Consider the following 144,179-nt stretch of genomic DNA (forward strand, 5'->3'; position numbering starts at 1 on the left):
AACCCTCCCACCTGCCTCCCTCTCTTGCAAATATTGCTACTCCTTCCTCTCTCCCTGCTCCCACTACCTGCACCTCCCATGCACCCCCCTCCCTAACCCTCCCACCTGCCTCCCTCTCTTGTAACTATTGCTACTCCTTCCTCTCTCCCTGCTCCCACTACCTGCACCTCCCATGCACCCCTCCCTAACCCTCCCACCTGCCTCCCTCTCTTGTAACTATTGCTACTCCTTCCTCTCTCCCTGCTCCCACTACCTGCACCTCCCTTGCACCCCTCCCTAACCCTCCCACCTGCCTCCCTCTCTTGTAACTATTGCTACTCCTTCCTCTCTCCCTGCTCCCATTACCTGCACCTCCCTTGCACCTCTTTGTCTCAGTGCAGGATCCCTGGAGGTGTGAGGGGAGGGTGGGGGAATGTGAAAGAGAGAGTACAAGCCTGTCCTATTTCTCAGGACGAGGGAATATGGAGAAGAAATCACTAGTGGCAGAACGAGTCAGTCCTGCTCCAGGGCAAGGAGGGCCGGATACCATGGCAGCAAAGTGAGCTACACCAGCGAGCGCAGCATTCACTAATCAACCTTCTCCTAGAGTTCGCCAAAATTATACAAGCAAATCTGCATAGGTAGTCTGGTTTTGATTATATCCCAGTGTAAGTTTATACCTGCCCTGACCTAGAAACACCTTAGCAGATATGCAGGTAAATGGACCCATGCTGCAGACATAGGCGGGAATCAGCATTTTACCTGTGCATATGACATTCCTTATTGCTCTCTTACTGACTAAAATGTAGGTGTCAGCAGTTCTCAAGGAGAATATAATCAGTTTTACACACAAAACTGGAAAATCCTAAATTTGATTTTAAATATATCTACATTGTGGAAGATACCATATTTTCCAGCCGGTGGCTGATCAAACTGCTGGTTTCAGGCTCTAAGAAGAAATTATTTCAGCAGGGAAGGCTGCAGAGGGAGTGTGCTACCGGGCAACCTCTGCGCAGACAGTCTGGAGACAGCAGACGGTGTCTACCCAAGCAGCCCTCCCAGCAGACAGTCTCTCTACGCAGGCAGCCCTCCTAGCAAATGATCTCTCTACGCAGGCAGCCCTCCCAGCAGACAGTCTCTCTACGCAGGCAGCCCTCCTAGCAGACAGTCTCTCTACGCAGGCAGCCCTCCCAGCAGACAGTCTCTCTACGCAGGTAGCCCTCCTAGCAGACGCTCTCTCTACGCAGGTAGCCCTCCTAGCAGACAGTGTCTCTATGCAGGCAGCCCTCCCAGCAGACAGTCTCTCTATGCAGGCAGCCCTCCTAGCAGACGCTCTCTCTACGCAGGTAGCCCTCCTAGCAGACAGTCTCTCTACGCAGGCAGCCCTCCTAGCAGACGCTCTCTCTATGCAGGTAGCCCTCCCAGCAGACAGTCTCTCTACGCAGGCAGCCCTCCTAGCAGACGCTCTCTCTACGCAGGTAGCCCTCCTAGCAGACAGTCTCTCTATGCAGGCAGCCCTCCTAGCAGACGCTCTCTCTACGCAGGCAGCCCCCCTAGCAGACAGTCTCTCTATGCAGGCAGCCCTCCTAGCAAATGATCTCTCTACGCAGGTAGCCCTCCTAGCAGACAGTCTCTCTATGCAGGTAACCCTCCTAGCAGACAGTCTCTCTATGCAGGCAGCCCCCCTAGCAGACAGTCTCTCTACGCAGGCAGCCCTCCTAGCAAATTATCTCTCTACGCAGGTAGCCCTCCTAGCAGACAGTCTCTCTATGCAGGCAGCCCTCCTAGCAGACGCTCTCTCTACGCAGGCAGCCCCCCTAGCAGACAGTCTCTCTACGCAGGGTAGCCCTCCTAGCAAATGATCTCTCTACGCAGGCAGCTCTCTTTACAGGCAGCTCTCCTAATGGATATTTTCCTTCACGCAGCCTTCCTAAGTCTCAGGTTTTTATACCATGCAGGCAAGTGTCTCTTCTAGCATGGAGTCTCCATTCAGTACATTTTTCTTGTGGTACTACCTAAGTGGCAACTGCCTAAGAGAAGCCCACACATGGAGGCTTGGTTTTAAAGTAAGCACCTGGTAATAGAAGCAGTCTCTCTAGTCAGTACAAGGAGTATTAGTGTTTGAGGGCTGAGGCTGATGAGGATAGTGCTAGGAAGAGCTCCCCTGCGGCGTTGGTGAATTGTGCTGACACTCCTGTGTAGGGAGGAGAGAGCTTTGCTGGTTGTCCCGCTGGGCTCTGGGAGGTTTCTCTTCCTGCTTGGGGTATTGTGGTCCATCCTCAGAGGCACTCCATGGAGCCAAGGAGCCAGAGTCTATTTCTGTGTTGACAGCAAATGATGAGGGCACACCATGAATATGCTTGATGTACCCAACAAATACAGTTGAGGGGCTGTAGATATGAAGAGGACCTGAGATAATAAAGATACAGAGAATTAGGTTCTACTACTGCTCCTCAAAGAGTTCTGTGACAGCGTGAGCTTCCTCACAGCAGTGCCCCTGTCAGTGGGACTCTGGCAGTGTGAGCCTCCTCTCAGCAGTGCCCCTGTCAGTGGGACTCTGGCAGTGTGAGCTTCCTCTCAGCAGTGCCCCTGTCAGTGCGACTCTGGCAGCGTGAGCTTCCTCACAGCAGTGCCCCTGCCATTGGGAATCTGGCAGTGTGAGCTTCCTCTAAGCAGTGCCCCTGTCAGTGGGACTCTGGCAGCGTGAACTTCCTCTCAGCAGTGCCCCGTCAGTGGGACTCTTGCAGTGTGAGCTTCCTCACAGCAGTGCCTCTGTCAGTGGGACTGGCAGCATGAGCTTCCTCACAGCAGTGCCTCTGTCAGTGGGACTGGCAGTGTGAGCTTCCTTTCAGCAGTGCCCCTGTCAGTGGGACTCTGGCAGCATGAGCTTCCTCACAGCAGTGCCCCTGTCAGTGGGACTGGCAGCATGGGCTTCCTCACAGCAGTGCCCCTGTCAGTGGGACTGGCAGCGTGGGCTTCCTTTCAGCAGTGCCCCTGTCAGTGGGACTCTGGCAGTGTGAGCTTCCTCACAGCAGTGCCCCTGTCAGTGGGACTGGCAGCGTGAGCTTCCTCACAGCAGTGCCTCTGTCAGTGGGATTGGCAGCGAGGGGCTGGCAGTGTGAGCTTTCTTACAGCAGTGCCCCTGTCAGAGGGGCTGGCAGTGTGAGCTTCTTTACAGCAGTGCCCCTGTCCGTGAGACTCTGGTAGCATGAACTTCTCTCAGCAGTGGCATTTGATTGTGTTAGTGAGAGGAATTTAATTCTTACATACCCAGGACCCCATTCCCTTTCTCCTTTACTTCAGGCTGCGGTGCTTGTTCTGTGCTGGGATTAACGTCTGCAGGGCTCTGGATTAGCTCCTCTGATGACCCTGCCATTATGGGCTCTGCTTCAGCTTTGTCCTTTGCTCTCCAGTCACTGAGTGGATGATGAGGCAGGATTTCTGTCCATGCTGGATGATGGCTGTCCAGTCACAGGGAGGATGAGGGGTCAGAAAAGCATCTGCAGGATGATCCCCAATTACCTGTGACAACGTGTAATGGAGAATAGGTGAGGACTAGGAAAGAAAGAGAGAGAGAGTGCACATGCATGCACTTGAATCTGTGTGATCTAGTGCTGTGTAGTCTAAAGACACAGCCAACCAGACTCTGCTTCTTAGTGCTGATGAGGGTGTCTTTCAGGTGGACATCTGGTTGCTATTTGGTGACTACCAAAGATCAGGGATTGATTGGGGGAAGCAAATGAGACCACAAAAAAAACCAACCCAACAACAAAAAACAGCCTCCACTGACATTTCCTATTCCAAAAAGGAAACATGTATCATAGTAGTGCGACAGCCCAGACTGACTGAGGAGATATATATATATATATATATCATGGAGAGTAATGGAGCCTCAGACTGACTGAGGATATATATATATATCATGGAGAGTAATGGAGCCCCAGACTGACTGAGGATATATATCTATCATGGAGAGTAATGGAGCCCCAGACTGACTGAGGATATATATATATATATATATCATGGAGAGTAATGGAGCCCCAGACTGACTGAGGATATATATATATATATATATATCATGGAGAGTAATGGAGCCCCAGACTGACTGAGGATATATATATATATATATCATGGAGAGTAATGGAGCCCCAGGCTGACTGAGGATATATATATATCATGGAGAGTAATGGAGCCCCAGACTGACTGAGGATATATATATATATATATCATTTATTTATTTATTTTATTTAAAAACTTTTATATACCGGTATTAGTATGCATACATCATACCGGTTTACAATGTAACTTGAAAGGTAGAAAGGTAGAAAGGTAGAAAGGTATCATGGAGAGTAATCAAGCCCCAGACTGACTGAGGATATATATATATCATGGAGAGTAATGGAGCCCCAGACTGACTGAGGATATATATATATATATATATATATATATATATATATATATCATGGAGAGTAATGGAGCCCCAGGCTGACTGAGGATATATATATATCATGGAGAGTAATGGAGCCCCAGACTGACTGAGGATATATATATATATATATATATATATATATATATATATATATATATCATGGAGAGTAATCAAGCCCCAGACTGACTGAGGATATATATATATCATGGAGAGTAATGGAGCCCCAGACTGACTGAGGATATATATATATATATCATGGAGAGTAATGGAGCCCCAGACTGACTGAGGATATAAATATATCATGGAGAGTAATGGAGCCCCAGACTGACTGAGGATATATATATATATATATATCATGGAGAGTAATGGAGCCTCAGACTGACTGAGGATATATATATATATCATGGAGAATAATGGAGCCCCAGACTGACTGAGGATATATATATATATATCATGGAGAGTAATGGAGCCTCAGATTGACTGAGGATATATATATATATATCATGGAGAGTAATGGAGCCCCAGACTGACTGAGGATATATATATATATATATCATGGAGAGTAATGGAGCCTCAGACTGACTGAGGATATATATATATATCATGGAGAATAATGGAGCCCCAGACTGACTGAGGATATATATATATATATCATGGAGAGTAATGGAGCCTCAGATTGACTGAGGATATATATATATATATCATGGAGAGTAATGGAGCCCCAGACTGACTGAGGATATATATATATCATGGAGAGTAATGGAGCCCCAGACTGACTGAGGATATATATATATATATATCATGGAGAGTAATGGAGCCCCAGACTGACTGAGGATATATATATATATATCATGGAGAGTAATGGAGCCCCAGACTGACTGAGGATATATATATATATATATATCATGGAGAGTAATGGAGCCCCAGACTGATTGAGGATATATATATATATATCATGGAGAGTAATGGAGCCTGAGACTGACTGAGGATATATATATATATATATATCATGGAGAGTAATGGAGCCCCAGACTGACTGAGGATATATATATATCATGGAGAGTAATGGAGCCCCAGACTGACTGAGGATATATATATATATATATATATCATGGAGAGTAATGGAGCCTCAGATTGTTTGAAGATATATATATATATATCATGGAGAGTAATGGAGCCCCAGACTGACTGAGGATATATATATATCATGGAGAGTAATGGAGCCCCAGACTGACTGAGGATATATATATATATATCATGGAGAGTAATGGAGCCTCAGACTGACTGAGGATATATATATATATATATATCTATATATATATATCATGGAGAGTAATCAAGCCCCAGACTGACTGAGGATATATATATATATCATGGAGAGTAATGGAGCCCCAGACTGACTGAGGATATATATATATATATCATGGAGAGTAATGGAGCCCCAGACTGACTGAGGATATATATATATATCATGGAGAGTAATGGAGCCCCAGACTGACTGAGGATATATATAATACATGGAGAGTAAATGGAGCCCCCAGACTGAGGATATATATATATAATCATGGAGAGTAATGGAGCCCCAGACTGACTGAGGAATTATATATATCATGGATAGAGTAATGGAGCCCCAGACTGACTGAGGAATATATATATCATGGAGAGCAATGGAGCCCCAGACTGACTGAGGATATAATATATATATATCATGGAGAGGAATGGAGCCCCAGACTGACTGAGGATATATATATCATGGAGAGTAATGGAGCCCCAGACTGACTGAGGATATATATATTATATATATATATATATAATATATATATATATATATATATATATATATAATATATATATATCATGGAGAGTAATGGAGCCCCAGACTGACTGAGGATATATATATTCATGGAGAGTAAGCCCCAGACTGACTGAGGATATATATATCATGGAGAGTAATGGAGCCTCAGACTGACTGAGGATATATATATATATATCATGGAGAGTAATGGAGCCCCAGACTGACTGAGGATATATATATATCATGGAGAGTAATGGAGCCCCAGACTGACTGAGGATATATATATATATATATATATATATATATATATATATATATATATATATATCATGGAGAGTAATGGAGCCCCAGACTGACTGAGGATATATATCTATCATGGAGAGTAATGGAGCCCCAGACTGACTGAGGATATATATATATATATATCATGTAGAGTAATGGAGCCCCAGACTGACTGAGGATATATATCTATCATGGAGAGTAATCAAGCCCCAGACTGACTAAGGATATATATATATATATATATATATATATATATATATATATATATATATCATGGAGAGTAATGGAGCCCCAGACTGACTGAGGATATATATATATATCATGGAGAGTAATGGAGCCCCAGACTGACTGAGGATATATATATATATATCATGGAGAGTAATGGAGCCCCAGACTGACTGAGGATATATATATATATATATCATGGAGAGTAATGGAGCCCCAGACTGACTGAGGATATATATATATATATCATGGAAAGTAATGGAGCCTCAGACTTACTGAGGATATATATATATATTTATTTATTTATTTATTTAACACTTTTTTATACCGACCTTCATAGTAAAACCATATCGGATCGGTTTACAAAGAACAAGGGGATAACTAAGACAAATAACTGAGGATAATAACAATAGAGGTGAATAAGGCAAAGTTACAATTAACAAGGAGTAAAAAACTTGGAAGCTTAACGCTGGAAGAAAGAACAGATAAGAAAAAGAAGACATGTAGGAAGAGATTGCTACATGGTACAATAGTGCAATACAGATTATTGTATACAGTACAGTATCAATGTGGGTTAAAGCTAAAGATGATTAAAACTGGAGGTGCCAAGGTCTGCCGTTTTGAAGGTGCCAAGGTTCATCGTTTTGAGGGAGCCAAGGTCCATCGTTTTGAAGGATAGAGGACCGAATTGGCCAAGAAAGTGTAGGCGATTAGTGATAGTCTGGGGGATCGGGGAAGGCCTGGTGAAAGAGCCACGTCTTGAGTTTTTTTCTGAAAGTTGAGAGGCAGGGTTCCAGTCTGAGGTTTGAAGGGATGTTATTCCAAATGGATGGTCCAGCTGTTGAAAATGCTCGGTCTTTGGTCAAGGAAAGGCGTGTGGCTTTCATGGGGGGGAAATTTAAAGTGCCTTTATGATTATCTCTAATAGGTCTGTTGGAGGAGTATAGAGTTAAGGGAATTTCAAGGTCGAGTTGGAGTTGATGATGAATGGATTTGTGTATAAGAGTGATTGATTTGTAGAGGATTCTAAAGTTCACTGGTAACCAATGAAGTTTTCCGAGGATGGGAGAGATGTGCTCTCCGCGGCTGGTGTTTGTTAGTAGTCTCGCTGCCGCATTTTGTATCATCTGCAGAGGTTTGATAGTGGATTTAGGGAGGCCTAGAAGAAGGGCACTGCAGTAGTCTATCTTGGCAAATATATAGAAACATAGAAACATAGAAATGACGGCAGAAGAAGACCAAATGGCCCATCTAGTCTGCCCAGCAAGCTTCACACATATTTTCTCTCATACTTATCTGTTTCTCTTAGCTCTTGGTTCTATTTCCCTTCCATCCCCACCTTTAATGTAGAGAGCAGTGATGGAGCTGCATCCAAGTGAAATATCTAGCTTGATTAGTTTGGGGTAGTAGCCGCCGCAATAAGCAAGCTGCACCCATGCTTATTTGTTTTACCCAGACTATGTTATTAGCCCTTATTGGTTGTTTTTCTTCTCCCCTGCCGTTGAAGCAGGGAGCTATGCTGGATATGCGTGACGTATAAGTCTTCTCCCATGCCGTTGAAGCAGAGAGCCATGCTGGATGTGCATCGAAAGTGAAGTATCAGGCCCATTTGGTTTGGGGTAGTAACCGCCGTAACAAGCCAGCTACTCCCCGCTTTGTGAGTGCGAACCCTCTTTTCTTCTCCCCTGCCGTTGAATCAGAGAACTATGCTGTATATGCATTGAAAGTGAAGTATCAGGCTTATTTGATTTGGGGTAGTAACCGCCGTAACAAGCCAGCTACTCCCCTCTTTGTGAGTGTGAATCTTTTTTTCCACATTTCCTCTTGCTGTTGAAGCTTAGAGCGATGTTGGAGTCAAGCCTGTGTATGTTTATTTAATAAGGGTATTGACTCCAGGCAGTAGCCATCATTCTGGCGAGTCACCCACTCTTCATTGGCAGCCTCTTGACTTTATGGATCCACAGTGTTTATCCCACGCCCCTTTGAAGTCCTTCACAGTTCTGGTCTTCACCACATCCTCCGGAAGGGCATTCCAAGCATCCACCACCCTCTCCGTGAAGAAATACTTCCTGACATTGGTTCTGAATCTTCCTCCCTGGAGCTTCAAATCGTGACCCCTGGTTCTGCTGATTTTTTTCCTTAGGAAAAGGTTTGTCGTTGTCTTTTGATCATTAACACCTTTCAAGTATCTGAAAGTCTGTATCATATCACCTCTGCTCCTCCTTTCCTCCAGGGTGTACATATTTAGATTCTTCAATCTCTCCTCGTACGTCATCCGATGAAGATCCTCCACCTTCCTGGTCGCCCTTCTCTGTACCGCCTCCATCTTGTCTTTGTCTTTTTGAAGGTACGGTCTCCAGAACTGAACACAGTACTCCAGGTGAGGCCTCACCAAGGACCTGTACAAGGGAATAATCACTTCCCTTTTCTTACTCGATATTCCTCTCTCTATGCAGCCCAGCATTCTTCTGGCTTTAGCTATCGCCTTGTCGCATTGTTTCGCCGACTTCAGATCATTAGACACCATCACCCCAAGGTCCCTCTCCTGCTCCGTGCACATCAGCCTTTCCCCCCCCATTAAATACAGTTCATTTGGATTTCCACTCCCCATATGCATGACTTTGCACTTCTTGGCATTGAATCTCAGCTGCCATATCTTCGACCACTCTTCCAGTTTCCTTAGATCCCGTCTCATTCTCTCCACTCCTTCCGGCGTGTCCACTCTGTTGCAGATCTTAGTGTCATCCGCAAAAAGACAAACCTTACCTTCTATCCCGTCCGCAATGTCGCTCACAAAGATATTGAACAGGACCGGTCCCAACACCGATCCTTGCGGTACACCACTTAAAACCGCTCTCTCTTCAGAGAAGGTTCCATTTACCATCACACATTGTCTTCTGTCCGTCAACCAATTTGCAATCCAGGTCACCACCTCGGCACTCACTCCCAAGCTTCTCGTTTTATTCACCAGTCTCCTGTGCGGAACCGTATCAAAAGCTTTGCTGAAATCCAAGTATATGATATCGAGCGCTCTTCCTCTATCCAATTCCTTGGTTACCCAGTCAAAAAAGTCAATCAGATTTGTCTGACAGGATCTTCCTCTGGTGAATCCATGCTGCCTCTGGTCCATCAATTCTCCGGACTGTAGATAGTTCACTATTCTCTCTTTCAACAGTGACTCCATTACTTTTCCCACCACTGAAGTGAGGCTAACCGGTCTGTAGTTACCAGCCTCCTCTCTGTTCCCACTCTTGTGAAGCGGGACCACCACCGCTCTTCTCCAATCACTCGGCACCACTCCTGTTTCTAGGGATCTATTGAACAGGTCGCACAGCGGTCCCGCCAGCACATCTCTGAGCTCCCTCAATATCCTTGGATGAATCCCATCAGGCCCCATGGCTTTGTCCACTTTCAGATTCTTTAGCTCTTCCCATACATTATCTACTGTAAATGGATTTTCCTCTGTTCCGCTTCCCTCCAGTTTCTTGTTGTGTAGAGATGGTCCTTCTCCAGGGTCTTCTTTAGTGAACACAGAGCTGAAGTATTCGTTTAATATTTCTGCCATTTCTTCGTCTCCCTCCACACATTGATCATTTCCACCTTTCAATTTCACTATACCACTTTGGACCTTTCTCTTTTCGCTGATGTATCTGAAAAATGTTTTGTCACCATATTTTATCTCCTTGGCAATCCTCTCTTCCGCTTGACTTTTTGCCAACTTGATTAATTTCTTTGTCTCCCTCAGTTGATACAGGACTGTCCTGTAGTCTTGGAAAAATAGTAGTGGTTTGAGTCGTTTAAGGATCTGGAGTCTGTAAAAGCAGTCTTTGGCTGTGGTGTTAACTGTTTTCTTTAGGTTTAATCTGTTATCCAGAAATACTCCAAGGTCTCTCACATGCTTGTGGGAGAAGTACGAGTTGTAAGGAGATGATGAGGGAAAATTTTCTTCATTTGAAGAGATGAGGAGGATCTCTGTCATTGCAGCGTTCAAGACCAAATTTAATCTATTGAGTAGATTGGTGATGGATACAAAGCAGTTATTCCAGTGGGCGAGCGCTTTTGAAATAGAATCTGTGATAGGAATTAAAATCTGCACGTCGTCTGCATACAGATAGTGAATTAGATTAAGATCAGTTAGCAGTTGGCAGAGGGGAAGGAGGTAAATATTGAAGAGGGTTGGGGATAGGGAGGAACCCTGAGGCACACCAAGGTTGGATTTAGTTAAGGGTGATTCTTTATTATTAATTTTGACTTTGAAGGTTCTGTTACGGAGGAAGGACTTGAACCATCTGTGAGCTGCTCCTGAGATACCAATGTCTGCTAGGCGGTCCAGGAGAATGGAGTGGTTGACGGTGTCAAAAGCCGCCGAGATGTCTAGCAGGATTAATAGAAAGGAGTAGCCTCTGTCGAGACCCATCATGATGTGATCTGTAAGTGAGATGAGGAGGGTTTCCGTACTGCGCGATTTGCGGAAGCCATATTGCGAGGGGTATAATATATTGTGATCTTCAAGGTACTCTGAAAGCTGGGTGTTTACCAGTTTCTCTGTCAGTTTGGCTAGGAACGGAAGATTGGAGATGGGTCGGAAGTTGGCTAATTCATCAGGGTCTAAGTTGTGTTTCTTAAGAAGAGGTTTGAGTGCTGCGGTTTTTAGGCTGTCAGGGTAACTCCCTTGGGTTAGAATGCAATTAATGATACTTAAATTAAGCAATTAAGATTACTCTCCATGATATATATATCATGGAGAGTAATCAAGCCCCAGACTGACTGAGGATATATATATATCATGGAGAGTAATGGAGCCCCAGACTGACTGAGGATATATAAATATATATATATATCATGGAGAGTAATGGAGCCCCAGACTGACTGAGGATATATAAATATATATATATATCATGGAGAGTAATGGAGCCCCAGACTGACTGAGGATATATATATATCATGGAGAGTAATGGAGCCCCAGACTGACTGAGGATATATATATATATATATCATGGAGAGTAATAGAGCCCCAGACTGACTGAGGATATATAAATATATATATATATCATGGAGAGTAATGGAGCCCCAGACTGACTGAGGATATATATATATATATCATGGAGAGTAATGGAGCCCCAGACTGACTGAGGATATAAATATATCATGGAGAGTAATGGAGCCCCAGACTGACTGAGGATATAAATATATCATGGAGAGTAATGGAGCCCCAGACTGACTGAGGATATATAAATATATTTATATATCATGGAGAGTAATGGAGCCCCAGACTGACTGAGGATATATATATATCATGGAGAGTAATGGAGCCCCAGACTGACTGAGGATATATATATATATATATATATCATGGAGAGTAATGGAGCCCCAGACTGACTGAGGATATATATATATATATCATGGAGAGTATTGGAGCCCCAGACTGGCCCAAGATAGATATAATTCTCCGAGGAGAGCAGGATGTCAGTCCTCACACATGGGTGACATCATCAGAGTCCTCATGCGATGTGGACTTTCTAGTACTTTCTCTAGGCACACTGATCATGCCCAGCATGCCCTATCCCTCGTGTCCATGCGGCGTCTCCTCGTGGCTGTAAGCCTCGTGGTGTGAGTGAGCTCACTTTTAGCTGTTTTTGGCCTTGTTGAAAACTTTCCTTTTTCTCACATTCTTTCTGGGTTTTCCCATGTTATTCCGTCACTGGATCCTCCCCCTTGTAGAGTTCCTAGTCAGGGTTTTTGGAGATTCTGGTAAGGCTCCTTTCCCCATGGCAGCAGTACCTTGGTGCCTGCCATGGGGAAAGGATGGCCTTAAACCATCCTTTTGGCACAAACCAAAAATGATGGCCACCCATGCCATCATTTTTGGTTTGTGCCCCTTTTATTTTGTTCGATATGGCTATGTCCGGTTTTCAGTGATGCATCGAGTCTCGAGGACCATATCCATCACTGATCCGCATGAGATATGTGGCCTCTGCCTGGGGAAATTGCATGACGTCCGGGATTGTTGCCTAATGCACCCAGATACCCCAAAGGGATGATGGCTTTGAATCAACAAGATGGAACATCTCTTCAAGTCAAAGAAGTCTGAGCCATAGGCATTGGCATCGAAGGACCAAGGAGCCACACTGATGGACACCGATCCATCAACTAGACTGTTATAGGGTATATAAACCACAGGGGGTATATCGCATGAGGAGCCAGTAAGTCAGTCTGATACAGGGTATATATACCATGTGGTGTGAGCAAACCTCAGACCGGCACAAGGAATACAATATATACCACAGGGAGTAAGTAAACACTAGATTGTTATAGGGTATATATACCACAGGGGGTATATAGCATGAGGAGCCAGTAAGTCAGCCTGATACAGGGTATATATACCATGTGGTGTGAGCAAACCTCAGACCGGCACAAGGAATACAATATATACCACAGGGAGTAAGTAAACACTAGATTGTTATAGGGTATATATACCACAGGGGGTATATAGCATGAGGAGCCAGTAAGTCAGCCTGATACAGGGTATATATACCATGTGGTGTGAGCAAACCTCAGACCGGCACAGGGAATACAATATATACCACAGGGAGTGAGTAAACACTAGACTGTTATAGGGTATATATACCACAGGGGGTATATAGCATGAGGAGCCAGTAAGTCAGCCTGATACAGGGTATATATACCATGTGGTGTGAGCAAACCTCAGACCGGCACAGGGAATACAATACATACCACAGGGAGTGAGTAAACACTAGACTGTTATAGGGTATATATACCACAGGGGGTATATAGCATGAGGAGCCAGTAAGTCAGCCTGATACAGGGTATATATACCATGTGGTGTGAGCAAACCTCAGACCGGCACAGGGAATACAATATATACCACAGGGAGTAAGTAAACACTAGATTGTTATAGGGTATATATACCACAGGGGGTATATAGCATGAGGAGCCAGTAAGTCAGCCTGATACAGGGTATATATACCATGTGGTGTGAGCAAACCTCAGACTAGCACAGGGAATACAATATATACCACAGGGAGTGAGTAAACACTAGACTGTTATAGGGTATATATACCACAGGGGGTATATAGCATGAGGAGCCAGTAAGTCAGCCTGATACAGGGTATATATACCATGTGGTGTGAGCAAACCTCAGACCGGCACAGGGAATACAATACATACCACAGGGAGTGAGTAAACACTAGACTGTTATAGGGTATATATACCACAGGGGGTATATAGCATGAGGAGCCAGTAAGTCAGCCTGATACAGGGTATATATACCATGTGGTGTGAGCAAACCTCAGACTGGCACAGGGAATACAATATATACCACAGGGAGTGAGTAAACACTAGACTGTTATAGGGTATATATACCACAGGGGGTATATAGCATGAGGAGCCAGTAAGTCAGCCTGATACAGGGTATATATACCATGTGGGGTGAGCAAACCTCAGACCGGCACAGAGAATACAATACATACCACAGGGAGTGAGTAAACACTAGACTGTTATAGGGTATATATACCACAGGGGGTATATAGCATGAGGAGCCAATAAGTCAGCCTGATACAGGGTATATATACCATGTGGTGTGAGCAAACCTCAGACCGGCACAGGGAATACAATACATACCATAGGGAGTGAGTAAACACTAGACTGTTATAGGGTATGTATACCACAGGGGGTATATAGCATGAGGAGCCAATAAGTCAGCCTGATACAGGGTATATATACCATGTGGTGTGAGCAAACCTCAGACCGGCACAGGGAATACAATATATACCATAGGGAGTAAGTAAACACTAGATTGTTATAGGGTATATATACCACAGGGGGTATATAGCATGAGGAGCCAATAAGTCAGTCTGATACAGGGTATATATACCATGTGGTGTGAGCAAACCTCAGACCGGCACAGGGAATACAATATATACCATAGGGAGTAAGTAAACACTAGATTGTTATAGGGTATATATACCACAGGGGGTATATAGCATGAGGAGCCAGTAAGTCAGCCTGATACAGGGTATATATACCATGTGGTGTGAGCAAACCTCAGACCGGCACAGGGAATACAATATATACCATAGGGAGTAAGTAAACACTAGACTGTTATAGGGTATATATACCACAGGGGGTATATAGCATGAGGAGCCAGTAAGTCAGCCTGATACAGGGTATATATACCATGTGGTGTGAGCAAACCTCAGACTGGCACAGGGAATACAATATATACCATAGGGAGTAAGTAAACACTAGACTGTTATAGGGTATATATACCACAGGGGGTATATAGCATGAGGAGCCAGTAAGTCAGCCTGATACAGGGTATATATACCATGTGGTGTGAGCAAACCTCAGACTGGCACAGGGAATACAATATATACCATAGGGAGTAAGTAAACACTAGACTGTTATAGGGTATATATACCACAGGGGGTATATAGCATGAGGAGCCAGTAAGTCAGCCTGATACAGGGTATATATACCATGTGGTGTGAGCAAACCTCAGACTGGCACAGGGAATACAATATATACCATAGGGAGTAAGTAAACACTAGACTGTTATAGGGTATATATACCACAGGGGGTATATAGCATGAGGAGCCAGTAAGTCAGCCTGATACAGGGTATATATACCATTTGGTGTGAGCAAACCTCAGACTGGCACAGGGAATACAATATATACCATAGGGAGTAAGTAAACACTAGACTGTTATAGGGTATATATACCACAGGGGGTATATAGCATGAGGAGCCAGTAAGTCAGCCTGATACAGGGTATATATACCATGTGGTGTGAGCAAACCTCAGACCGGCACAGGGAATACAATATATACCATAGGGAGTGAGTAAACACTAGACTGTTATAGGGTATATATACCACAGGGGGTATATAGCATGAGGAGCCAGTAAGTCAGCCTGATACAGGGTATATATACCATGTGGTGTGAGCAAACCTCAGACCGGCACAGGGAATACAATATATACCATAGGGAGTGAGTAAACACTAGATTGTTATAGGGTATATATACCACAGGGGGTATATAGCATGAGGAGCCAGTAAGTCAGTCTGATACAGGGTATATATACCATGTGGTGTGAGCAAACCTCAGACCGGCGCAGGGAATACAATATATACCACAGGGAGTGAGTAAACACTAGATTGTTATAGGGTATATATACCACAGGGGGTATATAGCATGAGGAGCCAGTAAGTCAGTCTGATACAGGGTATATATACCATGTGGTGTGAGCAAACCTCAGACCAGCACAGGGAATACAATATATACCATAGGGAGTGAGTAAACACTAGACTGTTATAGGGTATATATACCACAGGGGGTATATAGCATGAGGAGCCAATAAGTCAGCCTGATACAGGGTATATATACCATGTGGTGTGAGCAAACCTCAGACTGGCGCAGGGAATACAATATATACCACAGGGAGTAAGTAAACACTAGACTGTTATAGGGTATATATACCACAGGGGGTATATAGCATGAGGAGCCAGTAAGTCAGCCTGATACAGGGTATATATACCATGTGGTGTGAGCAAACCTCAGACTGGCACAGGGAATACAATATATACCATAGGGAGTAAGTAAACACTAGACTGTTATAGGGTATATATACCACAGGGGGTATATAGCATGAGGAGCCAGTAAGTCAGCCTGATACAGGGTATATATACCATGTGGTGTGAGCAAACCTCAGACTGGCGCAGGGAATACAATATATACCATAGGGAGTGAGTAAACACTAGACTGTTATAGGGTATATATACCACAGGGGGTATATAGCATGAGGAGCCAGTAAGTCAGCCTGATACAGGGTATATATACCATGTGGTGTGAGCAAACCTCAGACTGGCACAGGGAATACAATATATACCATAGGGAGTAAGTAAACACTAGACTGTTATAGGGTATATATACCACAGGGGGTATATAGCATGAGGAGCCAGTAAGTCAGCCTGATACAGGGTATATATACCATGTGGTGTGAGCAAACCTCAGACTGGCACAGGGAATACAATATATACCATAGGGAGTAAGTAAACACTAGACTGTTATAGGGTATATATACCACAGGGGGTATATAGCATGAGGAGCCAGTAAGTCAGCCTGATACAGGGTATATATACCATGTGGTGTGAGCAAACCTCAGACTGGCGCAGGGAATACAATATATACCATAGGGAGTGAGTAAACACTAGACTGTTATAGGGTATATATACCACAGGGGGTATATAGCATGAGGAGCCAGTAAGTCAGCCTGATACAGGGTATATATACCATGTGGTGTGAGCAAACCTCAGACTGGCACAGGGAATACAATATATACCACAGGGAGTGAGTAAACACTAGACTGTTATAGTGTATATATACCACAGGGGGTATATAGCATGAGGAGCCAGTAAGTCAGCCTGATACAGGGTATATATACCATGTGGTGTGAGCAAACCTCAGACCGGCACAGAGAATACAATACATACCACAGGGAGTGAGTAAACACTAGACTGTTATAGGGTATATATACCACAGGGGGTATATAGCATGAGGAGCCAGTAAGTCAGCCTGATACAGGGTATATATACCATGTGGTGTGAGCAAACCTCAGACTGGCACAGGGAATACAATATATACCATAGGGAGTAAGTAAACACTAGACTGTTATAGTGTATATATACCACAGGGGGTATATAGCATGAGGAGCCAGTAAGTCAGCCTGATACAGGGTATATATACCATGTGGTGTGAGCAAACCTCAGACTGGCACAGGGAATACAATATATACCATAGGGAGTGAGTAAACACTAGACTGTTATAGGGTATATATACCACAGGGGGTATATAGCATGAGGAGCCAGTAAGTCAGCCTGATACAGGGTATATATACCATGTGGTGTGAGCAAACCTCAGACTGGCACAGGGAATACAATATATACCATAGGGAGTAAGTAAACACTAGACTGTTATAGTGTATATATACCACAGGGGGTATATAGCATGAGGAGCCAGTAAGTCAGCCTGATACAGGGTATATATACCATGTGGTGTGAGCAAACCTCAGACTGGCGCAGGGAATACAATATATACCATAGGGAGTGAGTAAACACTAGACTGTTATAGGGTATATATACCACAGGGGGTATATAGCATGAGGAGCCAGTAAGTCAGCCTGATACAGGGTATATATACCATGTGGTGTGAGCAAACCTCAGACTGGCACAGGGAATACAATATATACCATAGGGAGTAAGTAAACACTAGACTGTTATAGGGTATATATACCACAGGGGGTATATAGCATGAGGAGCCAGTAAGTCAGCCTGATACAGGGTATATATACCATGTGGTGTGAGCAAACCTCAGACTGGCACAGGGAATACAATATATACCATAGGGAGTAAGTAAACACTAGACTGTTATAGGGTATATATACCACAGGGGGTATATAGCATGAGGAGCCAGTAAGTCAGCCTGATACAGGGTATATATACCATGTGGTGTGAGCAAACCTCAGACTGGCGCAGGGAATACAATATATACCATAGGGAGTGAGTAAACACTAGACTGTTATAGGGTATATATACCACAGGGGGTATATAGCATGAGGAGCCAGTAAGTCAGCCTGATACAGGGTATATATACCATGTGGTGTGAGCAAACCTCAGACTGGCACAGGGAATACAATATATACCACAGGGAGTGAGTAAACACTAGACTGTTATAGTGTATATATACCACAGGGGGTATATAGCATGAGGAGCCAGTAAGTCAGCCTGATACAGGGTATATATACCATGTGGTGTGAGCAAACCTCAGACCGGCACAGGGAATACAATACATACCACAGGGAGTGAGTAAACACTAGACTGTTATAGGGTATATATACCACAGGGGGTATATAGCATGAGGAGCCAGTAAGTCAGCCTGATACAGGGTATATATACCATGTGGTGTGAGCAAACCTCAGACTGGCACAGGGAATACAATATATACCACAGGGAGTGAGTAAACACTAGACTGTTATAGTGTATATATACCACAGGGGGTATATAGCATGAGGAGCCAGTAAGTCAGCCTGATACAGGGTATATATACCATGTGGTGTGAGCAAACCTCAGACTGGCGCAGGATATTTTATTCCATGGAAAGGGAGTAAACCTGGACTACCAAGGTGAATAAGCAAACCTAAGAATAGCAAAGGTTATATATACCACAGGATGCCAACAAGTAAAAGACGGGAGTGAGCAAATTCTAGACTGGTTCAGGGTATAATTACCATGGAGAGCAAGCAAGTCACTGTCAAGGTGTCAGTATTTCAAGGGGGAACAATTGTCAGGTGAGAGAGATTTGTGTGCCACCGTAGGGCCAGATAACAGTCATTAAAAATCATTATATTTGGCATCTGAGTTGAGATTTGAACCCAGGCTTCCAGAGGTGAAGGACACTAATCTTCTGTGTCGTTCAGCCCCTCTAATTTAATTCTGATGTTGCTCTTTTCTAATGCATGCTTTGGCTCCATAGAAGATTCCTATATCTGGAAGTCTTCCTCCAGAGTCTGGTTGATGTTAAAACAATGCAGAGGGACTAGTCATGCATCTGCGTGTTATAAATGGAAGACATTGTATATAGGGGACTTCTAAACAGAGCCATGGCTAGCCTATGGCCAATATGGCCTAGCCATAGGTACCATTGTCAGAAGGGCACCCTACTCCTGCAGCCCAGAGTGGGAAAAACGACAGGAAGAGAGGGGTTTCATTAAGGAGCAGAATAGCTCTTTTTTTGATGTATTCTGCTCGGTGCTTTCCAAATTCTTCCCTTCCCTAGAAAACAGGAGGGGAAGTGCTAGATTAGGATGCAGTGTGGCCCTTTTCTGCTTTGTTGTTCTAACCTCTGTCTTACCCAGCCTCTCCCCTCCCTTGCAGGCTGCCTGATAAGGGAGGGGCTGGCTCAGGGAGCAGAGGAGCTCTTATTTGCTCTGTTCTCCTCTGTGTATCCCATATTTTCCCCCCTCCTGTCCTGTTCATTGCAAGACATGAGGGGAGGGCTTGGGTTAGGGATAAGAGCGTATCTTGTCTTCTCTGCTCTGTTTCTCTAGCCCTTTCTTTCCTTACCCTGCAGGCTGCCTGATAGGGGAGGGGCTGGCTCAGGGAGCAGAGGAGCTCTTATTTGCTCTGTTCTCCTCTGTGTATCCCATATTTTCCCCCTCCTGACCTGTTCATTGCAAGACATGAGGGAAGGGCTTGGGTTAGGGATAAGAGCGTATCTTTTCTTCTCTGCTCTGTTTCTCTAGCCCTTCCTTTCCCTTACCCTGCAGGCTGCCTGATAGGGGAGGGGCTGGCTCAGGGAGCAGAGGAGCTCTTATTTGCTCTGTTCTCCTCTGTGTATCCCATATTTTCCCCCTCCTGTCCTGTTCATTGCAAGACATGAGGGGAGGGCTTGGGTTAGGGATAAGAGCGTATCTTTTCTTCTCTGCTCTGTTTCTCTAGCCCTTCCTTTCCTTACCCTGCAGGCTGCCTGATAGGGGAGGGGCTGGCTCAGGGAGCAGAGGAGCTCTTATTTGCTCTGTTCTCCTCTGTGTATCCCATATTTTCCCCCCTCCTGTCCTGTTCATTGCAAGACATGAGGGGAGGGGTTGGGTTAGGGATAAGAGCGTATCTTTTCTTCTCTGCTCTGTTTCTCTAGCCCAGAGCTTTCCAAACTGTGTGTCGGGACACGTTAGTGTGTCGCCTGCAGTGTGCAGGTGTGTCGCGCAAGCCCGGTCAACTCTGATGCGAGTTTGGGCTTTTTTTTTTTCTAGAGATTCACTTTTTTTTTTCAGTTTATGGGTTGCTTATTATTGGGTGATTTTTGCTGTCAATCGCGTTTTTTTGGGGGGCTTGGTGGGTGGAACGAGCCCAGCCATCCTTGCATTGGCTGCTGCTGCTGCCGATGAGGCCTGGCCATGAGGAGTACTGACTGCAAGCAGCAGTGTCTGGTGGTCATGGAAGGGAGTGAAGCACTTAACTGGCAACAATCAAAAAGACGAGGTACATGAGTGTGGGGGCCAGACATGTGCTGGGGGGAGGAGAGAGATGAGTGTGTGGGGGACAGACAATTTGTTTTATTATTGTTTCTCATAAATTATAACAATAACATGAATCTTGGAATATATATTTTTAATATAAATTTAAGGTTTTTATGAGATAGGTTGTGTCGTGAAACATTTTATTTATGTATATATTTAAGGAAACATACATAAATTGTCGAAATATGTTTCATTCGTTTAACCTTTAACCTCTGGTTTACTAGTAGACTGAATTACCGTGTCGTGAAATTATGTTTGTCTAAAAAGTGTGTCCCCAACATGAAAAGTTTGGAAAGCTCTGCTCTAGCCCTTCCTTTCCCTTACCCTGCAGGCTGCCTGATAGGGGAGGGGCTGGCTCAGGGAGCAGAGGAGCTCTTATTTGCTCTGTTCTCCTCTGTGTATCCCATATTTTCCCCCCACCTGTCCTGTTCATTGCAAGACATGAGGGGAGGGCTTGGGTTAGGGATAAGAGCGTATCTTGTCTTCTCTGCTCTGTTTCTCTAGCCCTTCCTTTCCCTTACCCTTCAGGCTGCCTGATAGGGGAGGGGCTGGCTCAGGGAGCAGAGGAGCTCTTATTTGCTCTGTTCTCCTCTGTGTATCCCATATTTTCCCCCCTCCTGACCTGTTCATTGCAAGACATGAGGGGAGGGCTTGGGTTAGGGATAAGAGCTATCTTGTCTTCTCTGCTCTGTTTCTCTAGCCCTTCCTTTCCTTACCCTGCAGGCTGGAGCAGGAAGCAGAGTTGGGGGGGGGGGGGGGGGGGGGAGAGTGCTGGGGCCATCCCTGGAGAGGGAGGGAAGAGAGAGAAGAGGGGTTGGGCGGGAGTGGGAGAGAGAAAGCTGATGCATGCAGCTTCCCCCTAAGCCTCACAATCTCGGGGTGGCCATTACTGAAATGTTCCCCGCTATGGCACTTGCAGAGGGTTGGTGCATGGAGGGAGGGTTTGCTTTTCAGACTTCGTACAAACAAACACCACGCACTGGAAATGTATCCGGCCTGGCTCTGTCATCAGAAGTGGAGCAAGTGCTGATCCCATTCATAAGAAAAAAGGAGAAGGGAGTTAGAAAGGCAACAGCTGGAAAGGAGATGCATCAGCTGACAAGAAACTTTGGACTTGAGGCAAATAGAGAACGCGAGTGAGGGACGGGGCAATGCACGCTGCTTAGAAAGTGGGCCAGTGGGCTAGCGGGGTGGGTGGGGAGAGCAGGGGGGTGGGTGCTGTGGGAGTCCTGGGTGCAGGTGAGGGTAGGGCGTGGCAGGTTTGCTGGGAAGGCTCTGAGGATGGTTTTGTGCCTGGGAATGGAGGGAGTTTGCTTTGCTCTTAATGAGATGTAGAACCTCATTAATTTAATTTAATGTAAGCATGAATCTTATAATTAAATAAAAACAAAGAAAGGCATGACATCATCACCATTAAAGGTGCACACTCCCTTTTCACTCCCTGATGCTGAACAAGGTTAAGGGTCAGGCTTTGGTCAGTGTCCCAGCTGCTGGTGTAATGAGTTGTGCTGTTTACAGGGTGAGGGCGCAGTCTTTCACTAAATTGCCTGACTATGGCTGTGCTTCTGGGTGTCCTAGGGCAGTGCGTGGTTGATGGTAATTCTATATTAATGTGTTTTGGTTTTAGTATATTACTGGGATGTACCTTTTTTGGTCTTTGTCATCGTTTATTATGTTACTATTATACCTTAATTGAGAAGGGAGTAGGATTTAGTTTGTTTGTTATGAATTGTTTATGAACTCTGCTTAACATTTTGTTTTGAATTGTATTAATATTTTTATAATGAATTATATATATGATATTGTATTGTAATTGTATTCATTTGTAAGCTACTTTAGGTGTTCCCATGGGGTTCAATAAGGAGGGATATAAATCCACATAGAAACATGTGGAGTGAGCAAGGCATTTAAATATTGGGGAGCAAGCAGGTTGCAGACTAGAACAGGGTATGTATAACACAGAGCAAGCAAGCTTCAGAGTGGCACAAAATATTTAGTGAGCAAGCCCCAGGCTGCACCGGGCGTTTATATCACAAGGACTGAGCAAAACCAGACCGTCAGAAGGTGTTTATATCATGGGGAGTGAGCAAGTGACAGACTGGCACAGGATATTTATAAGACAAGGAGCGAGCAAGCCTCAGAATGAAATACACAGGAGGAACTACCAAGCCAAAAAACCAATCCAAAACTCACCTCTGAGAATAGACTGCAGGATTGAAATGCTGAGAAGGACACATAAAGGTCATGAGATCACAAAAACGAGGGAGTTTTATCATGCGGACTGCAGTCAGTACCCGCTGTTGGGTTCCCCTGGGCATGTGAGCAGGGCCTTTAGATATATGAGAAGAGTGTCTCCTGCTGTTGGGTGTTCTCAGTTATCAGAGGAGGTGGTGACACCACTGCTGACTAGGACCATGGGATGCAACATCACAAGTTCTATCTATCCCACTCTGTTACCTGAGCATGCACCACTGCCTATCCCACCTTGTACTTGTTATCTTCCCAGCTGACTCTCAATTCAGTCCTGCATACAGAGGAGGTGGTGACACCACTGCTGACTAGGACCATGGGATGCAACATCACAAGTTCTATCTATCCCACTCTGATACCTGAGCATGCACCACTGCCTATCCCACCTTGTACTTGTTATCTTCCCAGCTGACTCTCAATTCAGTCCTGCATACAGAGGAGGTGGTGACACCACTGCTGACTAGGACCATGGGATGCAACATCACAAGTTCTATCTATCCCACTCTGATACCTGAGCATGCACCACTGCCTGTCCCACCTTGTACTTGTTATCTTCCCAGCTGACTCTCAATTCAGTCCTGCATACAGAGGAGGTGGTGACACCACTGCTGACTAGGACCATGGGATGCAACATCACAAGTTCTATCTATCCCACTCTGTTACCTGAGCATGCACCACTGCCTATCCCACCTTGTACTTGTTATCTTCCCAGCTGACTCTCAATTCAGTCCTGCATACAGAGGAGGTGGTGACACCACTGCTGACTAGGACCATGGGATGCAACATCACAAGTTCTATCTATCCCACTCTGATACCTGAGCATGCACCACTGCCTGTCCCACCTTGTACTTGTTATCTTCCCAGCTGACTCTCAATTCAGTCCTGCATACAGAGGAGGTGGTGACACCACTGCTGACTAGGACCATGGGATGCAACATCACAAGTTCTATCTATCCCACTCTGATACCTGAGCATGCACCACTGCCTGTCCCACCTTGTACTTGTTATCTTCCCAGCTGACTCTCAATTCAGTCCTGCATACAGAGGAGGTGGTGACACCACTGCTGACTAGGACCATGGGATGCAACATCACAAGTTCTATCTATCCCACTCTGTTACCTGAGCATGCACCTCTGCCTATCCCACCTTGTACTTGTTATCTTCCCAGCTGACTCTCAATTCAGTCCTGCATACAGAGGAGGTGGTGACACCACTGCTGACTAGGACCATGGGATGCAACATCACAAGTTCTATCTATCCCACTCTGATACCTGAGCATGCACCTCTGCCTGTCCCACCTTGTACTTGTTATCATCCCAGCGGACTCTCAATTCAGTCCTGCATACAGAGGAGGTGGTGACACCACTGCTGACTAGGACCATGGGATGCAACATCACAAGTTCTATCTATCCCACTCTGATACCTGAGCATGCACCTCTGCCTGTCCCACCTTGTACTTGTTATCTTCCCAGCTGACTCTCAATTCAGTCCTGCATACAGAGGAGGTGGTGACACCACTGCTGACTAGGACCATGGGATGCAACATCACAAGTTCTATCTATCCCACTCTGATACCTGAGCATGCACCTCTGCCTATCCCACCTTGTACTTGTTATCATCCCAGCGGACTCTCAATTCAGTCCTGCATACAGAGGAGGTGGTGACACCACTGCTGACTAGGACCATGGGATGCAACATCACAAGTTCTATCTATCCCACTCTGTTACCTGAGCATGCACCACTGCCTGTCCCACCTTGTACTTGTTATCTTCCCAGCTGACTCTCAATTCAGTCCTGCATACAGAGGAGGTGGTGACACCACTGCTGACTAGGACCATGGGATGCAACATCACAAGTTCTATCTATCCCACTCTGATACCTGAGCATGCACCTCTGCCTATCCCACCTTGTACTTGTTATCTTCCCAGCGGACTCTCAATTCAGTCCTGCATACAGAGGAGGTGGTGACACCACTGCTGACTAGGACCATGGGATGCAACATCACAAGTTCTATCTATCCCACTCTGATACCTGAGCATGCACCACTGCCTGTCCCACCTTGTACTTGTTATCTTCCCAGCTGACTCTCAATTCAGTCCTGCATACAGAGGAGGTGGTGACACCACTGCTGACTAGGACCATGGGATGCAACATCACAAGTTCTATCTATCCCACTCTGATACCTGAGCATGCACCTCTGCCTATCCCACCTTGTACTTGTTATCTTCCCAGCTGACTCTCAATTCAGTCCTGCATACAGAGGAGGTGGTGACACCACTGCTGACTAGGACCATGGGATGCAACATCACAAGTTCTATCTATCCCACTCTGTTACCTGAGCATGCACCACTGCCTATCCCACTTTGTACTTGTTATCATCCCAGCGGACTCTCAGTTCAGTCCTGCATACAGAGGAGGTGGTGACACCACTACTCACTAGGACCATGGGATGCAACATCATAAGTTCTATCTATCCCACTCTGTTACCTGAGCATGCACCACTGCCTGTCCCACCTTGTACTTGTTATCATCCCAGCGGACTCTCAATTCAGTCCTGCATACAGAGGAGGTGGTGACACCACTGCTGACTAGGACCATGGGATGCAACATCATAAGTTCTATCTATCCCACTCTGTTACCTGAGCATGCACCACTGCCTGTCCCACTTTGTTCTTGTTATCATCGCAGCTGACTCTCAATTCAGTCCTGCATACAGAGGAGGTGGTGACACCACTGCTGACTAGGACCATGGGATGCAACATCACAAGTTCTATCTATCCCACTCTGTTACCTGAGCATGCACCACTGCCTATACCACCTTGTACTTGTTATCTTCCCAGCTGACTCTCAATTCAGTCCTGCATACAGAGGAGGTGGTGACACCACTACTCACTAGGACCATGGGATGCAACATCATAAGTTCTATCTATCCCACTCTGTTACCTGAGCATGCACCACTGCCTGTCCCACCTTGTACTTGTTATCATCCCAGCGGACTCTCAATTCAGTCCTGCATACAGAGGAGGTGGTGACACCACTGCTGACTAGGACCATGGGATGCAACATCACAAGTTCTATCTATCCCACTCTGTTACCTGAGCATGCACCACTGCCTGTCCCACCTTGTACTTGTTATCTTCCCAGCGGACTCTCAGTTCAGTCCTGCATACAGAGGAGGTGGTGACACCACTGCTGACTAGGACCATGGGATGCAACATCACAAGTTCTATCTATCCCACTCTGATACCTGAGCATGCACCACTGCCTATCCCACTTTGTACTTGTTATCATCCCAGCGGACTCTCAATTCAGTCCTGCATACAGAGGAGGTGGTGACACCACTACTCACTAGGACCATGGGATGCAACATCATAAGTTCTATCTATCCCACTCTGTTACCTGAGCATGCACCACTGCCTGTCCCACCTTGTACTTGTTATCATCCCAGCGGACTCTCAATTCAGTCCTGCATACAGAGGAGGTGGTGACACCACTGCTGACTAGGACCATGGGATGCAACATCACAAGTTCTATCTATCCCACTCTGTTACCTGAGCATGCACCACTGCCTGTCCCACCTTGTACTTGTTATCTTCCCAGCTGACTCTCAGTTCAGTCCTGCATACAGAGGAGGTGGTGACACCACTGCTGACTAGGACCATGGGATGCAACATCACAAGTTCTATCTATCCCACTCTGATACCTGAGCATGCACCACTGCCTATCCCACTTTGTACTTGTTATCATCCCAGCGGACTCTCAATTCAGTCCTGCATACAGAGGAGGTGGTGACACCACTGCTGACTAGGACCATGGGATGCAACATCATAAGTTCTATCTATCTCACTCTGTTACCTGAGCATGCACCTCCTCCTATCCCACCTGGCACCAGCACAGGATGAGAAGCTGAAGATGAAAAACCACAGAGGACTTTAATCCCCATCTACAGTCTCTCCTCACCACATTTATTTATCCTGTTCCCAAGTTAGTCTCAAGGTGGATTACAAGAACTAAAGAATATTCAGCATAAATTCCGATGTGACCTAAAGATAAGAGGAGGAGTTTGGTATCTTCATGTAAATAATGCCTATTAGTAGATAAGGCAAGGAAACAATTGGTGCATTGGGTAAAAAGTATAAATTACATAATGGACTCAGAGTCCAGAAATAATGAATAGAAAGACCCGTTAAGCACCTGACGCATACATAGTTAGATAATAATGAATAGAAAGACGCGTTAAGCACCTGATGCATACATAGTTAGGTAATAATGAATAGAAAGACCCGTTAAGCACCGGTTGCATACATAGTTAGGTAATAATGAATAGAAAGACCCGTTAAGCACCTGATGCATAAACAGATAGGTAATAATGAATAGAAAGACCCGTTAAGCACCTGATGCATACATAGTTAGGTAATAATGAATAGAAAGACCCGTTAAGCACCTGATGCATACATAGTTAGGTAATAATGAATAGAAAGACCCGTTAAGCACCTGATGCATACATAGTTAGGTAATAATGAATAGGAAGACCCGTTAAGCACCTGATGCATACATAGTTAGGTAATAATGAATAGAAAGACCCGTTAAGCACCTGATGCATACATAGTTAGGTAATAATGAATAGAAAGACCCGTTAAGCACCTGATGCATAACATAGTTAGGTAATAATGAATAGAAAGACCCGTTAAGCACCTGATGCATACATAGTTAGGTAATAATGAATAGAAAGACCCGTTAAGCACCTGATGCATACATAGTTAGGTAATAATGAATAGAAAGACCCGTTAAGCACCTGATGCATACATAGTTAGGTAATAATGAATAGAAAGACCCGTTAAGCACCTGATGCATACATAGTTAGGTAATAATGAATAGAAAGACCCGTTAAGCACCTGATGCATACATAGTTAGGTAATAATGAATAGAAAGACCCGTTAAGCACCTGATGCATACATAGTTAGGTAATAATGAATAGAAAGACCCGTTAAGCACCTGATGCATACATAGTTAGGTAATAATGAATAGAAAGACCCGTTAAGCACCTGATGCATACATAGTTAGGTAATAATGAATAGAAAGACCCGTTAAGCACCTGATGCATACATAGTTAGGTAATAATGAATAGAAAGACCCATTAAGCACCTGATGCATACATAGTTAGGTAATAATGAATAGAAAGACCCGTTAAGCACCTGATGCATACATAGTTAGGTAATAATGAATAGAAAGACCCGTTAAGCACCTGATGCATACATAGTTAGGTAATAATGAATAGAAAGACCCGTTAAGCACCTGTTGCATACATAGTTAGGTAATAATGAATAGAAAGACCCGTTAAGCACCTGATGCATAAATAGTTAGGTAATAATGAATAGAAAGACCCGTTAAGCACCTTATGCATACATAGTTAGGTAATAATGAATAGAAAGACCCGTTAAGCACCTGATGCATAAATAGTTAGGTAATAATGAATAGAAAGACCCGTTAAGCACCTGATGCATACATAGTTAGGTAATAATGAATAGAAAGACCCGTTAAGCACCTGATGCATACATAGTTAGGTAATAATGAATAGAAAGTCCCGTTAAGCACCTGATGCATAAATAGTTAGGTAATAATGAATAGAAAGTCCCGTTAAGCACCTGATGCATACATAGTTAGGTAATAATGAATAGAAAGTCCCGTTAAGCACCTGATGCATACATAGTTAGGTAATAATGAATAGAAAGTCCCGTTAAGCACCTGATGCATACATAGTTAGGTAATAATGAATAGAAAGACCCGTTAAGCACCTGATGCATACATAGTTAGGTAATAATGAATAGAAAGACCCGTTAAGCACCTGATGCATACATAGTTAGGTAATAATGAATAGAAAGACCCGTTAAGCACCTGTTGCATACATAGTTAGGTAATAATGAATAGAAAGACCCGTTAAGCACCTGATGCATACATAGTTAGGTAATAATGAATAGAAAGACCCGTTAAGCACCTGATGCATACATAGTTAGGTAATAATGAATAGAAAGACCCATTAAGCACCTGATGCATACATATTTAGGTAATAATGAATAGAAGACCCGTTAAGCACCTGATGCATACATAGTTAGGTAATAATGAATAGAAAGACCCGTTAAGCACCTGATGCATACATAGTTAGGTAATAATGAATAGAAAGACCCGTTAAGCACCTGATGCATACATAGTTAGGTAATAATGAATAGAAAGACCCGTTAAGCACCTGATTGCATACATAGTTAGGTAATAATGAATAGAAAGACCCGTTAAGCACCTGTTGCATACATAGTTAGGTAATAATGAATAGAAAGACCCGTTAAGCACCTGATGCATACATAGTTAGGTAATAATGAATAGAAAGACCCGTTAAGCACCTGATGCATACATATTTAGGTAATAATGAATAGAAAGACCCGTTAAGCACCTGATGCATACATAGTTAGGTAATAATGAATAGAAAGACCCATTAAGCACCTGATGCATACATAGTTAGGTAATAATGAATAGAAAGACCCGTTAAGCACCTGTTGCATACATAGTTAGGTAATAATGAATAGAAAGACCCGTTAAGCACCTGTTGCATACATAGTTAGGTAATAATGAATAGAAAGACCCGTTAAGCACCTGATGCATACATAGTTAGGTAATATTGAATAGAAAGTCCCGTTAAGCACCTGATGCATACATAGTTAGGTAATAATGAATAGAAAGACCCGTTAAGCACCTGATGCATACATAGTTAGGTAATAATGAATAGAAAGACCCGTTAAGCACCTGATGCATAAATAGTTAGGTAATAATGAATAGAAAGACCCGTTAAGCACCTGATGCATAAATAGTTAGGTAATAATGAATAGAAAGACCCGATAAGCACCTGATGCATAAATAGTTAGGTAATAATGAATAGAAAGACCCGTTAAGCACCTGATGCATACATAGTTAGGTAATAATGAATAGAAAGACCCGTTAAGCACCTGATGCATACATAGTTAGGTAATAATGAATAGAAAGACCAGTTAAGCACCTGATGCATACATAGTTAGGTAATAATGAATAGAAAGACCCGTAAGCACCTGATGCATACATAGTTAGGTAATAATGAATAGAAAGACCCGTTAAGCACCTGTTGCATACATAGTTAGGTAATAATGAATAGAAAGACCCGTTAAGCACCTGATGCATACATAGTTAGGTAATATTGAATAGAAAGTCCCGTTAAGCACCTGATGCATACATAGTTAGGTAATAATGAATAGAAAGTCCCGTTAAGCACCTGATGCATACATAGTTAGGTAATATTGAATAGAAAGTCCCGTTAAGCACCTGATGCATACATAGTTAGGTAATAATGAATAGAAAGACCCGTTAAGCACCTGATGCATACATAGTTAGGTAATAATGAATAGAAAGACCCATTAAGCACCTGATGCATACATAGTTAGGTAATAATGAATAGAAAGACCCGTTAAGCACCTGATGCATACATAGTTAGGTAATAATGAATAGGAAGACCCGTTAAGCACCTGATGCATACATAGTTAGGTAATAATGAATAGAAAGTCCCGTTAAGCACCTGATGCATACATAGTTAGGTAATAATGAATAGAAAGACCCGTTAAGCACCTGATGCATAAATAGTTAGGTAATAATGAATATCACCTTGATATTGTTAAGGCAACTTCATCATTGCTCTCTGCTTTAACAGCAGTGAGAAAAGGGGAATTGGATTCAGACAGCAAGCAATGAGGGCCCTGACTCTTACAGTTTGGGGAACAAATAAATATGGGGGTAACTTGCTGATGCAGTGCTTTTTACCTGTGTGTGTGTGTGTGTGTGTGTGATTGCATATTGTGGGAGAGAGTGATTGTGTGAACTCATGTGTGTGTGTTTGCCTGGAAACCTGTATGTGTGTGTGTGTGTGTGTGATTGCATATTGTGGGAGAGAGTGATTGTGTGAACTCATGTGTGTGTGTTTGCCTGGAAACCTGTATGTGTGTGTGTGTGTGTGTGATTGCATATTGTGGGAGAGAGTGTTTGTGTGAACTCATGTGTGTGTGGCTGCCTGGGAACCTGTGTGTGTGTGTGATTGCATATTGTGGGAGAGAGTGTTTGTGTGAACTCATGTGTGTGTGGGTGCCTGGGAACCTGTGTGTGTGTGTGTGTGATTGCATATTGTGGGAGAGAGTGTTTGTGTGAACTCATGTGTGTGTGGGTGCCTGGGAACCTGTGTGTGTGTGTGTGTGATTGCATATTGTGGGAGAGAGTGTTTGTGTGACTCATGTGTGTGTGGGTGCCTGGGAACCTGTGTGTGTGTGTGTGTGTGTGTGTGTGTGTGATTGCATATTGTGGGAGAGAGTGTTTGTGTGAACTCATATGTGTGTGGGTGCCTGGGAACCTGTGTATGTGTGTGATTGCATATTGTGGGAGAGAGTGTTTGTGTGACTCATGTGTGTGTGGCTGCCTGGGAACCTGTGTGTGTGTGTGTGATTGCATATTGTGGGAGAGAGTGATTGTGTGTATATGAGATTGCATGTGAGACGGAGAGAGATTAATTGATTCTCACATGAAGAAGGTAAACATTCTCTGTACAGTTTGATACTTTCTGCCAAAAGGAAATCACCTGATTCACTAAGGGTTTTCCCATAGACACAAAATGGGAGAAAAGCCTTCATGAATCTGGCTCTTTGTTTTCTCTACTTTTATTTAAATGGAAATACTGGATTGCACTGAATTGTAAGATGCTGATTTGCAAAAATGCTGTTATTTTGACAAATCTGCAGAATTTTACATAATTTACAGAATGTTAGTGCATAATTTTCAATTTTTGGTGCAGAATCCCCCCAGGAGTTATATCTGGTGTTTAGTCCTTCTGTTCTCCCAATTGTTGCATGGTCATGTGATGTGGGGTTGGTGTGAGAGCACTGAGCTGAAGAAAGCCTTACCTTCTGAATCTAAGCTAAGCCAAGCTTCTCAGATTTGGGCCAGTCGGTTCCATTACAGTGTGTATTTTGTGTGTTGTCTGTGCGGCAGAGGTTACCTTACCATTTGATTGGTACACACTGATGGCAGGTCTCAGGATACAGGGGTTGGTCCTCGCATCTGTACTGAGGCTTACACTGACAGATTCCTGGGGATTGAGGGAGGCAGATCACCTGACACACAGAGCAGGATAAACAGGTAGAGAAAAAAACACATGTGAGGGCAGGGAATGCACAAGGAGCGTGAGAATAAATGTATGCCTCTTTACCTTTACATGTGGGAGTGCAGGGAATGCACGAGGAGAGTGAGACTAAATGTATGCCTGTTTACCTTTACATGTGGCAGTGCAGGGAATGCACGAGGAGAGTGAGAATAAATGTATGCCTCTTTACCTTTACATGTGGCAGGGCAGGGAATGCACGAGGAGAGTGAGAATAAATGTATGCCTCTTTACCTTTACATGTGGCAGTGCAGGGAATGCACGAGGAGATTGAGAATAAATGTATGCATCTTTACCTTTACATGTGAGAGTGCAGGGAATGCACGAGGAGAGTGAGAATAAATGAATGCCTCTTTACCTTTACATGTGGGAGTGCAGGGAATGCACGAGGAGAGTGAAAATAAATGTATGCCTCTTTACCTTTACATTTGGGAGTGCAGGGAATGCACGAGGAGAGTGAGAATAAATGTATGCCTCTTTACCTTTACATATGGGAGTGCAGGGAATGCAAGAGGAGCGTGAGAATAAATGTATGCCTCTTTACCTTTAAATGTGGGAGTGCAGGGAATGCATGAGGAGAGTGAGAATAAATGTATGCCTCTTTACCTTTACATGTGGGAGTGCAGGGAATGCACGAGGAGAGTGAGAATAAATGTATGCCTCTTTACCTTTACATGTGGCGGTGCAGGGAATGCACAAGAAGAGTGAGAATAAATGTATGCCTCTTTACCTTTACATGTGGGAGTGCAGGGAATGCACGAGGAGAGTGAGAATAAATGTATGCCTCTTTACCTTTATATGTGGGAGTGCAGGGAATGCATGAGGAGAGTGAGAATAAATGTATGCCTCTTTACCTTTACATTTGGGAGTGCAGGGAATGCATGAGGAGAGTGAGAATAAATGTATGCCTCTTTACCTTTACATGTGGGAGTGCAGGGAATGCACGAGGAGAGTGAGAATAAATGTATGCCTCTTTACCTTTACATGTGGCGGTGCAGGGAATGCACGAGAAGAGTGAGAATAAATGTATGCCTCTTTACCTTTACATGTGGGAGTGCAGGGAATGCATGAGGAGAGTGAGAATAAATGTATGCCTCTTTACCTTTACATGTGGGAGTGCAGGGAATGCACAAGGAGAGTGAGAATAAATGTATGCCTCTTTACCTTTACATGTGGGAGTGCAGGGAATGCATGAGGAGAGTGAGAATAAATGTATGCTTCTTTACCTTTACATGTGGCAGTGCAGGGAATGCATGAGGAGGGTGAGAATAAATGTATGCCTCTTTACCTTTACATGTGGGAGTGCAGGGAATGCACGAGGAGAGTGAGAATAAATGTATGCCTCTTTACCTTTACATGTGGGAGCGCAGGGAATGCACGAGGAGAGTGAGAATAAATATATGCCTCTTTACCTTTACATGTGGCAGTGCAAGGAATGCATGAGGAGAGTGAGTATAAATGTATGCCTCTTTACCTTTACATGTGGGAGTGCAGGGAATGCATGAGGAGAGTGAGAATAAATGTATACCTCTTTACCTTTACATTTGGGAGTGCAGGGAATGCACGAGGAGAGTGAGAATAAATGTATGCCTCTTTACCTTTACATTTGGGAGTGCAGGGAATGCACAAGGAGCGTGAGAATAAATGTATGCCTCCTTACCTTTACATGTGGCAGTGCAGGGAATGCACGAGGAGAGTGGGAATAAATGTATGCCTCTTTACCTTTACATGTGGGGGTGCAGGGAATGCACGAGGAGAGTGGGAATAAATGTATGCCTCTTTACCTTTACATGTGGCAGTGCAGGGAATGCATGAGGAGAGTGAGAATAAATGTATGCCTCTTTACCTTTACATGTGGGAGTGCAGGGAATGCATGAGGAGAGTGAGAATAAATGTATGCCTCTTTACCTTTACATTTGGGAGTGCAGGGAATGCACAAGGAGAGTGAGAATAAATGTATGCCTCTTTACCTTTACATGTGGGAGTGCAGGGAATGCACGAGGAGAGTGAGAATAAATGTATGCCTCTTTACCTTTACATTTGGGAGTGCAGGGAATGCACGAGGAGAGTGAGAATAAATGTATGCCTCTTTACCTTTACATATGGGAGTGCAGGGAATGCAAGAGGAGCGTGAGAATAAATGTATGCCTCTTTACCTTTAAATGTGGGAGTGCAGGGAATGCATGAGGAGAGTGAGAATAAATGTATGCCTCTTTACCTTTACATGTGGGAGTGCAGGGAATGCACGAGGAGAGTGAGAATAAATGTATGCCTCTTTACCTTTACATGTGGCGGTGCAGGGAATGCACAAGAAGAGTGAGAATAAATGTATGCCTCTTTACCTTTACATGTGGGAGTGCAGGGAATGCATGAGGAGAGTGAGAATAAATGTATGCCTCTTTACCTTTATATGTGGGAGTGCAGGGAATGCATGAGGAGAGTGAGAATAAATGTATGCCTCTTTACCTTTACATTTGGGAGTGCAGGGAATGCATGAGGAGAGTGAGAATAAATGTATGCCTCTTTACCTTTACATGTGGGAGTGCAGGGAATGCACGAGGAGAGTGAGAATAAATGTATGCCTCTTTACCTTTACATGTGGCGGTGCAGGGAATGCACGAGAAGAGTGAGAATAAATGTATGCCTCTTTACCTTTACATGTGGGAGTGCAGGGAATGCATGAGGAGAGTGAGAATAAATGTATGCCTCTTTACCTTTACATGTGGGAGTGCAGGGAATGCACGAGGAGAGTGAGAATAAATGTATGCCTCTTTACCTTTACATGTGGGAGTGCAGGGAATGCATGAGGAGAGTGAGAATAAATGTATGCTTCTTTACCTTTACATGTGGCAGTGCAGGGAATGCATGAGGAGGGTGAGAATAAATGTATGCCTCTTTATCTTTACATGTGGGAGTGCAGGGAATGCACGAGGAGAGTGAGAATAAATGTATGCCTCTTTACCTTTACATGTGGGAGCGCAGGGAATGCACGAGGAGAGTGAGAATAAATGTATGCCTCTTTACCTTTACAAGTGGGAGTGCAGGGAAGGCATGAGGAGAATGAGATTAAATGTATGCCTCTTTACCTTTACATGTGGGAGTGCAGGGAATGCATGAGGAGAGTGAGAATAAATGTATGCCTCTTTACCTTTACATGTGGGAGTGCAGGGAATGCATGAGGAGAATGAGACTAAATGTATGCCTCTTTACCTTTACATGTGGCGGTGCAGGGAATGCACGAGAAGAGTGAGAATAAATGTATGCCTCTTTACCTTTACATGTGGGAGTGCAGGGAATGCATGAGGAGAGTGAGAATAAATGTATGCCTCTTTACCTTTACATGTGGGAGTGCAGGGAATGCATGAGGAGAGTGAGAATAAATGTATGCTTCTTTACCTTTACATGTGGCAGTGCAGGGAATGCATGAGGAGGGTGAGAATAAATGTATGCCTCTTTATCTTTACATGTGGGAGTGCAGGGAATGCACGAGGAGAGTGAGAATAAATGTATGCCTCTTTACCTTTACATGTGGGAGCGCAGGGAATGCACGAGGAGAGTGAGAATAAATGTATGCCTCTTTACCTTTACATGTGGGAGTGCAGGGAAGGCATGAGGAGAATGAGATTAAATGTATGCCTCTTTACCTTTACATGTGGGAGTGCAGGGAATGCATGAGGAGAGTGAGAATAAATGTATGCCTCTTTACCTTTACATGTGGGAGTGCAGGGAATGCATGAGGAGAATGAGACTAAATGTATGCCTCTTTACCTTTACATGTGGCAGTGCAGGGAAGGCATTGAAAGCATGTGTGCCAGGCGCTGGTGTAAGAACTTGCAGGGCAGACCCTGCACAGTGTGTTCCTGTTTTCACTGCATCGATTTTCTGCGTATTCTCCTAACAGATAAAAAGTTGAAGGGGAGACAGATGAACATTACATAAACTGATGCAGGTCTCATCTGAGAGTGTTTATAATCTATGCAAGGCTTAATTTTTCTCTCCAGCAGGGGAGGAGGGACGCTGTTACCTGGGGTGCACTGCGCACAGCACCACTTTCCTTCATGCAGATATTCATGAGCACTGGAGTTACACTTCCCACCAACAGCAGGATACCGAGCTGGAAACTGAAGAGAGGTGGAGTTCAGAAGCAAAGTTCATCCAGCTGCTTCCAATGCTATATCTGTTGGGTTGTGGGACTGTGTGTGTTTTAGGGAATCTTTCACTGCTGCTGTCTGTCTTATATTTCTTCTCTGAGGTCCATAGTCAGCACATTTTTCCAGCTAATTATGCAATTTAGCTCGATTTAAAATTCCTGCCACTCTGACCATGCCTGACTAGCCACATACATTTTCAGCTGGCAAACAAGTTATCTGGCTGTTTGGGGGAAGTAGAGGGGTATTCTGGATGAAAGCGCTGTTATCTGGCCAACAGGGTCATTTTTTATTGCGTGTTGTGCCGGTATCGCGTGTTTTATTATTATAATTAGGGGAAGGGGAGGAGTGTGGGCGGGGTTTGGGCGGAGTTATCTGCTGGCAGCGCTGCGGGTGATAATGTTTTTCACATTATTTCCATAGGAAATAACTACACCTTTTCCCATGGAGCTATGGGGGTGATGATGTACGGCACGCGAAACCGCACCACCACAATGCAGCCGGCTGCACACTATTGCCCCTTTTTTTTTCATGGCTTATCATTCTGCTATAAATATACCTATACATATACATATATCAGAATGATGAATCTAGGGGCAAGTTACTGGATAACCCCAATTTTCAGCAGTTAACCTAGCCAGACAATTTTAGGACACCTGAAGAATAGGCCTAAAGTTAGCAAGATAAATGTATCTGGTTAACTTAAAGATAAAACTAAGATGATTTTGTTCATTATGCCTCCAGCAGTTTGTATATTCCTTAACTGTATTTATTTTGGTGATATTGGAAGTTAGTTTCTGGTTCTAATTTGATTTTAACTAGATTATTTTATGTTGTCTGTTTTTATCTTTTTTATTTTTTTTTATTTATTGTATTGTTTTTAGTCCGTCTTTATGAATGTATCATTTGGATATTTTTATGAATGTATCATTTGGATATGTATGGCATACAAGTATTTTAAATAAATAAAAATATAACCTGTGTATATTCAGCAACGTGAGCGTTCCTCTGAATATCCTGGTTAAGTTAACTGGCTAGATTTATCTGGATCACTTTGCCAGCTGCACAGTAGCTGAATATGGACCTATGTGTATGAGTGTGTTTGTGAGGAAAGGGGGACACTATATGTTAGTGTGACATTATATGTGCATGTGAGGAAAGCTTGCACTAATTCTGCCTGTGCTGTGTCCTGTGTTTGGGCAGTGTATTTGTGCATGAAGACTTGATGGGGACACTATATGTTAGTGTGGCATTATATGTGCATGTGAGGAAAGCTTGCACTGATTCTGCCTGTGCTGTGTCCTGTGTTTGGGCAGTGTATATGTGCATGAAGACTTGATGGGGACACTATATGTTAGTGTGGCATTATATGTGCATGTGAGGAAAGCTTGCACTGATTCTGCCTGTGCTGTGTCCTGTGTTTGGGCAGTGTATATGTGCATGAAGACTTGATGGGGACACTATATGTTAGTGTGGCATTATATGTGCATGTGAGGAAAGCTTGCACTGATTCTGCCTGTGCTGTGTCCTGTGTTTGGGCAGTGTATATGTGCATGAAGACTTGATGGGGACACTATATGTTAGTGTGGCATTATATGTGCATGTGAGGAAAGCTTGCACTGATTCTGCCTGTGCTGTGTCCTGTGTTTGGGCAGTGTATATGTGCATGAAGACTTGATGGGGACACTATATGTTAGTGTGGCATTATATGTGCATGTGAGGAAAGCTTGCACTTATTCTGCCTGTGCTGTGTCCTGTGTTTGGGCAGTGTATATGTGCATGAAGACTTGATGGGGACACTATATGTTAGTGTGGCATTATATGTGCATGTGAGGAAAGCTTGCACTGATTCTGCCTGTGCTGTGTCCTGTGTTTGGGCAGTGTATTTGTGCATGAAGACTTGATGGGGACACTATATGTTAGTGTGGCATTATATGTACATGTGAGGAAAGCTTGCACTGATTCTGCCTGTGCTGTGTCCTGTGTTTGGGCAGTGTATATGTGCATGAAGACTTGATGGGGACACTATATGTTAGTGTGGCATTATATGTGCATGTGAGGAAAGCTTGCACTTATTCTGCCTGTGCTGTGTCCTGTGTTTGGGCAGTGTATATGTGCATGAAGACTTGATGGGGACACTATATGTTAGTGTGGCATTATATGTGCATGTGAGGAAAGCTTGCACTGATTCTGCCTGTGCTGTGTCCTGTGTTTGGGCAGTGTATATGTGCATGAAGACTTGATGGGGACAGTATGTATAGTGGAGAGGTCAGTAAGAGAAGAGAGCTAGGCTTTAGTTCTCTCTTGTACATTTTTTGTGAGGTGCATACCAGATGTATGCAGTGCTATTGCCTCTGCCTGCTCTGCTTGGATCATAATAGTATCTCAGCTCTCCCAACCCAGGAGTCCTGGACTAGAGTTACTGAAGCCGCAGAGTTGTTTTGACACACTTCTGAGTAACCTGCTATCTGTTCTGATCAGGCTGTGACGGATGTGGTGGGAAGAGAAGTGAATATCAGTGACAGAGGGGCAAATACATGAGAGCAGCAAGACAGTGAGTCACAGTGAGAGCAGCATCAGCAGTGAAGAGAGAAGTCAGCACTTTCTTAGAATATATACACACTTGCTCATAAACAGACACGCACATGCACATAAATAGAATGCAGTCACGAATGCAGGCACATGCACACACACATATGCACAAATAAGTACATGCATGAACTTATCCATGCACTCATACATGTATACACACACACATACACTCACAGACGTGCAGACACACAAACTCATGCATGCACATAACTCACACACACACACTCGTGCATATACATTCATTCACATATAGACTGCCTCAGCTCCTGACCAGGACCCTGCAAAAAGGTTTCCACCAGCATTCAGAATTTGAGGGGAGAGCCAAGCCGCCTGGTTTCCTGTCGCTGCGACAGATCAGAGTAGGATGGAAATAATAGCGGTTTTGTATTTCTGCTTCTCATAAGAGACACTCTTCCTGTGTTTGAGTCATGGGGGATTTGGGGAAGCACAGTGTAAGTCAATGAGAGTGGTATGGAGATGCCATCCTCATTCAGGCAATACTTGGTTAGGTGAAGTGTGTATGTCCATACCATCATGAACTTCCTCACAGCAGTGCCCAAAATAGTGGGACTTTGGCAGTGTGAATGTCCTCACAGCAGTGCCTCTATCAGTGGGACTGGCAGCATGAGCTTCCTCACTGCAGTGCCCCTGTCAGTGGGACTGGCAGTGTGAGCTTCCTCTCAGCAGTGCCCCTGTCAGAGGGACTGGCAGCGTGAGCTTCCTCCCAGCCATGCCCCTGTCACTGGGATTCTCATAGAGTGAGCTTCCTCACAGCAGTGCCCCTGTCACTGGGAATCTGGCAGTATGAGCTTCCTCACAGCAGTGTCCTGTCACTGGGAATCTGGCAGTGTGAGCTTCCTCACAGCAGTGCCCCTATCACTGGGAATCTGGCAGTATGAGCTTCCTCACAGCAGTGCCCCTGTCACTGGGAATCTGGCAGTATGAGCTTCCTCACAGCAGTGCCCCTGTCACTGGGATTCTGGCAGTATGAATTTCCTCACTGCAGTGCCCCTGTCACTGGGATTCTGGCAGTATGAGTTTCCTCACTGCAGTGCCCCTGTCACTGGGAATCTGGCAGTGTGAGCTTCCTCACAGCAGTGCCCCTGTCAGTGGGACTCTGGCAGCGTGAGCTTCCTCACAGCAGTACCCCTGTCAGTGGGAATCTGGCAGTGTGAGCTTCCTCATAGCAGTGCCCCTGTCAGTGGGACTGGCAGCGTGAGCTTCCTCACAGCAGTGCCCCTGTCACTGGGAATCTGGCAGTGTGAGCTTCCTCTCAGCATTGCCCCTGTCAGTGGGACTGGCAGCGTGAGCTTCCTCACAGCAGTGCCCCTGTCAGTGGGACTGGCAGCATGAGCTTCCTCACAGCATTGCCCCTGTCACTGGGACTCTGGCAGCGTGAGCTTCCTCACAGCAGTACCCCTGTCAGTGGGAATCTGGCAGGGTGAGCTTCCTCACAGCAGTGCCCCTGTCAGTGGGACTGGCAGCGTGAGCTTCCTCACAGCAGTGCCCCTGTCACTGGGAATCTGGCAGTGTGAGCTTCCTCACAGCATTGCCCCTGTCAGTGGGACTGGCAGCGTGAGCTTCCTCACAGCAGTGCCCCTGTCAGTGGGACTGGCAGCATGAGTTTCCTCCCAGCCGTGCCCCTGTCACTGGGACTAGCAATGTGAGCTTCCTCTGAGCAGTGCCTCTGTCAGTGGGATTCTCATAGAGTGAGCTTCCTCACAGCAGTGCCCCTGTCACTGGGAATCTGGCAGTGTGAGCTTCCTCACAGCAGTGCCCCTGTCACTGGGAATCTGGCAGTGTGAGCTTCCTCACAGCAGTGTCCTGTCAGTGGCATACTCTGGTAGTGTGAACTTTCTCACAGTGCTGCTCTGCCAGCAGGACTGTGACCAGGTGAGTTTGCCTACTTTTTGCAAACTCCTCCACTCCTCTATGAATCAAATAAAATTATAGTAGCTCAGAAACTCCGAGATCCCCTTTGTGCTTTCCAGCGGCAGGAATACAAATTGCTTTTGGAATATTTGCTCTTACCTGTCTTGTCTCCAAAGTCAGAGCAATAGAACTGAAAAGTGTGATAAGGAAAGGTTTGCTGATAAATAGGACCACTGTCAGACATGCCATCTCAGATCCAGTCCTCCTGACTCTCCAAGCCACTTCTTTAGTACCCCGTCTGCTTCTTCAGAATCTAATACACACAATGTGAGTTGCAAAAAATACTGCACCAGCAGAGGTATGGAGCAGCCGCAATCTCAGACGTCTTCGGACACCCTTCAGCCTCCAAACAACCTGAGAATCCAAACTACAACAAGCAATGGAAGAAAACCTGTTTCTAGCCTACTTTCCTCCGTGCTAAATAAGAGACTTTGAATAAGTCTCTGAAAGCACCTGTAGCTGAGAGAGATCTCCTTTTACTGTGGGCACCAACCTTCTCCTTCAGGTAAAAGGAAGCAGCACGCACACACACATCCTCTTCCTGTCCCTGCTGTTAGGAAAGGATCTGCTTCTGTATTCTTTCAAGTTATTATTTATTTATTGATTTGCTTTTGTATACTGACATTCATTGGGGTACATCACATGGGTTTACATATTAGCGTGGAGAAATAGTAGGACGAACGCGTCTTACTATTTTTACATGGAATGGAGGCAAATCAACAGTTAATACAATTACATTTTAGCAGTGGTGACAATGGGACAATGGTACTGAGTGTCTCTCATGCCCCTCCCCATGTCTCTCACGGAGTCTCTTCCCTGCCCCTCCCCATGTCTCTCACGGAGTCTCTCTCCTGCCCCTTCCCATGTCTCTGAGTCTCTCTCCTGCCCCTCCCCATGTCTCTCACTGAGCCTCTCTCCTGCCCCTCCCCATGTCTCTGAGTCTCTCTCCTGTCCCTCCCCAAGTCTCTCACTGAGTGTCTCTCATTCCCTTCCCCATGTCTCTCACTGAGTCTCTTTCCTGCCCCTCGCCATGTCTCTCACGGAGTCTCTCTCCTGTCCCTCCCCATGTCTCTCTCTCCTGCCCCTCCCCATGTCTCTCACGGAGTCTCTCTCCTGCCCCTCGCCATGTCTCTCACTGAGTCTCTCTCCTGCCCCTCCCCATGTCTCTCTCTCCTGCCCCTCCCCATGTCTCTCACGGAGTCTCTCTCCTGCCCCTCCCCATGTCTCTCTCTCCTGCCCCTCCCCATGTCTCTCACTGAGTCTCTTTCCTGCCCCTCGCCATGTCCCTCCCCATGTCTCTCTCCTGTCCCTCCCCATGTCTCTCTCTCCTGCCCCTCCCCATGTCTCTCACTGAGTGTCTCTCCTGCCCCTCCCCATGTCTCTCACTGAGTCTCTTTCCTGCCCCTCGCCATGTCTCTCACGGAGTCTCTCTCCTGCCCCTCCCCATGTCTCTCTCTCCTGCCCCTCCCCATGTCTCTCACGGAGTCTCTCTCCTGCCCCTCCCCATGTCTCTCTCTCCTGCCCCTCCCCATGTCTCTCACTGAGTCTCTTTCCTGCCCCTCGCCATGTCCCTCCCCATGTCTCTCTCCTGTCCCTCCCCATGTCTCTCTCTCCTGCCCCTCCCATGTCTCTGAGTCTCTCTCCTGTCCCTCCCCAAGTCTCTCACTGAGTGTCTCTCCTGCCCCTCCCCATGTCTCTCACTGAGTCTCTTTCCTGCCCCTCGCCATGTCTCTCACTGAGTCTCTCTCCTGCCCCTCCCCATGTCTCTCTCTCCTGCCCCTCCCCATGTCTCTCACGGAGTCTCTCTCCTGCCCCTCCCCATGTCTCTCTCTCCTGCCCCTCCCCATGTCTCTCACTGAGTCTCTTTCCTGCCCCTCGCCATGTCCCTCCCCATGTCTCTCTCCTGTCCCTCCCCATGTCTCTCTCTCCTGCCCCTCCCATGTCTCTCTCTCCTGTCCCTCCCCAAGTCTCTCACTGAGTGTCTCTCCTGCCCCTCCCCATGTCTCTCACTGAGTCTCTTTCCTGCCCCTCGCCATGTCTCTCACGGAGTCTCTCTCCTGCCCCTCCCCATGTCTCTCTCTCCTGCCCCTCCCCATGTCTCTCACGGAGTCTCTCTCCTGCCCCTCCCCATGTCTCTCTCTCCTGCCCCTCCCCATGTCTCTCACTGAGTCTCTTTCCTGCCCCTCGCCATGTCCCTCCCCATGTCTCTCTCCTGTCCCTCCCCATGTCTCTCTCTCCTGCCCCTCCCCATGACTCTCACTGAGTCTCTCACTGAGTGTCTCTCATTACCCTCCCCATGTCTCTCACTGAGTCTCTCTCCTGCCCCTCCCCATGTCTCTCTCTGAGTCTCTCTCCTGCCCCTTCCCATGTCTATCACTGAGTCTCTCTCATGCCCTTCCCCATGCCTCTCACTGTGTCTCTCTCCTGCCCCTCCCCATGTCTCTCACTGAGTCTCTCTCCTGCCCCTCCCCTTGTCTCTCTCTCCTGCCCCTCCCCATGTCTCTCTCTCCTGCCCCTCGACATGTCTCTCACTGAGTCTCTCTCCTGCCCCTTACCATGTCTCTCTCTCCTGCCTCTCTCTGCTTCTCTGTCTCCTGCCCCCCATGTCTCTCACTGAGTCTCTCTCATGCCCCTCCCCATGTCTCTCACTGAGTCTCTCTCCTGCCCCTTGCCATGTCTCTTTCTCCTGCCCCTCCCCATGTCTCTCTCTGCTTCTCTGTCTCCTGCCCCTCCCTATGTCTCTCTCTGAGTCTATCTCATGCCCCTCCCCATGTCTCTCACTGAGACTCTCTCATGCCCCTCCCCATGTCTCTCACTGAGTCTCTCTCCTGCCCCTCCCCATGTCTCTCTCTGCTTCTCTGTCTCCTGCCCCTCCCCATGTCTCTCTCTCCTGCCCCTCCCCATGTCTCTCTCTGCTTCTCTTTCTCCTGCCCCTCTCCATCTTTCTCTCCTGCCCTGTCCATGTTCCTTTCTGGTTCTCTCATACCTGCCTCCCCCCCCCCCCCCTCATTCCTCTCCAATTCTCTTTTTCCTGCCCCTCTATTCAAATTCATGAAACTTTATTGACATGACAGTTTGTACATGTTTGTACATGTATAAGATAGAAAAAACATATTGTGTAATACTAATAATAACAGTAAAATAAAATGACCACATGTCAGAAGCAGAAATACCAGACAGTTCCCGGATTCTGGTGCTGGTCCGGATTGTCTCTGCTCAGATCCCAGATTCTGGTCCGTATTGTGTCTGCTCAGATCCCAGTTCTGGCCTGGGGGCAGGATACCACAGACTCTGCTGCTCTCGCTGCTGTTTCTCCTCTTTCCCCCAGGATTAGACGCAGGTTTTCCTGCTCCTTCTTTTGTGGGAAGTCTGTGATTTTCTCTCTCAGCTTTGGGAAATGTGCGTCTCCTCTCTCTTTGCATTTTGCACAGTGCAGGGGAAATGCATCGCTGGTTCTACTGCTCAGGTGTTGCACTGCATGCAGTCTGGGTTGTGGTTCATCTTTTGTGTGCAGGTTTCTATTTCTAATTTATGGTCCCTTATTCTGTATATGGTGAGCAGGGCTGATCGTAGGGGGGATACAAGACCCAAGGTTTGAAGTGGGACTCCACCCTTATCTGTACAGTAGAATGGGGTCTCTCTTTTTCTCTACCTGCTGAGGCCACTGGAACTCCCAGCATGCAAGATAAGGAAATGATGATGTGTGATAGAGTAATAGCTGGTGGGGATCCAGAGTGCAAGGCATGGGGCTGTCACCTTGATTAATCCCCAATAAAGGTAGCCTGGTTGGTGAGGGTATGTCTGTGTTGTGATTGGGTGTATTATGCTAGCGTTCAGTTTCTGTGTAGGGAGCTGTCACAGCCTGGCTTGTTCTCTTTTTCCCAGAGGAGATGCACTGGGGTTCTAGGGCTGGTGTGATATTTGCGGGGCTGCCTTTTCATAGGTAGGTTGTTGCTGTGTGAGTCCTGGTAGTTTGTGCTGTTATGATATGATAGGTTTGTTACATAGGTGATGAGCAGGGCTGTTCTTAGGGGGAGGGGAAGTGAACTGGGGTGATTGTCCCAGGCCAGGCCTTTGAGGGGCTCCATGTAGATGCTTTCCTCCAACTGCAGGAAGGAACAGGTGGCACCATCAGCCACGAGTCTTTCCTCATGATACAGAGAAAGGGGCAGCATCATGAGTGTGTGCCTGTCACTGGGATGGAGAAAGAGGCAGTGTCAGTGCTCGTCACCCATGTAGTGTGGAGGAAGGGCCGGCAGGTGATCAGCCATGTAGAGGAAGACTCAGTGCCTGAGAGATACTTATTTCTCGTATTTGATCTCTCTTTTCCATCTCTAGAGTTTCAAGTAGAAATACATACAAATCATAAAAGCAGAATACAATCTTGACATGTACATGATGTTTCTTGAATTCTAATGTGAAACTAAAGAAAAAGCATAATATAAATAGCAAATTTTAGAGAAATCAGAGAAAAAACCATCACAGAACCAAATTGTCACTAATATAACATAAACCATCATTACCAAAAACTAGGACTCTGGCCTCCAGTCCAATATCCAAACTTAGTGTCCATTCAGGGCAGTAGGAGCCCTCGGAGAACCTTACAGTCTTATGCACACACACCTGCTCCACTATCCCCCACCCCTCAGAGCCCTCTCCACACACAATGAAAAGTTATGCATTTATAATTGCAGCTTTTACATGAAAAAGGACAGTCTTCCAAGGTAAAAATATCACAACGATTTGTACATTATAATCATAGTTACATGCACTGCTGTGGTGGCAAAGAGTAAACGCTGTAGGGGATGAGTGCTTACTGGAGTTTTGGAGCGCAGGTGGAGGGTTGAGGATTTGAAGAATCTTTTTTTGCAGGTGGGAGGGTACCTTTGACCTTGCTCTCAGTCTCAGGGTGGGGATGGGTGGCCTCTGGCTTATTTGCCCCAGCCCTGCACCGCCCTAGAGTCAGCCCTGGTGCTGAGTGGGGTTTTTTTTTTGCAGAGTTTTGTCTTCCTTCACAGAGTGTCTGGTAGTAGAGGGAGTTTGGGTCACAGTTACTGACATCAGAGTTTGAATACTCCATTTTGTATACTGAGTAGTAAGGGGACGGTTCTAGTTCTGCTCTGCACTCCTTGTTGGAGATGTTTTTGTGCAGAACTGGTGGTGTGTGGGATTCTCCATATCTATCTTTCCTTTTTCTCTCTCCTGCCCCTCCCCTAGTTTCTCTGTCTCTATCTCTTTTCCCCCTCTCCACATATCCTTCATTCCCTTTGCTCACTTGGGTTCACTATCTTCCAATCCACTGACATTTTTAGTTTAAGTTTTAAATTTGTTGCAAACGATGTTCTCTTTGTATCTTTGTAACAGAAAATTCTGCTGCCAGGTGAGGGCGGGGGCAGAGCAGGGCTGGGCAAAGAAGAGTGGGAGGGAAGGTGATGATGGGGCTTCCAGATTTAACTGGCAAGAAACCAGTCTGGAGTGACTCTAACCAGGTCTGGCTGGACGGATTCAGCTCTGCACAGATACTTGTGTACCCATTACGCTTGGGCTCAGAGCTGCAGCAAGAGAGGACACCAGAGACAGACACACAGGTGAGTATCCAGCGCTTCAGACGTACCTGCTGGGTACATGGGACCCTCCAGCTCATAGCTGCAGTGAGTGAGGCAGTCACACGGTGTGTATCCAGCTCTGCACAGGTACCTGTATACATGGGACACTCTGGATCAGAGCCACAGTGAGTGAAGCAGTCACAAGGTGTGTATCCAGCTCTGCACAGGTACCTGTATACATGGGACACTCTGGATCAGAGCCACAGTGAATGAAGCAGTCACAAGGTGTGTATCCAGCTCTGCACAGGTACCTGTGTGCCTGAGACACTCCAGATCAGAGGATTCATCAAGAGAGAGAGGAAACCAGAGGCAAGACACACAGGTATGAATCCAGTTCTCACAGGACTTCTCTAAAGAATCAGTTTATAGGTTCTAAGTAATGGAATTTTGTATAGAAAATACAGAATTGGTGTGATTTTAATTGTTTAAATTGCAATACTTACATAGAAACATATAGAAACATAGAAATGATGGCAGAAGAAGACCAAATGGCCCATCAAGTCTGCCCAGCAAGCTACGCACTTTATCCATTTTTTCCCCCTTTTTCTCTCTCCCACCTGTTACTATTGGCTTCCAGTACCCTCCAGCCCTAATTCCCCTCCACCCAATTTAGAGAGCAGCTCTGTATCTGCATCCAAGTGACATCCAGCTCAATTAGGGGTAGCAATCGCTGCAACAAGCAGGCCACCCCCTTGCCCCATACTCTTACCCACCCCTGTTTTTATTTTTTTGTTAATATTTTATTTTTTTGAAATAGCAGCCCTCCATGTGTATGGAGGGCTGCTATTTCCTTCTAAAAGGAAGGAGATACAGCATGTGTGTACCTATTGAGGATGGCTCTGTATGGTATTAGAGGTTAGGCTAAATGGGGGATGGTACTAGAAGGAAGGTTATTTGGGGGGGGGGGGGGGCCTGTGGCACTAGGAGATAAAGCATGTGTGTGTGTGTGTGTGTGTGTGTATGGTGTTAAGTGATACTGTGTATGTGTGGTACTAGAAGGAAGGTGATACAATGTGTTTGTACATGTATGGTGTTAGGTGATATAGTGTGTGCGTGTGTGTGTATGGTGTTATGTGATACTGTGTATGTGTGGCACTAGAAGGAAGGTGATACAATGTGTTTGTACATGTATGGTGTTAGGTGATATAGTGTGTGTGTGTGTGTGTGTATGGTGTTATGTGATACTGTGTATGTGTGGCACTAGAAGGAAGGTGATACAATGTGTTTGTACATGTATGGTGTTAGGTGATATAGTGTGTGTGTGTGTGTATGGTGTTATGTGATACTGTGTATGTGTGGCACTAGAAGGAAGGTGATACAATGTGTTTGTGCGTATATGGTGTTAGGTGATATAGTGTGTGTGTGTGTGTGTGTGTATGGTGTTATGTGATACTGTGTATGTGTGGCACTAGAAGGAAGGTGATACAATGTGTTTGTACATGTATGGTGTTAGGTGATATAGTGTGTGTGTGTGTGTGTGTGTGTATGGTGTTATGTGATACTGTGTATGTGTGGCACTAGAAGGAAGGTGATACAATGTGTTTGTGCGTATATGGTGTTAGGTGATATAGTGTATGTGTGTGTATGGTGTTAAGTGATACTGTGTATGTGTGGTGCTAGAAGGAAGGAGATACAATGTGTTTGTGCATATATGGTGTTAGGTGATATAGTGTGTGTGTGTGTGTGTGTATGGTGTTAAGTGATACTGTGTATGTGTGGTGCTAGAAGGAAGGAGATACAATGTGTTTGTGCATATAAGGTGTTAGGTGATATAGTGTGTGTGTGTGTGTATGGTGTTAAGTGATACTGTGTATGTGTGGTGCTAGAAGGAAGGTGATACAATGTGTTTGTGCATATAAGGTGTTAGGTGATATAGTGTGTGTGTGTGTGTGTGTATGGTGTTAAGTGATACTGTGTATGTGTGGTGCTAGAAGGAAGGAGATACAATGTGTTTGTGCGTATATGGTGTTAGGTGATATAGTGTGTGCATGTGTGTGTGTGTATGGTGTTAAGTGATACTGTGTATGTGTGGCGCTAGAAGGAAGGTAATACAATGTGTTTGTGCGTTTATGGTGTTAGGTGATATAGTGTGTGCGTATGTGTGTGTGTGTGTGTGTATGGTGTTAAGTGATACTGTGTATGTGTGGCGCTAGAAGGAAGGTAATACAATGTGTTTGTGTGTATATGGTGTTAGGTGATATAGTGTTTGCGTGTGTGTGTGTGTATGGTGTTAAGTGATACTGTGTATGTGTGGCGCTAGAAGGAAGGTGATACAATGTGTTTGTGCGTATATGGTGTTAGGTGATATAGTGTGTGTGTGTGTGTATGGTGATATGTGATACTGTGTATGTGTGGTGCTAGAAGGAAGGAGATACAATGTGTTTGTGCGTATATGGTGTTAGGTGATATAGTGTGTGCGTGTGTGTATGGTGTTATGTGATACTGTGTATGTGTGGTGCTAGAAGGAAGGAGATACAATGTGTTTGTGCGTATATGGTGTTAGGTGATATAGTGTGTGTGTATGTATGGTGTTAAGTGATACTGTGTATGTGTGGTGCTAGAAGGAAGGAGATACAATGTGTTTGTGCGTATATGGTGTTAGGTGATATAGTGTGTGTGTGTGTGTGTATGGTGTTATGTGATACTGTGTATGTGTGGTGCTAGAAGGAAGGAGATACAATGTGTTTGTGCGTATATGGTGTTAGGTGATATAGTGTGTGTGTGTGTGTGTGTGTGTGTGTATGGTGTTATGTGATACTGTGTATGTGTGGTGCTAGAAGGAAGGAGATACAATGTGTTTGTGCGTATATGGTGTTAGGTGATATAGTGTGTGTGTGTGTGTATGGTGTTAAGTGATACTGTGTATGTGTGGCACTAGAAGGAAGGTGATACAATGTGTTTGTGCGTATATGGTGTTAGGTGATATAGTGTGTGTGTGTGTATGGTGTTAAGTGATACTGTGTATGTGTGGCGCTAGAAGGAAAGGGATACAATATGTTTGTGCGTATATGGTGTTAGGTGATATAGTGTGTGTGTGTGTATGGTGTTAAGTGATACTGTGTATGTGTGGCACTAGAAGGAAAGTGATACAATGTGTTTGTGCGTATATGGTGTTAGGTGATATAGTGTGTGTGTGTGTGTGTGTGTATGGTGTTAAGTGATACTGTGTATGTGTGGCGCTAGAAGGAAGGTGATACAATGTGTTTGTGCGTATATGGTGTTAGGTGATATAGTGTGTGTGTGTGTATGTGTGTGTATGGTGTTAAGTGATACTGTGTATGTGTGGCGCTAGAAGGAAGGTGATACAATGTGTTTGTGCGTATATGGTGTTAGGTGATATAGTGTGTGCGTGTGTGTGTGTGTGTGTATGGTGTTAAGTGATACTGTGTATGTGTGGCGCTAGAAGGAAGGTGATACAATGAGTTTGTGCATATATGGTGTTAGGTGATATAGTGTGTGCGTGTGTGTGTATGGTGTTATGTGATACTGTGTATGTGTGGCGCTAGAAGGAAGGTGATACAATGAGTTTGTGCGTATATGGTGTTAGGTGATATAGTGTGTGTGTGTGTGTGTGTGCTGCTAGAAGGGAGTTGATACATTATGTGTACCGTATGTGTTGAGGATGGGTCTGTGTGTGTGTGGTGTTAGGTGATACAGGGTGTGTGGGAGCAGAAGGAAGGAGATACAGTGTATGCATGTGGCACTAGAAGAAAGGATCTATGGTGTGATTATATTGAGGATGACTCTGCTTGCATACTATTGTCATCCACTGTTGTTACTTCCACGACTGCTTAGAGAACTGTCTGATGGCACAGTGAATACAGTCACAGCAGCATTTTGACCCATTCTCTTAAGGGATTTTCCTGTAGCAAGGTGGGCAACTCTCAGTGCAGAGTGAGAAGTCTTAAAAAAAAGGACGCAACCATTTTTTAAAATTGTGATTAACACTAGCACAGCACCAGAACAAGTCCTATTCTGTTTCAACATCAAGGCATAACAGGGAATTGGATTCAAACAGCAACCTACGAGGGCCTTGACTTTTACGGTGTGGGAAACTGATAAGCATGGGGTAACCTACAAAGTGCAGCAGATATTACCATAAGCTTACTGGGCAGACTGGAGGGACCATTTGGTCATTTTTTGCCTTCATTTCCATGTTTCTATTCCACTGCATGAAATACCTAGGTTTTTATATGTCACTAGTTAGACACTACATAGATGCCATATCTTTCTAACATAGTAAATGACAACAGATGAAGACCAATCTGGTCCATCTAGTCTGCCCCAAAACGTTTGTCTACTTTGGGTAGTGTGCATACAAATTACACTCTGGAAGCGGACATGCAGTGCCCCTGCCTCCATATACTTCATCCAACCTTTCACTCTGTTATAGGCTTTTAGCTGGCACTCCATGCAGGTTACCCCAGTGCTTTCTCTGGGTTACAATACAATCACACCACTGCTGCTCTGTACAGGTTACCCCAGTGCTGTCTCTGGGTTACCACTGCTGCTCTGTACAGGTTACCCCAGTGCTGTCTCTGGGTTACCACTGCTGCTCTGTACAGGTTACCCCAGTGCTTTCTCTGGGTTACTACTGCTGCTCTGTACAGGTTACCCCAGTGCTTTCTCTGGGTTACAATACAATCACACCACTGCTGCTCTGTACAGGTTACCCCAGTGCTGTCTCTGGGTTACCACTGCTGCTCTGTACAGGTTACCCCAGTGCTTTCTCTGGGTTACCACTGCTGCTCTGTACAGGTTACCCCAGTGCTTTCTCTGGGTTACAATACAATCACACCACTGCTGCTCTGTACAGGTTACCCCAGTGCTGTCTCTGGGTTACCACTGCTGCTCTGTACAGGTTACCCCAGTGCTGTCTCTGGGTTACCACTGCTGCTCTGTACAGGTTACCCCAGTGCTGTCTCTGGGTTACCACTGCTGCTCTGTACAGGTTACCCCAGTGCTTTCTCTGGGTTACAATACAATCACACCACTGCTGCTCTGTACAGGTTACCCCAGTGCTGTCTCTGGGTTACCACTGCTGCTCTGTACAGGTTACCCCAGTGCTGTCTCTGGGTTACCACTGCTGCTCTGTACAGGTTACCCCAGTGCTTTCTCTGGGTTACCACTGCTGCTCTGTACAGGTTACCCCAGTGCTTTCTCTGGGTTACCACTGCTGCTCTGTACAGGTTACCCCAGTGCTTTCTCTGGGTTACTACTGCTGCTCTGTACAGGTTACCCCAGTGCTTTCTCTGGGTTACAATACAATCACACCACTGCTGCTCTGTACAGGTTACCCCAGTGCTGTCTCTGGGTTACCACTGCTGCTCTGTACAGGTTACCCCCAGTGCTTTCTCTGGGTTACCACTGCTGCTCTGTACAGGTTACCCCAGTGCTTTCTCTGGGTTACAATACAATCACACCACTGCTGCTCTGTACAGGTTACCCCAGTGCTGTCTCTGGGTTACCACTGCTGCTCTGTACAGGTTACCCCAGTGCTGTCTCTGGGTTACCACTGCTGCTCTGTACAGGTTACCCCAGTGCTGTCTCTGGGTTACCACTGCTGCTCTGTACAGGTTACCCCAGTGCTTTCTCTGGGTTACAATACAATCACACCACTGCTGCTCTGTACAGGTTACCCCAGTGCTGTCTCTGGGTTACCACTGCTGCTCTGTACAGGTTACCCCAGTGCTTTCTCTGGGTTACAATACAATCACACCACTGCTGCTCTGTACAGGTTACCCCAGTGCTGTCTCTGGGTTACCACTGCTGCTCTGTACAGGTTACCCCAGTGCTGTCTCTGGGTTACCACTGCTGCTCTGTACAGGTTACCCCAGTGCTTTCTCTGGGTTACCACTGCTGCTCTGTACAGGTTACCCCAGTGCTTTCTCTGGGTTACCACTGCTGCTCTGTACAGGTTACCCCAGTGCTTTCTCTGGGTTACCACTGCTGCTCTGTACAGGTTACCCCAGTGCTGTCTCTGGGTTACAATACAATCACACCACTGCTGCTCTGTACAGGTTACCCCAGTGCTTTCTCTTGGTAACCACTGCTGCTCTGTACAGGTTACCCCAGTGCTGTCTCTTGGTTACAATGCAATCACACCACTGCTGCTCTGTACAGGTTACCCCAGTGCTGTCTCTGGGTTACCACTGCTGCTCTGTACAGGTTACCCCAGTGCTGTCTCTGGGTTACCACTGCTGCTCTGTACAGGTTACCCCAGTGCTTTCTCTGGGTTACCACTGCTGCTCTGTACAGGTTACCCCAGTGCTTTCTCTGGGTTATCACTGCTGCTCTGTACAGGTTACCCCAGTGCTGTCTCTGGGTTACCACTGCTGCTCTGTACAGGTTACCCCAGTGCTGTCTCTGGGTTACAATACAATCACACCACTGCTGCTCTGTACAGGTTACCCCAGTGCTTTCTCTGGGTTACAATGCAATCACACCACTGCTGCTCTGTACAGGTTACCCCAGTGCTTTCTCTGGGTTACCACTGCTGCTCTGTACAGGTTACCCCAGTGCTGTCTCTGGGTTACAATACAATCACACCACTGCTGCTCTGTACAGGTTACCCCAGTGCTTTCTCTTGGTTACCACTGCTGCTCTGTACAGGTTACCCCAGTGCTGTCTCTGGGTTACAATGCAATCACACCACTGCTGCTCTGTACAGGTTACCCCAGTGCTGTCTCTGGGTTACCACTGCTGCTCTGTACAGGTTACCCCAGTGCTGTCTCTGGGTTACCACTGCTGCTCTGTACAGGTTACCCCAGTGCTTCATAAGACTGTAAGAAATTACATGCTGTCCATCGAGCCCAACATCCTGTCTCTGGCAGTGGCCTGGAAGTGCCTGGCAAATCCCAATATGAAAATCCGCTCCCCAATAACTTAGAAGTGGAGAAACCAAAGTCTATCTGGCTACTAATTATTTATGGACCTGTCCTCTGGAAACTTGTCCACCCCTTTTTTTAAACTTAGTTAGATTACTAGCCTTAAACATATTTTATGGCAGCAGGTTCTTAGCTTAATTATATGCTTTCTTAAATTTGTTTTAAATCTGCTGTTAGTTTCAGGGGATGTCCCTACACTAATACTGTTTGATAGTGTAACTAATCATTCCCAATTAACTTGTTCCATACTACAGATAATTTCATAAACCTCTATCCTATCCCTTCTCCAAGCAGAGGAGCCCCAATCTGTTCAGCTTTCTTTATAAGGGAGCAGATCCATCTCTGTAATCATTTTGTTGACCTTCTCTAGACTTTTATAGTTCTGCTATTATCTTTTCTGAGGTGCCCTCATTTCCATCCTCTCACCAGTAAGAGGATGGAAGAAAAGGACATTCAAGGACAAGCGGTCATGATATGAAGTTGCAGGGAAGATGGTTCAAAGTTAAGATGAGAAAACACTACTTTGCCAAAAGGGTGTTGGATGCCTGAAACAGCCACTGGCAGAGATACTGGCATCCAAAACTGTGTCAGAGTGCAGTGATAAGAGCAGCCACTGGCAGAGATACTGGTGTCCAAAACTGTGACAGAGTGCAGTGGTAAGAGTAGCCACTGGCAGAGATACTGGCGTCCAAAACTGTGACAGAGTGCAGCGATAAGAGCAGCCACTGGCAGAGACACTGGCATCCAAAACTGTGACAGAGTGCAGAGATAAGAGCAGCCACTGGCAGAGACACTGGCATCCAAAACTGTGACAGAGTGCAGTGATAAGAACATCCACTGGCAGAGATACTGGTGTCCAAAACTGTGACAGAGTGCAGAGATAAGAGCAGCCACTGGCAGAGATACTGGTGTCCAAAACTGTGACAGAGTTCAGTGATAAGAACATCCACTGGCAGAGATACTGGCGTCCAAAACTGTGACAGAGTGCAGTGATAAGAGCAGGTAGAAGAAATGAAAGAAAATAAAACAAGGGTAGATTTTAAAAGGTGCGCACACGCGTCCATGTGCATGCGGTTCCCGGTGCATGTACGTGGACATGATCATTTTATCACATGCGCATGTCAGCATGTACTATCATATTTCTATTTTCATACTTACTACTCCTTGGGAACAGAATTAATCTCCGCATGCCAGCTGGCTCCCAGTGCGCACTTCCCCAGGACAGTGGCTAATGGTACTGTCCCAGCCGCCCCTGCCCTGCCCCTCCCCACCCAGACCACACCCCCAGCCCACCCCTTTTGCAGGGTCCAGCACTTCTGCGCATAATAAGAAACATAAGAAACATAAGAAAATGCCATACTGGGTCAGACCAAGGGTCCATCAAGCCCAGCATCCTGTTTCCAACAGTGGCCAATCCAGGCCATAAGTACCTGGCAAGTACCCAAACACTAAGTCTATTCCATGTAACCATTGCTAATGGCAGTGGCTATTCTCTAAGTGAACTTAATAGCAGGTAATGGACTTCTCCTCCAAGAACTTATCCAATCCTTTTTTAAACACAGCTACACTAACTGCACGAACCACATTCTCTGGCAACAAATTCCAGAGTTTAATTGTGCATTGAGTGAAAAAGAACTTTCTCCGATTAGTTTTAAATGTGCCCCATGCTAACTTCATGGAGTGCCCCCTAGTCTTTCTACTATCTGAAAGAGTAAATAACCGATTCACATCTACCCGTTCTAGACCTCTCATGATTTTAAACACCTCTATCATATCCCCCCTCAGTCGTCTCTTCTCCAAGCTAAAAAGTCCTAACCTCTTTAGTCTTTCCTCATAGGGGAGTTGTTCCATTCCCCTTATCATTTTGGTAGCCCTTCTCTGTACCTTCTCCATCGCAATTATATCTTTTTTGAGATGCGGCGACCAGAATTGTACACAGTATTCAAGGTGCGGTCTCACCATGGAGCGATACAGAGGCATTATGACATTTTCCGTTTTATTCATCATTCCTTTTCTAATTATTCTCAACATTCTGTTTGCTTTTTTGACTGCCGCAGCACACTGAGCTGACGATTTCAATGTGTTATCCACTATGACACCTAGATCTCTTTCTTGGGTTGTAGCACCTAATATGGAACCCAACATCGTGTAATTATAGCATGGGTTATCTTTCCTTAGCGTGGGGCTGGGTCCGTTCTACAATGCGCGCGGCATGCACAAGACCTGACCACGTTTGTAACCCTGGTTTTTACGTGTGCGGCCCTTTTATAGTTGGGACAGTTCTCAGGTAGTGGTGGGATCAGGGTTGAAAGATTGGTAGGAGACATGGGGTAGAAGGACCTGGTGTTTGTTTAGGCAGTAGAAATGTATATGCTCAGCTATTTAAAATGGTGAAAAACCAGAGAAAGTCTCAATCTGGGCAGACTAGATAGGCCATTTGGTCTCTATCTGCCATCAATTACTACAGGGAGATTCACTCGAAAGAGGCCCCAAATATTCTGTTGTTATTTCTGTTAGGATGAAGCCATCTGAACAAAAAAAATACACTACATATCTTGACGTATGTGTATAATCTTTTGCATTGCACCCAGTGACAGTATCTGACTCTTTTATCCATATCACTCGCTTTGAGCTCCTGAACGATGGTGACACAATACGCATGCAATTTTGCCCTTTTTGTAGCTCTTTGACATGTTGAATATGATCTCCCACTTTTCTGTGCACCCTCCAACTTAATATCATGGCAATATTAAGTCAGAGGTCCCAAAAGTTAAAAATAATAAAAAAAAAACCATTTAAAATCAGCCCGCGGCTCGGGGGTTGAAAACCGGACGCTCAATTTTGCCGGCGTCCATTTTCTGAACCCGTGGCTGTCAGCGGGTTTGAGAACCGACGCCAGCAAAATTGAGCGTCGGCTGTCAAACTCGCTGACAGCCGTTGCTCCTGTCAAAAAAGAGGCACTAGGAACACGCTAGTGTCCCTAGCTCCTCTTTTTACCATGGGCCCTAATTTGAATAATTGTATTTACTGAATTGCGCGCACAGGAGAGTGGCCTGTGCGCACGCCGGGAGAGTGGACGCTCACCCGCTCTCCTGTGATTTTTACTGTATCGGCCTGTCACTGAATAGAGAAAAATATACTGCGCCCCTAGATGCAGGATGGGAGAATGCTTTTGTACTTCTGACCCCCAGAGAGAGAGATTTCATACCCCTAGACAAAGGATGAGAGAATACCTTTGTACATCCATCCACTAGAGAGGCAGATATGGCAGTCCTAGATACATGATTGGAGAATATCTTAATATGTCCAGCTCCTAGAGAGAGAGAGAGAGAGATGGCACCTACAGACTCAAGATGAGAGAATGTCCTTTGTATCTCTGGTTCCCTAGAGATAGAGATACAGCAGCTCTACTCATAGGATGAGAGAGCAGTTTAATACATCCGGCCCCCAGAGAGAGTTACAGCACGTCTGGTACCTGTTTATGCCACTAACCTGCAAGGAGCAGTGCTAGCGACTTATTTGTACATTTACTTATTTAAGTTTCATAATTTCCCTATCCATAAAGCTCAGAGCAATGTACAATATGATCAAAAAAGGAATACAAAATGTTAGTAATGCTACAAATACATAGCATGATCAGAATAGCAAACATAATTAAGCAAATATTTCCAGGTATTTGGGAGCTAATTGCAGCATAGCTGATGACGTTACAGTGCACTGACCTCCAGGCTTAATATAATTATTGAATGTCTCAATAAAGAGGACAATTATTAATAGAACCTGCACAAGGCAGTTATGATTAATATCCCTTTCCTGCAAGGACAGGTTACGCCTTGTTAGGGTGACTGCACAGGTACAATTAGGTGTCCTTTTATGAAGCAGAAGGACATGGGCTGGCAACATTTTATGTTTGCAGTTTATCTCTCATTACATTCTATGTTATTTACACATTGAGTTCCAGTAAGGCAGTTCTTCTTTCTGGGCATCTGCTTTCTTGTGGCTACACAGCCCTGTACACCTCTCTGTGTCTCACAGCTTGCCGTCAGCCTCTTCCATCCAGGGCAAAGTTTCCTTTGGCAGGAGATGACAGCCTCTGATTGTTTCAAACTTCTTTTTCCCATTCTGGCTCTTTGAGATATAAAAGTTAGTAAATCAGGACCATATAGCACTCTGAGCTGAAGGGATGGGACGCAAAGTCCTAGATTTATCATTTCATGATAAATATAGTGGAATGATGAGATGTGGCCAGGAAAGAGGTGGGGGTGATAGTGTGCGACCGGCCGTATTGCCACAGTGCATTTTTGTCTGCTGTGCTTGCAGTCGCACCGCACACTATCGTCCCCATAGCACCACTAACAGGGTCATTCATTAAAACGCGATGTGGCATTATCGTGTGCACACAATAATGCCCTAACACACACAATAACTACCTCATTGCGACGTTAGCATTTAAATGAGGAAAAGGGGCGGGGTTAGAGAAACATTGATTCTGGTACCGCTGTGGGCAATAATGATTTAGACATCATTGTTGGCAGTAGTGCCGAAATAACAGCACCTTTCCCATTGGCAGTATGAGGGTGATAGTGTGCACCGCAGCCACAAGCGTGGCGGGTGAAAACGCACTGCCGTGATGCGGCTGGGTGCACACTATCGCCCCCTGCCCCTTTTCTGGCTGCAGCTCATCATTCCGTTATATTCCGGTGATATTTCCGGTGCTACCTCTGGCAATAACCCCACCCTTTTCCCTCATTTACATGATAAAGTTGGGATGCGGTCATTATCGTCTTTTAATGAATGACCCTGAAAGTTAGGAAACCTGACCTCCTAGGGGTTAATATGGAAAAGTGGCTGGTTAGAATGTATCCGGCTAAGTTACAATGTATCTTCAGTGCACGGCTATGCCGCTGCTTGCATACATATATCTGAGCGCTTAGCTGCATAAGTCTAACCACCTACATTTCCACATCTTATGCGGCTAACCTTTTAGCTGTGCATGGACACATATTCAGCAGCAGCTGCTACTTAGTAACATAAGTCCTGCTCATCCGGCTAAGTTATGATGTATCAGGCTAAGATACGATGTATCCGGCTAAGTTACGATGTATCTTCAGTGCACGGCTATGCCGCTGCTTGCATACATATATCTGAGCGCTTAGCTGCATAAGTCTAACCACCTACATTTCCACATCTTATGCGGCTAACCTTTTAACTGTGCATGGACACATATTCAGCAGCAGCTGCTACTTAGTAACATAAGTCCTGCTCATCCAGCTAAGTTACGATGTATCTGGCTAAGTTACGATGTATCTTCAGTGCACAGCTATGCTGCTGCTTGCATACATATATCTGAGCGCTTAGCTGCATAAGTCTAACCACCTACATTTCCACATCTTATGCGGCTAACCTTTTAGCTGTGCATGGACACATATTCAGCAGCAGCTGCTACTTACTAACAAAAGTACTGCTCATCCGGCTATGTTACAATGTATCCGGCTAAGTTATGATGTATCCGGCTAAGTTACGATGTATCTTCAGTGCACGGCTATGCCGCTGCTTGCATACATATATCTGAGTGCTTAGCTGCATAAGTCTAACCACCTACATTTCCACATCTTATGCGCTAACCTTTTAGCTGTGCATGGACACATATTCAGCAGCAGCTGCTACTTACTAACAAAAGTACTGCTCATCCGGCTAAGTTACAATGTATCCGGCTAAGTTATGATGTATCTTCAGTGCACAGCTATGCCGCTGCTTGCATACATATATCTGAGCGCTTAGCTGCATAAGTCTAACTGCCTACATTTCCACATCTTATGTGGCTAACCTTTTAGCTGTGCATGGACGCATATTCAGCAGTAGCTGCTACTTAGTAACACAAGTCCTGCACATCCGGCTAAATGGCACTGAACGCGCTTTGAATATTGAACTCTTAACTTTTAGGACCCTAAATGTAGGTCAATTTTCAGCTGAAAACCTGACTCCTAAATTCAGCTAAAAAATGGCAGCTAACGTACCGGCCATTCATCAAATCGCGATGTGCAGTATTATTCTAATTAGGGGAAGGGGAGGAGAGTGGGTGGGGTTTGGGCAGAGTTATCTCCTGGCAGCGCTGTGGGTGATAATGTTTTCTACATTATTGCTGGCAGCACCATGGGAAATAACCACACCTGTTCCCTTGGTGCTATGGGTGTGAAACTGCGGCCCAGCCACAACCGCGGCAGGCAAAATCGCACCGTCGCCATGTGGCTGGCAGCAGAATCTTTCTCCACCCCTTTTTTTCATGAAATAAAATAAATATAAATATAGCAGAATGATGAATCTAGGCCTTAGGGCTGATTTACTAATCCTTTTTCCAAAAACTGAGAATAGGAGAAACACCTTAGTAAGTGACCCCTTACCTGCCTAAATGTAGGCACTCATTTTTTTTTTGGCCTCTGAGTAAATAACGATAGAGATGCTGATGTTAGGTATGTAAGCATGGCCCCTCCTTGCCAGGTACCAAAACAGCTACTGATAGGGGTTTGTGTTACTGTGCACAGCTGTACTCTGGTTCTTTCCTTCTATGCCTGTGGGTTATTTTTTTTAGCAATCAGGACTTACTGTGAAGGACAGATTTCTACTCTGTGGCTATAGATTTCCACCTAGTAAGGAACCTCCTGGAATGGGATACCTTACAGCTGAAGTCCAACACAGTTTGCATCCCATAAGAGACCATGAGTTTTCTAGCTGTCAGTTTGTAACACAGGAATTCCTCAGAGGCTATGCTAGCACCCTTTTCTTCAAAGAGACATTTATGAGGGTATAAGCAGGTGACTTATTCCCCTGTTTTTGACCTGAGTTCCAAGTCATGCCATGGGGAGTGAGCTTAGGGAATTCATGAATCTGACCAGAAAGAGAGCCCACCTTAATGCATTAAGCCAGGAAGCTGGGTCTCCTCATTCAAGTCATTTTCTGACTGAAGCCCACCAGGATATCACTGGCCCTTGGCCACATTAACCCAAGCTGGACCACTGGACATTTCTGGAACATACCAAGACTCAGGGCGACATTTGGCTTCACATAAATAGATTGTCAGGAGGAAGTGATGTCATCCACCCGAATGGCAGTGTGAGACTCGAGCTCCCCACTCCAGAATCACTGAATCCCCCCAGGAGACCACACTAGACACACTGAATCTCCCGCAGGAGACCACACTAGACGCGGCACGCTCAGACATCATTCAGCTAGCCCAAACCCAGGCAGATCATAGTGCATGGCGGGAAGACCTAGAGAATAGGTCCAGGAGGGGGAACCTCCGTTTTCGTGAGATCCCTGAGGGTGCTGAATATGCTGACTGCTCCAGGGTGATAACAGACATATGCCTGCTGATCCTGCAGGCAGAAAATACTGAGGCGACACAGGAAATGCCACAAATTAAGTTAGACCAGGCACACAGCCAAGCCAAGAGGAAATGCACCGAGAGACATAATAGTAAGTTTCCATGATTTTCAACTTAAAGAAACCATCTTGAGAGTAGCGTGGAAAAGTACTGACCTATAGTGGCATGGCCAGAAAATAGAAGTCTTCCAAGACTTATCTCCTATAACTATACGGAAAAGAAGGGAGTTCCAGGAATTACTTCAAGTGCTACGAAATGGGAATTATAGATACAAATGGCTATTCCCGTTCGGCCTGCAAATCACTATAAAAGGCAACACGTCGAGAGTACAGACCGTGGATGCTGCAAAATCTGTTATGCATGCAGCCGGAATCTGGAAAGCAGAAGATTATTCACAGCGACAGCCCAAGCTCCGCATCAGAAGTGGCAGAAGGTGAGACATGGTGGCAAGCAGCTGTGTCACCACTCTGGAGGTGATCTGGAAACCAGGAGGGTGGCTACTTGAGATTAAGAGATTTCCTGCTGTACATTCCGGTTTCACCACACTGACTGGAACCTGCATATACAGAAGGCTGGAAGTCTCTGGATGATGCCTTCTTTATCCCATCAGAGGTGCAGGACATTCGGTTTACACTAGCCAATAGCTTTCTGGTGGTATTATGATATAGGATGTTACAGGATGGATCCAATTGTCAAAGTTAAAGATAGTACGGGGGAAGTTAGGAAAATATTATGATTGATGTTGGGGGGAGCTTCGTGTAGCTTCATGATGGATGTTTGTATTCCTCAGAGATCGGGGGATGGGGAATTAATAGGACGTTGGTGGATGGGGCAATGTACACTTGAGTTTCAAGGTTTAAAAACACTATTAAGGGTGTTGTATGGAAAGGGGAACTGGTCAACCTCATGCTTTTTGTTTCCTGGTCATAATGTTGTGCTGAGTACTGGTAATTCTGAATAGTATGGCGGGCACACTCAAGTTAATGTCTTGGAATGTCAAGGGCCTTAATACATACCAAAAATGGAAAAGGCAGGATGCCCAGAAAGCCAAGGTAGGCATACTATTCTGCCAAGAGACACATTTAAGACAAAAAATATGAGAAGCTCTTAACATCTCAGTATTTTCCGGCACAATACTTTGCAGCGGCTTCAGCCAAAGGAAAGAATAGTGGAGTGGGAATTATTTTCTCCAAACATTTAACAGTCAAGGTACAAACTGTAATTCGAGACCAGGAAGGCAGATATTTACTCCTAAAGGTTAAAACAGGCTCGCAGGTGTTTACGTTCATCAACATTTATGTCCCAAATGTAGGCCTAGGGCCATTCCTGGTAAAATTGTCCGGAGTCTTGCAACAGTGCTGCTCATTGTTGGGGGCAACTTCAGTCTGACTTGCTGCCCATCTTTAGACACCAGCAAAGGAGGTCAATCTTATGCTAAGACCCATAGGCAAAAATTGAAGGTGCTCATGCGAGAATGGCAGCTTGTAGATATATGGTGTCACCAACATACAACAGAAAGAGATTACACTTTTTTTGACAGCCCACGGGACTTATTCCAGGATAGACATGTTTTTGGTTGATAAAGCCTTGGTCAATTTTGTCAATGTGATAACATGGTCAGACCATGCTGATATCCGGCTTACTCTGAAGGGCCTGGAAGACCAGGGAGGAGGGTGGTATTGGAGGCTCAATGAGAGTTTACTTGATGATGACCCATTTGTCTCCCAACTTCAATGTGAGATGGCTCAATATCTAGAGGATAATGACAATGGGAAGGTGTCTCCAAATATGCTTTGGGAATGCTTTAAAGTGGTGGCCAGAGGTAAGCTAATAGCTAGGGCCACTTTCATTAAAAGGGAGAGAACAAACGGAATGCTATCCTGAGCCAATTGAAACTTAGGAACAAAAGACAGCCGGATCCTCAAGTTCGTTCCCAGATAGAACACCTTCGGGGTGACCTTAACCAGTTAGATTTGGGCAACATAGCCCATCAGCTAGATCAAGTGAAACAAGAGTTTTTTGAGGGAGGGAACAAGGCGGTAGACTATTGGCTCGCTGGTTTAAAGCTAGGTTTAGCGCCAACCAAATACTGAAGATTAAAAATGTGAACGGGGAAATGGTTTTCGAGAATACCGCTATACGGAACCAGTTTACCCAATTTTATCAGCAATTGTATTCAAGAAGGTTGGATATTTCTAAGGACGCGATACAGGAATATCTGACTAATATTACTTTACCACAATTACAAGCTAAACAGCAAGACCTTTTAGACAAGGAGATTTCTGAACTTGAGGTTGCTAAAGCTATCCAAAGCTTAAAGTTGGACAAATCCCCCGGTGAGGATGGTTATTCAGCGGGATTTTTTAAGAAAATGAGCACGGTCTTAACTAACCTTCTCACTAGAGCATTCAACCATCTTTTGCAAGACGGGTGCATCTCTGCAGAAGCCAACAAAGAGGGGATTACGATCCTGGCTACACAGGGTAGAGATCCGACGCTATGCAGGTCCTATAGGCCTATCTCTAACCTTGACCTCAAAATCCTAGCTAAGGTTCTCGCCAACCGATTAGGGAGTGTAGCGATCCATCTGATCCACCCGGACCAGATGGGGTTTGTGCCTGGCAGATTAGCTGCCGACAGCATGAGACGGGTTATTGACTTGATATGGTGGGGTCAGAAAGAGAATATTCCCTTGGTACGTTTTATTGTCGATGCTGAAAAAGCTTTTGACATGGTGCATTGGGACTTTCTCTTGGCCGTGTTAGATAAGATGGGAATGAGAGGGAACTTCTCTACATGGATTAAAAAATTATACAACAATCCTAATGCCTGTATTAAAATCAATGGGGGCTATTCTAACACCTTTAGGGTTGAACGGGGCACTAGACAGGGATGCCCCCTCTCCCTGCTTCTTTTTGCTCTATATTTGGAACCTCTAGCTGCCGCCATTCGGACCGAGGTGGAAATTAGGGTATTTGTGTGGGGGACCAAGAATACAAGCTCTCGATGTTCGCAGACAATATTTTATTTACCATAGAACACCCCGCTGTGTCTTTAGCTCCACTGATGACACAGATGTCTAGTTTTAGTGCTGTCTCAGGGTATCAACTTAATGCGGACAAATCAGAGCTTCCAAATGTAACAGTTCCAGTTCATCAATTTGAGATATTACTAAAGAAATTCCCCTTTAAAGTTGTCCACAAATACCTGAAATATCTGGGGTGAGGATAGGCCCCAACTTAGACAGCTTATACAGGCTAAACTATGAAGGGTTGTGGTCCAGGGTTCTGCAAGACCTACAGGTGTGGGACAGAAAGGGGCTTTTTTGGTTGGGAAGAATCTCCATGGTTAAAATGAATATTTTATCCTGCCTTAATTATCTATTCCAGACACTCCCGGTTGAGATTCCCCGGGCCTCTTTCAAACAGTGGCAGAGGAAACTCCTCTGCTTCCTTTGGAGACATCGGCCACCCAGGGTCATCAGCAATGTTTTGTACTTACTTAAATTGAGAGGGGGGTTGGAGAGTTCCATACTTGGAGTGGTACTACATAGCAGCACAGATGTGAGCAGCAGTACATTGACACACGACAGGGGGGGGGGGGGCAAGAGATGGGTAGTATTAGAAACAGATATGCTCAAGGGGGCAACACCAGCGGCATTGATGTGGTTGCGGAAGGGGGATCTTGGGTTGGGGGATCCTCTCCCACTTACGGTTTGGCTGACGCTGAAAATTTGGGATTTGTGGAAAGCAAAACTCATTGGGACCAGGGGTTTCTTCTACCAGACTCCGATATTTTATAATGAGGGATTTGTTCCTGGTCAATCGCATAGTCTGGCACTTCGTTGGACCAACCTAAGTTGTTCCCGTCTGGAACATGTATTGAAGGGAGGAGCCATTCGAGACTTCTCAGATTTATTGGAGCAATTTGATTTCTTACCCTCAGATCAGTATTTTTATCTACAACTACGACACTATATGTCCCAGCCCCAGATTAAGGCTGATTTGGCGAGGGGTAAGTCACTCTTTGAGGGCTTCTATGATAGAGAGATTTCCTAAGGTGATTTCAAACATTTATACTCTACTGAATGGGGACCTGCAGAGCCCGCCTAATCACATCCATAGATGGGAAGGTGATATCCCGGAGCTCCAGAACACTAAATGTTGGATCCAATGCTTCCTCCATATTAAGCAGAGTTCTATCTCTGCATCATTGGTGGAACAGGGGTACAAGGTTCTTTACAGATGGCATAGCACCCCCTCCAAACTACACAAATTTGCTTCCCATTTCAGCAACCTGTTTTGAAGAAAGTGTGGACAGATTGGTTCCTATTTTCATATGTGGTGGACATGCCCCAAAATTGTTGTGTATTGGGAGGAGATAGCACACTTAATTTTAGAAATGATGGGCACACACGTTGTACCGAATCCAGCAATATTTGTATTAAATATACAGACACCAACAGTGACATTAGAACACTTCCACCTCATAACACAAATCTTATCAGCTGCGAAAATAGAAATTGCAAGACATTGGAAACAGGTAAAGGTACCCTCAAGACAGAATGTGTTACAGAAAATTGCAAAAATACACTATTTGGATCACTTGACAGCTATTAAACACAAAAGGCTGGATAGGCTTACACGTCTTGGGTGTCGTCAGGTGCCAGCCTCACCCACACTTTTAGACCAGTAAATATATGGTTCTGCTATATATTATGCTGTGGATTTTTCTTCTCATGATTGATACCCTACTTAGCTAACAGTAGTTTCGAAAATGCTATCATCTTCTGCCAATGTGGGATGGGCAGGGAGGGGGATGGGTGGGAAGGGTACCATATTCTTGTATTAAAAATGAAGGGATAACAGTTATTGTTGGATCTAGTTGCATTCACTGTTGTTTACCAAAAATGTATGCCTCATTTGGTCTATGTATGATTCATATATGTGGACAGGCTTGACCTTACCGTTGCAACTTGTTATCACTGAAAAATTACAACTAATAAAAAAAAAATAGATTGTCAGGCTAAGAAAGTATTTTTTAAAAATATGAATCTTAGAAAGGGAGAAATAGAGAAAAAAGAAAAAGCCAATGAAAGAGTAAAGAAAAAGGCATAGGGGAAGGAGTCTAAGGGCTGCTGAGTGAGTGCTATGGGCACTCAGTGCTCTGTTACTACGGCAGATTTCCTAAGCAGGTACTGAGTGACTTCACAAGGTGTGGTGTGACTGATAGTAAAGGGAACGTGTGTCACTGTTACTGAGCTGACACCAGAATTTGAATACGGTGACGAGTAAGGGGAATCAGCGCAGGTCTGCTCTGCACCCATTATTAGGGATCTTTCTGGGCACGATATTAGGGATCTTTCTGGGCACATTATTAGGGATCTTTCTGGGCACGTAGAATGTTGCTATTGGGGTTCTGTGCGATTCGGCATAGTTGGGGTTAATGGTAGATCCCAGACTTCATTCCTTTATAAAAGGATTGGTTGAATGATCCTAACAAATCATTTTAATCATAGATCTACGGGGGTTTCTTTCTTTCTTTCTTTAAAGTTTCTTCTATACCGATGTCCGTTCACACATCGCATCGGTTCACAAAGAACAATAACTTTTAGGCAAAGCCCTTACATAAAACATTAGATATACAGGTAACTATAGGGAGGAGCCCTTACATACATCATGTGGAGAACAAAAATCAGGGGAGGGGAAGGGACCGGGAAAGAGAAGGCCAAAACAATGAGTTAAGGAGTGTGACTTATATACAATTATATACAATAGCTAACAGCAAATATACATAAACTAAAATACATAGCTTAACAATGTACAGAATGAGGGGCACTTAGGGCCTTTAAGCTTTTTCTTGTTCTATCTTTACAGTCAATTTAAAACTCCCAGATTTATTTATTTTTTTAATTTTTATATACCGATGTTCTTGTATGAAATACAAATCACTCCGGTTTACATATAACAGTGAAATGCCCAAAAAAGGGGAGGGGCTTTACACAGAAAATTAGAACAGATGCACTTACTGTCATACCAAGGTACACATAATGGAGGCTAGGCTCCAGTTTTTGCTTATGTAAAATTTAAATGTGTTGGAGATTTTTTAGCTTTCACCTGTAGGGCCTGTGATTTGCAGTAGGATCTCTAGCAGGTTTAGATTCTTTTCTATACCTTCTGGGATAGGGAATGAAGTGACCAAATCATCTGCATTCATCAGGCTTTCAGTCTCTCTTCTTTCCATTATCTACCTCTGTCCCATGCAATATGTCTGGCATCTCATTCTCTTCTTACCCTTAGCAATCCAGAATGCCAGAGGAAGAAAAGAAAGAGAAGGAAGGTCTGATTGAGTTCTACGGCTCCTACCGAGAGCTGTACGAGTTCTTCTGTAACAACACCACCATCCATGGAGCCATCCGGCTCGTCTGCTCACAGAACAACAAGATGAAGACCGCTTTCTGGGTCGTGCTCTTCTTTGCTTCTTTTGGCCTCATGTACTGGCAGTTTGGGCTTCTTTTTGGTCAGTACTTCAGCTATCCAGTCAGCATTGCTATGAACGTTAACTCGGACAAGCTGACTTTCCCAGCAGTCACCATATGCACCTTGAACCCTTACAGGTGAGAAACCACGGCCCAAGAACTTGTATAGATAAGAATCCATGTCCCACACACCTGTATAAGTGAGAATTCATGACCCACACACCTGTATAAGTAAGACTTCATGCCCCAGATATCTGTATACTTGATATAAGATGCCTCACACACCTGTACAGGTTAAAAACCATGTCCTACACAACTGTATAGATATGACTTCATGTCCCAAGAACTTGTATAAATAAGAATCCATATCCCACACACCTCTATAGGTGAGAATTCATGACCCACACACCTGTGTAGGTAAGACTTCATGCCCCAGATATCTGTATACTTGATATAGGATGCCTCACACACCTGTACAGGTTAAAAACCATGTCCTACACAACTGTATAGATATGACTTCATGTCCCAAGAACTTGTATAAATAAGAATCCATGTCCCACACACCTCTATAGGTGAGAATTCATGACCCACACACCTGTATAAGTAAGACTTCATGCCCCAGATATCTGTATACTTGATATAGGATGCCTCACACACCTGTACAGGTTAAAAACCATGACCTACACAACTGAATAGATATGAATTCATGTCCCAAGAGCTTGTGCAGGTAAGAATCCATGTCCCACAGACCCAAGTAGGTGAAAAACCAAGTTTCAAAAGTCTTTGCAGGTAAGATTCCATGTTCTACAAGTGACAACGCATATCCCAAGAACTTGCACAGGTGAAAATCCATGTCCCATGCACTCATGCAGGTAAGAATCCATGTCTGGTGCTCTGTATATGTGATAAACTCTTTCTTGTGGATTTGTGGTTTTTCTGACAAGTTACAACCTGGAACATTGGAAAGATATAATAATCTCACCCTAAAAACATAAGAACATAAGAAATTGCCATACTGGGTCAGACCAAAGGTCCATCAAGCCCAGCATCCTGTTTCCAGCAGTGGCCAATCCAGGCCATAGGAACCTGGCAATTACCCAAACACTAAGAAGATCCCATGCTACTGATGCAATTAATAGCAGAGGCTATTCCCTAAGTAAACTTGATTAATAGCAGGTAATGGACTTCTCCTCCAAGAAGTTATCCAAACCTTTTTTAAACCCAGCTACATTAACTGCACTAACCACGTCCTCTGGCAACAAATTTCAGAGCTTAATTATGCGTTGAGCGAAAAAGAAATTTCTCCGATTAGTCTTAAATGTGCTACTTGCTAACTTCATGGAGTGCCCCCTAGTCCTTCTATTATCCAAAAGAGTAATTAACCGATTCACATCTACCCGTTCTAGACCTCTCATGATTTTAAAGACCTCTATCATATCTCCCCTAATAGTGAAGAAATCTTTAAAGGTAAAGGAAACATTTGTTGTGTGATCTGCTCCCTTCTGACCCACAGGTATAAGGCTGTCCTGAATGAGCTGAATGAACTGGATAAGATGGCACAGCAGACGCTTTATGACATGTACCAGTACAACTCCTCTGGGCTGCAAAACCGGGACCCTTTCTCCAGGAGAGAGCGCCGCAGCCTCTCGCCAATGCATCTGCAACTAGAGAGGCTTCCACCCGAAGAAATGGCTGTAGAGACTGGAGTCCGGAGGCGGCCCCGTAACCCGAGGTCCAACGTGATGGACGACAGCCCAACAGTCAATAAGGAGAAATGGAGCATTGGATTCAAACTGGTTAGAATCAAGATCACATTGAGAAGGATTTACAGAATACTGGAGGCGGGAAGCAGGACATACTTGAAGGGTTTGGAGATCATAAGGGCAGCAATAATTTACATATTTACATAGAAACATAGAAATGACGGCAGAAGAAGACCGAATGGCCCAGCAAGCCTCACACATTTTTTCTCTCATTCTTATCTGTTTCTCTTAGCTCCTTGTTCTATTCCCCTTCCACCCCCACCATTAATGTAGAGAGCAGTGATGGAGCTGCATCCAAGTGAAATCATTTATATTCTGTCCTATCTGGACAAGTAGTTTAGGGCAGATTACAATTTAAAACAGAAAAAACACAATTTCTGACATTGATAAGAAAGAAGATAAATCATGGTGCAGCTCTTTCTGTCTGTGTGTGTGTGGGGGACAGTATCTTGGGTCGCTTCTGGTGCTTTTTAACTCTTACAGTTCAGTGTGTTGCCGTGGGATGAGCCCGCCTTATGACAGCAGCATCTCCTGTGACTCTTTCAGTGCGACAAGAATAACCAGGACTGCTTTTACCAGAGATATTCCTCCGGTGTGGATGCGGTGCGGGAGTGGTACCGCTTTAGTTACATTAACATCCTGGCTCGAGTCTCTGAGGAAAGTCCCCTACAGGAGGGGCAGTTCCGAGATTTTATCTTTGCCTGCAGATATAATGGGGCATCCTGCACCAACAGGTAATGGGGAGAGGGAAAGAGGGAGGGAGGGAATTGCTCACAGTGAAATGAGATGGGAACCTGTTGTACGCAGCACATGATTCCTTAAACAACTCACTATCTTCTCTAATTGTATTGTTCATTTCTGTTTTCTGCCCTAATTAGAATACAAGTTTTATCAAAATGATTGCAAAGTTGTTTATGCAAAATCCATCATCTCTCTGCCACTCAACTATTTAACTCTGGGTGTTTTTCTTCTCCTGTAGTAACTACTCCACCTTCCACCACCCTATTTATGGGAACTGTTATACATTTAATGAGAACATCACCTCCAACAGTGAAACGTGGAGCTCCTCCATGCCTGGAATCAATAATGGTAAGAAACCCTGCAATCAGTATTAGGGAGGAATCCTGGTAGCTCCTTGCAGGCCATTTCTTGGGCATGAAAGTCCAGTTTTCCTAGCGTGTAGCCCGATGGACTCAGGACCAGTGGGTTTAAGCTCCCCAGCCAGCAGATGGAGACAGAGTCAGGTTTCTAAGCTGACGTCACCCTAGATGCAGCCCTGCAGTGACCTCAGCCCTTCAGTATCTCTCCATCTCCAGCAGATGTGGATGTGCTATCCCCACAGCAGCTTTGGCAGTATAGGGAATTGCAGTACTCGTTGGAAGAGAAAGATTTACCTTAAATTGGAGAAAGATTGAGCCCCGCTCTCCTGTAGTGAAACCTAAAGGTCCCTCCCCCAGTTGAGAATTCCTGAGGTGACTTCCCAGATCCCTCAGATGTTTGCCTTGGTCCGGTAGCCGGTTCCCGGCGTGGACTTTGCTGCTGAAGCAGCTGAAAGGCAGTGGGTGCAGAAAGCCGAGCACAGTGGTGATGGCCTGAGCCCTCTCTCCTCGCAGCTGGAGTCCATCTCTGTACCCTGCCGGTAAGCACCGAGTCTAGGTAAGTAAAGAGAGAAGAGGATTCCTCCCATTTCAGAGACCTGGAAGGGTCCGGTAAGTCTTTCGTCCGATCTCCTTGCTCAGCGCGCCGTACTGACGATGCTCCCGATCCCAGGTTGAGTGCCCCCCCCCCCCCCCCCTGGTGGGCTAGGCCCCACTTCAGGCTCTGTGGGCACTCCACGTGGCAGGCCGCAGCGGCGCCATCTTGTACGCGGTTTTGTGCAGCGCCATTGCCCTCCATAGCCATTGATACGTGCGGTGCGGCTCTGCACAAGCGTCACGCTGGAACCAGCTGTCCCAGGACTATTCAATTTGACTATACCTACCAATGGAAGTGTGCTCTCGGCTTCAGTGATGGCTGCAGGAATCTCACCTGAGCAAGGGTATAAGCCTGTCCCCATTGGAATGGCTATTTCTTACGACGGATACAAGTCTCCAGGGGTGGCAAGCTCACTGTCAGGAGCTGGCGACCCAGCGGCACTGGACCAAGGAAGAGGTACACTAGAACATAAACCGCCTGGAAACCCGGGCAGTCAGATTAATGTGTCTACAGATCAGCCACAGGCTTCAAGGTCAGGCGGTGTGCGTGATGTCATACAACGCAACAATGGTAGCCTACATCAACCACCAGGGAGGAACCATGAGTCAGCAAGAGTCCCTGGAGATAGACCCCCTTATGGAATGTGTGGAATTGAACCTATGGATGATCTAGACCTCCCACATCGCAGGAAAAGACAACATCAGAGCAGACTTTCTAAGCAGAGAGTCTGGATTCAGGAGAATGGATGTTGTCAACCAGATCCTTTCAGCTGCTGGAAGATCGCTGGGGCCTCCCATCCATTGACCCGCTGGCCTCATCTTACAATGCGAAGATCTCCTGATTCTTCAGTCACGGAAGAGATCAGCGATCCTTGGGGATTGACGCCTTTCTCCAGGCCTGGCCAGAGGAAGTCTTACTGTACGCCTTCCCTCCGTGGCCCCTGCTGGGCAAGTTCATTTGCAAGATCGAGCACCACAGGGGATTAATCCTTCTTGTGGCTCAGGATTGGTCCAGATGCCCATGGTATGCAGACATGTGGAGGCCTTCCTCTGCACAGGAACCTGCTCCAACAAGGTCCGATCCTTCACAAGGACCTGACTCTGTTTTGTCTTATGGTCTTGCCCTTGAGAGGGCTTGCCTGATGAAGCGAGGATATTCAGTGGCAGTAATTTCCACCTTGCTCTGCATGTGGAAGCTCTCAATGTTCTTAGCGTATGTGCGGATCTGAAGAATATTTGAGGCCTGGTCCGAGACAAGCTGGGTTGCCCCTCAGATGGCTAAAATCCCTATGATTCTGGAATTTTCACAGGACGGCCTGAATAAAGGGTTGTCCCTTAACTCCTTGAAGTCCAGGTAGCAGCTCTCTCCTGTTTCAGAGGTGAGGTGAAAGGAAGCCACCTGTCGGCACACCCAGACTTGGCCCGTTTCCTAAAAGGGGTTAAACACCTTTGACCACCCTTATGGTGGCCGGTTCCCCTGTGGAATATTAATCTAGTATTGGACTTTTTAGCAGGGCCTTCCTTTCGGCCACTGCGCAGTCTCTCCCTAAGCCTGTTAACACTGAAGATGGTGTTCTTGGTGGCGATATGCTTGGCTCGTCGCATCTCTAAACTACAGGCGTTGTGTTGGGAACCGTTCCTCTGGATAACTCAAAGAGTGCTACAGCTTCGCACTGTTCCTTCCTTCTTGCCTAAGGTAGTCTCAGAGTTTCACTTGAATCAGCCCATTTCCTTACTGTCCCTAGATAGGCACAAGGACACAGAAGGCTACTGCCTCCTCTGCCATGTAAACATCAGTAGGCTTTTGGTGCGATATCTGGAACTTTCAGAACCAGTGCACAAGATAGGACCGCTTGTTTGTTCACAGTATAAGGAGACAGGGCGAAGGAGCTTCACAAGCTACCATAGCTCACTGGATCAAGGAGATGATCACGGGAGCTTATGTAGAGGCAGGGAAGCCATTACTCTTTCAGGTTAAAGCTCATTCCACTAGGGCCCAAGCAGTATCCTGGGCAGAAGCTAAGCTACTGTCTCCTGTTGCCATCTGCCGAGCTGCGACATGGTCTTCCTTGCACACCTTCTCCAGGTTCTATCGCCTGGACGTTCAGGCCCGAGAGGATGCAGCCTTTGTGAGGGCAGTGCTAACCGGACCACGGGCAGCCTCCTGCCCCATTTAGGAGTAGCTTTTGTACATCCCATTGGTCCTGAGTCCTTTGGCTACACGCTAGGAAATAAAGAAATTACTTACCTGATAATTTTGTTTTCCTTAGTGTAGACAGATGGACTCAGCATCCCGCCCATGGCTGCCCAAGAACGGTGCTAAGGAATCGCCCATGAGGTGAATCTTGATTCCAAGAGATTTTTGGGTAAGCCATCACCCAATCCCTAGATCAGGGCATCTATAATCTTGTTTGGGTTCAGCTTTTGTTTGATTGAGAACAGTTATGGTTATCCATTTTTAATCAAGTTGTAATCAAGTTCATATCAAGCTGAAACCAAATTTTAATTCAATAGTATGTCCACAATGGATTTTGAAGAGAATACTGAAGTGCTGAGGTCACTGCAGGAGTGTACCTAGGGTGACATCAGCTTTGAAACCTGACTCCATCTCCATCTGCTGGCAGGGGAGCATAACTCATTGGTCCTGAGTCCATCTGTCTACACTAAGGAAAACGTAATTATCAGGTAAGTAATTTCTCCATTTTCTCTTCTTCACTGTGCTTATGCTTAGTAGGGATGTGAATCGTTTTTGACGATTTAAAATATCGTCCGATATATTTTAAATCGTCAAAAAATCGTTAGGGCCACAATACAATACCAATTCCCCCGATTTATCGTTAAAAAATCGTAAATCGGGGGAAGGGGGAAGGGGGAGGGCAGGAAAACCGGCACACTAAAACCCCCTAAAACCCACCCCGACCCTTTAAATTAAATCCCCCACCCTCCCGAACCCCCCCCCAATGCTTTAAATTACCTGGGGATCCGGCGGTGGTCCAGAACGGCAGCGGTCCGGAACGGCCCCCTCAATAGAATCGTGTTGTCTTCAGCCGGCGCCATTTTTCAAAATGGCCGCCGCAAAATGGCGGCGGCCATAGACAAAAACGATTTGACGGAGGAGGTCGTTCCGGACCCCCGCTGGACTTTTGGCAAGTCTTGTGGGGGTCAGGAGGCCCCCCCAAGCTGGCCAAAAGTTTCCTGGGAGTCCAGCGGGGTTCCGGGAGCGATTTCTTGCCGCGAATCGTTTCCGTATGGAAAATGGCGCCGGCAGGAGATCGACTGTAGGAGGTCGTTCAGCAGGGGTTCCGGACCGCCGCTGAACGACCTCCTGCACTCGATCTCCTGCCGGCGCCATTTTCCGTACGAAAACGATTTGCGGCAAGAAATCGCTCCCGGAACCCCGCTGGACTCCCAGGAAACTTTTGGCCAGCTTGGGGGGGCCTCCTGACCCCCACAAGACTTGCCAAAAGTCCAGCGGGGGTCCGGAACGACCTCCTCCGTCAAATCGTTTTTGTCTATGGCCGCCGCCATTTTGCGGCGGCCATTTTGAAAAATGGCGCCGGCTGAAGACAACACGATTCTATTGAGGGGGCCGTTCCGGACCGCCGCCGTTCTGGACCACCGCCGGATCCCCAGGTAATTTAAAGCATTTGGGGTGGGGGGGTTCGGGAGGGTGGGGGATTTAATTTAAAGGGTCGGGGTGGGTTTTAGGGGGGTTTAGTGTGCCGGCTCACGATTTTAACAATTTTTCACGATAGTTTACACACCCAAACGGCAACAATACGATTCCCTCCCCCTCCCAGCCGAAATCGATCGTTAAGACGATCGAGGACACGATTCACATCTCTAATGCTTAGAGTTATTTTTTTAACTCTGCTGTCTTTCACTTTGCCAGGTCTGACTTTGATGCTTCGAACAGAACAGCAGGATTACATCCCCTTATTGTCTACAGTGGCTGGTGCTCGAGTGATGGTTCATGGACACAATGAACCAGCGTTTATGGATGATGGAGGGTTTAATATACAACCTGGTGTGGAGACCTCCATTGCTATGAGAAAGGTTAGATAGTGTTCTTGATGAGATACTCCAATGCCTATAGAATTCGAAAGAACAGTGTTTAGGGACTTATTGAGTGCAATTATGGCAACCAATTGCACTTACAAACTTTAATTGCATGCTTAAGTTCACTTTGAAAATACTCAGGTAATTAATGGCTGAGCACACACATTCATTTGCATAAAGTTACATCTCCTCTTCAGAGGGCACAACTTACCTGTGTATACTTACATGCCCCCTAGTGCATGCAGAAGTACATGTGAAACTGGGTCAGTTTAGAACAGCTGTGTATATGCATAAATTATCCCCATTATTATTCTCATGATTTGTACACTGCACACCAGATGTACGCAGTGCTGTACAGAGGTGTCCCTACGCATGAACAAACACGACGCACAACAGAAACATATAAAGGGTTTAGAGCTAAGACACTAGAGAATAAGTATAATCAAAGAGCTTAACATTGAAAATTGGGAAAAATAACCCCCCAATAACGGAGGCTAGGAAAAGGTCATCGAGGCAGGAAGCAAACACTGCCCAGTCGATAAAAAGATATAGAAGGGAGGGGAGATCAGGTCTGTAAAGAGGAGGTTTAGCAAATAACTTTTTCTCAAAGACGTTTACCACATAAACCAGAGCTGTTACCGTGTGAAGGTGCTCAGACTGGGGCAGACTCAGCACTTACGCAGGTACTGACCGACATCCAAAGAGGAGGAGTAACTTTCTGAGTGAACGTGTCTGTGCATGCAGGATTTTCAAAGCAACCTTGTGCGTGTTCAGTATAACTGTGCAGAAAATTACTCTCCACTGCACTTACAGAAAGGCAATGATTGCAAAGCCATTTACAGAGGAGGATACACCTGAAGCTCTTACACAAGAGTGGATAAGATCTTCTGAAAGAGTGCAGGAACTTAACCTTGAAGATGGGGGTTGCTTTGAGGGGCTGGAGGAGCGTGGGACAGGGAAGAGGTAGGAAACTACAGGCCCATTAGTCTAATTTCAGTAGTGGATAAAATATGGAGTCAGTTCTAAAGGAAAACATAGTGCAGCACCTTAAATAAGCAAAGTAGAAGATAGATTTGCAAAGGGAAGATCCTGTCAGAGAAACATGAGGAGTTCTTTGATGATATGATGAGAGTGGTAGATCTGGAAGGTGCAGGAGACGTCTCTCTCTGGACTTCAGTAAGGCCTTTGACACGTTCCTCGTGGACTGGACAGCCTGGGAACAGTCCAGAAAGCTATAACTTGGGAGAACTGGTTCAGTGGCAGGACCCATAGAGCGAGCCACTGAAGGTGAAGGGACATTGCTGAGGAACTTGAAAGAAAAATGTTCTTGTTTGCAGACAGTAACAGAAGGGTTAAAAGAAGGAAAGGCAACTTTGTTAAACTGGAAGTATGGTCCAAGAATTGGAAAATGAGCTTCCAGGCTAAAAACTGTAAAATCTGCATGTGGGATGCAAAAGTCCATCAGCCACAAATCAGAAGGTCAAGAACTGGACCTGAATTTAAGAGGCAACTTTCAAGCTGCTGCAAGAAGTCCTCGTGAGCGCTTTTAATGCAAACTAGCTGCATTATTTTGGTTTGGCAGTTAACGCGTGCAATGTCTATAGCTTAGAAGCTGCTGCATAATCTGCGTATTTGTGTGGGAACACTGGGAAATCAATGTACGTCTGCTCTTTTCTTCCCCGACCTGCACACACCTGCAACACCTCTTGTTAATGCACTGACACCAATGATAAAGGGGATGGAAAAACTCCCTTCTAGAGAAAGGTTAAACGGATCAGGAAAAGAGACAACTGAGAGGGGATATGACTGAGCTTTATAAACTCCTGGGTGGGGTGGAATGGGTAAGCAGGGAGCGGTTATTTACCCTTTCAAATAACCCTAGGACTGGGGGACACTGCATGATAGTAGCAGCCTGCAGATGGAAAACAAATGGGAGGAAGTATTTTTTACTCAGTGCCCAATCAATCTGTGGAATCCGTTGCCAGAGGACGGGGCCAAGGCAAGTGACACAGCGGGGTTCAAAAGAGGATTGGAGAAGTTCCTGCAGGAAAAGTCCAGAAGCAGTTATTAGCCAGGCAGACTCGGAAAAGGCGGAGCTTATCCCTGGGGGTGAGATACAAGAAACAGATCAACTACTGGGGATCTGACGGGTACTTATGACCCAGACGGGCCCCTCTCGGAGACACCCGGCATGGAATCTGCTATGTTCCTATGGATAGTAACACATGTGCTGTGGAAGCCCACATGTGCTGTTAACCTGGTTTTCAGCCAGGACATTTTACCTTGATAAATGTCTTTGAAAATTGCTCTTCTTATAAAGCACTTGGGAATACTAAGACTATGCTCAGTTGCATAACCAGAGGGGTTATCGCTTGTCATTTATTTACTTATTGTTCTAATTTGATTAGTTGCCAAATCAGGGGATGCTCATAGCAATTAGAAATAGAAATACAAAGCAATACAAATATAGTCAATAATTATCAAAATTAAATTTAAAAAAGCCAAACAAAACAATCAACAAAACAGTAACAAACACATTTAAATAATTAGACAGAATGTCCAACCTTAATCCTTTTCCTGTAAAAGTTATTAGTGAGGCCCCCACCTAGAGTTCTGTGTTCAGCTTTAGAGGCTGTTCCTACATATGGAGATTGAGAGGATGAAAGCAATTCAGATCAGGGCTACAAAAACAACATAGGCCTTTAATATAAAACAGAGAGGGTTAATAAACTCAAAATATACTCACTGGAGGAAAGAAGCATATGATAGAAACATGAAAATATTTGACAGGCTTCAGTAAGATAGCAAGGGACATTTTCCATACACAAGACACAAAAGGGGATGAATTAACACAAGTTTGAAACTTGTGAGCAGTAGTGCAAATCATCAAGGCTACAATCCTGGTTATTGCCTATTTGCCCATCTTTCATATGCATTCATAATTCAGCTATATTTAAAAAATGTATGTAAAGTAAAGAGTGTATCAATTTACACCTTTGCTTATCTCATGCCTGGATCATGCAGGCTGAAGCTCTTAAGGAACTGCCTTGCTGAATAGTTTGTAGGGGATGTGATTGTCTAGGGGAGACAAGCACATGTTTTTCAAAGAAAAAGTGTCATAATATGAAGCTCAAGGTGGGAAGGTTGAGAGGAAAGATGTTTCAAAGTGGTGGAAAGTAGTGTGCTTGCACAGATATAGAGGACATAGTAGGAGCAGGCTTGGGAGATTGCAATAAGCAAAAAATCCATGTTTCACTTACTCAGAAGCAGAGGCAAGGGGGAAGTGATATGAAAACAAAGGGGAGCTAAAGGAAGCTCCAGCAACAAAAACTAGGGCAAGTAATACTATAGGTTATGGGAATAGCCAGTTCCCCGTATGTACCTGGCTCAGTCCAGACTCCTGCGTTTATGCATCCCTGCCAGCAGATGGAGACAGAGAAAGTTTCACTGACACTGCTTCATAATCCCTGGTGCCACCTGCAGTTCCCCGTATGTACCTGGCTCAGTCCAGACTCCTGCATTTATGCATCCCTGCCAGCAGATGGAGACAGAGAAAGTTTCACTGACACTGCTTCATAATCCCTGGTGCCACCTGCAGTTCCCCGTATGTACCTGGCTCAGTCCAGACTCCTGCGTTTATGCATCCCTGCCAGCAGATGGAGACAGAGAAAGTTTCACTGACACTGCTTCATAATCTCTGGTGCCACCTGCAGTGTCGCACAGCAGTCCAGAGGGTGATTCATGTACTGGAATCTCTAGGCTGGGTGGTGAATTTGGCAAAGAGCCATTTACTTCCTTCTCAGACCCTCGAATATTTGGGAGCTCGGTTCAATACAAACAGAAAAAGTGTTCCTGACAGAGGACAGAGCATACAAGTTGCAAGCACAGGTTCGGTGCTTGTTGGGATTGTGAGTACCCAGAGCCTGGGATTTTTTGCAGTTATGGGTTCAATGGCTTCCACCCTCAAGTTGGCTCCCTGGTCCTTTGCGCATATGAGACCATTACAGAGAGCTCTGTTGGTGCAATAGAATCCATTGTTGGAAGCTTTTCATCTGCTGGTATCTCTCAGTGTTCCCACGTGGAACAGTCTGTCTTGGTGGCTACAGATGTCCAATCTTGTTCGTGGTGTCGATCTGAAGGTCCCAGATTGGATAGTTCTCAGTACTGTTGCCAGTCTCTCTGGTTGGGGTGCGGTTTGCCAGTGACAGTCAGCCCAGGGTACTTGGTCAGAGGAAGAACACTCCTGGTCTATCAATCGCTTGGAGATCAGAACACTGAGATTAACACTACTAGCCTTTCTGCCTGTGGATCAAGGTCGCTCAGTGAGGGTCTTATCAGACAATGCGACAACTGTAGCCTATATCAATTGGTAGGGATGTGAATCATTTTTTGACGATTTAAAATATCGTCCGATATATTTTAAATCGTCAAAAATCGTTAGAGCTGCGATACAATAACAATTCCCCCGATTTATCGTCAAAAAATCGTAAATCGGGGGAAGGCGGAGGGGAAGGGGGAGGGCGGGAAAACCGGCACACTAAAACAACCCTAAAACCCACCCCGACCCTTTAAAATACATCCCCCACCCTCCCGAACCCCCCCAAAATGCCTTAAATTACCTGGGGTCCAGAGGGAGGGTCCCGGTGTGATCTTTTACTCTCGGGCCTCCGGTGCGTTGTAGAAATGGCGCCGGCTCTACCTTTGCCTTGTCATATGACAGGTCAAAGGTAGTGCCGGCGCCAATTTGTTTTTTGTCCCCCGACGTCAGGAGCATAGGAGATCGCTCCCGGACCCTCGCTGGACCCCCAGGGACTTTTGGCCAGCTTGGGGGGGCCTCCTGACCCCCACAAGACTTGCCAAAAGTCCAGCGGGGGTCCGGGAACGACTTCCTGCACGCGAATCGTTTTTCCGTACGGGAAAACGATTCGCGGCAGGAGCGTAGGAGATCGCTCCCGGACCCCCGCTGGACCCCCAGGGACTTTTGGCCAACTTGGAGGCCCCCCCAAGCTGGCCAAAAGTCCCTGGGGGTCCAGCGGGGGTCCGGGAGCGATCTCCTATGCTCCTGATGTCGAGGGACAAAAAAACAAAATGGCGCCGGTGGTCTGAGAGTAAACGATCACACCGGGACCCTTCCTCTGGACCCCAGGTAATTTAAGGCATTTTGGGGGGGTTCGGGAGGGTGGGGGATTTATTTTAAAGGGTCGGGGTGGGTTTTAGGGATGTTTTAGTGTGCCGGTTTTCGATTTACACGATATTTAAAAAACCCAAACTGCGACGATCCGATTCCCTCCCCCTCCCAGCCGAAATCGATCGATCACACGATTCACATCTCTATCAATTGGCAGGGTGGAACCAAAAGTCGAATGGTGGTACAGGAGGCTCAGGAATTGATTCTTTGGGCAGAAGAGCACTTAGTCCAGATAGCGGCGTCTCATATAGCAGGGGTCAAAAATGTCCAGGTGGTTTTTTTTAAGTCGCAGACTTCTAGGTTCGGGAGAATGGGAATTGTCAGAGCCGACAATGCAGCTCATTCGCCAGAGGTGGGGTTGCCCTCATGTGGATCTAATGGCGACTCGCCTCAATGCAAAGGCATCTCGCTTTTTCAGCTGCAGATGAGAATACGGGGCCGAGGCAGTCGACAATCTGGTTATTCCTTTACAGAGGGAAATCCTACTTTATGCATTTTCCCCATGGCCTCTGGTAGGGAAGATCTTGTGCCGAATAGAGAGGCACCTGGGGGATGTCGTATTAGTAGCCCTGGAGTGGCTGTATTGGCTGTGGTTCGTGGATCTGGTCAACTTGGCAGTGGACAGTCCATTATGGTTCAGTCATCTTCCTTGCCTTCTTCATCAAGGCCCATATTTTCAGATCAGGCAGATCGCTTTTGTCTAGCAGCTTGGCTTTTGAGAGGTGGCATTTGAGGTGCAGGGGATATCTAGAGGCAGTTATTATTATTGCCTTTCTACATGCTAGGTGGACATCTAATTCATTGTCCTATGTCCGGGACTGGAAGGTTTTTGAGGCATGGTGTACAACTAAAGGTATTCAGGCTTTACAATCTTTGGCGTCTCAGATTTTATCTTTCTTCAAGACAATTTGAGCAAAGGCCTAATTTTTAACTCTCTCAGAGTTCAGGTAGCGGCTCTGGCTTCTTTATGTGGTACCGTTGGCGGGGGGACGCTGTCCTTTCACCCAGATGTGGTCAGATTTCTTTGAGGGGTTAAGAATTTGTGCCCTGCGATGAGGAGAGTCTGCCCATCCTGGAATCTTAATCTTGTCCTCCAAGTTTTATGTGAGCCACCCTTTGAGCCTCTCCACAGGGCAACTCTTAAGGATCTGTCTCTAGAGGTTGTTTTCCTGGTAGCTATTTGTTGCAAGCTTTATCCTTTCCTTCAGATTCAGGTGTGTCCTTGCAGACTGTTCCTTCCTTCCCAAGGTGGTATCGGCTTTTCATGTTAATCAGATGGTGGAGCTTCCAGATTTTCCGAATTTGGATGCTTCTGAGCCTCATGCATGGGAGCTCAGATCTTTGGACATCAGAAGAATTTTGATGAGGTATCTCGAGGTGATGAATGATTTTAGGAGATCAGACCACCTGTTCGGTTTGTGGAGTGGTGCGAAGAAGGGTACTCAAACTTCCAAAGCTACCATTGTGAGGTGGCTTAAAGAGGTTATTAGGTTAGTTTACATACTAAAAGGCTGTCAGGTATCTGAAGGTTTGAGGGCTCACTATACTCGGTCTCAAGTGGCCAGTTGGTTTCGCCACAAGAAATTTATAGGGTGGTGTCTTGGCAGTCGCTGCACACTTTTGCAAGGCACTACCGTCTAGATGTAGGGGTTCGGAGTCTCAGTCTTTTGGTGCGAATGTATTGTGAGTGGGACTCTCCAGATCCCACCCTAAGTAGGGAGCTTTGCTACATCCCAGGAGCCTGGACTGATCTGGGTATGTACAGGGAAAGGAAAATTGGTTCTTACCTGCTAATTTTTATTCTTGTAGTACCACGGATCAGTCCAGAACCTGCCCACTCTAGGGAGTGGAGAGTCTTCCTCTGAGCTCTGGTTGCTTCCAGTAATTTAAGATTTATGAGTTTTTACCATTCTAAGATCGGTTAAACTGTTTGGCTATTTTTTCTGCCATGTTTTTTATTGGTGTTTTTTGGCTTAGGTACAGTTCAAATCTGAGGAACTGAGGTGGCACCAGGGATTATGACGCAGTGTCAGTTAAACGTTCTCTGTCTCCATCTGCTGGCAGGGATGCATAAACAGGAGCCTGGACTGATCTGGGTATGTACAGGAATGAAAATTAGCAGGTAAGGAACAATTTTCCTTTTGAAACCAGCAAGTTATAACTCTTCAGAAATCATCTGGATTGATGCTGGCCAGATGGTGGTGGCTGGGTACCATTCTGGAAGGCCTTGGGAACCTTCACTAGTTTGCTGGCTGTTTAGATTATTACAAAGTTTAGTGATGAGATATGAAGGCTGGGAGGGCCTGGGTGCTGGACTAAAAATTGGATGAATAAGAAAGACCACAAAAACTGACCTGGAAAGGAGAGATATCCAAAGGCAATCAAGTGGATATGGCTGCAACTAGAATACATATTTAGCATGGGGGCAGGAGGAACTGGGAAGACTGGATAGGCCAATTCGTTTTTTCTGCCATCACTATTACAATGAAATATGTTTTCGGTAGATAATTCCAGGCTGGGGCAGACCTAAGATCAGAATTGATTATTGGTGTTGACAATGAATTTTCAGGCATATAGATAAATCAATACTGTCACTGATAGGACTTTATGTAGTCACAGTTGTTTTTTTAAACAAATAATGGTAATAGCAGGAGACAGTGCATGCATAAAATATACTAGATTAATTTGCAATTATTAATTGATATTACAGGAGACCATAGAACGACTGGGTGGCGTATACAGCGACTGCACAGTGGATGGCAGTGACATTAATGTGAAAAACCTTTTCACGTCGAAGTACACCCAGCAGGTAATGTCTGCATAACGTTATTTACTTTCTCCCCCTGCCATTCCCCTCCAGCTTTCCTTGTACTCTCACTTCTCTTAGATCTTTCTCTTCCCTCTCACTCGCCTTCCTGTACTCTTTGGGCCTCTAACTTCCCTCAAGAAAGGTGATTATTTTTTGCACATATAGCTCCTGCCCCAACTTCTTCAGGTACACAGGGTCTCATAGCAGCACCCATCCTCCCGGGTTCTTTCTGCACAGTTTTCCGAGGCCCTTAAAGGTTTTTGCTTCCTAGGCCTCCTCTGCAAACAGACTAATTAACAGAACACACACCGCACTGTAGCTGTTAAAAAATGAAAAGGAACACAAAAATCAATCAGGCCGATTCAGTAAAAACGCGGGAGAGCGGACGAACGCCCGCTCTCCCGGCGCGCGCACCGGCCACTCGCTGGTGTGCGCGATGCAGTAGAATCGGGCAAAAGGAGGCGCTAGGGACACTAGTGCGTCCCTAGCGCCTCCTTTTAACCCAGAGCGGCGGCTGTCAGCGGGTGTGACAGCGGACGCTCAATTTTACTGGCGTCGGTTCTCGAGCCCGCTGACAGCCACGGGTTCGGAAACTGGATGCCAGCAAAATTGAGCATCCAGTTTTTGGCCCGACAGCTGCGGGCCGAATTCAAATTTTTTTTTTTTAAACTTTTTTTACTCTTCGGGACCTCCGAATAAGTCGGAGGTCCCGAAGAGTAAAAAAAATTTAAAAAAAAAAAAATTTGAATTCGGCCCGCAGCTGTCGGGCCAAAAACTGGACGCTCAATTTTGCATCACCATGATATTAAGTTGGAGGGTGCACAGAAAAGCAGTTTTTACTGCTTTTCTGTGCACTTTCCCGGTGCCGGAAGAAATTAGTGCCGACCTTTGGGCAGGTGCTAATTTCTGAAAGTAAAATGTGCGGCTTTGCTGCACATTTTACTTTCTGTACTTTCTGTATCCCGCGCGCATACCTAATAGGGCCATCAACATGCATTTGCATGTTGAGGGCACTATTAGGTGCTGTGGGTTGGATGCGCGTTTTCCCTTACCCCTTACTGAATAAGGGGTAAGGGAAACGCGCGTCCAGAGCAGGCTAACCATGCGCTCTGTCGGAGCGCATTGTACTGTATCGGCCTGAAAGTGAGCACACTGTGGTTTAGGACAACAAAGTCCAACAAGGAATCACAATCTTAGTCAAGAGCAAGGCAGTACACCCTGGCTGGTAGGTATTCTGGGTCAGGCACTTCCCCTGGCAGCTGCCCCTCTACATAGAGCTCTCTCTTGCTATTTTCCAATTGAAAAAAATAGACAAGTATTTGGATAATTCCTTTTTTCAGGACTGGCAGTTCTCTTCCACTGGAATGACCATCCTCCAGCCCCCCCTCTCTCTCAGCAAGAGAGACCTCAAAGGAGAACCTTTTTCTTGTAGGCCTGAAGAACTCTGAACCATGAGGACATGGGAGTTTTGTTAAATTCATGCACCTCCCACTTGGGAGGGTCAAACCAACTTTACCGTTCCTTCTCTATGCTGACCTCATCTTCAAGTCTGTTGAGATACTGAAGCCTCCTAGTAAGGGGCAATTTTGGGACCTTCTTACTCACATATACCCTTCTCTCTTTCTCCCCTCTGCTTCTTACTCTCCTCTCTCCCCTCCTTGTTTACCACTCACAACAAATCCATTCTTTCTAGGTGATGATTCAGAGGAACTGAATAAAATCAGTGACTCTTGAAGAGATATTGGAGCAGATCGACAAACTATATAGCTGCAAATCACTGGGACCTGATGGTATTCACCTGAGAATTCTAAAGGAATTCAAATGCTGAATTGCAGGCAGATCTATCATTCCAATCTGCCTCTTTACCTGAGGACTTGGAAGGTATCCAATTTTTTAAAAAGGGCTCCAGGGTGACCCATGTAACTACAGACTGGTGAGCCTAGTTAAATGATGGCAGCTATTGTTAAAAACAAAAGCAATAAGCATATGGATAAGCGTAGCTTATTGGGGTAGAGCCAGTATGTATTTAGCAAAAGGAAATCATTTTTTGACTAGCGCTATACAAGTGTTTAGTAGTAGTGTGAATAAACATGTGGATAAAAGTGAACCAGTTTATAGTGTATTTGGATTTTCAGAAGGCATTTGATAAACCTCCTCAAGAGACTCCTTAGAAGAAAATCATGGGATAGGAGGTGATATCTTACTGTGGACTGGTATATGGTTGAAAGACAGGAAACAAATACCAAGACTGAATGGTCATTTTTTCCAGTGGGAAGAAGTGAATAGTAGATGTAGGTTGTGCTGGGACCAGTTCAATCTGGAAAAGGGGAAAATGAATGAAGTGTACATATTTTTAAGAAGGCTCCTCACCCAGTAAAAATGTTTATGGGTTATCTTAAGGCTCGGGGATAACTGCACAGAGCGCAGTTGCTATCCTTAAGAGAAACATGGGGTAACCTGCACGGTGCGGCAGATCCTGGCATAAGCTTGCTGGGCAGACTGGATGGACCATCTGGTGCTTTTCTGCCATCATTACTATGTTAGATGACTCACAAATATTCCAAATAGTTAAAAGCACAAGCAAACAATGAAGAACTGCAGAAGGTCCTTGCCAGATTGGAGAACTGGAGATGTAAATGGCAGATGAATATTATGGTCAAGGCATTTAGCATGGTTGGGTTTAAAAGGGACTTGGATAAGTTCCTGGAGGAAAAGTCCATAAACAATTATTAGCGAAGTGAAGCCGAGGATCTTATTCCTGGGAGTGAGCACATTGAATGGATCTGCTGGTAGTTCCTAGTGTCCTGGACTGGCCACTGTTTGAAAAAAGATGATGGCTGGCCTCGATGGACCTATGGTCTGACCCAGCACCTCTGCCGTAGCTTCTTACTTTGCTTTTGACTTCTTTGCTTCTCACCATTCTATTTGCTTTTCTCCTTCTTTTTCACCCTCCCATTTGCCATCTTCTCCTTCCCTCTTGCCTCTCATTTTCTCCCTCTCGTTCTCTTCCCTGATTCTTGTCCTCCTTATCTCTCCTGTTTTCTCGCTCTCATTCTCTCATCTCTTGCACTCCTACTCTTTCTCTGATTGTCTCACTCCACCTTGCTTCTCACCTTTCTGTTCCCTCTCATTCTTTCTCCTTTCTGCTTCACACCTGTTTTTTTCTGCTCTTTGCTTCTCACTCTCTGATTGGCAAACTTCCCTGCTTCTCACCCTGCATCCTCCTCCTATTCTGTCTCTCCCCTTTGCACAGTGCTCATATGTTTTCTCTGGTTTGCCACAGGTCTGTGTTCGCTCCTGTTTCCAGGCTGCCATGGTGGAAAGGTGCGGCTGTGCTTACTACTTCTACCCCCTGCCCCCAGGAGAGGAATACTGTGACAACAGCAGACATAAAGGATGGGGTGAGGTTCACACGCTCAGCTCTTCACCTTTTCATCTCTGCTAAACATCACTTTACTGGGTGCATCCCCTCTCTCAGCCCCCTCCCACTCTGTAGGGATGTTTGTAAGGGTCCCGTCCCAGACTCCCGGGTGCATCCCCTCTCTCAGCCCCCTCCCACTCTGTAGGGATGTTTGTAAGGGTCCCGTCCCAGACTCCCGGGTGCATCCCCTCTCTCAGCCCCCTCCCACTCTGTAGGGATGTTTGTAAGGGTCCCGTCCCAGACTCCCGGGTGCATCCCCTCTCTCAGCCCCCTCCCACTCTGTAGGGATGTTTGTAAGGGTCCGGTCCCAGACTCCCGGGTGCATCCCCTCTCTCAGCCCCCTCCCACTCTGTAGGGATGTTTGTAAGGGTCCCGTCCCAGACTCCCGGGTGCATCCCCTCTCTCAGCCCCCTCCCACTCTGTAGGGATGTTTGTAAGGGTCCCGTCCCAGACTCCCGGGTGCATCCCCTCTCTCAGCCCCCTCCCACTCTGTAGGGATGTTTGTAAGGGTCCCGTCCCAGACTCCCGGGTGCATCCCCTCTCTCAGCCCCCTCCCACTCTGTAGGGATGTTTGTAAGGGTCCCGTCCCAGACTCCCGGGTGCATCCCCTCTCTCAGCCCCCTCCCACTCTGTAGGGATGTTTGTAAGGGTCCCGTCCCAGACTCCCGGGTGCATCCCCTTTCTCAGCCCCCTCCCACTCTGTAGGGATGTTTGTAAGGGTCCCGTCCCAGACTCCCGGGTGCATCCCCTCTCTCAGCCCCCTCCCACTCTGTAGGGATGTTTGTAAGGGTCCCGTCCCAGACTCCCGGGTGCATCCCCTCTCTCAGCCCCCTCCCACTCTGTAGGGATGTTTGTAAGGGTCCCGTCCCAGACTCCCGGGTGCATCCCCTCTCTCAGCCCCCTCCCACTCTGTAGGGATGTTTGTAAGGGTCCCGACCCAGACTCCCGGGTGCATCCCCTCTCTCAGCCCCCTCCCACTCTGTAGGGATGTTTGTAAGGGTCCGGTCCCAGAGTCCTGGGTGCATCCCCTCTCTCAGCCCCCTCCCACTCTGTAGGGATGTTTGTAAGGGTCCCGTCCCAGACTCCTGGGTGCATCCCCTCTCTCAGCCCCCTCCCACTCTGTAGGGATGTTTGTAAGGGTCCCGTCCCAGACTCCCGGGTGCATCCCCTCTCTCAGCCCCCTCCCACTCTGTAGGGATGTTTGTAAGGGTCCCGACCCAGACTCCCGGGTGCATCCCCTCTCTCAGCCCCCTCCCACTCTGTAGGGATGTTTGTAAGGGTCCGGTCCCAGAGTCCTGGGTGCATCCCCTCTCTCAGCCCCCTCCCACTCTGTAGGGATGTTTGTAAGGGTCCCGTCCCAGACTCCTGGGTGCATCCCCTCTCTCAGCCCCCTCCCACTATAGGGATGTTTGTAAGGGTCCCATCCCAGACTCCTGGGTGCATCCCCTCTCTCAGCCCCCTCCCACTATAGGGATGTTTGTAAGGGTCCCGTCCCAGACTCCTGGGTGCATCCCCTCTCTCAGCCCCCTCCCACTATAGGGATGTTTGTAAGGGTCCCGTCCCAGACTCCTGGGTGCATCCCCTCTCTCAGCCCCCTCCCACTCTATAGGGATGTTCTAAGGATAAGGATGCTTTAAAGGTCCTGTCCTGTCCTACATTGTCTTAGCCCCCCCCCCCCCCCCCACTGTGTATTATTTTTATTCCCTGTCTTTTGATAAACATTAAAGTCTGTTTCTGTTTCTCTTATCTGCAGGGCACTGTTACTATAGGCTGAATAATGAATTCTCTTCTGATGAACTTGGTTGTTTTACCAAATGCCGGAAACCTTGCCAGTAAGCCTCATGAATTCAGGGAAAGTTTGTCCCATTTTGAGGGCAGTTGCCTGAGTAAACAGATCATGAATGGCCTGCTTGAACATTGTCCTCCTCAATATGCCTGCAGGCCTCTGCAACATGCATCCCTTTAGCCAAAAGGAAATGAGACATTCCTGGAGTGGTAAGGGGAGTAAAGAGAGCTCACATCTGCTGACATTTTCAGATGAATACGTAACAGCTGTATGTGCACGCTTAGAGCTAATTCTGAAAATCAGCTGCAAGGCATGCATTGCATGGACAAAAGTGTCTATGTAACTTGCTACTGTGCACACCCTCTTAAGATTTATGTAAAATCACAGAGCATTCTCTGCCCTCCTGTCCCTGTCCTCACCCCAGTCTCTACTCCCTGATGTCTGTGTCCACTCTCCTGTCCCCACCCATTCTCTGACCTCTGGCCCTGTGTCTGCACTCCTGTCCATATGCTCTGCTCAGTCTCTGTGCCCTGACCTCTCATCTCATGTAGTTTCCATTTCTGTCACCGATCTCTCATCTTTCAGTAACTGTCTCCATAATCTTTATTTTCCTCTGTTTCCCTACAGAGTTTCCGAGTACCAGCTCACTGCTGGATACTCTAGTTGGCCCTCAGAAGGTAGCAAGGTATGTAACTTATTCTCCTTCTCCCATAACCTAGAGTCTTGTAAACACACACTGAGTAGACTGCATATGATGCTGCAATTGCTGTCTATTGAATGGGGTGCATTTTCAAAAATGTAGTCAGGATTAAGTGCATAGATCGGCACTATGTGCACATGTGAATTTTCAGCTTCCTAAAATTATGCATCTAATTTCATTATGTTACATAAGCCACAGAAAACAATGGCATTCCAGGGCATGTGTAATCTATTCATGTATACACAATGTTCTCCTAGGACAGCAGGATGTTAGTCCTCACAGATGGGTGACATCATCCGATGGAGCCCAGCACGGAAAACTAATGTTAAAGTTTCTAGAACGCGTGTTCCCTTGGCGCTGAGCCTTCCGGTCAGAGATCAGCTGCGGTTCTTTGTGTCATCTTGGACCGCTGGGCACTGACCATCATTTGTTGAGGGTATTGGTTAAACTTCCTGAGTATCCCCTCGGAATCTCCCCCATGCCCCTCTTAGGGTCTGTCCTTGCATCAGGAAATACTCTTGATGGAGCTCTCCACCCTCATAACTGCCAGAGCAGTTGAACCTGTTCCACTGCGGCAGCAAGGGCAGGGGTTCTACTCTTGCTATTTCCTGATTTCAAAGAGAACAGTGGGACTCCGTCTGATTTTAGACCTGAGAAGCTGACTCCATTGGTGCTTGCGCCATTATTTGAATGACTTGATATGCTTCTTGGTGTTCTACCGATGCCCCAAGCCCCTTTGCGGCCGAAGGGAGCACTGCTGCCACTGTCTCAGGGACGCATGGCGCTCTGCTACCTCCCAGCTCCCCCAGGGCCATTGGGATCGGTTCCGTTGGTGCCACCAATCCAGCTGATGCCGTTGGTCCCATCGGCCCTCCTACAGCCTCGAGGCCCATTGATGCCTCCGAATCCTTCTTCTGTGCCTTCGACACCCCCCCTCCCGCAACCTCGGAGGGTCATAGTGAGGGGGAGGCCCTTTATGATCACTGGGAAAGGGAGGTGTACATATCCTCCGCTGAGGAATCGAAGGATCTGCCTTCAGAGTCCTCTCCACTGGAGGAGTGGTGAAAATGTCCTCCAGAGGATCTCTCCATTGCAGGATTTGTAGAAGCCATGGCAGAATCGGTGCCTTTTCAGCTTTTAACACGGTAGGACACCAGGTACAGGATGCTTGAGATTCTGCAATTCATGGATGCCCTGAAAGAGGTGGTGGCAGTTCTAGTCCATGATGTCTTCAAGGAGCTGGTAGCCCATCGACATCTGCCGAGCAGTGACGTGGTCTTCCTCACACACCTTCTCCAGGTTCTATCACCTGGACATTCAAACCCGAGAAGATACAGCCTTTGCAAGGGCGGTGCTAACCGGACCAAAGGCAGCCTCCTGCCCTGTTCATGAGTAGCTTTTGTACATCCCATTGGTCCTGAGTCCATCTGGCTACATGGTAGGAAATGGAGAAATTACTTACCTGATATCTCATGTCTTGGCTTTCTTGCAGGAGGGTTTGAAGAAAGGTTTGGCCTTTAACTCTCTTAAAGTGCAAGTTGCAGCCTTAGGCTGTCTTTGAGGCAAGGTGCATGGAGTGTCGTTGGCTGCTCACCTGTGGGGCGAAGCATCTGCTTCCTCCATTGCGGAAAATAAGTCCTTCATGGAATCTAAATTTAGTCCTCAGAGGGATGTGTGGGGCTCCTTTTGAACCTTTGAGAAAGGCAACAGTGAAAGATCTCACGTTAAAAGCAGTGTTTCTGGTGGCCATTTGTTCAGCCCACAGGAATTGCTTCTTGGATGTGCAGTCCTGGGAGGACATGTGATGTGGGTTGGACTGAAGGCAGCCTCCCACCTTATTAAGGAGTAGCTTTTGTACATCTCACTGGTGTGGATTTCTCTGTCTGAATGCTAAGAAATGAGAAATTACTACTTACCTGATAATTTCCTTTCCTTTAGTGAAGACAGTTTAATCCACCTTCCCGCCCTTGGCAGTCAGTCTGTGGTTCTAGTGTCCTCCTGAGTGGCTGAGTTTCCTGGGATGACTGGTAAGTGTTAGCTTCAGACCCTAGATTAGTAATGTTACACACTTTCTTAGAGCTCAGTGTTCCCTATTATCTGAGTGCTTGAGTGGTTGTCTGTTGCTAGTTATAATCAAATTTTTTTAGTCTGTCAAAAGTTGGGTTTTGCAGAGAATATGTGCAGGCTGATGTCACTGCATAAGAATATAAGAACATGCCATACTGGGGTCAGACCAAGGGTCCATCAAGCCCAGCATCCTGTTTCCAACAGTGGCCAATCCAGGCCATAAGAACCTGGCAATTACCCAAACACTAAGTCTATTCCATGTTACCGTTGCTAGTAATAGCAGTGGCTATTCTCTAAGTCAACATAATTAATAGCAGGTAATGGACTTCTCCTCCAAGAACTTATCCAATCTTTTTAAACACAGCTATACTAATTGCACTAACCACATCCTCTGGCAACAAATTCCAGAGTTTAATTGTGCATTGAGTGAAAAAGAACTTTTTCCGATTAGTTTTAAATGTGCCACATGCTAACTTCATGAAATGCCCCCTAGTCTTTCTACTATCCGAAAGAGTAAATAACCGATTCATATTTACCTCTCATGATTTTAAACTCCTCTATCATATCCCCCCTCAGCCGTCTCTTCTCCAAGCTGAAAAGTCCTAACCTCTTTAGTCTGGAAGCCAAATTTAGGTTCTTAGGTAGAAAGCTTAAATCCAGAACCTCCAGGTGGCATTCTCCAGAGGTCTGCGCAGGTCACCAGAGGCAGGCAGAGCTCCGGAGTCTCAATGCATGGATGAGACGATGGTGCAAGGAAGAGGGATTCAGTTTTGTTAGGAACTGGGGAACCCTCTTCCGAAGAGATGGGCTCCACCTTAACCAGGGTGGAACCAGACTGCTGGCGCTAACCTTTAAAAAGGAGATTGTTCTAGTTTAAAAGCTGCTCTAAGGGGAAAGCCGACAGTCGCTCAGCAGCACATGATTCGGAGAGAGGTATCTTTAAAGGATACTAATGATGCATTAGAATTAGGGCTTCCCGACAGTGAGGTTCCAATAATTAGAAAAGTAGTCCAAGTGCCTGTAACTAAAAACTCCCCTGAGCTAAAAAAAAATTCTAACTTATCCCTATCAATTAAAAAGCAGAATGAAAATACAAACAAAAAACAAACTTTGAAATGTTTGTATGCTAATGCCAGAAGTCCAAGTTGTAAGATGGGAGAATTAGAATGTATAGCAGTGAATGATGACATAGACTTAATTGGCATCTCAGAGACATGGTGGAAGGAGGACAACCAATGGGACAGTGCTATACCAGGGTACAAATTATATCGTAATGACAGAGAGGAGGCACCCGGGAGGCGGTGTGGTGCTTTATGTCTGGGATGGCATAGAGTCCAACAGGATAAACATCCTGCATGAGACTAAATGCACAATTGAATCTTTACGGGTAGAAATCCCTTGTGTGTCGGGGAAGACTATAGTGATAGGGGTATACTACCGTCCACCTGGTCAAGATGGTGAGACGGACAGTGAAATGCTAAGAGAAATTAGAGAAGCTAACCAAATTGGTAGTGTGGTAATAATGGGAGACTTCAATTACCCAACAATAATGGTGCAGGAACAAATCTTCAATTCCACAGATTCTGATTTTATTATAGATGATAACTCATAAAAGTGAAGATGGCAACTCCACAACTCAAACAGCAATCATTTGTACACAGTCCCCCGACACGGTCCCGTGTTTCGCGGCGGCTGCATCGGGAGGGACCACAGGAATTTTAAACATTCTGTAAACAAAATAAACATATAGTGGAATACAAACATACGCTACTAAACTCAAACGATTTCTTTGCTTCGGTGTTTACTGAAGAGGATGTTGGGGAGATACCCGTAATGGAGAAGGTTTGCATGGGTATCATCTAACGTCCAACTGACTCCCTCACAGGCTTTCTGCTTCGGATATATTTTAAAAAGTTTTTACTCTGATTTTTTGGTTCTACGGCCAACTTTTTTTCAAATTCTCTCTTAGCCTCTCTTATCAATGTCTTACATTTAACTTGCCAGTGTTTATGCTTTATCCTATTTTCTTCTGTTGGATCATTCTTCCAATTTTTGAAAGAAGATCTTTTGGCTAAAATAGCTTCTTTCACCTCCCCTTTTAACCATGCTGGTAATCGTTTTGCCTTCTTTCCACCTTTCTTAATGTGTGAATACATCTGGACTGTGCTTCTAGGATGGTATTTTTTTTTTAACAATGACCATGCCTCTTGCACACTTTTTACCTTTGTAGCTGCTCCTTTCAGTTTTTTTCTATTTTTCTCATTTTATCAAAGTTTCCCTTTTGAAAGTTTAGCACAAGAGCTGTGAATTTGCTTACTGTCCCCCTTCCAGTCATTAAATCAAGTTTGATTATATTATGATCACTATTGCCAAGTGGCCCTACCACCATTACCTCTCTCACCAAATCCTGTGCTCCACTGAGAATTAGATCTAAAATTGCTCCCTCTCTTGTCAGTTCCTGAACCAATTGCTCCATAAAACTGTCATTTATTCTATCTAGGAACGTTATCTCTCTAGCGTGTCCCGATGATACATTTACCCAGTCAATATTGGGGTAATTGAAGTCTCCCATTATTACTGCACTACCAATTTGGTTAGCTTCCCTAATTTCTCTTAGCATTTCACTGTCTGTCTTACCACCTTGGCCAGGTGGACGGTAGTATACCCCTATCACTTTACTCTTCCCCAACACACAAGGGATTTCTACCCATAGATTGTACATTTAGTCTCAAGCAGGATCTTTATCCTGTTGGACTCTATGCCATCCCAGACATAAAGCGCCACACCGCCTTTCGGATGCTCCTCTCTGTCATTGCAATATAATTTGTAGCCCGGTATAGCACGGTCCTATTGGTTATCCTCCTTCCTCCATGTCTCTGAGATGCCAATTAAGTCTATGTCATCATTCACTGTTATACATTCTAATTCTCCCATCTTACTTCTTAGACTTCTGGCATTAGCATACAAACATTTTAAAGTTTGTTTTTTGTTTGTATTTTCATTCTGTTTTTTAATTGATAGGGATAAGTTAGACTTTTTTAGCTCAGGTGAGTTTTTAGTTACAGGCACTTGGACTACTTTTCTTATTATTGGAACCTCACTGTCGGGATGCCCTAATTCTAATGCATCATTAGTATCCTTTAAAGATACATCTCTCCGAACCATGCGCTGCTGAGCGACTGTCGGCTTTCCCCTTTGTTCTAGTTTAAAAGCCACTCTATCTCCTAGCATCAGCAGTCTGGTTACACCCTGGTTAATGTGGAACCCATCCCTTCAGAAGAGACTCCCCCTTCCCCAAAAAGTTCACCAGTCCCTTACAAAACTGAATCCCTCTTCCTTGCACCATCGTCTCATCCACGCATTGAGACTCCGGAGCTCTGCCTGCCTCTGGGGACCTGCGCGTGGAACAGGGAGCATTTCAAAGAATGTTACCCTGGAGGTTCTGGATTTCAGCTTTTTACCTAAGAGCCTAAATTTGGCTTCCAGAACCTCCCTCCCACATTTTCCTATGTCGTTGATTCCCACATGTACCACGACAGCCAGCCTCCTCCCCAGCACTGACTAAAATCCTATCTAGGTGAGGCGTGAGGTCGCCACCTTCGCACCAGGTAGGCATGTTACCAAGCGATCCTCACGCCCACCAGCCACCCAGCTATCTACATTCCTAATAATCGAATCACCAACTATGACGGCCGACCTAACTCTTACCTCCTGGACAGTAGGCCTTGGAGACAAATTCTCAGTGCAAAAGGACAATGCATCACCTAGAGAGCAGGTCCTTGCTACAGGATCCTTTCCTAATACACCAGGTTGATGCTCTCCAATCATGAGACCTTCTTCCTCCTAGGCAGCACCAGGGCTGCCAGTCTGAAGTTGGGACTTAGCTACTATGTCCCTGAAGGTCTCATCTATATACCTCTCTGTCTGCCTCAGCTCCTCCAGGTCTGCCACTCTAACCTCCAGAGATCGGACTCGTTCTCTGAGAGCCAGGAGCTCTTTGCATCGCATGCACATGGACAACTTCTCACCGGCGGGTAAAAAATCATACATGTGACACTCGATGCAAAAGACTGGGAAGCCCCACCTCTTGCTGCTGGACTGCTGCCATCATCTCAAATTTGTTCAGTTCCTATTTAAGTTTTAGGTTGCTTTGGGAGTAGGAATGTGTCTAATGTCCTTTTAATGTATTGGTGAATTCACTATATATCTGGTAGTGTCCTACAGGGGAATAATCAAACTCTCAATAAGGTGTGGGGAAGTTGTGAAGTGAAGTTAAAAGGCTGTTTTTTTTTGTGTGAAAGTGACACCCGCCTATAAATTAAAGGATGAGCTAGGGGTGGGTGGGTTGGGAAATACAAACAGTCTAACTTCTGTTTATTCACTGCCTTACTGACTATTAAAAGCACAAACACATTAAATAATATTCCCCAATAGTTTACTTCGCCCCAATACTTTTAAAAAAGAAAATTTCCCAAGCAAAACTTACTGATTCCTTTCAGCCACCAGCAAGGTGATCTTCTCCTCTCAGTGCTCCCACTGTAGGGATATATATACTGTGACGTCAGCTTTGCTCCATCTCCATCTGCTGGTAGGGGTGCAATATCCACTGGTGTGGATTAATGTATCTTCACTAAAGAAAAGGAAATTATCAGGTAAGTAATATTTTTGCATTTATCCAGCTAACTTACAAGGTCATTCTTTATTCTGCGATGTGCCGGTATCGCGTGTGGTATTATTCTAATTAGGGAAAAGGGAGGAGAGTGGGCGGAGTTATCTCCTGGCAGCGCTGTGGGTGATAATGTTTTTCACATTAGTTCCATAAGAAATAACTACACCTTTTCCCATGGAGCTATGGGGGCGATTGTGTGCGGCATGCGAAGTCGCACCACCACGATGCAGCCAGCTGCACACTATCGCCCCCCTGCCCCGCCCCTTTTTTTTCATGGCTCACCAATCTGCTATACACACACATACATATACACACAAACATACACACACATACACATAGCAGATGAAACAAAATTATTAAAAGTTGTCAGAACAGCAGCGGATTGCGAGAAGGTGCAGAAGAATCTTGTGAGATTGGGAAAGTGACAGTAAGATAATTTGATCATGTCACCCTCCTCCTATTTGTAGAGCAAGTCCAGAGGGGAGGCAAGGTCTTTAAGTCTTCATTTTCTCTGCATATAATTCTTAATGACTTTGAACTTTTTTGTTTAACAATTATAGCAAAGAAGCAACAGGAGCCCAATTAAACTTCAAACTCATGAGGGAAAACTGGGGCCCTGGGTCTCGAGACATCTTCCTGCCTTCACTGGAAGTCCAGTTTTAATGTGCAGCCCTGTCTGCAGTTAGATGCATTCATGAAAATGTAAGCCATGTATAATAAGATTTATGTGCTTTCTCTTGCCAGGCATGGGTTTTCCACATGCTGTCTCGACAGAACCATTACAACCTGACCTCCAAAAGGTAAAAAGAAATCTTTAGCAAAGAGCTTCCCCTCCAAGCAGTGATATATATTTATATTAACAAAGAGTCTCCCCTCCAAGCAGTGATATATATTTATATTAACAAAGAGCCTCCCCTCCAAGCAGTGATATATATTTATATTAACAAAGAGCCTCCCCTCCAAGCAGTGATATATATTTATATTAACAAAGAGTCTCCCCTCCAAGCAGTGATATATATTTATATTAACAAAGAGCCTCCCCTCCAAGCAGTGATATATATTTATATTAACAAAGAGCCTCCCCTCCAAGCAGTGATATATATTTATATTAACAAAGAGCCTCCCCTCCAAGCAGTGATATATATTTATATTAACAAAGAGTCTCCCCTCCAAGCAGTGATATATATTTATATTAACAAAGAGCCTCCCCTCCAAGCAGTGATATATATTTATATTAACAAAGAGCCTCCCCTCCAAGCAGTGATATATATTTATATTAACAAAGAGCCTCCCCTCCAAGCAGTGATATATATTTATATTAACAAAGAGCCTCCCCTCCAAGCAGTGATATATATTTATATTAACAAAGAGCCTCCTCTCCAAGCAGTGATATATATTTATATTAACAAAGAGCCTCCCCTCCAAGCAGTGATATATATTTATATTATCAAAGAGCTTCCCCTCCAAGCAGTGATATATATTTATATTAACAAAGAGCCTCCCCTCCAAGCAGTGATATATATTTATATTAACAAAGAGCCTCCTCTCCAAGCAGTGATATATATTTATATTATCAAAGAGCCTCCCCTCCAAGCAGTGATATATATTTATATTAACAAAGAGCCTCCCCTCCAAGCAGTGATATATATTTATATTAACAAAGAGCCTCCTCTCCAAGCAGTGATATATATTTATATTAACAAAGAGCCTCCCCTCCAAGCAGTGATATATATTTATATTAACAAAGAGCCTCCCCTCCAAGCAGTGATATATATTTATATTAACAAAGAGCCTCCCCTCCAAGCAGTGATATATATATTTATATTAACAAAGAGTCTCCCCTCCAAGCAGTGATATATATTTATATTAACAAAGAGTCTCCCCTCCAAGCAGTGATATATATTTATATTAACAAAGAGCCTCCCCTCCAAGCAGTGATATATATATTTATATTAACAAAGAGCCTCCCCTCCAAGCAGTGATATATATTTATATTAACAAAGAGCCTCCCCTCCAAGCAGTGATATATATTTATATTAACAAAGAGCCTCCTCTCCAAGCAGTGATATATATTTATATTAACAAAGAGCCTCCCCTCCAAGCAGTGATATATATATTTATATTAACAAAGAGCCTCCCCTCCAAGCAGTGATATATATTTATATTAACAAAGAGTCTCCCCTCCAAGCAGTGATATATATTTATATTAACAAAGAGCCTCCTCTCCAAGCAGTGATATATATTTATATTAACAAAGAGTCTCCCCTCCAAGCAGTGATATATATTTATATTAACAAAGAGTCTCCCCTCCAAGCAGTGATATATATTTATATTAACAAAGAGTCTCCCCTCCAAGCAGTGATATATATTTATATTAACAAAGAGTCTCCCCTCCAAGCAGTGATATATATTTATATTAACAAAGAGCCTCCTCTCCAAGCAGTGATATATATTTATATTAACAAAGAGCCTCCCCTCCAAGCAGTGATATATATATTTATATTAACAAAGAGCCTCCCCTCCAAGCAGTGATATATATTTATATCTCTCCACCTAGCTTGATGGACTCTCTACCTGGATAACATCAAGCTAGGTGGAGAGAACATTGCACAAATATCATCTTGACGCGAGTTTCCTCACTCTGAAGGCCATCAGATCTTCACAAGAGACCACTGTTCTGTTCGTACGTGTTACGTAGAATGTCAAAGTGGCCCCTAACCCCCTACACTCATACCTAAACCCCACCTCGAGTTACTAGGTGGGCCTACCATAGGGATACAAATACCTACCTATGGGGATGACATTATGGCTAGGTGCTCTCTCTCATGATCATACAGCTAACCCAGCCCACTCTCCACCCCTAACTCCTCCTATTTTCTGAATTTGCATCATACCATACAATATGGTGCTATACATTTTTTCAGAGATTCTATGCTTACTCATTTAATGTGACATTTTTAAGTACAAGGCAATGTTCATCTAGAAAACAATGAGGAACTGAGCCTATATTTATTTATTGCATTACAAGTCTTCTTTGCTGAATTATGAGTCAGATTATTCTCCCATATGCATCCTTGTTGCTCACTTGCTATAACTCATTTTGATTTGCTATATGTACTGTGAGCACATTCTTTCAAAAAATATATATATTGTATATATTTTTTGGTTTTCTATAAAGGGACTGTTTGAATTGTTTGGATGATAGGATTCTATTTTCCATTTCCTGTTCATACCCCAGATCAGTCCTGACAAGTGGAGTTTTGCTCCCATACCAGCAGATAGACTGATCTGTTGTATTGCAGGAATGAAAATTAGTAGATAAGAACCAATTTTCTTATACTTCAGCTTTATTCGCAACTCTTTACTGGGATATTCTCACTTCCCTGTTTTGCAAGTATCCTGGAAGATACCTCCCTTTGAACCAGGGGCTCCTGAATGGCTGCCAGCTTTAGTTTAAACATAAGAACATAAGAAATTGCCATACTGGGTCAGACCACGGGTCCATCAAGCCCAGCATCCTGTTTCCAACAGTGGCCAATCCAGGCCATAAGAACCTGGCAAGTACCCAAACACCAAGAAGATCCCATGCTACTGATGCAATTAATAGCAGTGGCTATTCCCTAAGTAAACTTGATTAATAGCAGTTAATGGACTTCTCCAAGATTTTATCCAGTCCTTTTTTAAACCCAGCTACACTAACTGCACAAACCACATCCTCTGGCAACAAATTCCAGAGTTTAATTGTGCATTGAGTGAAAAAGAACTTTCTCCGATTAGTTTTAAATGTGCCCCATGCTAACTTCATGGAGTGCCCCCTAGTCCTTCTATTATCCAAAAGAGTAAATAACTGATTCACCTCTACCCGTTCTAGACCTCTCATGATTTTAAACACCTCTATCATATCCCCCCTCAGCCGTCTCTTCTCCAAGCTGAAGAGTCCTAACCTCTTTAGTCTTTCCTCATAGGGGAGCTGTTCCATCCCCTTTATCATTTTGGTCGCCCTTCTCTGTACCTTCTCCATCGCAATTATATCTTTTTTGATATGCGGTGACCAGAATTGTACACAGTATTCAAGGTGCGGTCTCACCATGGAGCGATACAGAGGCATTATGACATTATTATTACATCCATCAACTCCCTCCTTACATCCCTGCAACTTGCCCTCAACTCATCCAAAACTGAACTTATACTACTTATACACAGCCATCAGACCCTCAAATCCATTCCTACAAATGACCCCATGGCCCTCTCTCTCACATCACAACCCGCAGTCCGGAACCTCGGTGTCCTAATTGACCCATTACTTAACCTAAAAAAGCACATCAGTTCAGTACTCAAAGGTGGCTTTTATAAGCTCAACATCATAAAAAAGCTCAAGCCTCTGCTCCATACGCACCACCTTAAAACTGTCATCCAAGCCACTATGTCAGCCAAGTTAGACTACTGTAACTCGCTGTACCTTGGTCTCCCCTACTCCACCATTAAACCCTTACAGATCCTTCAAAATGCCACTGCAAGGATAATCAGCAACGCTAAATAAACTGACCATATAACCCCTATCCTAAAAGACCTGCATTGGCTTCCCATCCCTTCACGCATACTCTTCAAATCACTCACTATCATACATAAAGCTATACACAACGATAACTCCACTTGGCTCAGTGAACCCTTCTGTCTCACACAATCCGCCCGCCCCACCAGAACAAACCATAAATTCACCCTACAAGTCCCACCCCTTAAAAGGGCCCGACTAACGTCAACCAGGGACCGCGCCCTATCAATTGCAGGCCCAACCCAATGGAATGCACTGCCATCAAACCTACGCCAGGAATCTTGCCCAAATAAATTCCGCAAAATGCTAAAAACCTGGCTTTTCCACCAAGCCTTCCCGGATTAGCAACCTCCCCCCTGCCTGCCCCCCCTGCCCCCCCTAAATAATTACCCTCCCCCCTTTAAATTAGCCACCCTTCTATTCTTCCCCACCCCTCTCCTTAAAATGCAATTCCCCTGATTTTCACCGTCTTTCCCGGAATAGCAACCTTTCCCTCTCCTTTGCCCCCCTCGTAAACAGTTGCCCCCTCCTTCCCCCCTGTAAATAGTCACCCATTCTATACCTCCCCGCACCCTAGCCCTTTGTAACTAACTCCTCTTATCCCGCCCCTCCTTGTTTTCTATTCTTATCTATTGCCTCGGGCTCCCTGTTAGAGCCCTCTCTACTCTTGTTTTTGCTGGTTCATCCACCCCCACTTCCCCGTTCTATGTATTTTCTACCTGCTGTTACAATGTAAAGCGACATGATGTGTATTTTAATGTCGGTATAGAAAATCTGTTAAATAAATATTATTATTATGAAAGCTGCTCTCTCTCCTATGTAAATGTTGGTGCCAGCACTCTGGTTCCACCCTAGTTAGAATGGGACTCATCTCATTGAAATGGGCTCCCCCTGCCCCAGAATTTTCCCCAGTTCCTAACAAACCTAAACCCCTCTGCCCAGCACCATTACCTGCCTCTGGAGTCCTTCGTTTTCAGTTGTTATTTTCCTTGGGAACTTATAAGTGTCTCTTACAAAAGGAAGAAAATGGTTCAGCGGAATTAAATGACTTGCCATTCTTCCAGATAAATATCATTTTTGTTCTTGATGCAATAAACACTGAAAATTCCCAGGAAAAAGAAAGCAAAAACTGAAAATGAAGGTCCCTACACATGGAATGAGAAGCATTTTTGAGAATGCAATCCTGGAGGTTCTGGGTTTAAATTTCCGACCCCATTAAGCATAAAATTAGTCTCCAGAAGGTCTCTCCTGCACCTTTCTCTGTCATTGGTAGCCACATGTGGCACGACAGCTGCTCCTGCGTTCCTCACTGGTGACTCCTCTTCACCCCAGGCTAGTAGCTTTCTCTTTGCCCTGGGACATTCAGACACAGAGTGGCAGCTCTCTATACCCATGACAGATGACCAGTACATTAAAAATTGTGTTCCAACAAACCTCAATAGCAGAAAATATAAACAATCCAAAATAAACTATTCTGCTCACTGACTGCAAATCATTTATTTATTTTATTTACTTGTTTGTATATACCGACATTCACCCAAGGGTATCACGTCGGTTTACATATAATCTAGTGAGATAGTGTGATAACAGGTCATACTATCTTTACATTGATACACTGTAGGATTGCATTGAGACATTGTCAAGTTGCAGCAAGTGAGGCTTAAATTATAACATTGTAAAATAAAGTGATTTGTTGCATAACCTCCCTGCTACAGGCTGACAGCTCCACTCTCCTCTAGCTCAGTTTGCAGGCAGAATGCAACACCTCTTATGTAACGACCCTGTCACACAGTGATACCACTCACCACCCGAGAAGCTTGGAAGAGTCCCTAATGATTTTGTGTTTTTCTGAGCAGGATTGATGTGGCCAAACTAAACATATACTTTGAGGAACTGAATTATAAGAGCACCGTGGAATCTCCAGCAATAAATGTAAGTTCCTTCAGCAGGAGGCGTTCTCACCAGGCCAGGGGAGTCACTGATAGAGCAGGGGGAGAGGAGGCCCCAGGCCTGGGCTGCGGAAATGTCTCTCTGGTATCAGCAGGAGGCGCTCTCACCAGGCAGGGGGAGTCACTGACAGCGCAGGGAGAGAGAAGTCACCAAGACTGGAATTGCAGAGAAAGGAAATATCTCTGGTACCAAGCATAGGGGTGTTACTGTCAGCACAGAGAGAGAGAGTAGGGAAAAGAAATAGGTGTTCTTACCATGCTGGGGGGTGTTACTGTCAGCGCAGAGAGAGAGAGAGAGTAGGGAAAAGAAATAGGTGTTCTTACCATGCTGGGGGGTGTTACTGTCAGCGCAGAGAGAGAGAGAGAGTAGGGAAAAGAAATAGGTGTTCTTACCATGCTGGGGGGTGTTACTGACAGCACAGAGAGAGAGAGAGTAGGAAAAAGAAATAGGTGTTCTTACCATGCTGGGGGGTGTTACTGTCAGCACAGAGAGAGAGAGAGTAGGGAAAAGAAATAGGTGTTCTTACCATGCTGGGGGGTGTTACTGTCAGCACAGAGAGAGAGAGAGAGAGAGAGAGAGAGAGTAGGGAAAAGAAATAGGTGTTCTTACCATGCTGGGGGGTGTTACTGTCAGCGCAGAGAGAGAGAGAGAGAGAGAGAGAGTAGGGAAAAGAAATAGGTGTTCTTACCATGCTGGGGGGTGTTACTGACAGCGCAGAGAGAGAGAGAGAGTAGGGAAAAGAAATAGGTGTTCTTACCATGCTGGGGGGTGTTACTGTCAGCACAGAGAGAGTAGGGAAAAGAAATAGGTGTTCTTACCATGCTGGGGGGTGTTACTGTCAGCACAGAGAGAGAGTAGGGAAAAGAAATAGGTGTTCTTACCATGCTGGGGGGTGTTACTGACAGCACAGAGAGAGAGAGAGAGAGAGTAGGGAAAAGAAATAGGTGTTCTTACCATGCTGGGGGGTGTTACTGTCAGCACAGAGAGAGAGAGTAGGGAAAAGAAATAGGTGTTCTTACCATGCTGGGGGGTGTTACTGACAGCACAGAGAGAGAGTAGGGAAATGAAATAGGTGTTCTTACCATGCTGGGAGGTGTTACTGACAGCATAGAGAGAGAGAGAGAGAGAGAAGGGAAAAGAAATAGGTGTTCTTACCATGCTGGGGGGTGTTACTGACAGCACAGAGAGAGTAGGGAAAAGAAATAGGTGTTCTTACCATGCTGGGGGGGTGTTACTGTCAGCACAGAGAGAGAGAGAGAGTAGGGAAAAGAAATAGGTGTTCCTACCATGCTGGGGGGTGTTACTGACAGCACAGAGAGAGAGAGAGAGAGAGAGAGTAGGGAAAAGAAATAGGTGTTCTTACCATGCTGGGGGGTGTTACTGTCAGCACAGAGAGAGAGTAGGGAAAAGAAATAGGTGTTCTTACCATGCTGGGGGGTGTTACTGACAGCACAGAGAGAGAGAGAGTAGGGAAAAGAAATAGGTGTTCTTACCATGCTGGGGGGTGTTACTGACAGCACAGAGAGAGAGTAGGGAAATGAAATAGGTGTTCTTACCATGCTGGGGGGTGTTACTGACAGCACAGAGAGAGAGAGAGAGAGAGAGAGTAGGGAAAAGAAATAGGTGTTCTTACCATGCTGGGGGGTGTTACTGACAGCGCAGAGAGAGAGAGAGAGTAGGGAAAAGAAATAGGTGTTCTTACCATGCTGGGGGGTGTTACTGTCAGCGCAGAGAGAGAGAGAGAGTAGGGAAAAGAAATAGGTGTTCTTACCATGCTGGGGGGTGTTACTGTCAGCACAGAGAGAGAGAGAGTAGGGAAAAGAAATAGGTGTTCTTACCATGCTGGGGGGTGTTACTGTCAGCACAGAGAGAGAGAGAGTAGGGAAAAGAAATAGGTGTTCTTACCATGCTGGCGGGTGTTACTGACAGCACAGAGAGAGAGTAGGGAAAAGAAATAGGTGTTCTTACCATGCTGGGGGGTGTTACTGACAGCACAGAGAGAGAGAGAGAGTAGGGAAAAGAAATAGGTGTTCTTACCATGCTGGGGGGTGTTACTGACAGCACAGAGAGAGAGTAGGGAAATGAAATAGGTGTTCTTACCATGCTGGGAGGTGTTACTGACAGCATAGAGAGAGAGAGAGAGAGAGAGAGAGAGAAGGGAAAAGAAATAGGTGTTCTTACCATGCTGGGGGGTGTTACTGACAGCACAGAGAGAGTAGGGAAAAGAAATAGGTGTTCTTACCATGCTGGGGGGTGTTACTGTCAGCACAGAGAGAGAGAGAGTAGGGAAAAGAAATAGGTGTTCCTACCATGCTGGGGGGTGTTACTGACAGCACAGAGAGAGAGAGAGAGAGAGAGAGTAGGGAAAAGAAATAGGTGTTCTTACCATGCTGGGGGGTGTTACTGTCAGCACAGAGAGAGAGAGTAGGGAAAAGAAATAGGTGTTCTTACCATGCTGGGGGGTGTTACTGTCAGCACAGAGAGAGAGAGTAGGGAAAAGAAATAGGTGTTCTTACCATGCTGGGGGGTGTTACTGACAGCACAGAGAGAGAGAGAGAGAGAGAGAGTAGGGAAAAGAAATAGGTGTTCTTACCATGCTGGGGGGTGTTACTGACAGCACAGAGAGAGAGTAGGGAAAAGAAATAGGTGTTCTTACCATGCTGGGGGGTGTTACTGACAGCACAGAGAGAGAGTAGGGAAAAGAAATAGGTGTTCTTACCATGCTGGCGGGTGTTACTGTCAGCACAGAGAGAGAGTAGGGAAAAGAAATAGGTGTTCTTACCATGCTGGCGGGTGTTACTGTCAGCACAGAGAGAGAGTAGGGAAAAGAAATAGGTGTTCTTACCATGCTGGCGGGTGTTACTGTCAGCACAGAGAGAGAGTAGGGAAAAGAAATAGGTGTTCTTACCATGCTGGCGGGTGTTACTGACAGCACAGAGAGAGAGAGAGAGAGAGAGAGAGAGAGAGAGAGTAGGGAAAAGAAATAGGTGTTCTTACCATGCTGGGGGGCGTTACTGTCAGCACAGAGAGAGAGTAGGGAAAAGAAATAGGTGTTCTTACCATGCTGGCGGGTGTTACTGACAGCACAGAGAGAGAGAGAGAGTAGGGAAAAGAAATAGGTGTTCTTACCATGCTGGGGGGTGTTACTGACAGCACAGAGAGAGAGTAGGGAAAAGAAATAGGTGTTCTTACCATGCTGGCGGGTGTTACTGTCCGCACAGAGAGAGAGTAGGGAAAAGAAATAGGTGTTCTTACCATGCTGGGGGGTGTTACTGTCAGCACAGAGAGAGAGTAGGGAAAAGAAATCGGTGTTCTTACCATGCTGGGGGGTGTTACTGTCAGCACAGAGAAAGGAGCTGCCTCTGATAGTGCAGAGGAAGAGGAGTCCATAGGACTGGATATGCCAAGGATGTTCTGTTTCCTTCTGATGGGCAGTGCCTGTTTCTGTGTCCTGATCGTGTCTCTGCAGATGGTGATGCTTCTTTCTAACTGTGGCAGTCAGTGGAGCCTCTGGTTCGGCTCTTCTGTCCTCTCTGTGGTGGAGATGGGGGAGCTTGTATTCGACGTGCTGGCAATCACCATTATTCTGCTTCTGCGACGACATCATGAAAGAAAGCGGGATGCGGTGGAGGAGTGCAGCTGTGCCCCCTCCCCGGCATTGCCCCGCATGGGGCATGTCAATACTGAGTTTCAACAAGACGACGGTCCCCCTCAGCAGCTGCAGGTGGTGGCTGACATCACCCCACCGCCAGCGTATGAGAGCCTGCAGCTGCAAGCTGTGGCAGAATGCGGCTTGGACTGCGAGTGTGTGCAGCGCTGCAGTCTCCAAACCAAGGAGGATGAGGAGGAGTGACAGGTCGCAGGGTGCAGCTCAGCCCATGAATAACCACCTTTGTTTCTGTTGTGGGGTGAGGCAGGCGTGAAGTCCTGAGACTTGCCTTCAGTCTTGTAAAATTCAGGCATGTGATGTATGAAGAAGTGAGGTTGCAGGAGATAGAGCATGGCTTGAGGTAGCCATCTCTGGGTGCCAGCAGTGCATGGCCCTTCCTGGAGGCAGCCTGTTATAACATGTAACTGGCCACGGTAGATCAATGGGCACTGCCCGCTGCAGCTCTCCCTTTCCCCAAGAGAGGTCAGTGGGCAATACATGTATTTAGAAAGAGTTCTGTTGATGTTATTTCCTAGGATCAGATTATCATCTTGTAACCTCACAGTCAGGCCTCAGATCCAAAATTACCATGTTTTCTTCAACGTGAAACCTAGGGTCTAGTAACTTGTATTATATATCAGAAGAGACACTGCTGTGGCAGTACAAGGGTGTGGAGACTCTCGGTCTCTGCGGCTCCTTCCTCCTTCCTATTTCAAAGTGGAAGTGCACAGATTTCTGCAGCCTCCTCCTCCTACTTGCACATTTCTTGCAGAATTGGGGCTTGGACACAAGGTTTTCCCTTGGTTGAGTCACTCTCAAATGATAGAATAGGGAAAATGTTTCTAATTCTTGGTACAGTTCTTGTGGATTTCCATAATGTTCATGATTATCCCTTATTATTTTTAATATTTACATATTTATATGATTCCGCTGGGAAAAATGTTGTCAGAATGTAAGTTTATTTTATTTATGCTAATAACATTCAATTGCATTTCTCAGTGGATTTGCAAAAATCCACTTCTGCTATACCCTGAAAAATTGAGCTGCTATGGGGATGCAGAACCCCTCCCTCTTTTTTGCCATCACTACCTTCTCTGGAGAGCCATAACTTGACAGTTAAGTTAAAGGTCTGTAATTTGGGTTTTGTAATTGACTCAACATTTCAGCCCTAGATAGCAGGGGTTATAAAGAAAGCATTTTCAAAATTGCAATTGGCTTGCCATTTACACTCCTATTTGAATCAGGAATCTCTCAAACATGTCCTGCCAGCTTTAGTGTGGTGATTCCCTCTGGCAAGCTTCACCAGAATCATTGTTGATGGTTCAAAATAGTGCAGCAAAGAGGGATTTAGAAGGATTGAGCATTTTACCTCAATTCTTAGCAGCCTTCATTGGCTCCCAATCAAATTCCGTTGGCATTTTAAAAAGTATTTTGAGCGTTGAGGGATTTGTCCATGTTATCTGTCTTCAAAAATCAATTGTTAGGTTTCCACTCAGCTCACACTGCTCTTTAAAGACTTCCAGCTCATTCTGAGTTTAGGTGAGTTTGCTCTAGAAAAAGAGCTTTTCCTGGATGGGATCGTCTTTCTCCAATGCTTTTCTGGGGACATGCAGTCTAAAACTTAACTATTTGAATTTCCACCTTCATTCTGGCTTTGTAAGATTGTTCTCCCATGAACTGCTGTTGCTGTTTTTTCAGTACTATATAACTATTTCATTTCTATGGGATATAGTAATTTTACTCTTTTATTTTGATTGTTTTTAACTTGTGATCTGTAATGTATGTTTTCTTTCATGTTTATTTTCTATACTTTTTGTTGAATGCTCTGTGCGACTACTTTGAATGATTAGATTTGAGGTATATAAAAATACATTGAGATTTAAAAAAGTAAATTGAAGGCCGATTTCAAGGTGGGGGCTGTGCTGTGGTGGGGGTGTGATATGTAGAAATGTCACTTTTTTTGCCACCTTCCATACCTAACTTGCGCCTACTGATGGCCCCAAATATTTCTGTCTAGAGACATCACTGAATACCTCCCAGGCCTTGTAGCCTGTATTATGCACCACACAAGGCGACCCTGCCCCTCCCACCACACCAGTGTCTAGTAACCTGTATTCAATGGTTATTTTCTTAAAAACAAAAAATCAGGTACAACGGCATCATCCACCTTCCATTCCATCTGCAGTGGAGAAAAAAAGTTGCTGAAGTTCAAGAAGGTTCCACATCAGTGATGTAGCGCTTATAATATATAACATAGCATGTGCAGAAAATCAGCATTCCTATAATATATATTATAAGAGAGATCCTGCAAAGTGTCTGGTAGCCTGAGCTATATACAGTATATTTCATGAAGCATCCCTTATACTGCTTATTAATATGTATGATATCTTTCACAATGCCCACTAACCTGTGTTACACGCCATTAGAGGCATTCCTCCGAGCATCTATGAACCTGTACTGTCCATGAACAACCCCATTTTGTGCAAAACCTGAAAAAAATAGGCCCAATGAACTCTATCAAATGCTTTCTCAGTGTCTACTGCCAGTAAAGCGGCCGGAATATTACAATGTACCCACCAACTAAGATCCAGGACCCTCCAGACATTATCGGTCACCAGCCTACCTGGGACAAAGCCCAACTGATCTCCATGAATGAGAAAGGGTGCAACCAGCCCCAGGTGAGAGAGTGAGACCTTAGCCAATATCTTAAGGTCCAGATTTATAAGGGAGATGGATCTATAGGAGCATTGGATCATGATAACCCTTAGCCAAAACCATTATCCCTGCCATATTCACCCCAAATTCCAGGTGACCACCCTCGCTATAGATTCATCAAAATACTATAATTATGCATGGATAATGCCCACGATAAGAAAAAGGGGCGTGTTTATGATAATTTTAGAATTACTTCACCATGTTAATGTCTTAAAGTTTTTGCACCCTTTGATACTTGTATTTTGCTACTTGCAAAGTGGTGAGAGAGAGAGAGAGAGAGAGAGAGAGAGAGAGAGACTCTTGATGGACAGGGTACTATCAAGCTAGGGCGAGAGAACATTGTAGAAATCTCATGTTTTAGAGACTTTCCTCATTCGAAATGACGTCAAATCTTCACTGAGGTGTTCTGTGCTATTCATACATCTCACTCTGCATGTAGAACTGGCCCCTAAACCACCACCAACAGCTCACCCCGAGTTATTAGCTGGCCCTCCTATAGTGATGTAAATAGTTGACTACTGTGACGGCCTCCCTAGAGGTTCCCACTCTCTCTCTTGCTGCAATTTGCAATCTTTGTTGTTCTCTATGGTACTTTGATAATAAAGAATACATTAAAAAAAATAAATCAAATAAAATGTGTTTGCATCTCTCTGGCCAAAAAGTCAAGAAGCTGCATCTTGAGTTTGTGAGCTCTCCTCAGGCATCTACCTCTGCAGTTAAGCTAAAGCATTCTTTGGCACAGAAGCCATCACCTACATATGAAAAGGTGCAGTGCTCTCATGAGTGGCTGTGATGCTTTCCCTTGTCCATACACCATCTGCTTGCATCAGTTCCCCGGTCCAAACCTTGACCGAGCTTCCCTGGTCCCTTGGAAACTCAAATAGCAGTTTAAACATATTTATCTTAAAAGTCCCCAGGTGGGATTTGAACCCTCACCACCTGGATGGAAGGCCGATGCCTTCCCCATTGAGCCAGCAACTCACTTTCCAACCACTGGCTTCAGAAGTCCCTCTCACAGTCCATAGTTCAAAAGTCCGGCCCCACTGGGCCTAACTGCCACCTCCCTCCGTACCTCTGGGACCTCAACCCTTCCCCAGAGGTACAGCCACCCACTGGCAGTCCTCCAGGCAAAGTATCCTTGTCGTACATCCAACAACAGAAGTTCCCGCGCTCACCTTCCTTGTGATAGTTGCGGCAGTCCTTCACACGGTTGGGGAATGTCCAGCATCGCCAACTCCCAGAGCAGACAGGAAATTCGATCCTTCCTCCTCAGTCCTCCACAGGAGACTGCTGCTGCTCTACTAGGGAGTCCTTTTTATCCTGTGGAAACTCCTCCTCCTCCGCCAGCTGATTGGCTCCAGGGAAGTCCCACCCTTAACCTCCCACACCTGTGGTTCTTCTGTCCTTGTAACATCCAGGGGAAGGAACCAAGGGACGTCTCTTGCCTGGTGTTGCTGTATTTTCCCTTCCCCCCTTCCCTTGAATCTTTGGTTCCTAGCTTTATTCTTCCTATCTAGTCTAGCATAGTGACCCCGTCACAGTGGCACTCAGAGAAGTCTTGGCCCATGTGCCATTATCCTTCAAAGAATGGTGACAGGTAAAGCCAGTGCTAATGGATATTTCCTCTGTGCAGAGGAAATGTCCTCTTTAGCAGAATCCCTCCTTGGCCCTGAAAAGCTATCAATGTCCTCCGAAAGAAGTCAGAGCACCATCTGCACAGACGTCTTTTCAGTGCAGAGACTCTAGTTTAGGCACAGAAACACTCAACTCTCTGAACACCTTGAGAAAAATAAGATCCTCTTCCCATCACAATTTGGCTTCCGAAAATTCTTTAACACTGAAACGCTACTTATCTCCCTTACTGACACACTCCTTAAGGGCATAGACAAAGGCCACTCTTACATCCTAGCACTACTAGATATCTCTTCTGCTTTCGACACCATTAGCCATAAAATTCTTCTAGACAGACTCACTGAAATTGGCTTATTAGGCTCCGCCCTTCTTTGGCTCAACTCCTATCTTGATAATAGACACTACAAAGTCAAAATAGGAAACTGCGAGTCTAACCATTAATCTATCATGTGGCGTTCCCCAAGGCTCCTCATTATCCTCCACGCTTCTTAACATCTACATGTTGCCCCTTTGCCAACTCCTATCTGAACTTGGTCTCACTCACTTCTTCTACACTGACGATGTTCAAATCCTAATCCCCATCACAGAATCCATCTCCAAATCACTCCGGGAAAACTGCATCACTTCAATTAATCAACTCCTATCTAATTTGAACCTTGCTCTTAATACTTCCAAGACAGAACTCCTTCTTATATCCCACAACCATAAGAATAAGTCTCTCATCAACTCCAGGCCCCCGCATTTCACTCTGCCTACCACGCCCCACATAAGGGACCTAGGAGTCATCCTAGATAATGAACTGAACTTTAAAAAATTCATTAACTCTACTATGAAAGATTGCTACTTTAAACTCCACGTTCTTAAAAAACTAAGACCCCCTCCTCCATCTTAATGACTTCCGTACTGTCCTTCAGGCAATAATATTTTCAAAACTCGATTACTGCAACTCCCTACTACTAGGCCTCCCTGCTACAACCCTCAAACCCCTCCAAATGCTTCAAAATGCCACTGCCACACCAGCAAACATGATCATATCACCCCCATTCTAAAAGACCTACACTGGCTCCCAAATCCCCTTCAGAATTCTCTAAAAGAGTCACAAGACTCTTCATAATCATGATGTGCTCTGGTTAAACAATGCCTACATTTCCAGACCCTAAGAGATCAACCAGATCTGCCTATTCTGGTACCTAACACATCCCCCCACCTAAGCTTACACATCTAATCTCCACCAGAGAGTGAGCACTCTCTTTAGCTGGCCCCTCTAACTGGAATTTAATGCCCCCCTGACCTATGACTAGAACCATGCACACAGAAATTAAAAAAAAACTTAAAACCTGGCTATTCAAATATCCCTCACCTACAACAAACCCCATGCCAGACCTTTATAAATACCTACAATTCCACTGTATAAAGTTTTTTTTATTGACTCTTGTTCCTATCACTCTCCTTTTCCTTCTTACTTACAGCCTAAGCTCTATATATATTGAAACTGTAACTTTCTATTTGTATTTATTGGTGACTTTCTATAGTATTTATTGGCTGTATTTATGTTGAAATCTGTAACTCTCTATTGAAATTATTGGATGTAACTTTTTTTTTCCTTACTCTTTTTCATCGTTTTTCTATTTGTTTTCTGTAAACTGATGTGATGTGCAAACAAACTTCGATGTATAAAAGCCTTAAATAAATAAATAAACAAACGGAACCAAAGCTCCCAAATACCAATTTTGATTCCTGAATCAGACAGTCCTTCCATTTCCTTTCTGTAGCTACCACCATCCCATGGTCAGAAGGATATGCTTGGAGATTGTAAAAACGTTATTTTACTAACATGTCACCTCCTTCATCATGAGAACAGATGTCTCCCATTTGGAGTCAATAATAACTAATATAGAAAGTCAGTATACAATCCCTCCTTATCAGCCTAAACAAGACATAATACAATGAAGAAGTGAAAGAAACTAAAAAACACCTCAGAAGACTTGAAAAGCTTTGGCAAAAAAAACCCCTACAGATGAATCTCTAAGAAGATACAAATCATACCTATCACACTACAGAACATTCACGAATAAATCCAAAAAAGACTATTATACAAAACAAATTCATGGAGTTGTTTTCAATTCAAAACTTCTGTTCAAAACAGTTAAGAATCTAATAAAGGGAGGTGAGCAAGATGGCCGCTGCGTGAGGCAGACCGGAGGAACGCTCTCACTCTGGGGAAAATTTCTTGAAGATGCCTGCAAAAAGGAAGGGCAGGGTGCGCCTATACCCCTCCGAAGCCACCATGCCCTCTAACCAGAAATTGATAACGGCTTACCGGTCGCTTCCAAGTCAAGAGAAGGAGAGCGAAAGCCCCGTTGTGATTCCTATCGAGGGAGCGAGGGAATCACCAGGGGAAGTAACCCTAAGCCCTCCGTGCCTTCAGCCACACCAGGCCCCAGGATTGTCTGGCTCCTCTCTCTCGCCTGGGACGCCGAAAGATGACGTCGGACGAGTCGTCCCGGAAGGTGGGGGCCAGAGAGAGGATTTGCCCGAGTCATGCGGTCTACAGCAGCGCTCGGAGGGACTGAATGGAGAAGGAGATGGGACGAGGTTCCTAACTTCAACACCAGATGGTGGACACGATGCGATGGCGGGGACCGCTGGACTCTCTGGGACAGCAACGGTGAGAGAGGACATCACCCAAATGGAGCTGGGTGAGTCCTTTCATATTCCAACTAAGCCTGAGGTGGTAACGCTGGAAGCGTTGTGGGACTTAATGGTTGGCCTGGGCCAATGCCATAAGCAACAAGGGACAGAGTTAAAACAACTGAAAGAAAAGGTGGAATTGCTGGAGGAAAAGGTGGAGAGGCAACCTGTTGAAATAAAACAGCATATTGAGAAATTGGAAACATCATTGGCTAAGAACTCTGACTGTGTTGGGAAAATTATAAAGGATTATAATTACATGAACAGGAGAATAGAATACCTTGAAAATTACAATAGAAGGCTAAATTTACGCGTGCTTAATTTTCCTAAAGTTTTGGGACAAGACTTTTTAGTGACTTTAAAAAGATATATGTTGCAAGTATTAAAATTTGAAGAACGGAATATCCCGGTAGTTAATAAATTGAATTTTCTACCTGTATTAATAAATTCTAGGGATAATCAAATACAGCCAGAGGCCTTAGAGAACTTAACGCAATTTTTGGAAAATTCTACCGAGGAAGTTCTCGAACGTGGAACCCTGTTGATAACTCTTTTCAATGAGGCTGATTATGCAGAGATATTTTAAGAATATTTCAATTAGTTTTCTTTCTCAACAAGTCAGGATTTATCCTGACTGTACCCGAGTTACTCAGGAGAAACGTAGAGACTTCCTAAAATTAAAATCCCAAGTAATACAATTAGGCTATAATTTCTAGTTAAGATATCCATGTAAGTGCATGGTCAGATCGAAGGATGAATCTTTTATTTTTTTTATTCCAGAGCAATTAAAATCTTTTATAAACGCTAGGAATATAGTTATACCCTCTGCAATTAACAACTGTCCCGAAGGCACTTAGTTAAGTAAGACTTGGACACGCAGCTTGTACTTGTACTGATTATCTATATTACTCCCAGTGCTTTCCTTTTGTCTCACCTCAATCATTACCTTTATTGGAGCGATACAGAGGCATTATGACATTTTCTGTTTTATTAACCATTCCCTTTCTAATAATTCCCAACATTCTGTTTGCTTTTTTGATCAGCACAGCACACTGAGCCGACGATTTCAATTTATTATCCACTATGATGCCTAGATCTCTTTCTTGGGTGGTAACTCCTAAAATAGAACCTAACATTCGGGCCGATACAGTAAAGCGCGGCCATGGTTACCCGGTTTTTAATCCGCTTTGGACGCACGTTTTGGACGCGTAAGGCGTACCCGCAATTCAGTATCGGCTTTTACGCGTCCTTACCGCTTGCTGAAAAGGACGTGTATCCCTTTCCGCCCGCCGCATGTATATGACATGTTAATGATCGGATTAGCTATGCCCTCCGATACAGTAACGTGCGCCCAAATTATTGCCCTGTGAACCAGCTCATTTACCACGTCTTTAACTTGAATAGTTACCGCCTACCCTGACCCTGGCGTTAGTATGGTATTCAGTCAGCTTCGTACCGGACAGCGGTTGAGAAATGCGAGGCCTGTCTGTGTATGTAGTGGTGCGTGAGCATGCTGACGTGATCGCCCAGCATCCCTAATTCTTTGAGATTAGCGAATTTGCTCACCAGCCCTCGGCTTGGACGTCCGGCCGGGCGCTCAAGGCAGTGGTGCCTACAGGCGGGAAGGTCCATGAATGGAAGCCACGACTTCGGACGTCCAAGGTCACGACATCCGCTCATGGACCTTTCCGCCTGTGTCCGGGCGTCCATGATCGGAGGCACTGCTGCCTTGAGCGCCCGGCCGGACGTCCAAGGTCACGGCTTGGATGTCCGGCTGGGCGCTCAAGGCAGCGGGGTCTGCAGAAAAGAACCATCCACTTACCTGGTGTAACTACAGCAAGGGTTATTTTTCCCTATATGCATCACCTTGCACTTATCCACATTAAATTTTATCTGCCATTTGGAAGCCCAATCTTCCAGTCTCTCAAGGCCCTCCTGCAATTTATCACAATCCGCTTGAGATTTAACTACTCTGAATAATTTTGTGTCATCAGCAAATGTGATCATCTCACTCATTGTACCCCTTTCTAGATTATTAATAAATATATTAAAAAGCACAGGTCCAAGTACAGATCCCTGATATCGCTCTCCCTATGTCTCTAACGGATATCTCCGAAGTCTGATGGTGTCCAGGGAGGCTCACTGGATGACACAAATTCATGCAGAGAAGTTAAATCTTAAGTGGATTGTGATAAATTGCAGGAGGACCTTTAGAAACTGGAAGATTGGGCGTCCAAATGGCAAATGAAATTTGATGTGGACAAGTGCAAGGTGATTCATATAGAGAAAAATAGCCCATGCAGTAGCTATACTATGTTAGGTTCCATTTTAGGCATTACCATCCAGGAAAAAGATCTAGGCGTCATAGTTGATATTACATTGAAATTGTCAGCTCAGTGTGCTGTGATGGTGAAAAAAGCAATGTTAGGAATTTTTAGGAAGGGAATGGCAAATATAATGGAGGATGTCATAATGCCTCTGCATTGCTCCATTGTGAGACCGCATCTTCAATACTGTGGGCAATTCTGGTCGCCACATCTCAAAAAAAAAAAAAATATATAGTTGCATTGGGTAAAGTACAGAGAAAGGTGACCAAAATGATAAAGGGGATGGAACAGGTCCCTTATGAAGAAAGGCTAAAGAGTTTAGGGCTGTTCAGCTTGGAGATGGCTGAGGGGGGATATGATAGAGGTCTATAAAATCAAGAAAGGACTTCAATGGCTAAATGTGAATTGAATATTTACTCTTTCAGATAATTCAAGGACTAGGGGACAGTCCATGAAGTTAGCAAGTAGCACATTTAAAATAAATCAGAGAAAGGCATTTTTCAATCAATTTAAAATTAAGCTCTGGAATTCATTTCCAGAGGATGTGGTTAGGACAGTCAGTGTTGCTGGGTTTAAAAAAGGTTTTGATAAGCTCTTGGAAGAGAAGTCCATAAACTGCTATTAGTCAAATTGACTTGGGGAATAGCCAGTGCTATTACTGGCATTAGTAACATGGGATCTATTTAATGTTTGGATACGTGCCAGGTACTTCTGACTTGGATGCTGGGCTTGATGGACCCTCAATTTGATCCAGTACGGCAAATCCTATGTTCTTATATAATAATGCAATGCGACAAAATCAGGTTGAGCTGCGATAACATAGCAAGCCTGGGTAGAAGCACCATGCTCACTTGCTGTTTCACAATTTGTCTTGGGTTTCTTCACCTTGCAGATTCCTCATGGCTCATGTGAGGGGCTTCAAACATCTGCAGCAGGTGCGAGAGAAGGATCCTGGCAGGAATGCAGTCTCGCGTTGCCCTGCCTCCCTATTAACCAGGTATTGTGTTATATTAGGTCTGCTGTATGAAGAACTGAACGGGTTAAAGGGGCAGTGACTATGCTGCTGCTCCACCTCCGCTGCTGTTGCAAGCAGCTGCACTCACTTCCTGATACAAACTTTCAGGCTTGGCAGGAAGAGGGAGAAGAGAAGACTTTAAATGCTTTGGATTTAATCCTGGAGGGTGTCTGGGGAAGGGGGAGACTCTGTGGTGGATGACTGAGGGGTTGAATGAGAGCTGGGGGCAGGGGTGGGGATGGGAGAGTGAGTGCAAGGTAGCTCTTGGGGGTGGTGACAGAAACCCTGGACACGATGGTCGTCTCTGCACTCTTCTGTCTGCTTCTGGTGAGTCCTTCTGAAATTCCTCCCTCCCCCTCCCTGTCAGCTATCTCATTTCAGGAGGCCCCAGAATTTTACAACTAGTCTTTTTTGGAGGGGGGAGGGGGGCGGGGAGAGTGAAGGAAGGAGACGGAGTTTCTGAAAGTGATTAGTTATTTACATTTCATCACTGGACTGTTTAGCTAATTCCTCCAAAGAATATTTAAATAGATCCCAGATACAGCTGAGGGTGGGTTAATATTTATAGCATACAAACAACTTGCTTCTGGCTTTGTGAATATTTGATATTCTCTGCAAATATCCTGTAGCAAAAATAATATGATGTAAACATATGTAAAACAATTTTGTTTCGGTTTAAATTCATATCCATGATATGGCGAGAAAATATCTCTACTCTATTAAAATGTGCCAAAATATGAAGATAAAGGCTTTAAAGTGACAAGATATTAAATATATAAAAGAGATGTCTCCCACCCCAGTTCCTGTTTCCCCTGAATGTCCAATGTTTACCTATATGTTGTGAGAAATGGGTCATCAAACTGTAACCTGTAAGTGGCAAAGTGTGGGGAGACGAAGGTTTCCTAGTGGGGAGAGGTGGGGAAGAGTGGAGATAGGGGATGTCATCATGGAAGAGGGGAGAAGTATGGGAACCAGAGGGTGTCCTAGTGGGGAGAGGTGGGGAAGAGTGGGGATAGGGGATGTCATCATGGAAGAGGGGAGAAGTATGGGAACCAGAGGGTGTCCTAGTGGGGAGAGGTGGGGATAGGGGATGTTATCATGGAAGATGGGAGAAGTATGGGAACCAGAGGGTGTCCTAGTGGGGAGAGGTGGGGACAGGGGATGTCATCATGGAAGAGGGGAGACATATGGGAACCAGAGGGTGTCCTAGTGGGCAGAGGTGGGGAAGAGTGGAGATAGGGGATGTCATCATGGAAGAGGGGAGAAGTATGGGAACCAGAGGGTGTCCTAGTGGGGAGAGGTGGGGAAGAGTGGGGATAGGGGATGTCATCATGGAAGAGGGGAGACGTATGGGAACCAGAGGGTGTCCTAGCAGGGAGAGGTGGGGATAGGGGATGTCATCATGGAAGAGGGGAGAAGTATGGGAACCAGAAGGTGTCCTAGCAGGGAGAGGTGGGGATAGGGGATGTCATCATGGAAGAGGGGAGAAGTATGGGAACCAGAGGGTGTCCTAGTGGGGAGAAGTGGGGATATGGGATGTCATCATGGAAGAGGGGAGACGTATGGGAACCAGAGGGTGTCCTAGTGGGGAGAGGTGGGGATAGGGGATGTCATCATGGAAGAAGGGAGAAGTATGGGAACCAGAAGGTGTCCTAGTGGGGCAAGGTGGGGAAGAGTGGGGATAGGGGATGTCATCATGGAAGAGGGGAGAAGTATGGGAATCAGAGGGTGTCCTAGTGGGGAGAGGTGGGGATAGGGGATGTTATCATGGAAGATGGGAGAAGTATGGGAACCAGAAGGTGTCCTAGTGGGGAGAGGTGGGGAACAGTGGGGGACAGGGGATGTCATCATGGAAGAGGGGAGACGTATGGGAACCAGAAGGTGTCCTAGTGGGGAGAGGTGGGGACAGGGGATGTCATCATGGAAGAGGGGAGACGTATGGGAACCAGAGGGTGTCCTAGTGGGCAGAGGTGGGGATAGGGGATGTCATCATGGAAGAGGGGAGAAGTATGGAAACCAGACGGTGTCCTAGTGGGGAGAGGTGGGGAAGAGTGGGGATAGGGGATGTCATCATGGAAGAGAGGAGAAGTATGGGAACCAGAAGGTGTCCTAGCAGGGAGAGGTGGGGATAGGGGATGTCATCATGGAAGAGGGGAGAAGTATGGGAACCAGAGGGTGTCCTAGTGGGGACAAGTGGGGATAGGGGATGTCATCATGGAAGAGGGGAGAAGTATGGGAACCAGAGGGTGTCCTAGCAGGGAGAGGTGGGGATAGGGGATGTCATCATGGAAGAGGGGAGAAGTATGGGAACCAGAGGGTGTCCTAGCAGGGAGAGGTGGGGATAGGGGATGTCATCATGGAAGAGGGGAGAAGTATGGGAACCAGAGGGTGTCCTAGTGGGGAGAAGTGGGGATAGGGGATATCATCATGGAAGAGGGGAGACGTATGGGAACCAGAGGGTGTCCTAGTGGGGAGAAGTGGGGATATGGGATGTCATCATGGAAGAAGGGAGACGTATGGGAACCAGAGGCTGTCCTAGTGAGGAGAGGGGAGTGCGGCATGTTCCATCAGTACATGATTACCATTTTCAGGCTGTGACAATGAGGCATTTTCTGTAAGTGCTCCAGTTTTATGGAAGACTTTGCCTTTGATTATTTAAAGTTCTGTAAAGAGATTAAGGCCTTTTTATGCAGATGCTGTATGAAAGTAGTGAGCATTAATAAAGGCTACATAAGCTAGTACCCTCTGCTAATACTACACTAATATTAAAGTAGACTTGCAGAAATCCCTGGCATAAGCAGCTTGGGATCCTGCCAGGTACTTGTGACCTGGAGTGGCCACTGCTGGACAGAGGATGCTGGGCTCCATAGACCTTTGGTCTGACCCAGTATGGCAAATCTTATGTTCTTACTCTTGTTTTATTTTTAATAATTTTGTGTTTGTTTTATTGTGTGTGTATGTGCGGGGTCAGTGCTGAACATTGAGTATTTGCAGCATATAAGATGTATAATGTATGAAGTAGGAGGGTGAGGAGAGAGGGAGGGCAGGAGAAAAGCGTTCCAGGTTTTCTCACTGCTGTGGCACTGACCCTGTGCATAGGTGCCAGTCTGTGGCATCTTGGCTCTGAAGGCTGAGTGGCGACTGGGGTTGGCAGCCTGATGCCAGAGTCAGAAGAGTGAGGGTGGTATCTGTTTGACAGCTTTCACTCATAGATATGCAATATAAATATTGACTATTTCAGGCACACACTGTCCTCAGCACTGGACATTTTGCTTTCCTAGATCCAAGACAGAAGCAGGGCTAGGGTGGGGGACCCTCTTAGGGACAAATGCTCCTGTAATCACTGCTAAATGTTTGTTTCAAGCTGAGGAAGCATCGTTCCTGGCATTCAGCTTAGAGTTTCCGGTCTGAGAAAACAGAGCAAAGAGGTCCCAGGCTTCAATCCCAGAGAGACCCCTGGGGTGGGGTCTGATAAAGGAATTACAGAAAAAGATTTGTGTTTAAGGGGTCCCCGGGGGGTCTGATAAAGAAATGTATATATTACAGAAAAAGATTTACCCCCCACCCAGGGCTGTGTGTTTAAGGGGTCCCTGGGGGGGGGGCTGATAAAGGAATGTATATATTACAGAAAAAGATTTACCCCCCCCCCAGGGCTCTGTGTTTAAGGGGTCCCTGGGGGGGCTGATAAAGGAATGTATATATTACAGAAAAAGATTTACCCCCCCCCCCCCCAGGGCTGTGTGTTTAAGGGGTCCCTGGGGGGGGGTGTGTGCCGGAAAAAGTGTTGTTTTTTTTCATTTCTTTATTAAATTATTTTTATTAGTTATTACCCTAAGATTATTTAAGTGACATGAGTCACCTCAGGACTACTTTATAGGAATAATAATTAATTCCATCCCCCTTTCTGACTTGGATCTAAGTTGTATGAAATGTGAGGGAGTTGTCTGGAGTCCTCTGCACTTCCTGCTTTTTTTTTCTATTGCCTAATCCTCTGATTGCCAACCTCTTTACAGGAAATTCCCTCCCCTTCCCCTCAGCAGATCTACTGCTAAGACTTAACCCTTTCTCTTTTATAATGGGAGAGACCGGAGCCAGCCTGCAGGAGACTGTCAGTGCCCCTGGGGAGAGTGTAACCCTCTGTGCCACCGTATGAGAGACAGGAGCCAGCCTGCAGGAGACTGTCAGTGCCCCTGGGGAGAATGTAACCCTCTGTGCCACCGTATGAGAGACAGGAGCCAGCCTGCAGGAGACTGTCAGTGCCCCTGGGGAGAGTGTAACCCTCTGTGCCACCGTATGAGAGACAGGAGCCAGCCTGCAGGAGACTGTCAGTGCCCCTGGGGAGAGTGTAACCCTCTGTGCCACCGTATGAGAGACAGGAGCCAGCCTGCAGGAGACTGTCAGTGCCCCTGGGGAGAGTGTAACCCTCTGTGCCACCGTATGAGAGACAGGAGCCAGCCTGCAGGAGACTGTCAGTGCCCCTGGGGAGAGTGTAACTCTCTGTGCCACCGTATGAGAGACCGGAGCCAGCCTGCAGGAGACTGTCAGTGCCCCTGGGGAGAGTGTAACCCTCTGTGCCACCGTATGAGAGACAGGAGCCAGCCTGCAGGAGACTGTCAGTGCCCCTGGGGAGAGTGTAACCCTCTGTGCCACCGTATGAGAGACAGGAGCCAGCCTGCAGGAGACTGTCAGTGCCCCTGGGGAGAGTGTAACCCTCTGTGCCACCGTATGAGAGACAGGAGCCAGCCTGCAGGAGACTGTCAGTGCCCCTGGGGAGAGGGTAACCCTCTGTGCCACCGTATGAGAGACAGGAGCCAGCTTGCAGGAGACTGTCAGTGCCCCTGGAGACAGTGTAACCCTCTGTGCCACCATATGAGAGACAGGAGCCAGCCTGCGGGAGACTGTCAGTGCCCCTGGGGAGAGTGTAACCCTCTGTGCCACCGTATGAGAGACAGGAGCCAGCCTGCGGGAGACTGTCAGTGCCCCTGGGGAGAGTGTAACCCTCTGTGCCACCGTATGAGAGACAGGAGCCAGCCTGCGGGAGACTGTCAGTGCCCCCGGGGAGAGTGTAACCCTCTGTGCCACCGTATGAGAGACAGGAGCCAGCCTGCGGGAGACTGTCAGTGCCCCCGGGGAGAGTGTAACCCTCTGTGCCACCGTATGAGAGACAGGAGCCAGCCTGCGGGAGACTGTCAGTGCCCCCGGGGAGAGTGTAACCCTCTGTGCCACCGTATGAGAGACAGGAGCCAGCCTGCGGGAGACTGTCAGTGCTCCCGGGGACAGTGTAACCCTCTGTGCCACCGTATGAGAGACAGGAGCCAGCCTGCAGGAGACTGTCAGTGCCCCCGGGGAGAGTGTAACCCTCTGTGCCACCGTATGAGAGACAGGAGCCAGCCTGCAGGAGACTGTCAGTGCCTCCGGGGACAGTGCCAGCCTGCAGGAGACTGTCAGTGCCCCTGGGGAGAGTGTAACCCTCTGTGCCACCGTATGAGAGACAGGAGCCAGCCTGCGGGAGACTGTCAGTGCCCCCGGGGAGAGTGTAACCCTCTGTGCCACCGTATGAGAGACAGGAGCCAGCCTGCGGGAGACTGTCAGTGCTCCCGGGGAGAGTGTAACCCTCTGTGCCACCGTATGAGAGACAGGAGCCAGCCTGCGGGAGACTGTCAGTGCCCCCGGGGAGAGTGTAACCCTCTGTGCCACCGTATGAGAGACAGGAGCCAGCCTGCGGGAGACTGTCAGTGCCCCCGGGGAGAGTGTAACCCTCTGTGCCACCGTATGAGAGACAGGAGCCAGCCTGCGGGAGACTGTCAGTGCCCCCGGGGAGAGTGTAACCCTCTGTGCCACCGTATGAGAGACAGGAGCCAGCCTGCGGGAGACTGTCAGTGCCCCCGGGGAGAGTGTAACCCTCTGTGCCACCGTATGAGAGACAGGAGCCAGCCTGCGGGAGACTGTCAGTGCCCCCGGGGAGAGTGTAACCCTCTGTGCCACCGTATGAGAGACAGGAGCCAGCCTGCGGGAGGCTGTCAGTGCCCCCGGGGAGAGTGTAACCCTCTGTGCCACCGTATGAGAGACAGGAGCCAGCCTGCGGGAGGCTGTCAGTTCCCCCGGGGAGAGTGTAACCCTCTGTGCCACCGTATGAGAGACAGGAGCCAGCCTGCGGGAGACTGTCAGTGCCCCCGGGGAGAGTGTAACCCTCTGTGCCACCGTATGAGAGACAGGAGCCAGCCTGCAGGAGGCTGTCAGTTCCCCCGGGGAGAGTGTAACCCTCTGTGCCACCGTATGAGAGACAGGAGCCAGCCTGCAGGAGACTGTCAGTGCCCCTGGGGAGAGTGTAACCCTCTGTGCCACCGTATGAGAGACAGGAGCCAGCCTGCAGGAGACTGTCAGTTCCCCTGGGGAGAGTGTAACCCTCTGTGCCACCGTATGAGAGACAGGAGCCAGCCTGCAGGAGACTGTCAGTGCCCCTGGGGAGAGTGTAACCCTCTGTGCCACCGTATGAGAGACAGGAGCCAGCCTGCAGGAGACTGTCAGTTCCCCTGGGGAGAGTGTAAGTAATCCTTTGTTCTGGTTTAGGAGAGACAGGAGCCAGCCTACAAGAGAGGGGCAGTACCCCTGGAAAGTGTCGGGCACCTATTTCAGTCCTGCCTCCTGAAGGCACTGGGAGAATTTTTTGTACAGAGTTCATTAGAGACCCTCAGGTTACAAATCTCAAAATGTAAACAAAATAAAGTGAATGAATTTGCTGAGCTTAAACTGCTGTCAGCATTTTAATTGAACCAGTGTTATGGAACATCTTGTCTAGGAGAGATTATGTGACCTTAGCTCAGATTTTATTTTAGGAATACTTTTATATTCATGGTATGTGGTTTATTTCAGATGATTATTATGAAGTTAGATTTGGTGGCTATTGATGGTTTTATGCTTCTTAGCCCTCTTACTCTTTTCGGATTGTACTGATGTTTCTGTCTTTGTGTCTGCCCCTTATAGAGCTATCTCACCCAAACATGGTGGGGATGGGGGCACGGGGGTCGGGAATTTGTCCATATAAAGTGCTTTGGGATTAGAACTCAGGCTCTGCTCCTTTTCTTGTTTTTATTTTATGTTACAGGATGATGTCTTTAAAATTGTATCTGATTGTGATATCAGGAACAGGAAAATAAAGGGCAGTTATTTAGTCTCTCAAATAATACTAAAGCAAGGGGAGCCTCCAGGAAACTAACAGCCAGCAGATATAAAACAGATCTAGGAAGTGCTTTATCACTCAGCGCACTATCGAGCTGCCAGAGGATGTGATTAAAGCATTAAGCATGGTGGGGTTTTAAAAAAGAGGCATGTACAAGTTCCTGGAGGAAAATTCCAAAACAAATTATTAGCTTTTGCTCTCCCTGGGAGTGAGTAACAGGAATTAGATCTGCTTTAGGGGATCTGCCAGGTGCTTGCGACTCAGACTGGATGCTGGGCTTAATGGACCTTGGGAGAGAAGTCACGTGATGTGGTAGCTGGGAGGACGCGTTTCTTCCTGGCTCCGCGCCTGCCTCAACTATCTCGATTCATCTACGCACGCCACCACCTGCAAAACACAGTCGGATTATAAGGGGGACAAAGCTTATGTGCAGTGTTCACTTAAGGAATCCGCCAGCATCGCTGATGACGACTAAGACAAGCCAAAAGGAGAGAGAAAAACCGAGGGCTCCCGAACCAAAGATGGCGGCCCCCGCAGACCGTGAGTCTCCCTCCCCCTGCTGCCGCTAACACTCGCTGACATCAAAGATGCGATTCGGAAGGCTGTGATCACAGCGCAATTAGGGGAGGTCAGAGATTCCATAGCGGCACTACCCCCGCCGGGGCACGGCGCTTGCTACTGTCCCTAAGCCCGAGATAAGACCTTACAGGCCTTGCAGGCAAAAATGGACGAATTAGAAAATAGGGCCAGACGAGACAATCTGCGGTTCCTGGGATTCCCAGAACATATCGAGGAGTGGTCGCTCGGTTCAGTTTTGGAAGCCTGGCTCCCGGAGCTGCTTGCGCTGCCCACCTGCACGGAAAGTTGGTGGTGGAGTGGGCGCACCGGCTTGGAGCGAAGAATGCGTCCTCTGAGCGCTCGCGGCTTGCTATAGCCAAGGTTTTGAATTCGGTGCATAAGGCAGAGATATGTCGGGCGTCTAGATCAAAATCTGACCCGAAATACTAGAATTCCTCTATTCGAGTCTTCCAGAACTTCTCTGCCTCGGTGTCTGAGGCACGACCCCTCTATTTGCTCCTCTCTGCACAATCGCAGATTAAAATTTGCCCTGTTGGTTCCCGCCCGATTGCGGGTTTGGCACGCGGAAAAAGTCCACAACTTTGAATCTGTGGATTTGGCAAAGATTTTCCTGGACTCCCTGGGTGACTGAAGTGAAGTTACCCTGAGCGTGGGTGTCATTGCCTCGCTTGAACTGGCTTTCTTCCTTGTGCACACTGTGCAAGGGGCATTTACTGAACTGAAGTCAGGATCAAGATGCTTACACACCGTGGCCTTGGAGTATTTTTTGTTTGCACTTAATGCCTGAAACCTCTGCATTTTTTTTTTTTTTTATAAAACAATTTTTATTGAACAAACAGAATAAACAACCACAACGCTAGGGGGGGTGACACTGTGGCCCTCCGGCATCATATTCATACAGGATAATGAGATGTTCAAACAATTATATCTTTTCTCCCCGATGTACCCCCTCCCTCCACCCGCAGAATATGGGGTATATAACCAAAAGGTGTCCATGAGTCTATAGCATACCTCTATCCCCGTTTCAGCCATATTGTACCAACCATCCCCCCGACCCCCCCTCAGTACTTAGTAATGAGTAAGTTCACGAGTGCATGATCTTACAGTTCCCGGTCGATTTAGGTGTTCAAAACTAGGCTCCTTGCACGATGAGGTAAGGTCATGCCAAATCTGAAGAAACTTCCCACGCTTCCGAGGACAGCCGGCGGATGCCATATGGTCCATCTGCATCATACGATGTAAATGAATCCTCCACATCCAAAAAGAAGGGCCCTCCGTCTCTTTCCAGGCAAGCAGGATACACTTTTTCCCCACAGCGAATGCTTTCCTCAGAAACCAGCGAGTCCCCAATCCCCTAATTGGAGGTCGAGGAATGCAATCAAAAAGAATCATCTAGGGAGAAATAGACAAGGAAACACCCAGCAATGTGTGCAGATATCCCACTATTCGTCCCCAGAAATGTTGAATCACCGGGCAAGCCCAGAAAACATGTGTGAAGTTGCCCGGCATACACCGGCATCTAGGACAATTAGCATCAGGCACCAAGCCGGCATAGTGTGCAATCTGTGGGGTGATATAAGCCCTATACAACAATTTCATCTGCATTTCTCGATAATACATATTATTCGTAGTGCGGGGGGTGAGCGTGCGCATACTGGACCGGAAAACCCCTAGGGGCGCCTGAAAGACCCCGTCTCGATCCCATCTACCCACTGCCGTGGGAAACACATCATTATTGAAACCCTGTAAGAGACGTTGATCCTCTGCATTTTTTGTATTTGTTATTTCGGGGTTTCTTCTCGTGCTAATTTGCTTGGGCCACTGACACAGCTTTGTGTGACAGTTGATTTATGAACATCTGATATGTGGAGAACGGACCCCGACTGGGAGTTCTGACGTGCGGGTTCAGAAGTTGGGGGCCTGTTGGGCTGCTTTCTCTGTGTATTTTCTCATGCCGCGTATTGGCTGTACTGCGGGGACTCAGTCCCATAGGAGCGCTGGTGGAGTCCCCCACTTGTGATACCTGTCGGTTCCTGAGCAGTAATGTCACAAAGACCATGTTGGTTTGTTTGTTCTGTCAATTTCTAACTAAATTTCTCCCTCCCAACTGAACTGAGAACACATAATATAAAAACCTTCCAAAAAGAACTAAAACCTTGGATGTTCACCAAAGCAACCTATGACTGCATAAACATGCAGATCCAATCCAAAACACGTATGATAACCTGCACAAGCTACAACCAAGCTATGCTTATAACGAATAAGAGAACTATGTTAACAAGCCTATGTATTTTGGAACACTCTGTTAAACATCGAAACTTTGCAAATGGTTGTGATGGCGAAACCGAACGACGGTATATAAAACTCGATAGATAAATAAATAAAATTCGGTGGTCCTAATTCTTTGCCTACTGTATTGTGGGGGGGGGGGGGGGGGGAGGATTCCTATTTGGAGGCACAGATGGGTCCTTTTACAAGGTAGGGCCTCTCAGGGTCCAAGGCCTGGACAAAGATCGTTTGGGCGGCGGTTGGAACTGAGGTTGGACCCGGACACATCTCAACGTGATCTCTCTACTTCCTTTATGGGAGTTTTGAGGGAAAGAGGGTTGGGGAGATGGGGGACGGGAAGTCAAGTTGGCTTTGGAGGGTGGGGAAGGGAAGAGGTGGAGATTGGGAGAATAGCGTTAAAAGGGGTTTGGATAGGATGGAGGGCTTGGGGGAGGACATAGAATGTGCATTAATACTGGTGAGGGAGAAAGATTTTTCTCTTAAATATAATTCTAATCTCACAGCTCCCTTGGTGGGGGGAGTATAGGGGGGAGCCTCAGCTGGGAGGGCTACCACCTGGGAATTCTTGAAAAAACCGACTGCTGTTACTTTCTGGTGCGAATAGGCTATGAGTAATCTCACACGTTTTGTTTCTTGGAATGTTTGTAGGCTACACTCACCCATTAAGCGCTCTAAGGTGCTCTCATTGTCCTCTACCCCTCTCAGTACGGCTTCAGGAAATTCCACAGCACAGAAACCCTTCTTCTCTCCCTCTCTGACTATCTACTAAAAGGCCTGGACAAAGGACAATCTTTCCTTCTCACCTTCCTTGACATCTCTGCTGCTTTTGATACTATTAGCCATCACATTCTCCTGCAACGCCTCTCTGAGATTGGTATCTCCAGATCGGCTCTAAACTGGTTCCGATTGTACCTCAGTAACCGCAATTTCAAAGTTAAAATAGGAAATCATGAATCCAAAGCCATTCCTCTTAACCAAGGAGTCCCACAAGGATCCTCCCTGTCCTCCACCCTTTTTAATATTTACTTCCTTCCTCTCTGTCATCTCCTCTCCAGCCTCAAGCTACCCCACTTCATCTATGCAGACGATGTACAGATACTTATCCCTATCTCAGACACTCTCCCGAATGCCTTAAAAATCTGGAACTCCTCGCTCCTCTCAATCAACCAACTGCTAAATTCTATTCATCTTTCCCTTAACACCACTAAAACTGAATTTATGCTAATCACGTCACCAAGCCACCACATCACGCCCCCCCTATCATCTCTCCCATCACCCTCCTTTCAGCTTTCCCAACATGCCAGAGACCTAGGGGTCATCATTGACAATAACTTTAATCTAAAGAAATTCATCAGCAGTATCCTAAAGGATGGTTTCTTCAAACTCTAAACCCTCAAAAAACTGAAACCTCTTCTACACCCCACTGACTTCCGCACTATACTTCAAGCAACAATTCTATCCAAACTTGACTACTGTAACTCCCTCCTCTTGGGGTTACCTAAGAATGTCACACAACCCTTACAAATTCTACAAAACACCACTGCTCAAATCATAACCAACACACGCAGAAATGAGCATATAACCCCCATACTCATGAACCTTCACTGGCTCCCTATTACTTCTCGAATTCAGTACAAATCCCTCTCTCTCATTCACAAAGCCCTTTACAACCCAGAAATGTACTGGCTTAACGGTTCTCTTAAATTCCACCAAGCCAAGAGACCCACAAGACACCAATATCATGCAACCATGCTAACCCTCTCTCACAAAACCACTAAGCTGGCCGCAACTAGAGCTCGTCTACTCTCTGTATCAGGACCAACCCTTTGGAACACTATGCCAGTTGATCTACGCCAAGAGGCTTGCCATAAAACATTTAAACAAAAACTCAAAACATGGCTTTTCACGAAGGCTTTCAAATAGTACATATCACCAAAACTCACTCATTTTGCTCACCCTTCAATCTTCTTTGCCAACAAAACTCTCTCCCTGCCACACAATGCCTCTACCCTCACCACCCCTCCTCTCCCGCGTCCCTGCCCCTAACAGATCCCTCAGTTCTAACTTTACGATCCCTCATAAGATAACTCCCTCTCTTAGTTGCTACCATCTTGGATTTTCAACTTCATGCCGTGACTTACATATCTTCAATAATGTACACTTTGTATATAGTTTTATAATCGTATATGCTACTTCCTCCCCAATGCATCTATTGTAAATAGTTCCTTGCAATCTATGCAACTCCTCCCTTCCCTCCCCCATGCAACCCTTTCAACTCTTCATTCCCCTCCCTATATGCAATATACAACCCCTCTCCCCTCTATACATTCCCTCCATCTTCATCCCCCCTCTACCCCTTTCTTTCTTTCCCCCCACTCCATTCCCCAATCATTTCTCTCAATACCATCTCAGTTACCCAACAACCTCTATTTAAGTCTCGTTCATTGTATAGTTTATTTAATTTTATTTTATTCACTGTTTTCCTATAAGTTCTATGTAAAGCCTCTGTTTTGCTGATTTTGAAGTTATAATGTAAACCGAACTGATGTTACCCTACGAAGTCCGGTATATAAAAACCATAAATAAATAAGAAAAGGGATGCACTAGTGGCGTATATACAAGAGACACATCTCACTGATGCCGAACACATTAAATTGCGCCCCGACTGCCTCAGCCTCTTCAAAGTCAGCGGGAGTGGCAATTTTGATTCACAAGCGGCATCCTCTCAAAATTACTAAAGAAATTGCTGATCCTCAAGGCCGATATCTCATCTTAGTTACTGAACTGTATGGCCAGACTGTTGTATTCTGTAATGTCTATGCCCCTAATATTTATACACCCAGTTTTTTTCCGAGGCCTTTACTCACATTTGCTTCCGCATTTGGCGGATTATTTCCTTGTGAGCTCTCACGCATTTCCCTTAGTCCAAGATGCTGGAATTGATAATATTGTGATATCGGACCATGCCCCCGTTTCGGTAGACTTTCTTTTCTCTTGCTTTCAGTCCACGGTTAAGCACTGGCGATATCCGTATTTTCTGGCTCATGATACAAAATTTCAGGAATACTTGAGGTCAAAATGGGCTGACTACGCAGCGCTTAACCATTCTCACATAACTCAACCTGCTCTGTTCTGGTACACAGCAAAGGCAGTATTAAGGGGCGACATTATTTCCTATGTTTCCCACCACCGTAAAGTTCTAAACCAACGTATCCTGATGTTGAATGAGCAGTTGCGCAAGGCCCAGATACGATTGAGTGCCGCTGAAACAGATCAGGTTCGTGCTACTTATAGATCCCTGCAAGCGGCCTTAAATTCCCTCCTACATCAGCGGACAAAGAAAAGTTTTACGTATTACCAATTTCACCTTTATCAATATGGTAATAAAATGGGGCGGATGTTGTCCAACTTAATTAGATCTGCCCGGCCAAATCGGTTTATTCCAGTGCTGCGTACTTCCCCAACTTTGGCTCGAGATACCTCTTCTATTTTAAAGCGTTTTCTGGACTTTTATTCTGTGTTGTATGCCTCGAAAGGCGGGAGTGAGGAGGCCTACACACGGTTTTGCTCCAAATTATCTCTTCCGAGTTTGTTTGGTTTTTTTTTATTTTATCTTTATTAATTTAAACAAATTTTACAAAGGATTATCACTTTGTACAGAAACATAAGAAACAATAATTTTCATCTTACAACTTTCACAGTTATATTTGAAAAAGAATAATAATATCAATTTACTTGACCTCAAATAAAGGTATAGGGGGGTTTACTACCAGGACATATGAGGAGATAATCTTTCAAGAAATTGCTAAAGAGAAAAGAAAAAAGCTTAACGGTTAATAACTATTCTTTCCTTTCATATGACTCCACATTTAAAGCATCCTGGACTGAAGGGTTGGGGAGTAATCTTTTCCTATTTTCTAGTAATTCTTTCATTTGTTCAGGTGCAAAGAAAACATATGTAACGTTGTCTAACTTTAGTATACATCGACAAGGGTACCTGAGCATAAAACTTGCCCCCAACAAACGAGCATCCTGTCGCATTGACAGGAATCCCCTCCTTCTTTCCTGAGTAGCTTGTGCCAAATCAGGGAAGACCTGCACGGATTTGCCCATGAATTCAGCTCTCATATTAGAAAAATAATTCCTCATTATAAGACTGAGATCTTGTGAATAAATAAAGGAAACCAAGAGAGTAGACCTCTCTATTATTTCAGGAGTTGAAGTCTCTAGAAAAGTTGTTAAGTTTGCAAGATCAAGCTCTGGAGCAGCTACTTCTCCTCTAGGCCTTGCATGAGGCATAAAATACACTTTGTTCAAAGCGGGAATATTTTCAGGGGCTAGCTTCAAAATATCCACCATGTATTTCCTCAAAGTCGTTCTCGGTTGTTCGCCCATTACCTTAGGGAAATTCTTAAACCTAAGGTTTAAATTCCTTGATTTATTTTCAAGCTGTTTCAATTTCCTGCTAGTGGCGATACGATCTTTCATCAAGGCTGCTTGCACATCTTGAGACTTCTTTACTTGTTCTTCCAATCTCTGAATCTTTTGTTGATCTAGGTATTGTGCATTATATTCATGGGTAAAACTTCCAATTTTTAAGGGCACATTTGCCTGCTGTTGTGCAACTTTAAATAATGCCATCCCCATTTTGGTCATCAGCTCCCAGAGAGCGTCCATGGACACTACCTCAGGTTTAGGGAATAAAGCATTTCCTGCTTCAGGCTCAAATTTAAAGAAATCTTCGCCGTTAAAGGCATTCAAAGTGGAAGCAAAGTCCAAATTTGAGCTTGCCGTCGGCAGGCCTGCCATCCCTTCTCCTGTCCCCTCCAGGCCTGCATTTTCTCTCCCATTCCCCGTGGTGGTTCCTGCTGCTGCACTCAACAACCCTGTCGGGACCGATACAGCACTCACCGGGCTCGAAGAATCTCTGGGGACCAGCACTGGAGGCGTTCTGGAGTCTAGAGGACTCAAGGTGGTTTCTCCATAGTCAGCCACGGCTCCTCCCGTGGTAACCTCCACGGAGCATGTCACCTGCACTCTAGAATAGTTAGGAGTCAGCTCTGCTATCATGCGCTGTTCGGGTAGAAGGGATGGCGTTGCAGGATAAACGCGAACCCGACCTTTCCTTTTCAGGGGCATGTTATCGGCAGCTCTTCAGCCAAAAGAAACTTGAGAAATTGCAGAAAACGGACAGCATCTAAGCAGTGCTGCTACACCACCGCCATCTTGGCTCTGCCCCCCCCTTCCGAGTTTATCAAGCGACCAAAAAGCAATGCTTAATCATCCCATTACGGAAGATGAAGTTCGTCAGGTTATCAGATGGGCTCAAAAATTTAAGGCTCCAGGGTCTGATGGCTATACCGCAGAGTTTTTTTAAACTGCTTGAAGATAAAATAGCGGGCCCTCTGGCGTTGGGGTTTTCTGAATTGATAGAGCAGGGCTTGTTCCCGGTTCATGATAACTTAGCCCTTATCACTCTAATACCTAAAGCGGGAAAGGACCCTCTCCTACCTGAGTCATATCGTCCGATATCATTGCTAAACCTAGATCACAAATTACTGGTGAAGATGCTGGCAGGTAGGCTGGCCGTAGTCCTTCCCTCTCTGGTGGGGGATCATCAGGTTGGGTTTGTTTGCCAGTGATATGCACTAGCTAATATTAGACGGGTTTTGACTGCCATGACTGTTTGCAGGCAAATGGACACCCCCTATCTGGCCATTAGTTTTGATGCTGAAAAGGCCTTTGATAGGGTGGAGTGGTGCTATTTATTTTACATTCTGCAGACAATGGGGTTTGCTGGCTTCTTTCTTCAAGCTGTGAAGTTACTCTATAAGGATCCCAAGGCAGCTATTCTTGCCAATGGGGCACAGTCTGAGCCATTTGGGGTAAAGCGATTCAACAGCAACCCGCGATTCGGGGAGTTCGCCTTGGTGCACATATATTTAAAAGTGTAGCTTTTGCAGATGATCTGCTAGTTTTTGTCACAGATCCTCAGACCTCGTTGCCTCCATTATTACGGGTGATATGGGCTTTTGGCGTCTTTTTCGGGGCTAAAATTAAATGAATCTAAATCCTTAGTGTTGCCTTATCCCTCTACCTTGCCAACTAGTTGACCGGATGATTTCCTGCTGCAATGGGCGGCAGATCACCTCTGCTATCTGGGGGTGCCTATCCTTGCGGGTCCGGAGCAAATCTATAAGGCAGTGTACCTAAGCAGTTGGAATCAACAATCGACAGTCTGGCCAATTGGAGGCATTTACCTCTTTCTTTAAGTGACCGCATAAATCTCTTTAAAATGACCATATTGCTGAAGTGGCTTTATCTTCTCCAAAATCTACCAGTTATTTTGAAACGAGCAGACCTTAATTGGCGGGACAGCGCTTTGCTTTGGAGGGGGGGGGGGGGGGGAAATCCTGCATCCCGCTCTCATGGTTGAAAGCACATTGGGGCAGGGGAGGTTTGGAGGTGCCTGATTTGGCTTGCAATTTCCGGATTGATAGGGATTGGCTGACGGGCAGACCGGTATACACCCCGCTTTCAGCGGATGGTGCCTTGACGTTTCCGGTGACCCCTGCATATGTTGTGCAGGCCCGGCTGCGATATCTGTCGTCCTTTCTTACCCAGACGGCGCTTGTGAAGCCACTTCAACAGACGTGGTTGTGGCTGACCAAGCTTTTACAGATACCTGTTCAGTGTGCTTATTTTTCCCAGTGGTGGGTAACGCTGACTTTACTCCGGGTTCCCAGTCCTCTGGCTTTTGGGGTTGGGAGTCCAGAGGTATTACCTTGGTGGGACACTTGTTAATGAAGGAAGGGGAACTTCTCCCATTCACAGAATTCCAGGCCATCTATGGGTTTGGAGTTACTCATACCTTCTCATACTTACAAATTGGGCATTATATCAATTCGCTGGTGGCGGAAATGAAAAACCCTTTGGTGTTCACAGCCCTGGATCAGATATTTGGATTTGAACGAGCAGTGGTTCCATCTCTGTCGTCCTACTATAAATGTATACGACAGCGGTCGGAAGTAGATATGTGCTTGTATCTAGAGTCCCGCTGGAACCGGGATGGAGACTTTGTTGTTATCCAATCAAGTCTAAAGATGTGCTTCAGGCGTATAGCCAGGATCTCGATCAATATGTATTATCGAGAGCTACAATTTAAATTTTTGAGCCAGGCGTATGTGTCCCCTCAAGTGGCATTTCACTTGCCTATAGCTCCTTCAGCGGAATGTACTCGCTGTGGCCAGGCTACGGGAACCTTGTCCCATGTTTTTTGGACATGTGCCCCTGTACAACGTTTTTGGCGCTGACTGGCGAAGTGTATGGCTGACCTGTTGGACGTGGCTTTCCCAGTCACCCCACTCTGGCTGTTATTTGGCTGCATTTCCCCGATTAGGATTAGAGATCCTGGCTCGCATATGCTTCTGCATAAAGCTTGTCTTGTGGGGGAAAAAGGTGATTCTTTCAGTCTGGATGTTTCCCGATGCTCTGTCCTTCTGGGCCTGGAGAAACTGTTTTCACGCCATGATGACTATGGAATGTCTGGTGTCCCGGACATCCCCACGAAGTCGGCGAAGATTTCTTACTGTGTGGCAAATGTATCTTCAATCTCTTCCACAACGGGCGCGAAGCCTTATAGTTAATGATTGACTCAACTGTGAGCAGTGCTTTGATGGACTATCTTATTATAGTAGAATGATACTCACCAGTTGTACGTTGCGAAGATTGCGGGTCGGGGGAGGGGGGCTGGGTAAAGGGGGGGATGTTTCCGGGGCAGCTCAGAGACCCGCCCTCCTCAGTGTTGTTTAATTGTGAATGTCAAAACTCAATAAAAACGTTGAAACATAAAAAAAAATGGACCTTGGTCTCACCCATCATGAAAGGATTTTAATTGTTTATAATTCTGATAGAAGGATGTTTTTTAAGGTTATGCTGTAACGTGGGTGGGCTTTTAGTATACATGAATGATGGACTGGATATAATTTAAGTATTTTGATATGTTTGGTTTGATTTTGTTATGATTGGCACGATCCATTTATTTATTTTAAGTTGAACAGACAGGCTTTTTTTTAGGACATGGCTTGCAGAAAAGAATAGGAGTCTATTTTGTAGTATATTTGTACTGCAAGCATTGATAGTGTTGAATCTGTGCATTACTGGTGCAGACATCACCAGTTATCACCCATCCAAGGTCAAGAGTGTGATTGTAGGGGTTGTTGCGAGGATCCTTGCATTGCTGGCAAATCTTGTGTAACCTTAGCATGTCTCTGCCAATCAGAAGCAGAATTTGAGTATTCTGGTCTAAAGGTTGGATACAATTATAGAGCTAGGATGAGGAGGATGCTGGCGTAGGAATTTGACTAATATTATCCGGTTTCTGGTTACATTCGTTAAGTGTAGGGAGGAATAGCATAGTACTGCCATCTACAGCCTCATTAATGTCACTGTTTGCTGTTCTGCCCATTGTCAAATAAGTCAAAGATCTCTGACCTGGTCAGTGACCCACTACCTTGATCATCCATGATTGCATGCCTTCTTACTGACATTCAGGCTGATACAGTAAAAGTCGCGGGAGGGCCAGCGAGCGCCCGCTCTCCCGATACGCGCACAGGTCAGTGTCCTGGGCGCTCGATTCAATATAGGCCCATATGCAAATTAGGGCCCACAGTAAAAGGAGGTGCTAGAGACACTAGCGCGTCCCTAGCACCTCCGTATTGCATTTGCATATTGCGGGCGCTATTAGTTTCGGGGGGGTTGGACGCACATTTTCCACGAACTATTACCCCTTACTGTATAAGGAGTAATAACAGCGCGTCGAAAACACACGGCCAAACGCAGGCTAAACAGTGCGCTCAGCCTGAGCGCACTTTACTGCATCGGCCCGAATGCAGGAAGTCTCTTTGAGCTGCATCTTCCACTGTAGCTTTCTCCACAAACTTCTGTCTGTTTGGTAGGAACTTCAAGTAAAGATGCCTTTTCTTCCTCACTCTCTCTGTCCTGCGGGAGTTGAATTCTGCAGGACTAGGGAGCGTGTCCCTGTCATACTCTGTACAATTAATAGTTGCTTTAGCGTTTGTGGCTTGCAGGTCTGTAATAGATGTTCTCGTATGTTTTCTGTCTAATGCCACATTATTTCTGATACAAAGGAGACTTCCTTCATATGTACTGATCTGCTCTCCTCATGTTATCATCGTACCTTGTAGCAGAGTAGCCTGTACTGCTCAAACATGAAACTCGGATCATTCCTTGTCTTTGCCAGGTTACAGACAACCTTTTAGAAGGATTAAAAGGGAGGAAAAGCAATGTTTTTTCCTCTTTGTATCTTGAACCTGGTGAGATGCATTATTCTTGCAGCCATGATCACTTCCCTAACTCTATCAGTAGCTCTCTAGCTATGATTATTCTTTGATGTGATACGACATGAAAAGAATTAATAAATAAATAAGTACATGATCACTTCCCTAACTCTATCAGTAGCTCTCTAGCTATGATTATTCTTTGATGTGATACGACATGAAAAGAATTAATAAATACATAAGTACATGATCACTTCCCTAACTCTATCAGTAGCTCTCTAGCTATGATTATTCTTTGATGTGATACGACATGAAAAGAATTAATAAATAAATAAGTACATGATCACTTCCCTAACTCTATCAGTAGCTCTCTAGCTATGATTATTCTTTGATGTGATACGACATGAAAAGAATTAATAAATACATAAGTACATGATCACTTCCCTAACTCTATCAGTAGCTCTCTAGCTATGATTATTCTTTGATGTGATACGACATGAAAAGAATTAATAAATACATAAGTACATGATCAGACCTGGCAGTTATGGATCAGCTTTCACTGACAGCAGATTCCCCAACTTCTTGTAACAGACAATCACAAGATTTGGGGGAAAGTTTTCGATTATCTCTGGACTGCCACAGCCTTTTCCTCACTGTCTTCAGAGCTGTGTGGGGTGAGCCTGACCTCAGCCTCTTTGCATGCCCTGAGGATTCAGTGCTCAAACATTTTATGAACAGGGCAAGCTGTGGACTTGCAGCAATGTCCAAAGGTGTGGTGGTTCCGGTCTCGCTCCTCGCGACAGACCCCCTACCTGGCTCCGGTCCCGGGGCGCGGCATGGCCCATGATGGCGCCGCTCCAGCTGCGGCCTAGTTCGCGGTGCTCCCACGAGGGAGACGCCGCCGGAGAATCTCGGCCCCGCCCTTAGGGATCGCGCGCGCGCAGAGGAGGCCCTTTTAAAGGGCCTCCGGCGCCGCCCCCAGGCTAACGTCGGACGCCGAGGGGGATTTAACTCGGCGTCTGAGTCCCCTCAGGGCCTTGCAACGCGGTCGCTCCCTGAGTAGTGAGTTGCAGTTCCAGCCCGACTGTTCCAGTGTTCCTGCTCCCGCCTGCCTGTCCCAGTGTTCCTGATCCTGCCTGCCGGTGTTCCTGATCCTGCCTGCCTGTTCCACTGTTCCTGCTCCCGCCTGCCTGTCCCAGTGTTCCTGCTCCCGCCTGCCTGTCCCAGTGTTCCTGATCCTGCCTGCCTGTTCCACTGTTCCTGCTCCCGCCTGCCTGTCCCAGTGTTCCTGATCCTGCCTGCCGGTGTTCCTGATCCTGCCTGCCTGTTCCACTGTTCCTGCTCCCGCCTGCCTGTCCCAGTGTTCCTGCTCCCGCCTGCCTGTCCCAGTGTTCCTGATCCTGCCTGCCTGTTCCACTGTTCCTGCTCCCGCCTGCCTGTCCCAGTGTTCCTGATCCTGCCTGCCGGTGTTCCTGATCCTGCCTGCCTGTTCCACTGTTCCTGCTCCCGCCTGCCTGTCCCAGTGTTCCTGCTCCCGCCTGCCTGTCCCAGTGTTCCTGATCCTGCCTGCCTGTTCCACTGTTCCTGCTCCCGCCTGCCTGTCCCAGTGTTCCTGATCCTGCCTGCCGGTGTTCCTGATCCTGCCTGCCTGTTCCACTGTTCCTGCTCCCGCCTGCCTGTCCCAGTGTTCCTGCTCCCGCCTGCCTGTCCCAGTGTTCCTGATCCTGCCTGCCTGTTCCACTGTTCCTGCTCCCGCCTGCCTGTCCCAGTGTTCCTGATCCTGCCTGCCGGTGTTCCTGAACAGTGGAACAGCCTGCCTGTTCCACTGTTCCTGCTCCCGCCTGCCTGTCCTAGTGTTCCTGATCCTGCTCACCTGATCCAGTATTCTGATCCTGATCCGTCTCATCGTCTCTGACTTCTGCTGCCTGCCCTGATCCTGGTCCGTCTCATCGTCTCTGACTTCTGCTGCTTGCCCTGATCCTGGTCCGTCTCATCGTCTCTGACTTCTGCTGTCTGCCCTGATCCTGGTCCGTCTCATCGTCTCTGACTTCTGCTGCCTGCCCTGATCCTGGTCCGTCTCATCGTCTCTGACTTCTGCTGCCTGCCCTGATCCTGGTCCGTCTCATCGTCTCTGACTTCTGCTGCTTGCCCTGATCCTGGTCCGTCTCATCGTCTCTGACTTCTGCTTCCTGCCCTGATCCTGGTCCGTCTCATCGTCTCTGACTTCTGCTGCCTGCCCTGATCCTGGTCCGTCTCATCGTCTCTGACTTCTGCTGCCTGCCCTGATCCTGGTCCGTCTCATCGTCTCTGACTTCTGCTGCTTGCCCTGATCCTGGTCCGTCTCATCGTCTCCGACTTCTGCTGCCTGCCCTGATCCTGGTCCGTCTCATCGTCTCCGACTTCTGCTGCCTGCCCTGATCCTGGTCCGTCTCATCGTCTCCGACTTCTGCTGCCTGCCCTGATCCTGGTCCGTCTCATCGTCTCTGACTTCTGCTGCCTGCCCTGATCCTGGTCCGTCTCATCGTCTCTGACTTCTGCTGCCTGCCCTGATCCTGGTCCGTCTCATCGTCTCCGACTTCTGCTGCCTGCCCTGATCCTGGTCCGTCTCATCGTCTCCGACTTCTGCTGCCTGCCCTGATCCTGGTCCGTCTCATCGTCTCTGACTTCTGCTGCTTGCCCTGATCCTGGTCCGTCTCATCGTCTCTGACTTCTGCTGCCTGCCCTGATCCTGGTCCGTCTCATCGTCTCTGACTTCTGCTGCCTGCCCTGATCCTGGTCCGTCTCATCGTCTCTGACTTCTGCTGCTTGCCCTGATCCTGGTCCGTCTCATTGTCTCTGACTTCTGCTGCCTGCCCTGATCCTGGTCCGTCTCATCGTCTCTGACTTCTGCTGCCTGCCCTGATCCTGGTCCGTCTCATCGTCTCCGACTTCTGCTGCCTGCCCTGATCCTGGTCCGTCTCATCGTCTCCGACTTCTGCTGCCTGCCCTGATCCTGGTCCGTCTCATCGTCTCCGACTTCTGCTGCTTGCCCTGATCCTGGTCCGTCTCATCGTCTCTGACTTCTGCTGCCTGCCCTGATCCTGGTCCGTCTCATCGTCTCTGACTTCTGCTGCTTGCCCTGATCCTGGTCCGTCTCATCGTCTCTGACTTCTGCTGCCTGCCCTGATCCTGGTCTGTCTCATCGTCTCTGACTTCTGCTGCCTGCCCTGATCCTGGTCCGTCTCATCGTCTCTGACTTCTGCTGCCTGCCCTGATCCTGGTCCGTCTCATCGTCTCTGACTTCTGCTGCTTGCCCTGATCCTGGTCCGTCTCATCGTCTCTGACTTCTGCTGCCTGCCCTGATCCTGGTCCGTCTCATCGTCTCTGACTTCTGCTGCTTGCCCTGATCCTGGTCCGTCTCATCGTCTCTGACTTCTGCTGCCTGCCCTGATCCTGGTCCGTCTCATTGTCTCTGACTTCTGCTGCTTGCCCTGATCCTGGTCTGGTCCTGGTCTTCGCTTGCTTCTAGCCGCTCTCCTAAGTCCCAGCTGTCCGGGTCCTTCCAGGCTCCTCCTGGGGAGACCACGGGCTTCCAGGGCGAAGCCACCTAAGTCCTAGCGGCCCGGGCCTCGACAGCTCCTCTGGGAGGGTCTCGGGCTTCCAGGTGAAGATTCGACCCCAGCTGCGTGTGTCTGCCTCCCGACTGTCTCTCATCACCGGTCGGCCCAAGGATCCACTTCCGGACCACAACAAAAGGTGCATACCTTGCTTTATTGTCTCTTAGATTAAACTGACAAGAAAAAAAGGGCTTTTTCTAATGCAGACCCTGGAGTTACTTACCAGTTTTTCTGCATAAAATTGATTACTTGGTTTTTAAAAAATTGCTTTAATTTAGCTTTTGAAAGTAGCCTTCAGAAATAATTGTGATTTCAATCTTTGTCTGTGATTTGGTTTTTAATATTAATTATCTTCTAACTTTTTGTTATTTTATCCTTTATTTTAATATTTTGTTAAATGTTATGTGTGTTGTTATATTTTTTATAATGTGTATTTATTATACTTTTTTTTTTCTTACATTCTTTAATAAAGGTTTATTTTTGGATGCAATTATGTACTATTTTACTTTATTAGTATTTGTATATCCACCATGAATAGGACTTGGAAATATGGTGGGTTATAAATTATTGTAAATAGATAAGTATCTTATTTTATGGATGTACCTTTGGCTAGTGTTATCCATGCAATAGTTTTCTTTGACTTAATCAGGCTATAAATCAAAATAAATTTCAAGTATCTAATAATATTCCTTAAAGTGCATGTTTATACGCTATAGTTTTCAGGTCGGTCATTGATGTTGCTGAGCCCTGTCTTGACAAGTTCACCAGGTATTTGAGAAAATCTAATTTGTCTGATACTCCACAGGCACCTTATCGTGCACAGATGGAAGCATCTTTTAGTATTTCTATACCGCTTTCTACCATAGCTCAGAGTAGTTTCCATGAAAATATTCATCATAATAAAGGTAACAAAACAAAACATCATAAAAGAACAATATCATAAAACTAATAAAAACACATCTTAACAATAATTAAAACAGCATCAGAAAGATCTTAATAAGAAACTTAGATCATAAAATTTGTTTAAAAAGCTACTCCAAATAGGTGCATGGCTTTGCTCATCCCTCTTTACCCCCTCCTCCTACACAAGTCACATTTGTCTGTGTCCTTCTCCTCTAACCCCAATTCCTGGCAGCACCAGGTGGAATATAGTCTTCCTGAACTCATGTGTCCTGCTCCCTCTCTCGCCGTCCCATTTATTTATTTTTTATTTTTATATACACGTCAGTTTACATTCAGGTACTGTAGGTATTTCCCTATCCCCAGAGGGCTTACTATCTAAGGCCTGGATTTATCAAAATGCGATAAGTATCGCATGCAATAGCAAAAGGGGCGTGGTTTATGCAAATATACAGTTTAACACAATGTGCACTAATTACCTATGTGAAGAGCTAAGTTAGCGCACATTGCGATAACATTTTCAGACTTTGCAATAGGTGCCAGACCGGTTGTATTTCCTGCAGTCACCCACTAGGGGACCATTATTAATGGTGCTCAGACGAGAGAGAGAGAGAATGGGTTATTTTTCCCTATATGCATCACCTTGCACTTATCCACATTAAATTTCATCTGCCATTTCGATGCCCAGTTTTCCAGTCTCACGAGGTCTTCTTGCAATTTATCACAATCTGCTTGTGGTTTAACTACTCTTAACAATTTTGTATCTGCAAATTTGATTATCTCACTCGTCGTGTTTCTTTCCAGATCATTTATAAATATATTAAAACGTAAGGGTCCCAATACAGATTCCTGAGGCACTCCACTGTCCACTCCCTTCCACTGAGAAAATTGCCCATTTAATCCTACTCTCTGTTTCCTGTCTTTTAGCCAGTTTGTAATCCACGAAAGGACATCGCCACCTATCCCATGACTTTTTACTTTTCCTAGAAGCCTCTCATGAGGAACTTTGTCAAACGCCTTCTGAAAATCCAAGTATACTACATCTACCGGTTCACCTTTATCCACATGTTTATTAACTCCTTCAAAAAAGTGAAGCAGATTTGTGAGGCAAGACTTGCCCTGGGTAAATCCATGCTGACTTTGTTCCATTAAACCATGTCTTTCTATATGTTCTGTGATTTTGATGTTTACAACACTTTCCACTATTTTTCCTGGCACTGAAGTCCAGGCTTTCACTCAAGGCACAATTAAACTCTGGAATTTGTTGCCAGCGGATGTGGTTAGTGCAGTTAGTGTAGCTGGGTTTAAAAAAGGATAGGATAAGTTCTTGGAGGAGAAGTCCATTACCTGCTATTAAGTTCACTTAGAAAATAGCCACTGCTATTAGCAATGGTAACATGGAATAGACTTAGTTTTTGGGTACTTGCCAGGTTCTTGTGACCTGGTTTGGCCTCTGTTGGAAACAGGATGCTGGGCTTGATGGACCCTTGGTCTGACCCAGAATGGCTTGTTCTTATGTTCTTAGGGTAATACATGTTCATGGAGGAAAGGCACAATGTACTCTGTCTATGGAAGTGATTGCCATAGATAGGAGGTGATATCTTTGGAGGGGAGGATGATTCCTGTCTGCAGATATCCTGGACATCCAGTTGCAGGGTAGAAAAAGGACAAAACTAAAAATCTTTCAAACTTTACTTGTAGCCCTCACTGTGCACCTGTTGCCTTGGTTTCCCACACCACATATTTCTTGCCTTATTCTCTCCCTCCTTATATCTTTCTGGCATGTGTACATGAATTAGTCACTATTTCTCTACAAACTGACACCTTTCTACCTTCTTACAGGTCTTTGTGAACGTGGAGCTCTTGCTGACTGCTGAGCTCTCAGGGAGGATCTCCTTGCCAGAGGCAATCCTAGTCCATGGATCACCAGTGGGATACTGGAACATCTCCAGAGACTCTGTGAGGAAGAGGAGGAATGTCAAATGCAATTCAGATGAACACCCAAACCGCAAACAAGAATTCTGCTGCAAGAAATGTCAAAGGGGTAATAAATACCGAAAGTGTTTTCTGCTGGTAGCAGAGAGAGATTTCCATTCTGGGGACTGCTCTCCCCCTGCACTGTCAGTGACACCTCCAGCCTCATGAGAGCGCCTTCTGCTGGTATCAGAGAGAGATTTCCATTCTGGGGACTGCTCTCCCCCTGCACTGTCAGTGACACCTCCAGCCTCATGAGAGCGCCTTCTGCTGGTAGCAGAGAGAGATTTCCATTCTGGGGACTGCTCTCCCCCTGCACTGTCAGTGACACCTCCAGCCTCATGAGAGCGCCTTCTGCTGGTAGCAGAGAGAAATTTCCATTCTGGGGACTGCTCTCCCCCTGCACTGTCAGTGACACCTCCAGCCTCATGAGAGCGCCTTCTGCTGGTAGCAGAGAGAGATTTCCATTCTGGGGACTGCTCTCTCCCTGCACTGTCAGTGACACCTCCAGCCTCATGAGAGCGCCTTCTGCTGGTAGCAGAGAGAGATTTCCATTCTGGGGACTGCTCTCCCCCTGCACTGTCAGTGACACCTCCAGCCTCATGAGAGCGCCTTCTGCTGGTATCAGAGAGAGATTTCCATTCTGGGGACTGCTCTCCCCCTGCACTGTCAGTGACACCTCCAGCCTCATGAGAGCGCCTTCTGCTGGTATCAGAGAGAGATTTCCATTCTGGGGACTGCTCTTCCCCTGCACTGTCAGTGACACCTCCAGCCTCATGAGAGCGCCTTCTGCTGGTAGCAGAGAGAGATTTCCATTCTGGGGACTGCTCTCCCCCTGCACTGTCAGTGACACCTCCAGCCTCATGAGAGCGCCTTCTGCTGGTAGCAGAGAGAGATTTCCATTCTGGGGACTGCTCTCCCCCTGCACTGTCAGTGACACCTCCAGCCTCATGAGAGCGCCTTCTGCTGGTATCAGAGAGAGATTTCCATTCTGGGGACTGCTCTCCCCCTGCACTGTCAGTGACACCTCCAGCCTCATGAGAGCGCCTTCTGCTGGTAGCAGAGAGAGATTTCCATTCTGGGGACTGCTCTCCCCCTGCACTGTCAGTGACACCTCCAGCCTCATGAGAGCGCCTTCTGCTGGTAGCAGAGAGAGATTTCCATTCTGGGGACTGCTCTCCCCCTGCACTGTCAGTGACACCTCCAGCCTCATGAGAGCGCCTTCTGCTGGTAGCAGAGAGAGATTTCCATTCTGGGGACTGCTCTCCCCCTGCACTGTCAGTGACACCTCCAGCCTCATGAGAGCGCCTTCTGCTGGTAGCAGAGAGAGATTTCCATTCTGGGGACTGCTCTCTCCCTGCACTGTCAGTGACACCTCCAGCCTCATGAGAGCGCCTTCTGCTGGTAGCAGAGAGAGATTTCCATTCTGGGGACTGCTCTCCCCCTGCACTGTCAGTGACACCTCCAGCCTCATGAGAGCGCCTTCTGCTGGTAGCAGAGAGAGATTTCCATTCTGGGGACTGCTCTCTCCCTGCACTGTCAGTGACACCTCCAGCCTCATGAGAGCGCCTTCTGCTGGTAGCAGAGAGATTTCCATTCTCCCCAGTCCCTGTTCTCTTTGCCAATTCTTATACTTACAAAGGATTGTTTTGATATTAGAATATACTTATTCTGTGAGAGAGTACGATATGTTCAGTACAGAATTTGTGGCATAAGTTGTTGACTTGTCAGATGTGTATCACTTTATTCTGTATTTCATAACATTCATTTACTACCTGCATTATATTCTTTATTGTATGTGCAGCATGTTCCATATTAAATGGTTGATATGGAGGTCTTTATTTTTCAGGTTTTCATAGATCTTCAGACTGCAGACAGCCTGGGCTGATGACTGGGTGTGTGCCGTGTCCAAGCAGGACTTATGCAGATGTGGAGAATTATTCTTCCAAATGCCAGAGGTGTAGTGAGTGCCCGACAGGTATTGATTACGATGAAGGAGCTGATATATTCATTCTACCAAAGGCAAAGCCCCAGCAGAGCTCTGCAATATAGTTCAAGGCAGTTCTTTTTTTGATAAGATTGAGCAGAGATGCGATTAAACATTATTGTTGAGAGAGAATAAAAGACCCCTGAGGCAGGCGGCAGATGCCGAAACATGGGCCTGTTTGGGTTACATTTTGCTTTTGCAATTATGTGAAATAAGCACACAGCGTCAGCCTATCATGTTCCGCTAAGTACACATTTTTTTTTAGGGGGGGGGAATATAAGAACATAAGAAAATGCCATAATGGGTCAGACCAAGGGTCCATCAAGCCCAGCATCCTGTTTCCTACAGTGGCCAAACCAGGCCATAAGAACCTGGCAAGTACCCAAAAACTAA

At 45.8% G+C, this 144,179-nt stretch overlaps 2 protein-coding genes and 1 long non-coding RNA gene across 4 annotated transcripts in view; 2 read left to right on the plus strand and 1 right to left on the minus strand.

Annotated features, from left to right (window-relative positions):
• Nucleotides 1–835: 835 nt before the first annotated feature.
• LOC115078766 lies at nt 836–36,365 on the minus strand. Its single transcript, XR_003853149.1, has 5 exons — nt 36,296–36,365; nt 36,040–36,165; nt 32,115–32,224; nt 3,250–3,501; nt 836–2,388 (listed from the first exon to the last, which is right to left on the minus strand). It is a non-coding gene; the product is annotated as an uncharacterized LOC115078766 (long non-coding RNA).
• Nucleotides 36,366–46,428: 10,063 nt separating this feature from the next.
• On the plus strand, nt 46,429–108,697 carry SCNN1A (sodium channel epithelial 1 alpha subunit). Of its 2 annotated transcripts, none has more exons than XM_029580402.1 (13): nt 46,429–46,871; nt 67,117–67,433; nt 68,809–69,091; nt 69,605–69,792; nt 70,038–70,147; nt 74,645–74,808; nt 82,710–82,808; nt 86,092–86,209; nt 87,983–88,061; nt 88,643–88,700; nt 96,196–96,251; nt 101,860–101,935; nt 105,423–108,697. In XM_029580402.1, the coding sequence occupies exons 2-13, from the start codon at nt 67,126–67,128 to the stop codon at nt 105,804–105,806; spliced, it is 1,923 nt and encodes a 640-aa protein (XP_029436262.1). In that variant the 5' UTR covers nt 46,429–46,871; nt 67,117–67,125; the 3' UTR covers nt 105,807–108,697. The 2 variants fall into 2 exon arrangements, with proteins under 2 accessions (XP_029436262.1, XP_029436263.1); XM_029580403.1 differs by having other exon boundaries at nt 46,429–46,531.
• A 7,400-nt stretch (nt 108,698–116,097) lies between these two features.
• The window catches only part of TNFRSF1A (TNF receptor superfamily member 1A), a 46,254-nt gene continuing 18,172 nt past the window's right edge, over nt 116,098–144,179 (plus strand). The window contains exons 1-3 of the mRNA XM_029580390.1: nt 116,098–116,309; nt 141,668–141,869; nt 143,649–143,777. Coding sequence (XP_029436250.1) covers nt 116,277–116,309; nt 141,668–141,869; nt 143,649–143,777 — 364 coding nt within the window. The 5' untranslated portion in view covers nt 116,098–116,276. The remainder of the gene's footprint in view (nt 116,310–141,667; nt 141,870–143,648; nt 143,778–144,179) is intronic.

Source organism: Rhinatrema bivittatum, chromosome 16 (assembly GCF_901001135.1).
Source record: "Rhinatrema bivittatum chromosome 16, aRhiBiv1.1, whole genome shotgun sequence".
In the NCBI taxonomy this organism is placed as follows: Eukaryota; Metazoa; Chordata; class Amphibia; order Gymnophiona; family Rhinatrematidae; genus Rhinatrema; species Rhinatrema bivittatum.

Excerpts from the sequence above, each read along its gene's own strand:
- SCNN1A (XM_029580402.1), top strand. The coding sequence starts at position 67,126 with ATGCCAGAGGAAGAAAAGAAAGAGAAGGAAGGTCTGATTGAGTTCTAC. Across the intron at positions 69,793-70,037 it reads GGGGCATCCTGCACCAACAG|TAACTACTCCACCTTCCACC; the intron begins GTAATGGGGAGA and ends CTTCTCCTGTAG. Across the intron at positions 88,701-96,195 it reads GGCCCTCAGAAGGTAGCAAG|GCATGGGTTTTCCACATGCT; the intron begins GTATGTAACTTA and ends TTCTCTTGCCAG.